Source organism: Hemicordylus capensis, chromosome 3, assembly GCF_027244095.1.
Source record: "Hemicordylus capensis ecotype Gifberg chromosome 3, rHemCap1.1.pri, whole genome shotgun sequence".
NCBI lineage: Eukaryota > Metazoa > Chordata > Lepidosauria > Squamata > Cordylidae > Hemicordylus > Hemicordylus capensis.
In genome coordinates, this window is record NC_069659.1 from 70,220,110 (window position 1) to 70,364,288 (window position 144,179).

At 42.8% G+C, this 144,179-nt stretch overlaps 2 long non-coding RNA genes across 2 annotated transcripts; one reads left to right on the plus strand and one right to left on the minus strand.

Annotated features, from left to right (window-relative positions):
* The first annotated feature begins 9,803 nt into the window (after nucleotides 1-9,803).
* LOC128351385 (uncharacterized) lies at nucleotides 9,804-51,276 on the plus strand. Its single transcript, XR_008319747.1, has 3 exons — nucleotides 9,804-9,938; nucleotides 18,528-18,644; nucleotides 50,963-51,276. It is a non-coding gene; the product is annotated as an uncharacterized LOC128351385 (long non-coding RNA).
* A 1,144-nt stretch (nucleotides 51,277-52,420) lies between these two features.
* On the minus strand, nucleotides 52,421-61,968 carry LOC128351386 (uncharacterized). Its single transcript, XR_008319748.1, has 3 exons — nucleotides 61,799-61,968; nucleotides 59,975-60,084; nucleotides 52,421-52,500 (listed from the first exon to the last, which is right to left on the minus strand). It is a non-coding gene; the product is annotated as an uncharacterized LOC128351386 (long non-coding RNA).
* Nucleotides 61,969-144,179: the final 82,211 nt, after the last annotated feature.

Consider the following 144,179-nt stretch of genomic DNA (forward strand, 5'->3'; position numbering starts at 1 on the left):
CATTACTCTGTGAAATACGGGCGCTGGAGGGAGCAAAGAGGCGGGAGGGGTAAGTAAGCCCTCCCCGCCCTTAAAGAAAGACCCCCCCCCGGACCCGGACCAGCCAGGTCCGAACCGGTCCGGCAGTTCGGAGGCCTTTAGAATGGCCTCCGGACCGGTTCGGACACACCCCTAGAATTTGTGCTGCCCACTCAGAGCCTGTAGGCAGGGCAGTAGGGAACAGCAGATACAATAGGCTAGGGACTACAATTTGTAACTAAGGGACAGATACAATGTCAATAACGGGATCAGATAGATACAATAACAGATACAATATGACTAGGGATTGGGAACAAATAGATACAATAGGGAACAAGATACAATATAGGCTGCTGCTGGACTTGTGAAGGTCTTGTTCTCGAAAGGCTGCAAATAATGGGTGCAGGGAGGAGGCTAGGCTAGAACGTGTGCCCATTCAGAGAATGGGCAGAGATTCTGATCTATGTGGGCACAGAGAGGGCTGGATAGAGCAGGGCAGGCTTCTGTTTTTCAAAAAACACAACAAGTGCATGTGCCCACTAAGAGGCAGAGCCTGTAGGCTGCTGTTCAAAGAATAACAACAATTCTGTATATTATGGGCACTGGAGGACAGGCTTCTTTTTTAAAAAATGCACACACAAAAATAGTTGGAATGGGGAGAAAGAATTTTTTTTAAACATCACAAGGCTATGCTACCTTTCTAACCACCTCGTACTAGCTGGCTAACGGGGATCTCTATTTAAACTTTAAACAGAACCCCTACTTAAACATCTTTTAAATAGCACACAGCCGTTTTAATTCAGTTGAAACCCAAAACCTCCCTCTAAACAGGAAAAAACCCCTCTAGAATACACAACTCAAGAGACGGGTGTGGTGTGTGTGTGTGTGCTTAAATAAATGGGTATTCACTCATTCTAAGTCTTCACCAATGTTGAGCCTAGTATTCCACTTCTGTGGTCTGGTCTCTGAGAGTCCTTCAGTCTTCAGATGAGGCAAAAGCCTCAAAAATCTGGCAAATCTGGAGGGGGAAGGGTGTGGCTTCTTGCTGGCCAAGTGGTCAGAGGTGCTCTGGGGCTGACAGTGATTCTCTCAGCAGCAGGAAGGGTGGCAGGGGAAATCAGAAAAAAAAACATTTTAGAAACTCTTTTCTTCCAATTCTCTTTTTCTCCAAAGAAGAAGAAGGAAGGAAGGAAGGAAGGAAGGAAGGAAGGAAGGAAGGAAGGAAGGAAGGAATTAATACAGGAGAGAATCTACCCCAAGATGGCACAGGGCAGGAAGACTGGGTGGCACGAGGCAGGCTGGCAACAAGGCTGAGCAATGGCAGAAAAGCAGGCTGGCAGCAAGGCGGAACAATGGGGGCAAGGCAGAACACAATAGGCAGCAAAGCAAAAAGCAAAGCTCTCTGTCTCTCTCTCTTCTCCCACAAGGCAGAAAGAAAGAAAGGCTGCCTTCTGCCCTTCTAAATACCCTTGAAAATCCCTCTTTGAACTAGCCTCCACCATTGCCCCCTCTTCTACCTTCCCCTGGCCAATAAGGGGTCATTTTGCACTTTGCAGAGCCAAAAGAGCCAATCGAGAGTGAGGAGACAGTTCTCAGAAGATCAGCTCATGCTTTGCTATAGCAACCTGAAGGCTGGAAGGGCAGGAAATTCAAATCGACATCAAACACAAAATGGAAACTGACTTGGAGATCGCCACAAAATGAAGCAACGAAACTTTCGGAGCTGAAACGGAAAAATTTTGGAAAGTGCAAACGGGTGATTTGTTTTGTAAACAAATTGCCTGAAACAGCCGGATTCAGGTACAGATCGTTCTGTACCTGAAACGTTTCGCACATCCCTACTAAACAATTAAAATCATTCAAACAACATTAAAATCATTTAAAACCATTACTAAAAATTTAAAACCATGAATCTAATTAAAAGCAACAGAGGAGGCCAGTTCCTGAATAGCTACCAGATGGGTTGGCAGCAACTGCACACAAACCTTTCCAGATGATGTCAACAGGCGGTGGGGCTCATGGTGAAGAAGATGTTCTCTTAAATATCCAGGGCCTATGCTGTTTAGGGCTTTATAGATAATAACCAGCACCTTGTATTTTGCTCGGAAACGTATCAGCAGCCAGTGTAGTTCTTTCAACACAGGAGTAATATGGTCTCTCCTAGATCGAACGAATCGAACAAATAGATGACCCAGAGACCAACCTGGCTACCACATTCTGAAGCAACTATAATTTCCGAACTATGTACAAAGGCAGCCCCACATAGAGCGCATTTCAGTAATCCAGCCTGGAGGTTACCAGCATATGTACCACCATTTTGTTGTTCATCTCAAGAAACGGACGCAGCTGGCGTATCAGCGGAAGCTGCTAAAAAGCACGTCTGGCCACCGTCCCATCCTGGTATACCAGGGAGAGGTTCGGATCTAGAAGCACCCCCAGACTGTGTACCTGTTCCTTCTGTGGGAGCATGACCCCATCCAGAACTGGCAGATTAAAATCATCTCTCGAGTTCTGACCCCGCACAATAAGTACCTCCATCTTATCGGGATTCAGCCTCAGTTTGTTATCCCTCATCCAGCCCATTACTGCCTCCAGGCAGGCATTTAGGGAGATTATGCCTTCTCCTGATGATGTTGACATGGAGAAATAGATTTAGGTGTCATCAGCATTATGATAACACCGTGCACCAAATCTCCTGATGAGCTCTCCCAGCGGTTTCATATAGATGTTAAACAAAATCAGAGACAATATGGAGCCCTGAGGGACACCATAGGAAAGTTCAGATTTTGAAGAACAACAGTCTCCAATGGACACCATCTGGAATCTGCCCATGAGGTAGCAGAGGAACCACTGCAAAGCAGTGCCTCCCACACACAATCCTCTCAGATGTTCTAGAGGGATACTATGGTCAGTAGCCAAGAGAAGAGATCCCATAGGACCAACAGAGTCACACTTCCTCTGTCAAAGCCCAATTGGAGCTCATCCATCAGGCCAAATATTATATTGTATTGTCAGGCTCGCAGTACAGCCATCTACCTTCTGCTCTCAAAAGAGGTTGAGGTGGCTTCAGAGTTTTCAGCTGGGGGAGCGTTAAGACTTACAGGCAGCACTTGTTCCACTCACCAGTCCTGGCCTAGTGTTGCTAGCCCCAAGGTTCAGTCAGAGTCCCAAGGCTCCTTCCACACTGAGCCCCCTCCTCCTGTATTGGGAGCAAGTCTCTCGAGATCTTGCTTTGAGATCTTGCAAGAGCCTCTCTCGATCCTGCGAAGTCATGCTGTCTGGTGACAGCTAGGCAACATCTCCCTTCCGAGGCCAGTGTGAATACTTCAAGGTGGGTGTATAGATGTCTACTTCTTCTGCCTCCTGATAGGATCCTCCCTGCAAGACCTATATGTGGAAACCCTGGCATTAAGCGCACCATGTTTACTTGTGGTGATTGGCTCCACCTCAAGGATTCCCCTACATTTATGTATATTATTTAAATTATAAATAATCTACAGTAAATAAATAAATATTCTAACAGTCAAGAGCATGGTGTGATTTGCTGATTTGCTGGTCTGGTTCCATGTAGCGCAGATTGACAGTAAAGATATTAGGAACATAGCTAATTAGGAACACACATGAAATTATAAAATCATCATGGTCTTGACTAAATAATCAGGTCTCAGCTCGTTACTTCCCTTTAAAAAGATTAAAATCCATGATGCTTGCCCAATCTAAGGTTGAACAAGAATGACTTCCAATGCTATGTTGTCTGAAATAAGGGTCTCCATTAAGTTTAATGGGATTGCAACTAGGTTTTATTGGATTTTTATACTTTCAAAATAAAGAACTGTTGCCAGAATAAAAGAGCTGCATTTTAGAATCAGACCCATGGTCTATATAAAGCTCGGGATTCTTTCTCTAACAACCATTACTATATATTTCAGAGGAAGCCAATGGGATAGCTTGATTTCCAAGGAGCTGGAGACATTTAAGGCAATTCTCAACTTAAAACCAAGCTAACGTGACCATGGCCAACAATAATATAAGTGTTCCATTTATAATAAATTTTAATTTGCCTCAAACCAAAACTTTGCTTTCTCTTGTTTAAGATATCTATCTATCTATCTATCTATCTATCTATCTATCTATCTATCTATCTATCTATCTATCTACACACGCACACACACACTGTATATACACACACATACACACACACACACACACACACTTCTTTAAACTGTTTTTAATGTTTTAATTGTTTTTAACTGTTTTAAAAATTGTTTTGTATTGATTGTATTTTAAAATAACCGACTAGGATTTTGTTTTTACTTCTGTGCACCACCCAGAACCATTTGGATAGGGCAATATATAAATGACATAGATAAATAATATATTACATATTTATATATTTATTTCACATGACTTTCATACAATTTATCAAATGCAAAAAAGTTATCTATGTCATCAGCCCATGACTTGGTAGTAGCTGAAGCACACACACCCACCCACCCCCTTATCCCTCTCCCTCTCCCTTTCCTGGAAGGTTTTGGTGGGTGGCATAACTTCAAGGTGGGGGTGATTTTAGACAAGTATATTACATCTAAGTATCTAAGTGGTACTTACCAAAGGATTATATCAGGTCTGTATTAGAACTATGCTGGGTTTTTTTAATATATTTGAATATTCAAATATTAGTCTGGCTGACATCCAGACTAACAACGTGTGCAAGCAGTGAAAGCACAGGACATGCTATGGGGCGTGGCAATATTTGTCAATGTCCCCTTGCCTTTGTTCCCAACTGTGACTCCCAAAAATATGTTGGAGGTCATGCACCCTCAGGGTCATATTTTTGGGAGTCACAGTTGGCTACAGCACAAAGGGGAATGTGATGGGAATTGTTCCTCCCATGTAGGATGTGCTGCAGGTTTGCTGCATGCACGCTTTGTTAGTCTAGAAGTAAATCACTATTTCAAAAAAATACACTGTACTACTTCTCTTACTTCTGAAAATGTTTTGGTCCTAGAGCTTAGCTAGTGGCATTCACTGAAGAGGCCTTTCTTCCTTCCTTCCTAGCTTCCTTCCTTCCTTTCTTTCAATTGAAATTGTTAATTGGGAAAGTACTTTTTAAAAACACAAACGTATGCACTGAGTGCTCATTAAAACAGGGGATTAAATCACTCCTCTTACAGCCAGATGTAAAAGACAGGTGCTGTATAATCTGACACAGCTCTGTAAATATATGTTTGTTTTGATCATCAGCATCACTCTTGATCTCAGTTCTAGGATTCTATGGAGGAGAAATTGCTAATTGCACCAAACTTTGCTGTGATTTGTAGCACTCATATTGGGATAATGGATTAGACCATCACACTCGGCTTTTCTTTTGTACTTCTTAACATGACTTTTTAAACTTGTCTTGCTCCAGAAGACTGCAAGGAGAACTGTAGGTTAAGGTAAAAACAAGTAAAGAGAAAGGCCTAGGGAACCTAAAGGAGGAAGAAGCTATAAAGGGGAAAGGAGGGAAGGAGAAGAGAGAGAGTTAGAGCTATGCTTTAGGGCTGTAGCATATACTTGGCATGCAGAAGGGCATATGCGAGTGCACAGGGCATACTGGGGAGACCCCCGGAGCTGGGAGGCAGCTTTTCGCCTCCCCTCCGGGGTCTACTCATGAGTAGCCATGCCACGGAGCTGTGCTGTGGCTACTCATTATCGGGAAGCCTGGGTTTGTGGAGCACTCGCTCCACAAACCTGGGCTTAGGGGAGGGCTACAAAAGCAGGCTGGCCGGTTGTAAGCCACCGGCTCGCCTGTGAGCCTGGTGGTTTACACGAGCAGCGAAAATCAGGCTAAGGTCTCCTAGCCCGATTTTTGCTGCTCGTGAGAATAGCCCCAGTGACTATCAGTTGCTACCAGGAACAACTGGTAATGATATAGAAAATCTGCATATGATCCAAATGGTGAGCTGCATATTCAGGCCATCATACTTTCAAGTGTTTTCCATAAGACAGTGATGTGTAGACCAGCTTTTACTTTTAGACAGATGTTGCTAAGGTCATGAGGCAGCATTCACATAACAGAAGACCAAGTGGATCTCACTTCCAAGCAAGTCAATGGGGCTATTCTCACGAGCAGCAAAAATCGGGCTAGGAGAGCCTAGCCCGATTTTTGTTGCTCGTGTAAACCACCGGGCTCGCAGGTGAGCCCGGTGGCTTACAAGCAGCTAGCACACTTTTGTAGCCCTCCCCTAAGCCCGGGTTTGCGGAGCGAGCGCTCTGCAAACCTGGGCTTCGCAGTCGTGAGTAGCTATGGCGCAGCTCCGCTCTGCGGCTACTCACCAATAGACCCCTGGAGGGGAGGTGAAAAGCCGCCTCCTGGCTCCAGGGGTCTCCCCAGTATGCCCTGCACACTTACGGCCCCCGAGCTCCCCACCCCCCGCTGGCTCTGTCACGGAGCCAGCAATCGTGTGGGCGGCCGATCTGGCCGCCCAGGGCTCCCACTCTGATCATGAGTGGGGAGAGTGGGCTTAGCCTGCTCTCTCCGCTCTGCTGCAGAAACCAGGTCTCACAGATCATGAGACCTGGCTCAATGTATGGTTATTATTTCCTTTTATTTTATTTATTTCAAAACACATTTAAAGTTTTTAATCTGCTTTCCTATTGTAAGAAGAAATGCTCAATGTGGATAGAAATCTCAGCCACCTAACAATTCAAAGCACCCTAAAAACAATCTAAAAACTTTAACTAACAGATAAAATGTAAAAAGATTTAAGTAGCCTTTGTTATTTTTGTCAGCACCTGCATTCATTGCTGATAAGGCATCACAAGTGTGAAAATAAAGGCATATTCATAACTGAAAATAAAAACTGTTTCTATTTCCTGCATTTGTAAATCAAATGAAAGCCACATTGACTATAATACACATCTGATTTTAGAATGTCTATGCTCCACTTTCTGTAGCTCATTAACAACATTCGAAAGTGACTCATTGGAGAATAAAAGGTGTTCTTACTGTCATTTGCGAAAACGGCCCAAGGATATTTTACTGGAACATTTTAGAATGATAGGAAAGTTAATAATTCTTAACAATGCATTAAATGAAGATTAAGGCTACACAATCCTGTGCAATGTACTTGAGAGTAAGTACCATTAAACTCTGTGGGACTTACTTCCAGGTAAATGTGCATAAGATTAGGCTGCAGATCTTATTCTGACAGCTCCGCTGTTCCAGAACATATAGATTATGGAAAGGAATAATAATAAGACTGATCCAGTAGAGACATACAGAAAATGATGGGCCATGGTAAATGGAAAAAGGTAGGGAAAAGGCGAAACCAAGAAAACAGAGAGAAAAGTTTAGCATGCTGTCTTTTGACATCCATTTTACTTTCTTGTACACTCTCTCTCTCTCTCTCTCTCTCACACACACACACACCACACACTAGGGCAGCTCAGCCTGGGTTAGGCTGCTCGTGTGCAGTGCCAGGATCAGGGCTTATCCCAGTGCTGCCGTTTTGCCTAACCTTACTTCCAACCTCAGCCTTTAGCCAGGGTTAAGAGCGTGCCCGTAACCCCATCATTGGAGTCATGTGTGTGCTCGGGCTGCATGCAGCCCAAGCATACATAGAGTTGGGTGCCTAGAGTGCCCAACTCCCAGGCATTGTGGGATTCCCATAGCCTGGGACAACAAGTCCCAGCCTCTAGTGATCTTTGCTGCATGGAGCACACCCATGAACACGCAACGGATTGTCTGGAAGGTAGGTGGAACCCTGCCTCCCCACCCCCAGTCCAATGGAGATCATATGCATAGGCTTATTGTGTTTTAAATTGTGTACACTGCCCTCAGATACACATATCAGATACACACACACACTACACATATCAGGCAGGGTGTGTGTGTATCTGTGTAGAGTGTGTGTATCTGTGTTGTGTGTGTGTGTATCTGTGTTGTGTATCTGATATGTTATGGATGCCAGAGATGAAATAAACACACACACACAAACTACACAGATCAGGCAGGGTGTGTGTACACACACACACACCCTGCCTGATATATGTTGTGTGTGTGTGTGTGTGTGTGTGTGTGTGTGTGTGTGTATCTGATATGTTATGGATGCCAGGGATGAAATAAAACACATATTAGTGAGATCCAACAACTGATCTTCCACAACATGAATTGTTAATATTGTTATTAAGGTCTTGCTTCTGAATGCTCTATATAAGTTGTATATGGTTTCATTTTACCATCATATTCCTTGGAGCTCAAAGTGAGCATCATCATAGTTTCAAATACGTTATATAAAATGACTTTTAAAATAAGCAGACCCTGAACAAAATTCCTTGCTTATCCCATTAAAGTGTGCCGTCAAGTCGGTGTCGACTCCTGGCGACCACAGAGCCCTGTGGTTGCTTTGACAGAATACAGGAGGGGTTTACCATTGCCATCTGCTGCACAGTATGAGAGGATGCCCTTCAGCATCTTCCTATATCACTGCTGCCCGATATAGGCGTTTCCCATAGTCTGGGAAACATAGTCTGGGAAACATACCAGCGGGGATTCAAACCGGCAACCTCTGGCTTGCTAATCAAGTCATTTCCCCGCTGCACCATTAGGTGGCTTTATCTCTTTAAAGGGTTGTTCAAATAAAATGGTTGGGCTTCATGATTAAATTCACCTAGTTGCAGGGTTGGGATGAAATTTCTCAAGGAAGACCAGCAAGGATACCTCTATTTAGGGCGAGAAGATGGATCTTTTAAGAAATGTGACAAAGACCAAAAAAAATTAATACTGGTTTTCATGCAGGGATGAGAAAAACATCCTTTGCCAAAACTCCTCAACACTTTAAACAAGTATTATGGATACATAAATGTTTTCTCTAACAGGGCAAATAACAATGAAGTCTGGTTTATATAGGAAAATAATGGCAGAGGAAGCATCAACCCTCCAGCGCTGTGATCTCAGTTTAATTTTCCATTTCTCACTGCTGATTTTAAAATAAATGTAAGAGAATGAGCTCTGAACATATGCCTCCTAGTTCTTGGGAAACCTTTATTAATGCCACTGGCCTACATGATGAGAAAAATTAGTCAAAGTAGTCCCATTGACATTAAAAGGACAAGTTAGGCAAATCAATGTGACTACCTTGAGCAATTTTTCTCATCATGGCAGCCTCTATTAATTAATACTCATTGTAATTTAAAAAATGTTTTTTAATTGCACCATGCACATGCTTCCCAATAATGCATGTGGAATTCTTTGGCATATGTGATCCTGCACTGTTAGAGGTTTTGTATCATTTTGCAAGGCTTTTCTATAAGTCTCAGCAGAAAAGAGCCATAAAGCTTCATATTTCTGAACATTATAAAACAAAACAGGGTTTCAGCTAAATCGTAGCTGTCCTTGCTTTTTCACCAGAACAAAATTTCTTAAGCTTCAGTCCTCCCACAATTTTTGTTACCAGGATGAAATATTGGTATTTAAATGCTTCATTTGTTCTGCGAACTACACTAGTATCTTCTTGTACTATTTTGACCTTTTCAGAATTTTGTAGTTTAATTGGATGGCTATTTTTCACTCATCTTCCTCTTAACAACCTCTGTGATGTCTAGGTGAGGAGGTGGTGCCTGGCAAATCAAGATGAACTTTATTGAAATGAATACAGAACAAAATATAGATTTCCCGCCCACCTCTCCTCTCACCACCTCCTCAATTTTTAGATCACCAAAGCCTAACATTTCCTTATCATTGCAGGATTCATAATGAGATCAGGATTCATAATGTAATCCTTGCTCCCCCAGCTTCATTTTTTCCTCCTCCCCCCACCTGAGGTTGTTGTCGAAAGCAGCTGCAAAAAGGAGAGGGGGGAGTGGTTTGAAGAATAAGAATAGGATCTATGATGGCAGTTCTGTTAGATGGTGCTATTTGTTGCTGCTGAAATGAGGTAAGAAGACAGCTGTTTATGCAAATAAAATGTCTCACAAATCCACATGAGAAGGTGTGCACAATACTTATAAGAAAAGAAATGTTCCCTCATGACCATGCTGCGTCTGTTTCCTGAATAAATCCCACACCCTTTTTAATTCCTATCTGCCAACTTGTCTTAATGAATATGGAACTCTGCGTAAAGCTACAGCATAATGAATAAAAAGGTTAAACTTTGCTTTAGTTTGGAAAGAACGCATGACTAATCCAGACTAGATATACAGCTCTGGCTCCTTCAAAAGGCAATCGTTTTTTGCTTGCCATGGTGAGTCTGCAGCCATTACCAACAAGCAACAAACATAATAGGAGGCAGTTAAATGCACTGGTGAGGAAAATCAGGTATAGAGAGTGGGTGTCTTACTATTTTTAATGGAAACTATAATTCATACGGGGATGGTTGTACCCAGCTCTAGTTTAGAAGTTCTGTTGCTAACCATCGCTGTCTATTCCTTTCATTTTTTAAAACAAAAATCATTTTTAATTGAGCACTGAGTAATTGCATTTCATTGTATTGTGTAAAGGTACTTGAGCATAAATTATAGCTTATTGTACTACATAAAATATTCAAACTATCAACAAGGCTGGAGAGAATAAATTATTTATTTATTTGTTATTGTGGCTGCTTTGTGATTAACGCATGAGATCAGCCAAAACTTTTAAAACCATGCTGCTGCATGACAACACAGGGAATGGCATTCTGTGTGAAAACATAGGGTGATATAGGTCCCCACCCCTTTAACACTGCTAGACGCCTTTATTTTTCCACCTTCTGTACAACTATTTATATGTTGCTTTAATTCATATGCACTTATATGTTGCTTTCTGCCACTTCATTCACAGCAATTTACAGTTTATAATACTAAAAAGAAGATTAACTAATTTGCTCTAGCTAGCATACTTTTAGTTAGGCAGTAGCTAATTTTTCTGGAGGCTTCTTGAGATAAATGTTCTGGAGATTTCTTAAGGTAAGCAATGGTTGACAGATCACTCTGGAGGAAGACACTCTCAGGAGACCTGTAAGGTGGCATGTATGCATCACCTGATTGAGGTATCCATTGACTGATGAAAAGTTAAACAACTCATTCACTACCCCTCAGAAAGTGTGATCTGGGAAAAGAAACAGCAGTTTCAAACCAGTGAGACAGATAGACTGGGTTTGGGAGAGGCTGGAATGGTAACATTGAAAAATCTGAAGCACTTTGGGGTGAAGTTTTCTCTTTAGAAACTGATGTAAGCTGCTGCTGACTTGGGCAGTCATCTGCTTTTTCAACTCTATCTAAAACCCAACTTGTATATTTGTAAATAAACCCAGTGTTACAAAGACACATTGAGCCGGGTCTCATGATCAGTGAGACCCAGTTTGTAAGAGTGAGTGGGGAGAGACGGCTAAGCCCACTCTCCCCACAAACGAGCAGGGTGGGAGCCCTGGGTGGCCGGATTGGTTGCCTAGACGACTGCCGGCTCCATAAAGGAGCCGGCGGGGGCTGGGGAGTTCAGGGGCCATGCAGCCCCCAGAAGCTCCAGTATGCCCTGCGCGAGCACACAGGGCATACTGGGGAGACCCCCGAGCTGGGAGGCTGCTTTTCAGACTCCCACCAGGGGTCTACTCATGTGTAACCGTGGCACAGAGCCGCGTCGTGGCTACTCACAATTTAAAAAACTGGGTTTGTGGAGTGCTTGCTCCGCAAACCTGGTTTAAGGGGCGGGCTGCTTGAGTGGGTTTCCTGCTCAAGAACCACTGGGCTCACAGCCGAGCCCGGTGGTTCTCATGATTAGCCCGATTTTCTACAATCATGTGAATAGCCTCCATAAGTTTCAACTGACCTTTCCTCAGTAGGGATGTGCACAAACCAAGATGGGGAGAGGTGAGCTGGATTTTTTAAAAGGAGGAGAAAGAACCACCACTGCTCCCCCCCCACCAGAACCCATGCACGGTGCCTGGACACACATGATATCTATGCATGCATTGGAACCATGTGCGTCATCAGCAACACCTTTCATCCAGCAATAGATATCCATCCTTTTTTATCGGATGCCCTTCATCAGTGAGATACCCTATAGTTGGAAGTCCTACCTCATGAGAGTTCAGTCCAATGGAAAGCTGAAGCACATGAGGCCTCTGTTTCCCCCTGATGAACTGGCCCTCTCATGAGAGAGGCCAGCAAGCTAATCCCAGGCTGGTACAAAGGCAAGAGTCTGTTGAGGCTTGCTGGACTCTATGGCCCATGTTTGTGAATCCAAGAGCATCCTTTGTCATACTGAATCAAACCCCAAGTTCCTTTGCCTACCCTCATATACATATTGAGGTGCTTCACATGATCAGAGTGAAGTGCCTCAAGGTGGTGTGCGGGGAGAGTGGGCTTAGCCCGCTCTCCCCACACACGAGCAGAGTGCTCACCCTGGGTGGCTGGATTGGCCGCCCACACGACTACCAGTTCCGTCACTGAGCCAGTTTGGGTTCTGAGGATCAGGGGCCGCCTGGTCCCCAGAAGTCCAAGGATGCCCCGTGCGAGTGTGCAGAGCATTCTGGGGAGACCCCTGTACCGGGAGGCTGCTTTTAACCTGCCGGTTTGGGGTCTACTCGTGTGTCACCATGTTGATGAGCCACACCACGGTGGCACATGATCAGTCAAATACGGTTAGTGAGAGACTTAAGCGAGCTAACCGCCAGGAGCTGCATGGCTCCCAGAGGTTCCCACGACTGTAGAAAAGTGGGCTAGGGACCCATAGCCCACTTTCTTGTGGTTATGAGAATAGCCTCCTAGGAAGAATACTCCTAGGAAACATACTCCTGGAAGTCAGTAAGATCCCCTCCTGGAGTAACAGATAACTAGTTCGGACATTCCTCTGGTCCAGCACCCAGAGTCCTCTCCCTGGATTCATTGGCAAATTCCTAGGTCCAGTTCCGCCACCTCTATGTAAATTTACACCAGAGAATAAAAGCTAAATTGCAACACAAACTCCATTGTGAACAATGCAAGCCACCAGCCCACCACCTCGTCACCCAAATTACTCAGTTGCTGTTGTCGTTCTTTCTCCAGGGACACCATCACCATCTGTATGTGCCTCTCGCCATCCTCCAGTATCAGTATTTGTGCTTGTGCAAGACTATATAGCTGCAGAGCTCTTGCAAAGGCAGTGGTACAAGTGGTGTGTGGAAAGAGTTGAAATCTCTTCCCTGATGAGGGCAGGTGATTGATGCCAAAAAGGCATGATTGCACTGATCATGCCCCCTCAAAGACTGTGGCCAATGGCTGCCACTATACAGATGTCCTGACGCCTTGCCCACAGACTGGTGACACAAGCAGTACAGAGCTTGCTGGGATTCAGCCTCAATAGACCAGGAAGAGGGAGGGGTTCCTTTGCTCAGAAGCCAGAGTTTGTGAAACCACGGTTGAATGGTTGTCTGTGGAATGATTCCCAGCTTCACAGATTAACTGCAGATTCATCTTCCCAAGGTTTCCCACTATGTCCGAACGGGCCCTCAGTCTTCATTAGGATCTTCTTCAGAACCTGATTGTTCCTGTTGCGTATGTGTGTAGACTAGAACAGTATACAATATTCAAGAAACTTCAGTCAGTTTAGCTGTCAGGTGCTTTGCACTTGAAGAAGGCTCATCTGGCTACTTAAGCCTTTTAGACTGCAAATGCTGAAGGTTAGTCTAACATAGCCTTGCATACCAATGAATGCATTTGAGGTGCTTAATGAATAAAAATGATGATACAGCCCAGGCTGATAGATTTCCTTGTAAATTGATGGTAAAGTCAGAGATTAAAGGGATGTTTTATGGTTAGAAGTTTAAATAAAGCCATTGGGAGACCTCTCTACGCATGCTTGCATACACATACGGCATGATCATTTTGTGCTAGCCCTTAACATGGCTTTTAGAGTGGAGAATTTTGCCTGGTCCCTAAGGGTCCCAATTTCTGTCTTGTGATTCTGGGCAAATGCTATGCAGCAGTTTTGCAGCAGGGATAGTGAATAAATCATATCTTTTGAGAAAAATGAATGGCCTAAACACCAGCTGTTATGCATCTCAAGGTAAACCTTAAAGGAAATTACACTGCACATATAAAGGGACAAGACAGTAACAACTTGACTCTGGATTCGCATCTGAAAGCTCAGTTTCAGAAACATCTTTGATGTGTTTTCTTTTAAATTATTACTGTCCATGAAAGGTATATATCTGAAAGCAGTGGGAAGCAGAAGCCAGAATCTTCTCTCACATCATTACATTTGGGGTGACATCTATATTACAGTAGCACATGTGAGAATAGAATCAGACCACTTTAAAAAAAAAACCAACGAATCAAGATTCCACAGATACAGACCCTCCAACCCTTTAAATGGAGATGACTGGGTTTAAACCAAGTGAATTGTATCATTCTGACTGAATGACACTTGTAGTGCCTTGTGCTATTGAAGTGAAGTGTCACTGTCATGCTAGACAAATGGGCCTGGAGCCAAGGAACTTTACTTCATTTGCCTGCAGGAAGACTGTTGAAAAAAATAGTACTAGAGAGGTATGTGTGTTTCCCTGGCCCTTAGCTTCTGTTCACATCTCAAAAAGTACCTTGTAAGGCACCTCTGACTTTTCTGCTCAAATCAAGGGCATGGAACCAGTTCCCAGCAGTCATTTGGAACTAGCTATTATCTTGAGCCACCACTGGGACCTACCATGAATTCCATGAGCCTCTTCTCACAATCCATGAGAAGGGCTCCAGGGTGGTTGGTGGGGAAGGTGAGTTACACTTACCCTTCCCACAAATGAGCAGTGCTGCCTCCTTGATGAACACTGGCTCCTGCCAGTAGCTCTGGGGATCGGGCTGCTGGGACGTGCCTCCCTGTGCCTCCCCGCCCCCTGGAGCTCTGAGAATGTACCACGCAAGTGCACAGTGCATTACTGGGAACACACACACACCCCCTGAGTTTGCCAGCTGTGGCTGACATACGATTACCAAAACAGGGTTAGGAGAGCACTCGCTCTCCTAACCCTGTTTTGAGGGGTGGCTACACAGGTGGGTTTGCTGCCATGTTGCCCCCGGGATTAGGCTCGATCCTGGCAGTTCACACATGTGTACAAAACTGGATCCTAGTTTTGTATGCATGTGTGAAGAGCCTCCATGTTTTGCTGGAGCGATGTAGTGGAGCAAAGGCTTGCAAACATTGTGGACCATGGCTTAATTCCAAGCAATTTCTGAAGTCAATTTTTGAGCTGTCTCCTCATCATGCACTAATTCTTTCCTTAGAAAGGAATAACATAGCAAAGGAATCAGGGGCATAACTACAATAGGGCAAGGGGAGACAGTTGTCTGGGGGCCCACTGCCTTGGGCAAGTCACAGGCAAGTCACGTGACTGACTCCCCCAGCCACGTACCTGCCCAGACTTCCTTCAGTTGTATTCATCCTCTGAAATTCATGTGAGTGTTAAGACCTGGAGCTACCAGAACAGCATGTCTTTCTCTAATACCATTAAATGGCTTGCATTGTCCACAATTTACAAAACCTTAAAAAAAATAATTTAGGATGATGTTCTATTGTGGCATATCTATCTATCTATCTATCTATCTATCTATCTATCTATCTATCTATCTATCTATCTATCTATCTTTTTGTTACCACTATTCAGCCTCATTTAAGATTTCTCTACTTTACTTCATGAGCTGAGCTTCGGGGGGGGGGGGGGGGATTTTAAAATTTTGTCTCTGGGCCCACTCCAACCTTATTACACCCCTGAAAGGAATAAGACTGTAAAATCTACAAATGACTTAGATCTCTGATTATTTCAGTGGAAATTGTTTTAAGGGAAGCAGTTACACTGTTTTGATTTGTTTTGTTTGTTCTGTTTTTTAAGGACTGGATTCTGGTCCTGAGTTAACAATGTTTAAAAACAAAGCAAAGTTCGAAATGTTATGTCATGCGAGTCTGTTTGCCTAGTTAATAGGGGAAACTTACATTTATTAAATTTTGAATAATTTTTTTACCTTAAATTTTTCAGTTTCCTGACCATAAAGCAACAGATTAAAGCAGGATGGCACAAACTCCTCTTTCCCAGGAGTGGAGGAGTGCTTAGAATTTTCAGCCTAAGTAATATTCTGATAGCTACAGTAATCAGTTGTTGGGCATGGGGGAGTTGGTAAAGTGGTAGAGCACTCAGAGAGTCCCATTGTTCTGGCCCCTGCTCATCAAGCAGAAGACCTAATCTATGAAGATCCTATGAAGTAAGCATTGTTCAATGTCTTCATTTGAAGGAGTTGGGCCAGTGTTAATGTGCCCAGTATTAATGTGCTAAAAGGTTTGGTGGGTAGTAGCCAAGCAATAGTACCCAGTACTAGACATCTAATCCACAGCACAGAGGTCTTCTGCCTTTGTATCACAAAGCAGACACATTACTTAATTTTTGTGTTTTAGATATTTTCCTTTGTTTTCAAAACCACTAGATATGTTGAGATTTATTCAGGCGCAGCTCATGAACGCGCCTCCGAGGGGGGTGGGGTGGCAGGCGGCTTCTTTAAGGTAAATGGAGCTGGTGCTCCGTGCCGCCCAGCAGCCCCCGCGGCGGGGAATTGCCTCCACCACTCACCTGGCTCCCGTGGAGGCGAGCCCCCACCAGCGGCCAGGTGAGTGGCGGAGGCGATTCCTCGCTGCGGGGGCAGCTGGGTGGCACAGAGCACTGGCTCCATTTACCTTAAAGAAGCCGCCCCCCCAGAGGAGAGTTCACGAGCTGCGCCTGGGTTTATTACATACTGAAGCTCTTCTCACTATCAGTGAGAAGAGCTTTGGGGCTAACTGCAGGGAGAGCGGGTTTAGCTTGCTCTCCCCGCAGGCGAGCAGCTGCTCGTAGCTGGGCGGCCAGATCACCCACATGACTGCCGGCTCCGTCATGGAGCAGGCAGGGGTGGCAGGGATCGGGGGCCACACAGCCCCCGGAAATTCCAGGATGCCCCATGTGAGTGCACGGGGCATTCTGGAGAGACCCCCAAGCCCAGGAGGCTGCCTGCAGTCTCCTAGTTGGGGGTCTACTCATTTGTCACCATGCGCCATGGCATCACACAAGCAAAAAGATGAGGATAATGGAGTTTTAGGTGGGCTAGCCGCCTTGGGAGCACCGGGCTCATCCGGTAGTTCCCACAATCCCTGGAAAGCGGGCTAAGCTCCCTTAGCCCGTTTTCCAATGATCATGAAAATAGCTTCACTGCCTTTCTTATGAGCTTTCAGCTTCCTGTTGCTAGTGTCTTTGAGGAAGAAAAAGGGTAGCCACACATAGCTAAATACATATAGAGCCCTTTCTCATGATTGGTGAGAAAGGGCTTGAGGGCATGAGGGAGGAAGCCTTACAAAGCTTACATCCCTCACAGACAATCCCTGGTCTTCGTTGGGGCACGGAGATCATGCGCCCAGACATGCAGCTGCCTCCTCTGGCAGTGCAGAGAGTCGGGGACTGATACGCATCACCCTGCCCCCCCCCCGAACTCCTATAGTGCACCATACAAGTGCAGGGTTTATTATTGGGATTCTCTTGGTACTGGCCAGGAGGCTCCTGCTGCTGCATCAGAGCCATGAGGCACTATGCAGCACCAACACGCAATCATTTATCCCATCTTAAGTGGTGGGCCTCTTTGGCAGGTTTGCCAACATGCTGCCGCCAGGACCTGCACAGGTTCTGGTAGTTCTTACAATCTGCCAAGACCTTCCTTAACTTGGCTTCCTTAGCCTGGATTTGGCTGATTGTAAGAACAGCCTCAAATAGTTTTACAGTTTATGCCCTGTATTGGTTTTCTGTATTCACTGAGGCTATTCACACGACAGTAGAAAATCAAGCTAGCCTCCGCTAGCCGGATTTCCTACCATCATGAGAACCACTGGGCTCGGCTGCAACCACCGGGCTCGGTGAACCACCGGGCTCGGCTGGAACCACCAGGCTTCCCAATCGTAAGTTGCCACGGCACGGCTCTGTGCCATGGCAACTCACAAGAAGACCCCCAACCGGGAGGCTGAAAAGCAGCCTCCCGGCTCGGGGGTCTCTTCAGCATGCCCTGCGCGTTCGCACAGGGCATGCTGGAGCTTCCGGGGGCCGCGTGGCCCCCAATCCTCCCAGCCCCCACCGGCTCTGTAACAGAGCTGGCAGTTGTGTGGGCAGCTGTTTCAGCTGCCCTGAGCAGACTGCTGCTCATGTGTGGGGAGAGTGTGCTAAGCCCGCTCTCCCCGCAAACCCTCCCCAGTCTCTTCTCACGAATTGTGAGAAGAGCCTCACTGAATGAATGCTAGCTAAGAAGGTGCTTTACTTAAAAGTTTACTGCTGATATTTTTGTTTTCCGAATGTTTGGTGTACTTTAAAAAACACACCACTAAAACCCATTTCTATCCTGCTCTTCCTCCAAAGAGCCCAGAGCAGTGTACATGGTTATGGTTATCTTTTTGAAGCTGAAGGCAGTTCTTTCTTTGGTCATATTCCATCTAAGTGAAAAACCACACGCTGTCTTCAACATTCAGATATTCTTACATTTAAAAGAATATCTTACATTTAAAACAAACTCTTACTCCCTAGCTCTCTACCAGCAAAGAAACAACTATAACTATGATGGCAGGAAAAGATGCACAGAGAACAATAAGAAAAAATAAAACACCATGAAACAAGGTAAACGAACAGTATTGCTGAGTGGAGGTGAGTACAGGAAATCATACTCATACACTTTTACAGGTGAAACTCGGAAAATTAGAATATCGTGCAAAAGTCCATTAATTTCAGTAATGCAAATTAAAAGGTGAAACTGATATATGAGACAGACGCATTACATGCAAAGCGAGATAAGTCAAGCCTTAATTTGTTATAATTGTGATGATCATGGCGTACAGCTCATGAAAACCCCAAATCCATAATCTCAGAAAATTAGAATATTACATGGAACCAAGAAGACAAGGATTGAAGAATAGAACAATATCGGATCTCTGAAAAGTATACAGTGTACTGTGCTTGATTGGCCAGCAAACTCGCCTGACCTGACCCCATAGAGAATCTATGGGGCATTGCCAAGAGAAGAATGAGAGACATGAGACCAAACAATGCAGAATTGCTGAAGGCCGCTAATGAAGCATCCTGGTCTTCTATAATACCTCATCAGTGCCACAGGCTGATAGCATCCATGCCACGCCGCATTGAGGCAGTAATTGCTGCAAAAGGGGCCCAAACCAAGTACTGAATACATATGCATGCTTATACTTTTCAGAGGTCCGATATTGTTCTATTCTTCAATCCTTGTCTTCTTGGTTCCATGTAATATTCTAATTTTCTGAGATTGTGGATTTGGGGTTTTCATGAGCTGTACGCCATGATCATCACAATTATAACAAATTAAGGCTTGACTTATCTCGCTTTGCATGTAATGCGTCTGTCTCATATATCAGTTTCACCTTTTAATTTGCATTACTGAAATTAATGAACTTTTGCACGATATTCTAATTTTCCGAGTTTCACCTGTATATTATTTAAAATCCCTTCTGTATGTCTTGTTTATATGATGACACCTACAAAATGCTTTCCCAAGGATGTTACTGAGTAGCTCTCAAACATTACTTGTTAGACTCCCACATTCTTTTAGTAGATCCTCATGGAATGCAACACACTCTTCTTGTTCTGTCATTGAAAAACAATGGTGAGGACGTAACATTCATTAAAAAATATTGATTCATCACCATTCCACCATCCAAAGCTACTCAAAACAGGAATATAAAAGTTATATAAAACAGTAATATAAACAATAAAACAAATTCAACAGCCACCCAAAAGAGAGAGAGAGAGAGAGAGAGAGAGACAGAATAACGGCCCTGGAAAAACAACTACCGTATTTTATGGACTATAAGACTCACTTTTTTCCTCAAAAAATATCCGCCAAAATTCAGGAGCGTCTTATATGTTTTAACAGTTTAATATGTTAAAACTCTGAAAAACTGGATTAAAATTAAGGTGCGTCTTGTAGTCCGTAGCGTCTTATAGTCCGTAAAATACGGTAAGTCATATAGTCAACCAAAACATATGGAAGAGATTCATTTTTTAGCCCCTCCACCTTCATTAGGCCAATAAGAAAGGTAAACAGGTTATCTTTGAGGATGTGATGTTTTTGGTTAACCCATTCATTGATCCAGGCCAGCTTTTGAATGGTGCTTTAGTTTCTTTTATTCCAGTTTTGGGGTAGAGGTGGGGTTAACATACAGGGGCTATTCCCACGATCAGGGGCAATCGGGCTAGGGGAGCCTAGCCCGATTTCCCCTGATTGTGGGAGCCACCGGTTAACCCACCAAACTAGCCCTCCTCTTAAACCGGGTTTGCGGAGCAAGTGCTCTGCAAACCCGGTTTTTTTAATCGTGAGTAGCCATGGCTACTCACGAGTAGACCCCCAGCTGGGAGCCTTAAAAGCAGCCTCCCGGCTCGGGGGTCTCTCCAGTATGCCCTGCGCGCTCTCCCTGCTTACCTTCCCAAACCGGGTCTCACTGATCATGAGACCTGGCTCACAGACAGCAGCAAGAGTACTGAAGGCAGACTGCACTTGCTTGTTTGTAAATAATGAGGCTATTGTCACGCATGGTGGAAACCAGATTAATGGAGCCCAGCCTGGTTTCCACCACGCGTGTGAACCGATGGGAGCCATGCTGCTCCTGGCAGCACTTAATTGCCCCCCCCCCATGAGGTTGCCACCTTAAGTGGCACAGCAGGGAAATGCTTGACCAGCAAGCAGAAGGTTGCTAGTTCAAATCCCCGCTGATATGTTTCCCAGACTATGTGAAACACCTATATCGAGCAGCAGTGATAAAGGAAGATGCTGAAAGTCATCATCTCATCCTGCGCGAGAGGAAGCAATAGTAAATCCCTCCTGTATTCTACCAAAGACAACCACAGGGCTCTGTGGGCACCAGGAGTTGAAATCGACTTAATGGCTCACTTTACCTTTAAACGTGGTTAGTGGAGCATGTGCTCTGCTACCGCCATTTGATCGTGTGTTGCCATGGTGCAGTTCTGTGCTACGGTGACTCACAAGGAGACCCCCCAACAGGGAGGCAACAAGAAGCCTCCTGGTGTTGGGGGGCTCTCCAGAATGCCCTGCATGATTGTGTGGGGCATTCTGGGACTTCTGGGAGCCAAGAGGCCCCCGATCCCTGCCACCCCAACCGGCTCCATGACAGTTTAAGGAGCGCTTATCACAATCAGTGAGAAGAGTTCTGGGGCTGTCTGCTGGGAGAGCAGGTTTTACTTACCCTCCCTGCAGACAATCTCTGACCTTTCCCTGTGTGGATGGATTACCTGCCCAGTTCGGGTGCAGGGAAACATTGCCGTGCGGTGCCCTACCCCACAGAGCCCCAATAATGCACTGCGCAAGTGTGTGATGCATTACTGGGATCCCCACCCCCCCGAGTGGGAAGCAGCTGTGGCTGATACGCAATGAAAAAAATGAGGGTAAGGGAACACTCACTACCTTGTTTTAATGGAAGGCTGCTTAGGCAGGTTTGCCGCTGTGTAGCCACCAGGATCGAACCTAATCCCGGTGGTTCACACAAGCATGCAAAACCAGGCTGGGCTCCCTTAGCCTGGTTTTGCACGCTCGTGTGAATAGCCTCTAAGAGTTAACATTCAGTAAAGCTGTGGTCCTTTTGAACTGATCAATGTCTCTTTACTGATGTGGCGGCAATAAAGGCTTATTTTATAGGTGACAGAGTCAAATGACACAAGGATGCTCTTCTCACGATTAGAGCCTGGGGAGGGTTAGCGGGGAGATCAGGCTTAGCCCGCTCTCTCCGCACATGAGCAGCAGTCTGCTCCGGGCAGCTGAAGTGGCTACCCACACGACTGCCAGGTCCGTTATGGAGCCAGCGGGGACTGGGAGGATCGGGGGCCACGTGGCTCCTAGAAGCTCCAGCATGCTCTGCGTGAGTGCGCAGGGCATGCTGGAGAGACCCCCAAGCCGGGAGGCTGCTTTTCAGCCTCTCAGTCCCCCGACTCTTTAATTGCCATGGCGCGGAGCCACGCCGCAGCAACCCATGATTGGAAAGCCCGGGTTAGTGGAGTGCTCACTCCGCCAACCTAGGCTTAGGGCAGGGGTACTTAAGCAGGTGACCTGCTTAAGAACCACTGGACTCGCAGCCGAGCCTGGTGGTTCTCACAATGGTAGAAAATCAGGCTAGCAGAGGCTAGCCCGATTTTCTACCATCGTGTGAATAGCCTCAAGATGTTAATAGTGTATTACAAGCACACCAGGAGGCTATTCAGACACATGGAGGAAACCAGGCTAAGGGAGCCCAGCCCAGTTTCCTCTGCGTATGTGAACCACCAGGAGCTGCGTGGCTCCCGGTGGTTAGCTCGCGTAATCCCACCCCCCAGACGAGGTTAGAAGAGCGAGCACTCCGCTAACCCCGTTGAGTTGATTGTGAGTTGCCATGGCCTGACTCCGCGCCATCGCAACTCACAAGTAGACCCCAAAAATGTGGCAACAGCAAGCCTCCTGGGCGGGCTAGCCACTCGTGTGAAGGGAGAGCGGGCTTGACCTGCTCTCCCCGCCAAACCCAATTAGGCTCTATACACCGATTGGTGTGTAGGGCCTCCAGGGATATTTTCTTTGTAAAGAGATGTGCCCAGATGACCTTTTTAAAAAGGGGGTTGCAGCCCTGTGTCATATCCCTGTGCTCTGTAGCCTCCTTGCTTGCTCATGCCCTAAACCAGTGCTGAACAACTTTGGCCCTCCTGCAGTTGTTGGATTATGGCTTCCATAATTCCGGACAATTAGCCACTGTTGCTGTGGATAGTGGGAATTGTAGTCTAAAAATAGTGGGAGGGCCAAAGTTGTGCAGCCCTGCCCTAGAGCCTTGTGCCTCAGCCCTGCCTTCTTCTCCAGGACCACTTCATTTGGCCTAGTTGTACCATTCAATTTGGCTGACAGTATTGCAGGAGCACTCCCAGGAAGCCCTCTCCTGTGCTTGCTCCCACCTCCACCTCCTGATCCAACTTGCCATTTGTGCCCTTCTTGAAACCCAGACCACCATGTTGGTGTTGCAGTACCCAGAACCCCATCATGGTTTCTGTCAGTACCAATTCTTGGTGTGGGTGCTATATTACAATGGAAAAAGTTTCAATTGACATAAATCAAAGCTCGGCCCCCCCACACACTTTGATCCATGAGTGGGCAGGAATCCACATCAGGACAACAGGAACATGTAGCAGCCCTTGTAATCCCACCATAGTCTTGCTCCATATTTGGTGGTGTGTATGCTATTTACAAAAGAAAATAACCCTGACATGCTTGCAATGACATTATTAACAGCATGTATACTTGGACCCTAAGGAAGTAATTCCATGGTGGCTTACTTGCAAGTAAGACCCATTGAACAAACCAGTATATATACTTCCAAGTAAATATTCTGAGAATTGCATTGCAATTAACCAGGGTCAAACCACTTGAAAGTCTCTCTTGTTTAGTAAAACCAATGGCATGGGTACAATTTCAGTGCAACTTTGTGAGATGCTTAATTTTATTTCTAGTGACCTGGAGGAAATAAATAAATAAATCCTCACCAACTTCTTAGCAATGTTAACAGTCATGTTTGCCTTCCTGGAAGAATATGAAAATTGCCCAAGGTAGAGTACTTTAAACCAGATGGAGAAATGGAATAGCATACTGTGGTTAAGTATAACAAAAGCAGCCTTAAAGCCTCAGGAATGGGTTCAGTGGCAGGTGAAAGATACATTTTTAAAGAGATGATTTCTTTTTTTCTTGATCACGGAAGCCAAAACAAAGTTAAGGGATAGAAAGGCAAGAGAAAGGAAACATGAGTCAGGCACAGATGATCTAATCACGTATAACACCTGTTTCTGTCTAAGGGGAGAAGGATATTCTCTGTTTACTGTAAGGTCCATAAAATTCTAGTCCTTAATTATTGTCACTAAGAAAAGCTGTGGACATTTTGATGTGTGGTTTGTGGGTCACTCAGTAACTTTCCTCTCCACTCAGGATTTTCAGAAATGGAAAGAAAGCTCTGTCATAATAAAGTATATGGTAATTTAAACCTTCCTAATTCATAATAGAATTCCTATCAATTACATGCTAGAGTATTTTTAAAATGTGTGTGAGGGGTGGGTAGGATTCTTCTTTTGGGTTTTGAGCCTCTAGTTTGTGGATCAAGTTTTCTTCTTTGAAACTGCAAGGGCCAGGTGTTCATTTTTAAACCATACCCAAAGCTTTCTCATACACAAATCAATTTCAGAACTATGTCATATTAATGTTTCCTTGCATAGCCTAAAGACCTGACAAAAGTTTATCATGGCATCAGATGTACTCTGTTCAGGGGCGTATTAAGCTTTTTGCCACCTATAGGCAAAAAGGCTTTCGTTGCCCTTTTAAAAAGTACTGGTAAAAAAAGTATTGGTGAAAAAGTGGCGGAGCTTTTCCTTGCTTGCCCACCTCACCCTCCCTGAAGCCAGCCACCACCACCATGCCCCATCTGTTAGGGGTGTACATGGAACCAGCTGGTGGCACCCCCGAACCCCCTGTTTGATTCGGTTGGGGGGGGGGTGTTCCGTGCATTTTCTTTGAAAAAGAAACTAAAATAAAATAAATTACCTGTAGCCCCTTTGGGGGGCTTCCTAAAGGCTGTGGGGGAGGGTCCGTAAAGGTTCCCCCTCCCCCTGCCAACCTCTTAATTCTCCATCACGGCCCAGCCCAGGCTGATTTTCTGGCCTAGGGTCCCACAGGGACCATTTGAGCATGCGCGGCAGCCATTTTTAAAAATAAAAAACATTTTAAAATGGCCACCGAAAACAAAATGGCCACCGCGCATGCTCAAATGGTGCCTGAGAGGCCCTAGGCCAGAAAATCAGCCCGGGCTGGGCTTTGGAGTTGAATTAAGAGGCTGGCAGTGGGAGAGGGAACATTTGCAGGGCACCATTGGCCTTTAGGAAGCCCCCCAAAGGGGCTACAGGTTAAAAAACCATTTTTAATTAAAAAAATAAAATAAATTTGCAAACTGGAGAGGGGGGTTTGGTTGTAACCTGAACCCCCAAACTGAACTCCCAAACCCCAAAACTCCCGAACCAGTTCGCACATCCCTACCATCTGGCACGTGGTCTTTCAGGCAATTAACTTTCCCTTAACCACCTGGTCACTCCCCCTCTCAGTCCCAGAAACAGCAGCTACATCATACATTTCTTTTTAAAAAGTGAAGGAGGAGGGCTTTCCTCTCGCTCCTCTCCCCGTAGCTATTGCCGCAGCCGTGGCTTTGAAAGAAAATGAAGGAGGCAGGAGGGGGACTTTCCTCTTGCCCCCTGCTGCTTCCAACAGAGGCAGAGGCACGCCAAAATTTGAACCTCCACTCTTCAGATTTTGCCACCATAGGCAGATGTCTCCTCTGCCTCTAAATTAATCCACCAGTGACTCTATTTTGTGCAAAATTGTGCTACACATGAATTAGCTCCTTATTTCCAATGGCCCTACTCTTGTGTAATACAATTTCTTTGTGCAATGTGTTTAACTTACCCAAACTATGTAACCTCAGTGTTAGTAAGCTGATGTATTCTTGTGCAGTATGTCAGCCATTAAATCTAAGTATTTATTTGGTTGGATATTTCTTTCTCTTTGGATGTTACTCCAGTGCTAATGTTTCATTTTTCTCTTAACACTTTTGTCTAAAGGGGAAAAAAACCTGTAAACTGAAAAGCTTGGTTGCAACATATTGAACTCGTTGGATCAATGAAACATAGCTTGTCTAGTTTCATTGAAGAAGAAATGCAACCACAAATACTGGTCTGGGCCATTATTTTCCGTTCATGTGTGTTATGTTTCTTACAGTATTTACCATATATTTCCCTAGTAAAATGACCTCATTTAAAAAACTGTATAATATGCATCCAGTTTATACTTTCATTGGCACTTTTCGCTTAGACATAAGCACCAATTGCTCAAGCTATTAATAAGCTACAAGATATTTAAAGGGTTTAAAAAATATATATAGAAGAAGTGTCAGCATTGTTTCAAGGACATAAGACTATTGCCCAACATTCTTTTGTTTACAGGTGTTGATTACATTTGTGTTCCTTAGGAACAGGTTACTGTGATAATAAACCTCCTATTGTTTATTTCAGCTAAGCTACAGAACAGTAGATAGTAATTTAAATTTCTACTCAAAGTATCACTGCAGTCAAGAGCCTTTTAAAAATAATCATAACTGTGTATATATACACACCAGCAGAACCAGGTGGCATTATTGCAGCTCAAATTAATTTAACTTGTTAGAGCTTAGTTCTTATCTGCCTATCCTTCAGTATTTTTATATACTCTTAATGACACATAATTCTCTATACTCTTAATTGCACACAACTTATAGTTTACCACATGAGTGTGCTCTTCTTCTCACCTGTGCCTGCTTTAACTTGTGCTCGGTTTTGTTGAGTCCCATTTTTTAAAAGCTCTTTAGTTTCTCTTACCAGGGAAGCCACTTACTTGGTCTCTTATAATCTTCTGAATGCTTGCAAATTTGTGTATGTTTTTCTTGTTCTTTATACTTTATAAATAGTTATACTTTATCCATTCTACCACTGCAGTGCACCATAGCTCTATTTTTCAGCCATACAAGTTTCAGCAGCCACGGCTGACACACGATCAAATAAACAAGGTTAACAGAGCACTCACTCTGTTAATCTCATTTAGGGTGAGGGGTAATTAGGTGGGCTAGCCTCCAGAGAACCACTGGGTTCACCTATAAGCTTGGTGGTTCTCACGATTGCTCTAAACCAGGCTAAAGGAGCCCTGCCTGTTTTGAGCAATCATGTGCATAGCTTCAGTGTTACATTCAATAGCTTTCTATCCACCCAAATAGTTTCCACATGTATTACACCTGAGAAGCTCCTAATAGTCTATACACCATAAATAGTAGTCATGGAAGGCTTGGAGGAACATGCCTAGACAATAAGGTCATTCCTACAATCAGCCAAAACTGGGTAGCTCATGTGGAGCAATGGAGCCCGCTCCTATCTTGCTGCTCCAGACTAGGGCTGCCTGATAGTTTTACCTTTGTCTTTATGAAATTGAGAAGGGGGAAGCCACATCGTACCTCACAGCCCCAATCATGTTGTGATCGGAGCAGTTTGCAGCAGCTGCCAGGAGCCCAGCTCACTCTCCACCAATGAGTGCTGCCTATAGAGCAGACAGGAAGCCAGGAGCTGCTGCATTGATGCAATCAGTGTCTCCGCTGCCTGCACAGTGCATTGTGGGGTACTCAAGGACTTCCTCCACCAGATCCCTGCTGAGGACATCTCTGCCACACCAATTGTGTGGGCGCGCAAGGTGGTGGAACCTAGGTGAGCCACCGCTCATGTGGTGAAGGCAGGATGTGTCCTGCCTTCCCCCAGCCCACTCCAACCCAGTGGTATCAGGCATGAGAATGACCTTATTAAACAACAAACAGCTTTTTAAATAGTATAAGTACTTTTCTGAGTCCGGCTGACTAACCAGCCAGATGGCTCACCTCTTCCCCATTGTAGCCTTACTCACTGACACAAGAAGCCTTGCATAAATGAGGAAGCATTTCGTAAGCTGGCAACCATAACTACATACCAAGTAAAAGTGAAGGCAGGGGCAAAACATGGTATCAGAAGTCATAACTTTTGGTTTGTCTTGACCATCTCATCTAGGAAGACCCCTTAATTTTCTGGAGTGAGCCTACGATGTAGCAAGGACCAGCAAGTGGTACTAATGCTGGTTTGGTGGGCCCTGGAGACTCTGCCAATTTCTGATTCCAGCCATGAACTTTAGTATCATTTCAAGTTGGGAATGTTAAAACTCAGGGTTAGAATTATGAGAAACAAACAACTTTGTGTTTTTCAGTGATGTAAACTCTACAGTTAAATTATACAGAGGTTCAATGTCATGAAAGTAGCAACCTTCAAACTTTTAAAACTGAACATAGTTCCCATGTCAACTAGCTACTCATTTTGGAATTATAATGGCTACATTGATTGAACATGGCACAAATGATATGAGTATTTACTTTCAAATACAAAAATGTGTTAAAAAGGAGGTCCTGAAATTGTATTTAAGACACAAATTGACACAATTCAGTTTAAGTTAGGCATGGCTAAATCTCACTGAATTTAGTCTAACACTGAATTTTGACTAGATAATTTAGTCATGACTAATTATGTTTCACCTATATCGGGCAGTAGCGATACAGGAAAATGCTGAAAGGCATGATCTCATACTGTATGGGAGATGGCAATGGTAACCCCTCCTGTATTCTATCAAAGAAAGCCACATGGCTATGTGGTTCCGTCAGTCGGTGCCGACTCAAAGGCACAACTTTACCTTTAATACTGCTTAATTCTAAAAAGTTCATAGGTTGCCAACAATCATGAGAAAGCATACAATTGAAGTTGCTCATGTAGCAAAATCTTCCTTAAGCCACATGGAAACTCACGTGAGAATTAATGGGAATATAATATCATTTACCAAGGAACACTTTTACTACTGTAAGATATGTTTACACAGATTAGCAGTTGCACACTTAGTGAAGTGTTGGCTGTGGTATTTATGCTATGCAAGCAGGTGAGATGCTGGAGAAAGAAAATAAAAGTACCATAGTTTCATTTTTATCTCAAAATGATGTCCATACTCTGCAGTGAACTACAGTTAATGGAAAAAATGGAGCAGTGGCTTCCCTCCCCAAATTCCATTTGTCACTTTCTGATATCTTTTGGTTTCATCGCCCCAACTCTGGTTTGGCAGTGCCGGCGTTACATCTAAATGCTGGCGCCACCACTGTTAGCTGTCTCTGCAGCTGGAGTTGAGTGAGGAAGCTCCTCCCTCGCTCCAGCTGCTATTGGCTGTGTGGGCTGCCTTTCAGGAAAGAAGGAAGCCCGCACAGCCAGATCCCCCCACCTCTCCGACTGCAGAGAGGATGCTCTCCAGAATATCCAATGCAGACTGGAGACCAGGGGGGGGGGGCATGGCGGCACAGAACCGTGGGCTCATTGGACTCACAGTTCTGCATTACATCTGAACGTGGATCCTGTTAACTCTACAGCTAACTCATTCTGTGCATGCATGCATTGAAGCTTTAGGCTCTTCTCATACTATTCTAAACCAAGTTTGGTGGGTTTCATTCATAACTATGTTGGCTTGACTGTCCACCGGCTTCCAGCCTTTCGTCATTTTTTTAAACTGCCATTCTCACTTCCTAGAGAGAAGTCTGTGCACATGTATTACTTGTATTACATTTGCTGTTAGAAATCTCATAATTTTTGTTTACAGCATCCAGTTCTTTCCATTTTTAACCATATGTTTATTTCAAAGGGTTCCACTCAAACAGGATATGCAGAGTCCAGTAATAGGATTATTTTTCCTATCAGGTTTATATTAGATTTGCACAGTATAGAGATTTCTACCCTGCATCATTTCCCTACTGTTAATTTAGTGCAGGCACGCCAAGTTCATGTTTAAAATTTGCATTGGTAGGCAAGGAAAGGATTGACTCTGATCTGTTACTGCTACCCTAAGGTGTAAGATAATGCTGTGAAGTAGACAAGGGAAATAGCAAACCAAAAATATATTTCTCAAAACACTATATTTGCTTTCAACTTTCTCAAAACAGGATTTGAGCAAGATCTATCTTAAGGGCTAAAGTTCTGCCTGCAGATGCCATATTTTATCTCTTGGATTTACTCTTTCTACCTGAAAAAGTTATCAATTATTTCAGATGGAAAATTGGCAGAAAAGAGCACAGTACAATGTTGGCAACTATGGTGGAGGCAAAGGGTCAATTTAACTCAGTATTTACATAGCTAATATAGCTAGGGTAGTATGCATTCTCCAATCCTGTAATCACATCCTGCAGCATGGATTTTGATGTATTGTACAGAATTCAACATCGTAAGAAGACCAGCTCTGATTTAAAAATGGTAATAATGATTTTTTCCTGCTGTGATGTTGGCATATATATATATATATTAATTCACAAGATAGGTGGAGCTGAGTAATTAGGAGTTGAATTATGTGCCAATTATAGCTGCTTTCCATTTCCCTGTTTAGTATAAATAGATGGAAACATGCAACAACCGTAGTAGAGCATCTGTTTGCATGCAGAAGGTCTGAGGTTAAATCTCCATAGGAACATAGGAAGCTGCCATATACTGAGTCAGACCATTGGTCCATCTCGCTCAGTATTGTCTAGAAAGACTGGCAGCGGCTTCTCCAAGGTTGCAGGCAGGAATCTCCATTAGACCTATCTTGGAGATGCCAAGGAAGGAATTTGGAGCCTAGATGCTCTTCCCAGAGCAGCTCCATTCCTAGATGCTCTTCCCAGAGAGGCTCCATCCCCTAAGGGGAATATCTTACAGTGCTCACACTTCTAGTCTCCCTTTTGTATGCAACCAGGGCAGACCCTGCTTAGCTTAAGGGGGCAAATCATGCTTACTACCACAAGACCAGCTCTCTTCCCTATCTGTCCTTCCAGATAGAGTTGGGGAAGACTCCTGCCTGAAGCCCTGGAGAGCTGATGCCTGTTTAGCAATAGCAATAGCACTTACATTTATATACTGCTTTATAGCTGGAGCTCTCTAAGCGGTTTACAATGATTTAGCATATTGCCCCCAACATTCTGGGTACTCATTTTACCGACCTCGGAAGGATGGAAGGCTGAGTCAACCTTGAGCCCCTGGTCAGGATCGAACTTGTAACCTTCTGGTTACAGGGCGGCAGTTTTACCACTGTGCCACCAGGGGCTCATGTTTAGACAATACTGAGCTAGGCAGACTAATGGTCTGACTCAGTAAGTTATTCTCATGACTGATGGGGGGGTGGGGCAGAGGTGAAGGCAGGAATGGAATACCTACTTTCCCCCCAGACAATGGTGCATTGGCATTTGGGCACACCACTGTGTGCCCACACGATCTGCACTGCTCCTGGCAGTGTGGATTGCTGGAGGCTGGAACAATGAGTCTCAGCCTCCAGGAATCCCAAAATGCACTACACGATGAGTGTGGTACATTGGGGGAATCACCCAGGAGTCAGGTGTTCTAGGCACCTGACTTTGTGTATGCTCCTGCTGCTCCTGCTAAAAGCCGGGGTTGAAAGTCGGGCTACCCATGAGGGCAGCATTGGAATCGGGCTTGATCCTGGCAGTGCACATAGGCAGCCAAACCTAGGCTGCACTGCTCTAGCCTGGATTTGGCTGCTTGTGTGTATAGCTTTAGTAGAAGGCAGGTTCCTTTTCCCCTATGTTCCCGTATACCTAGGAGAATGTAATTAACTAGGACAGCAATAATCAAGGGCCTTCAGTGTTCAGACTGTAGAAATCACCTTTTCTTGGTGCAGAGTTTTGGCCTATCTTGGAATATAACTGTTTGTTTTTAATACACATATAAATATGCTTAGCTCTATTTTGTAGACCATTCAAACACATATTTCAAATATGCATGCTGGTATTAACTTAGGGGGTTAGAGACTGAGCTGTGTGTGAACCAGGCATCTCCAATCCAAATCTCAAATCTGCTTAAACTTGCCAGTTGGCTTTTGACAAGTTAATACCTTGTATCCACAGCCAATCCTCACATCTGCAATATGGGCATTACGCATGCGATGAATATTTATATATTGCTTTTCAACCAAGTTCCCAAAGCAGTTTACATAGATATAAATAAATAAAATGCCCTCTTGTCCCCAAAAGGCTCACAATCTAAAAGAGGAGCATATGATGGTAAACACCAGCAGCAACCACTGGAAGGATGGTTGCTGGGGATGGATAGGGCCAGTTGCTCTCCCCCTGCTAAATAAAGAGAACCACCATTTTTCAAATAGGTGCCTCTTTGCTCAGTTAGTGGGCATTATAGTATTGGCCCACTTTACGGGGTTGTTGTGAGTATTGCTGAAACAATGGGTTAAAAAGTACTTTGAACTAGAGAACAATATAAATAAGATGCCATTATTGATATTTTTTATACTTATTATTCAAAAGTACACTCATGGCTCCACATTAAGAATTGTTTTCTGGAACCCTAGTGACTCAAAGCCTACCTATACATTACAGTGGCTACATATTGTTGCAGTGGATCCATCCCCCCACCCCACACCCTTGGATTCAATATAAAATAAAACCTAGAATATTAAGATTGGAAGAAACTTTAAAAGGACCAGGTGTTGTGTGTGTAACATTTATACATTGTTGCAAGTCTATCTGTTGTGTTTGCTTCAACAGAGCAGCATGACTACACTTCTGGAATTTATTTGCTGCTTATCCATGGGTTGGCCTGATGTAACTGGCAGTGGTCACTAGAAATGCTCCTGTGGAGGCTCTCAAATGGTCAGTTGAATCCACATGGAAAGCAGCAGCTTATACAATAATAAACCTAAGTTATGGTCACTGTAGGGCATAGTCACCACACAGAGGCATTTCTTACCTAGGTAGATATGAAGTGGCCCCAAGAGAAAGAATGTTTTCAATATTCACATAAATGAAAGTTATATTCTTAGGGCATAGACCCAATATATAAAGGCATCTAATTTAAGGGATCAAAACAGTACAGATCTGCATGATACCTCAGCTGTACTAGTTTCTTAGTACTCAAGACTGACCAGGATGTAGTTCACAAGTCTGTATATTTATGTGGACAGAAGCTCTACATTTTACACAGCAATGCATCTGTGAACCTATTTTCCCCTACAACTGTAGCACCATCACTGTCTGAGGGAGGAGAGCTGGTCTTCTGGTAGCAAGCGTGAATTGCCCCCTTTGCTAAGCAGGCCCTGCCCTGGTTTGCATTTGCATGGGAGATTACATGTATGAGCACTGGAAGATATTCCCCTAAGGGGATGGGGCTGCTCTAGGAAGAGCATCTTCATGCTTGCATGCAGAAGGTTCCATGTTTTCTCCCTGGCATCTCCAAGATCAGGTTGAGAGACATTCCTGCCTGCAAACTTGGAGAAGTTGCTGCCAGCCTGTATAGTCAATACTGAGCTTGATGGCGCAAAGGCCTGACTTGGTATAAGACAGCTTCCTATGTCCCTGTGTGGATTCCTGAATCCATCTGCCCTGCTCAATGTGTTCACTGTATTTAATGGGATATGAGCCATTCCTTCCCAGTGGCTATTGTTTTCAGCTTTCCAGCATTCTCTAGGTATTTCATAACATGGATACTGAAAGAATGAAGAGCACTGGGGCTATTCTAGAGAAAATATCTAACTTTTTCTAGGTGACTAGATTTTACAATTTAATTTAGCCCCATTGTTAAAGTTAATTAAGGTCTCAGTTATGAAGCAATTCCCTAAATTTGCAATAGTGAAATATTTCCCCCCTAGACCAGCAATCTGTATAGCAGAGAGTAAGTTGATTAATCTTACTTTATAATAGGGGTTAGCACCTTCTCCTTTGATATTTTAAAAACTATTTTTCTCCAGTTAAGGGATGTGATCCACCATTAGCATGCTTCACTGAAATGAGCAGTGACTGCAGGATGATGATGGACACACCCAACACCTCCAATTCTCTACTTTTCTTTAGGCTGCACTGGTGAAAAAAGTGTCAAAAGAGAAAAAATAATTCATTCCTTCTTTCCTTCCTTCCTTCCTTCCTCTTTTTTTTTTTTTTTGCAAGCTTACTAGGCACTCTAATCCTATTATTGCAAAAATAGACAGACATTTTTCCAAACAGCAGGTGCAACAAAATAAACCAGCCAGGAGCAGGGAAATAGCTTTTGCAATAATACATTGCTTTAACCCGTGCTTCACCTCTCTAAATCTCTGAGCTAAATCTTTCCAAGTAAGTATATGAAAAACAGATCGCTTCATAAATTAGTTTTAAAATAATAGCAAAACTGTATTTCAGGGAATCTTATGGCATAATGAACATTTCCAGAAGCTCAGTTTTCTTCCAACATAAACTCTTTCATTAGAATAGAAAATCTCTTTCAGTGAGTAAATCCCATGTTTTTGGGTGAGGTTATTTTACTTGGTGAGCCATTTTAAACCTAGCTTTCACCATCTGTTCTGTCCTCTTCACAAATGGGATGGGGGACAGACTAACTCACAAATGTATCATAAACAGCGTAAGATGCAAGTGATTTAAATTGTGGTGTGTGTGTGTGTGTGTGTGTGTGTGTGAGAGAGAGAGAGATCCACACATGAAGTATGACTCTGTGTTTCTGTTCCTTAAATGCAGTATGATGCTGTGTTGTTTTCTTCTGACTTGGAATTTGTATTTAGGAGGGGCAACATTGAACACACATTTTAATATTATTTCCACAATATTTTGGGTTGCAATAGTCACCCTGAAACTAGATGTTGTGCTGTTGATTTTAATGGATCTGCATTACACCCATGATCCTGTGGAAGCTGCTGCTCATGAAATCCTTCAAGCATGCACAGTCCAGGAAACAATGTTGTGTGTATATATTTATAGCAGAGAAGGGGGGGGGGATATGCTCAGAACTTCCTGAATATGCCTCAATTTTCTCTCTAGGCAAAATGTCTTAAGTGTAATAGGATAGATTGACTTCATATTCCCGCATTCTTTTGTCTGGGAGGAATTCAATAAGTAACAATTGTGGAGTTAGCACCTGCATACAAAGTGGCAGCCCATGCTCTTTCCCCAAAGAACAGAACATCACTGCTAGGTTGGGCCAGATTCAAACCATTGTTTTAAAATGAAGGGGGTCTGCATCACAACTGCTCTATTTTCACAAGGCCCAAATTAGTCCTGCATTAGGTGAATATGAGGCTGTGCCAGATCTAATTTTGTGCTGTGTGTTTTCAGTAACCATGAGGGCAACTTGTAGCAAAATAAACACTGTGCAGTGGATCACTAAAATAAATATACTACATAGCAGGGCTCAAGTCAAACCAGTCATGTTGCAATGTGGTCAGGGATCTTCCTGATATTCTCCTCATTTGAATTCCTCCAGGGACTTTAGAGTTTTAAATTACCTGGTCTCCCCCCCCCCCCCAAGAAGAACTAATGCAGTAGGAATCGTCTATTGTTCCAATCAGTATTTCCAGTATTTATAGAGAGCTCTATGCATGCATTGTTGGCTGTAATATTTCAATAGTCATAGTTTCTTTCAGTTCCTTTAGTACCTTAATGCCCCCTCCCAAAACTACTGCAAAACTTTTTTCTGTGTGATGATTTGCTCAGAAATACAAATGCACATCAGTAAAATACTGCACAAAATGAATCAATGTAATCACGATCCACCCCCTCTTTTTGGTTGTGTTTAACAATATGCACACACAGAGGGAGAATACACAAATCAACTGAAGAAATGTGAAGCCATGGCAATCTTGACATGACCCTGCTTTGCAATTACCTTTTAGTAATACTCCTGTTTAAACTGGAACATAGGAACCTAAGAAGCTGCCTTAGACAGATCATTGGTCCATCTAGCTCAACATAGTCTACACTGACTGGTAGCAGTTTCTTCGAGATTGCAGGCAGGAGTCTCTCTCAACCCTTTCTTGAGATGCTAGGGAGGGATCTTGGAACCTTCTGCATGGAAGAATGCAACTGCCCTTCCCAGAGTGGCCCCCACCCGCTAAGGGATTCCCCTTACAGCAAATAGTGTCCACATGTAGTTATCTACCCAAATGCAAACCAGAGCAGACCCTGCTTAGCAAGGGGGAACAATTCATGCTCACTACCAGGAGACCAATTGTAATTCAAGACGAAAGCAACTCGGGGAAATGAGAACACATTGTGCTGGAACACAGCAGTTGGGCAGTGTGGATAAAGCGGTGATGGACATTTTAAAACCACATTGCCCCAGACAGTTCTGCATCTCAGTGAAGTGGTGTATTTAAATAAAAGCACCTATCAACTGTAGTTGTACTTTGGAACACCTATCTATTGTAGCTGTACTTTGGAGCTACTAGCACTGTCAATGGTTGTGAAGCATGCAGATGATGGTGAGGCAGCAGTGTTTTTTAAATAGGTTTTGTAGAAGAAGGGAACAAAAGAGTATGAATGGCTGCCCTGAAAATGGACCTCCATTCACACACCCACTCACATGTTTTTATTCCTTAGCCTGTTCAGTTGAGAAAAAAACAAAAACAAAGGGACCTTTTCAGTGCATTTCCCAGTAATTCTGAATTGACTGCATGCCCCTGGTATATACAGGAAAGCCTTGATATGCACAGATTCATTATCCGCGGATTTGTGCATCTGCGGTCAGTCAAAAGACACCCAACCTTAGCATATGCTGAAAAGAAAAGGGGGGGAAAACACATCAGCCTTGCATATCCATGGGCAGGGGTGGTTGGAAATGACTGTGGAGGTCATTTCTGGCCACCATTTTGTGTTTTGGAACCTCAAAATGGCTCCATTTTTTTTAAGAAAAGAAAAAGACTGGCAATTTTCAGTCAATTTGAGGGGCATTCTGGGGCAAAGCATGACTCAGAGGGAGTAGCAAAGCATGGTAGAGACCTCCCGCCCCAATATCCCCCCCAACAAAACATTTGGCCAATTTCAGTAATTTTTGATCTTTTCACCAGTGACCAGGAAACTAACCTGCATGATCCCTTAGTCCCAGTGACCTGATATTCACAGTTTCTGCATCCATGGTTGCAGCCAGAAATTGAACCCCCACAGAGAACAAAAACATAAAAACAACTGAAGGCTTCAAAGGTAATGGGAATACAAACCAGGGTGGAGTTCCTATTTGTATATCTTTGGCTGTTTCTTCAAGGATAGTGAGCTAGTTGGGATTCCGAAGTATGAATGCGCTGAGTGGTCTTTTGAAGTCCACTGTATGTTCTTCAGCAGACCACTGTTCTTCACTCTCACATTGTCCAATCTGTAAGTATGTGTATAATGTTTTAAGGATTTCCAAGACAGTGTACAAAGTGATCTGAATATTTAGAAACAGAGTAACTTATATAAAGTTAAAAACAGACCTCTCAGCAACTACTAGCAAAACATTGGACCGGGTCCCACGATCAGTGACACCCAATTTCTTCCTGTGGGCAGGGAGAGCGGGCTAAGCCCGTTCTCCCCGCACATGAGCGGGCAGGAAGCCCTGGGCAGCCAGATCATGATTGCGCATACCCCGGAAGCCCCAGTATGCCCTGCACGAGCGTGCCCTGCACAAGCGTGCAGGGCATACTGGGGAGACCTCCGGAGCTGGGAGGTGGCTTTTCGCCTCCCCTCCGGGGGTCTACTTGCAAGTAGCCACAGCGCGGAGCTGCGCCGCGGCTACTCGTGACCAGATAGCCCAGGTTTGTGGAGCACTTGCTCCGCTAACCCAGGCTATGGGGAAAGCTACAGGAGCAGGTTACCCGCTCGAGAACCACTGGGCTCCCAGCTGAGCCCGGTGGTTCTCACGATTAGCAAAAATTGGGCAAGGCTCTCCTAGCCCAATTTTTGCTAATCGTGTGAATAGCCTCATTGTGGCTCCAAAAAGTGGCTGTAGAAGACAGAAGGTTCTGAGGTTCAATCGAGACAAGAAGTGCTGCTGGTCAGTAGAAAAGCCAGCTGGGATAGGGTGATTCAACCAGCTCTGGATAGGGTTGTACTCCCCGTGAAAGAACAAATGTGTAGCCTGGGGGTGTTGCTGGACCCAGCTCTGCTTTTAGATGCTCTGGTATAAGCAGTGGCCAGGGTTGCCTTTGCACAGCTTCAACTAGTGCTCCAGCTTTGGTCCTTTCTTAAGAAGGCAGATCTGGCCACGACTACCCATGCCTTAGTAACATCGCAGTTGGATTACTGCAATACACTTTACATGGGGCTGTCCTTGAAGAATATTTGGAAACTTCCGTTGGTGCAGAATGCCAGCTGCCAGGGTTTTCTTTGGAACTGCTTGCTCGGAGCATATTACACCTATTCTAATTTGTTTGTGGAGCCAATTCAAGTCAGTGGTTATTACCTTTAAGGCTTTTAATGATTTGGGTCCTGGATCCTGAGGGACTGCCTGCTCCCAAGGGTTTCTGTCCACTCAGCAAGTTTGTCAGAAGGGCCTTTGGTCTATGTACCGATGTTGAGAGCAGCTAAATTGTTGTGATGCGGGACATGGTCTTTGCTGTTGTTGCCCCCAGGCAACAACATGCTCTCCCACTGAATGTCCACTCTGCAACATCTGTGGCTGCTTTTAAAAAAAACAACTAAAGACATTTTTATTTATTTAAGGGATGCAGGGTCTCTTATCTCTCCTGCTTCTGTTTGTCTTTTTTATGGTGGTGGTTTTTTGGTGTTTTGTGCTTTTTATTGTTTAACTAATTCTAAGGTTTTAAATGTGATTTTATGGAGTTTGATTGTGTTTTAACTTTTGAAAACTACCCTGAGATGCCTTATGAAATGTGGTATACAAATAGAACAATAAATAAATAAAAGTCAATATAGCTTTTTTTCATCCTGCAATATATTTCAGCACACACACACACACACACACACACACACACACACACAAAACTTCCCTTTCTTCTTTGTAAACTTGATGATGTGGGCCATTGCACCTGAAATCTTGTGCCATGATATTCCAGGTAAATGTCTAAGTGATTGAATTGAGACCCCTCAGCTCCACTGACCCTGCACGTGGAGCAGGTAGCACTTCAGAAGACGCCAGTTCAGATGATGGTAATGGGGATAGCACATGCCAACACCAGGTGTGGGACTCAGCATATAGGTGTCTATATACCAATGCCAGAAGCCTCCGAGCCAAGATGGGTGAGCTGGAGTACATGGTTACTAATGAAAACATAGATATAGTGGGTGTAACGGAAACCTGGTGGAATGGTGAGAACCAGTGGGACACAATTATTCCTGGACATAAACTCTATAGAAGGGACAGGGAGGGGAGGATTGGGGGAGGAGTGGCGCTGTATATCAAAGAAGGGATAGATTCCAATAAGCTAAAAAATCTAGGTGGACTGAAGTTCTCCACAGAATCATTATGGGTAACATTACGAGGACTGAAAGGAAATATGTTACTAGGGACATGCTATTGCCCTCCAGATCAAAGTGCTGAGAGTGACCTGGAGTTGGAGAAACAAATAAGAGAGGCATCACAGAGAAACAGGGCAGTAATAATGGGTGACTTCGACTACCCACACATAGACTGGGTAAATTCACATTCAGGTAATGACAGAGAGGCCAATTTCTAGACTTAGAACTGTTAGTCATGGTACCAGCCAGAGAGATGGCGACTTTGGATTTAATTCTGTGTGGTGCCCAGGACCTGGTGTGAGATATCAGAGTTGTAAAACCATTGGGTAGCAGTGACCATAGTGTGATCCAATTCAGCATATATGCGAATGGAGAATTGTCAAGGAAGTCCAACACAGATGTGTTGGACTTCAGAAGAGGAAACTTTAAAAAAATGAAGGGACTGGTAAAAAGGAAGTAGAAAGGGGAGGTCAGGAAGGTCAAATCACTCCAGAAATCATGGAACCTATTTCAAACCACAGTACTAGAAGCTCAGTTGGAATGTATACCAAGAAGGAAGAAAGGTACCACCAAGTTCAGGAGGATGCCAATGTGGCTAACAAGTAGAGTAAAGGAAGCTATAAAAGGGAAGAAAACATCCTTCAGAAAATGAAGAAAGTCCTGCCCAAATGAAGAGAACAGAAAGGAATATAAACTCTGGCAAAAGAAACGCATGTTGGACAGGTCTATCAATGGCTACTGGTCTGCAAGTTGTGGACCACCTCCAGCCTCAGAGGCACAATGCCTCTCAATCCTTACAGGGGAGCAACAACAGGAGAGAGGGCATGCACATACCTCTTGCCTGTGGGCTCCCCAGAGGCACCTGGTGGGCCACTGTGAAAAACAGGGTGCTGGACTAGATGGGCCTTGTGCCCTATCCAGCAGGGCCCTCAGGAGCTGGGGGTCTCAGGTTATTGAACCCATCTGATCAATTATAGCTACACCCTGTCTTCAGATCAGATAAATGCCCTGCTTATGGATATCCCAAAGCAAAAGCCCATACCACTAACTCTAATACTTACAAAGTTCCTGAGTCCGATTCCACAGCCTACTTGACTTATTGACCTTAGCAATACAATAAAAGCTGTACTTAGAGGTTTTGAAGAAGGCTTCTTCACGGAAGCTTAGAAGGCAGCTGCTGCAGCAATCAGAATTTGTATTATTGAGAGGATAAGTTGACTTTTTTGGACCGCACTAGGACTCGGACATAAGATGTTACTCTGGACCATTGGGTTTGGTGCAGAAGTAAAAATGCTGTTTTTAATGATGCTTGTCTTATTTATAAGCTTAAGAACAGCACCAATTCAAACAATGCCATGTTCTATTAGAATATCCCACAGACACAAACAGACTAAGCGATGACTTTTTGAAACATAAGGAAAGAACATTCATTTTTGCAAAAAAAAATTGACAATAAAAAAATATCTGTCAATATGTAAAATGGGAGTGAAGTCAATTCCAAGCAGAAATTAGGGAGGGTTGGCCATACCAAGCTACTTTTGCTGACCTGTTAAGAAGCAGAGGGATTCATATGAGAGAAGGTGGACCATCAGATACTCTGGTCCCATGCCATTTAGGTTTTTATAGGTCAAAAACAGAACTAGAATAGAAACATCAAAGTTATGTTTAGCATTTCAGTGGTAGGAGCTGAACAGAATTGAAAATCCTGAATAAGACAGAAGATTTTTTGCAGTCCTGCTTCTCCTAAAAATGCACAAATTGCTTATCCAAAATCTGATCCTACTACAGCAAGAGAGTATTTTCTGGTATGTGTTAGAAAAATCTTGCCACTGATCCAATTCTACAGTCCAAGATGGGGAAATATAACAGATGGATTCATGAGCCTAGTAAATTCTTTTATATAAGAATCGTCCCAGGAGACTAGTCTTTTATATACTCCCCAAGGTGCATAAATCAGTGTTAAATCTACTTGGCAAGCCTGCTCAAGAATTGATTTACTAACTTAGCCAATTTAACAGTTTATAGACCTTTTCCACATTCAACCTGATGCTCCATTCTTGTTTTAAAGCACCACAGATGTTGATGAAAAACAATGTCTGGAAGGAGGACAATCTATGAGTACCTGTCAGCATTATATCCAATGATCTGGCTCAAAGTAGATGTGTAAATTCTCAGCCTCCCAGTGCCCAGGACAATTTTGCAACTTTCTCCAAACTCCCACCCCTTCTAGCTCTTATTGTGACTCTACATTTGCTATATTTAGCCACTGTATTATATACTTGTTGTTATAATGGCTCCCCATGTCATAACATATATTCTACAGGAACTGAGGGTGACTCTCTCCTTTTCCTTGTACAAAAATACTTCATTTATATTCCAGTGCCTTGCAACCTGTTGGAGGAAATAAATGATAATTAGGGTATAAATAATAGGGGTGTGCATGGAACTGGCTGGCCCAGTTCGAGTCTGAACCGGAACCGGAATGGGTCAGTTCTGTACAGCACCCCCTTGAACTGCCCCCCCCACCAGTTAGTTTGGTAAGGGTGGGAGGGAGGTTGCAGACCAAATAGTTAAAAAATAATAATATTCCTTAAAAGAATAATATTCTTTTAAAATATGAGCTGATTGTGATTAGGGCTGCTGTGCCTTTCAGTCCATTCTGCAGAACAGCAGATCAGGTTGTCTGATTACAAATGTCATCTAGAAATATGAATATTTGTTTTTATAAATTTAATAAAATTTGTTTATTTAAAGCCTTAGGTTCTTACCTAAGGTAAGATTATTAAGTAATACAAATGCTGATTATTAAGTAATACAGAAAGCATTTCTTTTGGAAGTAACAATGAGAGCACACACATATGGAGCACATCTTTCATAGATCACATGTATTGTTTTGTTCCAACAGATCAGCGAAGAAGTGATATTATTAGACCTAGACCCAGTAATTGACCCTCCAGACTACCAAAGTAAGCAATGGAGGTCTGTAGAGGTATTGATTGATTAAATGCCGTCAAATCAGTGTCAACTGTTAGCGACCACATAGATAGATTCTCTCTAGGATGATCTGTCTTCAACTTGGCCTTTAAGGTCTCTCAGTGGTGCATTCATTGCTGTTGTAATTGAGTCCATCCACCGTGCTGCTGGTCGTCCTCTTCTTCTCTTTCCTTCAACTTTTCCCAGCATTATGGACTTCTCAAGGGAGCTGGATCTTTGCATAATGTTTCCAAGGTATGATCGTTTGAGTGTGGTCATTTGTGCCTGGAGTGAAAATTTTGGATTGATTTGTTCTATGATCCATTTGTTTGTTTTCCTGGCTGTCCATAGCATCCTCAAAAGTCTTCACCAGCAACAAAGTTCAAAAGCAACAATGCTTTTTTTAATCTTGCTTCTTCAAAGTCCAGCTTTCACATACATAGAATGTCACAGGAAAAACCATGGTCCAAACAATTCTAATCTTTGTAGGTGTAGACATGTCATGGCATTTAAATATCCTTTCTAAGGCCTTCATTGCAACCCTACCAAGTGCTAGTCTGCAGCATATTTCTTGACTGCTGGATCCTTGACTGTTGATGGTCGATCCTAAAAGGTAGAAGCTATCCTCCACTTCAATGTCTTCATTATCAGTTCTGAGGCTGGTTGCTATACCTGTTGCCATTAGTTTAGTCTTCTTTGCATTTAACTGTAGTCCCATTTTTTTCACTGTGCTCCTTGACTTTCATTACTAGAGCTTGTAGATCTGCTATCAGAATGGTGTCATCAAAGTAGCGCAGATTATTGATGTTTCTTCCTCCAACTTTAAAACGACGCTCATCTTTTTCCAATCTAGCTTCTCTCAGTATATGTTCAGCATATACATTGAATAAAGAAGGAGAAAGTATACAGCCTTGTCTTACTCCTTTGCAGATCTGGAACCAGTTGAGGTATTACACCACCAGTTTCCCAGGACTTTTTATATGTCAATAAACCACAAAGTATTGCATTCAGAAGAATGCTGGCATATGGCTAGACTGGTAGATGACCCGTTTAAGAAAGCACTTCTTACCAAAATGAGCAAGGGTTAGTAGGGTCAGGCCTAGACAAATGTACTGAAGGACGGATCATCTTCACAGTCCTCTTCATTTATTCTGCTTTTGAATATATTTTTCATTTTATTTGTAGCCCGTTTTACGATTTTGCATGTACAATTTATCCCTATTATAAAAGACAATAAATTTGCCTGAATGGATCTGTAAATCTGAAATTATGCATGCCATATATAAGCACATCAAAACAATTTTTCTTTCTCTGATAGGATGGAAGCATTCTCTGTTTAAGAATAACTGAAAAGCCTGTTTTCCCCCCAAGTATGGAGCCACCTGACTCGAAATCCAGCCCTGATAGGGCTTTGTTCAGGCATCAGAACCTGCACCGACATGTAAACACTGTAAACCATTGTTTGCATTGCAGTGTCAATGCAGGCTTTTTATCTGGCTAAAGTTCCTGATAGCTATTCTTTCCAGCGGCCTTCCACTGGCTTCTTTACCTTCTGATTGCCACTGCCTTCTACTGTCCACACAGCTCTAATGTCTATGCCTATGAGTCTCTAGCAGCCAAGACTAGATTGTTAATGCTAAAACAAGCTTTTAAATTCTGTAACTAGAAAGCTTTTCTTCCTAAAAACACAACGGAGATTTGGCCTCTCCTGCTATCAGTTTAAACATCTAGATGAACACTTAAAACACATTTAAGAAAGAATACTTCAAACTATGTAAATCCTTGCCTTCCATGTTGGTTAAAATGCTACAAGAAATTGCCTTCTCTTCCCCTGCAGAAAGACAATGTCCACATTTCTGCTATACAAAAACAAATGTAACTGAGCCAGATCAGAGTGTGTGTGTGTGTGTGCATGTCTCAGCTGTGCTTACTCATCTGCTGTATTTTGTACCTTGCCAACACCTTTAAGTGCAGAGCATCTGGAAGGTGATCCATTTTGAAGAGTGTCTGCAAAATGAAGGAACGTATTCCAAGTTTTCCACCTTTTCTTTTATCCTTGCTATTTCTGCTCTTTTTATGTATCATTCATACTGCAGCAGTGGGGAAGATGAAATGAATCGGGCGGAATGTCTTTCTCTTTCCCCCAGTCATGTTTTAGAGATTTTTGTACACATATCCCACAGTGCAAAGGACATCCAGTAATCTATTCCGGTTACAATGTAGCATCTGCTAAGAGATGGGACAAGAAAACAAGGCTGTCTTCTTCTTACTAATAGCATCACTAGCTGCAATGCAGAGAATTTTAGGTTTTAATTAGTAGAATGACAGAAAAGAAGATAACTTCAAAATGGATGAATATAAAAATAAGGGAAAGTGGAAAGAACAGCAAAGAGGTTGAGTCTCAGGGTATGATCTCAGGGCAAATGATGCAGCTACCTTGCTGAAGTACGTAGGCCTCGGGGTGGTCAGTCCCTGGATAAGAGACTGTGTAGGAACTCCATGAATACCATTTTGAATTCCATGATGGAAGGAAGATAGGATATAAATGCAGTTAATAAAGTAATAAACAAGGATTAGAAACAATATAAACAAAATGATTGAATGGAAAATATTTCCTTAAGAAATGTATGGACTCTGTTGAACTTCTTGAGCAACAGCAGAAGGAAATGATGGATGAATTTCGCACCTCCCCAAAAGGCATGAAAAAATAGATAACAATGTCAAATATGATGTGTTCATTTAGAATTTGGATTCTAAGATATGATCATCCGGGATATGTGTGTGTACAGTGTATCAATCTATCTTTATTTATCATACTGCCTGATATGTACATTTCTTGGTGGTGTACAAAATTTAAAATATTTAAGAGTCACAGATTAAAATACATGACACAATAAAGATAGAAAAAATATTTATTAAAACAAGTTTTTAAATTTATTAAAATTAATTCTAATTAAAAGCCTGAGAAAACAAGAGTCTTGAGGTTCTTCCTGAAAACAAACAGAGAACGATATGCTCTTATTTCAGCAGGGAGCATATTCCAAAGCCCCGGGGCAGCCACAGAGAAAGCCCAATCCTGGGTCGCCACCAAATGAGCTCATGGCAACCGTACCTGGACTTTTCCAGAAGATCATAACACATGGCAGGGTTTATGACAAAGGAAACAATTTCTTATATAGCTTGGAACCAAGCTGTTAAGGGCTTTATAGGTAATAACCAACTCTTTGTATTTCACCCAGAAACATGTTGGCAGCTAGTGCAGTTCTTTTAAAACCGGTGTTATGTGGTCCCTTCGTGTTGTCCCAGAGACCAATCTAGCTGCCACATTATGTACCAATTGTAGTTTCCGTACTACGTACATATTACAATAGTCAGGCCTGGAGGTTACCAGCATATGTACCACTGTTTTAAGGTCATTCACCTCTAGAAGTGGACGTAGCTGACATATCAGCCGAAGCTGATAAAAAGTGCTTCTGGCCATCACCTCAACCTGAAAAACCAGGGAGAGCTTTGGGTCCAGGAACATTCCCAAGCTATGTACCTGACCCTTCAAGGGAGTGTAACTCCATCCAGAACAGACAGATCTAAACCATCTCTTTGGCCCTCCCCCCAACCACCAGTCAGTACCTTTGTCTTATTTGGATTCAACTTTAGTTTGTTATCCAGCCCATTACTGCTTACAGGGAGGCATTTAGGGAAGATATGCCATTTCCTGATGAGTTCGGCGTAGAAAAATAGATCTGGGTGTCATCAGCATATTGATAACACCCAGCACCAAACCTCCTGATGATCTCTCCCAGCGGTTTCATGTAGATGTTAAAAAGTATTGGACACAGTATGGCGCCTTGTGGAACTCCACTTCTTGCTTATCAAAAAACAGTCTCCAAGCAACACCATCTGGAATCTGCCAGAGATGTAGGAGCGGAACCACTGTAAAACAGTGCCACCCAATCCCACCTCCCTCAGGCAGTCCAGAAGGATACCATGGTTGATGGTATCAAAAGCCACAGAGAGATCCAAAAGGATCAGCAGAGTCATACTCCCTCTGTTGAGAGAATATTAGAGATTTTATCCTCAAAAAAGTCATTTAAAATGCCACAGCGAGTGACCAATGATTCCAAGTTTACATTCAATGGGGAGGGGTACATACTAGCCCCTTCACTATCCTAGAAAACTCAGCTGGATGTGAATTTGTGGAAGAAATGTGGGCAGAAAATAACTGCTTCTTTGCCGCCCACACTGCCTGAGAATAAGTCTTCAAATGTGCTCTTTGTTGTGCCCAATCAGATTCACACCATCTTCCTCCACTTGCGCTTTAATCATCTACTTCACCTATTCAGCTCCCATAACTCATCTGAATACCATGGGGCTGTCTTTAAAGCTAGTCAGAGAGGATGCTTAGGAGCGATTGTCTACTGCTCTAGTGAGTTCATTATTCCATCTTTGTACCAGAGCATCAACAGAATCATTAGCAGAACCAAACCTAAACCCTTCCAAGACTTCTTGGAATCCGATTGGATCCAATAACTTCCTCAGGTGGACCAATCTAATAGGTCCTTCACCTCTGCAGAGGTGGGTCATGGGTGTAAGTTCTACCTTAACCAGATGGTGATCCGTCCATGACAATGGGGAGATGACAGGAGTCCCCACCCATGGAACACCACTCTGATTCGAGCAAAAGACCAAATCAAGTGTGTGACCAGCATCATGTGTTGGACCAGAGACCAGTTGGGATAGGCCCATAGTCGTCATGGTCACTATGAACTCTTGAGCAGCTGCAGATTTTGTGTGTGTGTGTGTGTGTGTGTGTGTGTGTGTAGACTTCTACAGAGAGGCTGTTCACATGAGCAGCCCCCCTACCCAGGCTTGTGCAGACCTATCGGGCTAGGGTTGCTTGTATGAAGCGCCAGGATCATGGCCAGTTCTGACATTGCCTCACCTGGTAGCCAAGGGTTTTTACCTGGGCTTTTACTTGGGTAAAAGGATGCAAGCGCACCCTTCTACCCAAGCCCTGGTTGTGTGTCTGCTTGGGCTGCAGGCGTGTGTTGTGTGTTTAGAGCTATCTGGAGGCCAGGCTACATTTTCCTAGCGTCCATAATATCACACTGCCAGGAGCAGCATGGTTCGTGTGGGTGCAGAAGATTGTCCCATGAAGAAAAGAAAATTATCTGTGAGGGAGGTAGGAGCACTCCCATTCTTCCCTGCCCAGCGAAAAAGGTTGTGTGAATTTCCTTAATGTATATTAAGGGCCCTCATTCTATATGTGCTATGCCATTGAAACAAGAGAAGTGGTTTCAGTCAACAAAATCTCTTTTTCAGAAAATCAATTTTCATAACTTTTCCCCATATACTACCAGCACAGAAAAACTTCAGCCATACAAAACTGGAAAGTAGAAACCTTATGTAGAAATGATTGTCTGTTCTCATAACAGATTTCTGTCAAGGATAGCATCTGGCCTTTTATTTAGTACCAAGATAACCCCAAGAATACAAGCTGATGAGGATAATGAATGTTATTTCGAAGATATCTTGAACCCTGATCTATCTTTTTATACACATGTGTCTTTTAAAGTACCATAAACCTGTGTATGGATCAAAGTATTGGATTAAACCAGAAGCACAGCAAAAAGAGATGTTAGTTTTGTGTGAGCCCCGTGAAAACAGAACTCTAAAATGATTATTTACTGCCTGGGTCCAAATCTTCTGCCTACACTATGTTTAGCAATGCCAGCATGTCACTTCTATAATGCATCTACATCAGTTGTTAAAGATAGAAGAAAAGAATTTATCAGAATAAAAGACAGCTATCAGGAACTTCTGACAGATTTCTTTTCTGGCTCAGCAAGCTTTCCTCAGTTGGATTCCACACAACTATCTTGTTTTCCTAAACAGCTGTATAATTTTTTCAGCTTGTGCATTCGTTTACTGTTAACTCTAGTTCCAACATGTTGCCATTCTAAATCATATGCTGCTGGTAGCAGTTAACATCTCTTAACTGTTTTGCCTTTCTTATTAACTCATTAAATGAAATTCTTTCTGGCAGTTAATTACTTTAATAAGAAATAATCTAGTATTAATAATTTTAGGGTTCCCAAAACCCCCTCTGGTTTTTTCCCAACATTTTAATACTTGAACTGGCTCTAATCTAGCACCCCCTTTAAAATGTGACAAATATAGGTCCTTTATAACTGTGGTGGTGAGTACTTAAATATCTTGTAATTAAGTATCTGTATGTTGAAGCTTAGGTTTGACTTCATAATCAAGTCAGTGTGATAATGGGGAGCTGTGAGCAATGCAGCCAGGCTGGGGTGACACGCCCATGTGCATGGAACTGGTTCAGAGGCCCTTTATGGGCCTCCAAACTGGTTCAAAGAACCGGCGGTTCTGCCAATGTGATGGCAGGTGGTGCCTAACTTTAAGGGCGGGGAAGGGTGCACTTACCCCTCCCACCGCTCCCCCCGCCACCCACCAGCATCTGTTTTGGTCAAAGCTGATCAAGGTGGCAGCATACCTCCCTGGAGTTCAGTTGCCCTCATTGTCCGGATATAACCAGAAGTATTTGACATGCGGTGTCCACTATGGAACTTTGGGGTCACAATGTTAAATGTGTTTTAAAGTAGTGTGCTTATGTTTAGCCAGTTTTTTATATATATATATATATAGAGAGAGAGAGAGAGAGAGAGAGAGAGAGAGAGAGAGAGATACACACATACATATATAGATATATACATATATACACACACACATCCCTAAAAGCTCCAAGCCAGGACAGGACCACAATACATGCAGAGGTTAGCCCTCTCCCCTCATGATTCCCCCCCCCCGCCGATACGGTTAGGCTTAGGGTTTGAGCAGCTATACTTGTAAAAGCGAATCCGTTGATGATTCGCCTTTACAAGTATAGCTGCTCAAACCCTAAGCCTAACCGTATTGGCAGCTTACTGCTGGCAGCGGGGACAGCTACTCTAAACATTGATGCTCCCCCCAGCAGCATGGCCCACACAATGTTAGCATGGTTCTGACCTCCACACATTCATGGAGGCCATTTACATGATCTCTGTGCATGTGTGGAGGCTGGGACCATGCTGCTGCCATGAGGGTTGCATGGCTGGGGGAAGCACCGAGATATAAAGGAGCCTCCGCCCCCAGCTGTCCTTGGAAGCCTTTTAAAAGCAGAATTCCCCTTTGCTTGTAAAAGGTAATCCTCATCGGATTCCCCTTTACAAGCATAGCCCCTCGAACTATCTAACTGTGTCAAACCAGTCCGTAATGGATCAGGCCCAGTTTGGTTCAAACTCAGACCAACCACTGGTTTTTTTAGGCCAGTTCAGTTTGAGTTCAAACCGGTTCTGCACACCCCTAACCTGCATAGCCTTAGCCACAGTGAAAAGTTGCAGGAGCTTTTGGAACGGAAGGGAGCAAAGCAAAAACTCGTTCCCCCCTATCTGTGCATGCTGCTGCAGGATGCCTTCAGCATAGCCATTCTTCAACTGCTCTGCAAGAGTGGATCCCGACTTCCACCCTCATAAGACTGCAGAAGATGTGGCCCCTATATATTTTTTAATTCTACACCCACTTCAGTTCCAGTTTTTGGAAGAAAAGTTGTATATAAATAAAATAAATGGATATTTATTTTATTTAACTGCCCTGAGCTATTTTTGGAAGGGCGGTATAGAAATTGAATGAATGAATGAATGAATGAATGAATAAACTGTATTCCTTCCCTCACAATGTACTTCAGCATTTTGGACAGGGCTAAAATTCCTGTTAATATGACCTGCAATGTATGTCTGAATACATATGCCAATGTATGTTTGTATGCCTCCTGTACCTCTTTTTTCTTTCAAAAGAACAGAAGAGTATTTTCCTGGATTTTCTAACAATACTTGTATATAAATACTACTAACCGACAGTATGCATACAGGAAATAAATAGGTTTTTTCTATATTTCTAGGTGCACTAACAATCTAACAAATATTTATGCTCAGTGTTTTGAATTCCAAATGTGCAAAAAGAAAAAAATACATTTAGGGTTGTTTTTTATTATTTAAATATTCACTTAAACTCATACACATTTCCCTTCAGCTCCATATGAGACTTCATCTCTGGCATACCATATCTGGAAATTGAGCTTCAAAACTAAAGACATTAAAATTTGGTCTTTTAAAAGAGAAATTAATGTATTCTTTGTATCAGTGTCTGCATAAAGCAAAGACTGAATGTTCCTGCTGTTCTTGAGTGTAAATGGGAATAGATTATTTAAACATCTGCTCATCCCTGTCTATCACTTGTCTGGGTTGAGACAATTCCTGTTTGTCAATGTTTAATATATTTTTTAAAAACTCAGGAATTAGGTATTCAGCTAATTAAAAAGCAAATACATGTCCAGTTGATTAGATCCCATGATGTCAAGACTCAACAGTTCTTTAAAGATATTTGCAAATTATTGATTTTTGTGAAGTAAATGCCATGTCTACACACACCAGAAAAAGCACATCCTTCAAAATATGCTGACGTAAAAATAATGCTTGGTTCCCCAGGCAAAGCAGTGTGTGTGTGGGCGGGGTGTGTGTGTGTTAAATTAAAAATATAGGTGTGATAGACTAAGAATGCTGGGATTTATCACCTGTTATCTCACCCCTCTCTGCACAATAGGTCTCTCACTTAACCTGACAAAAAGACCAAATTTATCACAGTCCAGTTTAAAACAGAAGCAAACATCCACATGTGTGGTGGGGGGGAGGAGAGGGAGAAGTGTTCCCAAACCGGAATGCTTCCTGCTGAGCTGATCAGACAAGTGGGGGGGGGACATGTTTTTTTTGCCAATGTCCCTTTCCCCAGAAATGTTCTGTACCACCCAAAAAGATGTCCCTGAGGTCTGTGTGAACTTCAGAGACATATTTTTGGGTGCTACAAGTCACTTCCAAGGAAAGGCGAGACTGGAAAAAATGTCCCCCTTGAGCGTTCGGCTCTGCAAAGCTAAGGAATATCTGCTTGGAAGACTTTTTCAACCCCCACAGCCACATAGTTAGTGAGGATGTCAACCATACTATAAAATGCTTTTTAGGCATGCTGTAATAAAAGGGTCATATTCAGTATATTTTATTTTTCTCATAGATGAAGTCAACAAGACTGAATGGTCAATGAACGTATTAAGCTGCCTTACCTTGAGTCAAACTATTGGACTGTCCAACTCAATACTGGCTACACTAGAAGCGGCTGTCCAAGATTTCAGATAGAAGTTTTTCTCCAGTTTTTACCTGGAGATGCCTCCCAGGGATTAAACCTATGTGATGTTTTGAATCTCTCTTAATCTCCTTAAAACTTTCAAAAAAGAAGAAAACCTGACATGAAAATAGCTGCCGAAATCTCAGACAGAGCTTTTCACTTTTGTATTTACTTGTGCTTGCGATATAAAGTCTGAAACTGTGCATTATGCCTCTGGAACTCATGAATTTCAGCATATGAATGTGTGCAGGCAGCACTTTGGATGTATCAGAAAATTAACTTTAATGCATGCATAAGCTGATCTGCACAGCACTCACCCATCTTCTCTTGGAGATTCTCTGCAAATGAACATAGTACACAACAAAGCCAAACTAGAGTTGCCACCAAAGTTCTATAGCCTCAGGCTTGCAAAAGATTTGGGGAGCTCAAAAATGCTTCCTCTAACATGAAAATCTGATCTTCAAGCCCCCAAATACTTTTGAGATAGGAGAAAAATAAACTCCAAGCACTGCTCTTCCGAGGACTATGCCCCTAACACTGACTCCCACAGTACCTACCCAGAAAAAGTACATCAAATTAGTACTGGGTGGTGATTGATCGGAAGGAGTGGCAGTTATTGTGCCTTGTTTAGAACAATGCTGCAGCTGGTTTGGCTTTCCCCTAAATTTAGCTTTCTTCCTCTAGGGCTCTTGGGAATGGTAGTCTTCTAAGGGCTGCTGCAATGTCTGCAGGCTTTGGAAGGACTTCCAAGCCTTCAAACCCCTCCTCCCTCCCCTAAGTATGGATTCTTTTTTCTTTTAAAGAATATGTATTAGGCTGTTGCACAAAATAATATGGATAGTCTAATTTTTATATCCTGAAATAGTTAATATGGAGTATTTCTGCAACTCCTCATTTTTTAGCTCAGAATTGAGCATTGACATAATTGGGGCAATTCATGGTGTGCAGAGTGCATATCAGAACCCTGTCATTCTTTGGGTGAGGGCAACAAACTTGCAAACACATTTACATTTACATCTATCAGTGAATGCTTTATAAATGCATTGCAAATGAGCTTTTCCCCTTCAGTTGTGTTGCAGAAAAAAGGGCATTGCTAGTTTCAGCTTCAATATGTTATCTAAAATAAATTAATGGAACTTTAGTAAACAAAGCATGACTACGTCTTCTGATAAATAAATCATATGTCCAAAGGTAAAATGGTCTGAAACACATTTTTGGGTTGGAAAATTGTCAAAATACATTGTACCATGCTTCAAACAGTTCACTGCTGCCTAGAGTTATAATGTACTAGACATTTGATACATACTTCCCCCCCCCCGCCCATGCCTGGCTTCATTCCCTCCCCCGCTTCAAATCAAAATAGTTGTCTATATAACCTCAAAGCTTCTTTGTTCTTTTCTGACTCCTTCAAGTTGTACTATATTCCCCTGAAAAAGAAAAATAATGTAAATGTAAAGTAGTGCCTTATCTCAGATTTCAAATTTCTGGATTTACCTGGTTCCCTCTTGATCCCCATGCACTTTTACAAATGCTTCAGAAATGACATGTAGAATAATCATAGGAAAGAGGAAAAGCTTAAGTGATATGAGCAGGAAAGAGGGAAGGACACCATATAATAGAGAGGGACCTTTAAAAAGTAAAAGTACTTTTTTCCCCCTAATGAGGCTAGGACATTGATTACTTGCAAGAAAATAAATCAAATCATTTAGAGGGCTCTTACGGATGGTACTTTGCCCAATTGGCCACTACACAGGATTAAGATGTATGTGCACTAGGGTTACCAGGTCCAGATGGTGAAAAAAGTTGATATCCATCTCCCAAAAAATAGAAACACGGGAAGCCTTTCACACACAAAAAATTTAAAATCTCCACTTAGCACAAAATTTGCATATGTTTATTAGAATGATATATGCATACTTTGATACAAATTGGATAATTTGGGAATGAATTACCACTGTGAAGCTGATGACCAGGTGAGCTGTATGTCTGCTCCGGTCTAGGTACAGAGTTCTCAAGTGCCCTGCTTCTTAACCATAAATTCATCTCCTGGCTAGGTTTACCACACACAGACCTCTGTCCTCTTCCCCCATGGATCTTCCAGCCTGCTCTCCCCAGCCAGGTCAGTAACTTCACCTCTTAGCTTCTGAGCCACCCTCTTTGCTCATGCAGTGGTGCATGCAAGCAACTCCCACTTGCTTGCTGTCCTCTGTGACTACAAACATTCATTTTGAGAACATTTCACAGTGGTTTCTAAAGGGGGGGGAAGATGCTCCCCTATCCCCAGAGGGCTCACAATCTAAAAAGAAATGCAAGGTAACCCCAGGGTCAGCCACTGAAGCAATGCTGTGCTGGGGATAGATAGGGCCAGTTGCTCTCGCCATGATAAATAGAAGAGATTCACCACTTTAAAAGATGCCTTTTCACTCAGTTAGCAGAGGTAGCTGCTAACTGAATAGTTAGTTAGCTAACCTCTCACTGCCGCCACCACCTCCACCACCACATGAAGGAAGCAAACTGCACCTGCTGGGCCCACCTATCCGTGCTCCTGCATCACCTGGCTCTGAAACCTGCCACTGAAGCAGAATCTCCACTCTGGCTTCCCCACTGGATGGATGGTCAGGAGGAAGGGAAAGGAGACAGAGGAGGAGAAGCTGCTCATGAGAGCAAAGTGTTCTGATTGAACAAAATATTCCAGCTGCTCCCCAGAACTTCGGACAGAACAACATATGCAAAAAAAAAAAAAAAAAATTATTTGGTCTCCCAAATAGTCTCCATTTCTCCTAATGCAACAACAACAACAACAACAACAACAACAAAATGTCAGTTGGTCCCCAAAATAGTCACATGTCCTCTATAAAGGACCCTAGTTGGCAACCCTAATGTGCACCATAAGAACATTCATCCCCCCACCTTGTGTACCATTCCTTAATTATGTGGGGGATGGTTTGTCTCAACTGCCCCTCTATGCACACTTTAAAGTAGTATGTTGCAGAGCAGGGCTGTACAACTTCATCTCTCCAGCTGTTTTTGGACTACAACTCCCAACATCCCCCAGCTACAGTGATTAATAATAATAATAATAATAATAATAATAATAATTCGATTTCTATACCGCCCTTCCAAAAATGGCTCAGGGCAGTTTACAAGGAGAAATAACAAATAAGATGGCTCCCTGTCCCCAAAGGGCTCACATTCTAAAAAGAAACATAAGACACACACCAGCAACAGTCACTGGAAGTACTGTGCTGGGGGTGAATAGGGCCAGTTACTCTCCCCCTGCTAAATAAAGAGAATCACCATGGTAAAATGTGCCTCTTTTTATAGTCAGGATGATTAATTTATTTTTAATTTATTTATTTATTAAATTTATACCCCACCCAAACTTACATCTCTGGACAGCTAACAACAATTAAAACACATATAAAAGTTAAAACAGCTCAATGTATAACACATATAAAAGTTAAAATAATACAATAATTTAAAAACCATAAAATTAACAAACAGTATTTTTTAATTTAAAACCTGAGAAGGCTTGGGTAAAATAAGGTTTTGAAATGTTGATGGGAGTTGTAGTCCAACATCTTCAGGAGGGTTGAAGCAGCTTTGGTGTAGAGGGGCAGTCTGGATGAATGGCATACCCACACGTGCAAGGAACGGCACACCAGGAGATTACAACCTGCTCATCACTTAGTCATATGGGAGCAGGAACATTTACAAATAATTGTTCAAACTGGATGACTATCAATTGTTACATGGTGCATTGTTACACAGTGAACAAACTTTGGTTTGCACTACCTTTCCCAGTAAAGTCACCTAACGGCGTAGCACAGAAATGACTTGACTAGCAAGCCAGAGGTAGCCGGTTCAAATGCCTGTGGGAATGTTTCCCAGACTATGGGAAAAACCAATGTTGGACAGCAGCGATATAAGAAAATGCTGAAAGGCATCATCTCATACTGTGCAGGAGATGGCAATGGTAAACCCCTCCTACCGAAGACAACCACAGGGCTCTGTACTTCTATACATTCAGAAGAACTTAATATTTAAGCAATTAAAAAGATTATAAATCCACATATACAGTTACAAAAGCATCAGCCAGAAAGTATTAAAAAAGGAAGCAGCAGACTAATCAGGAGACATGTATAAATGCATCAGTGGAATAGAAAAGAATGTCTAAACACTTCCAGGACCAGCACTGCTCCTTGATTGGAAAGCCTGGTCACAATCCAGGGCCACAACTAAGAAAGTTGTAATGTTGACATGAATTAAAAAGTGAGTTCCACTCATTACAGTGTTTCTAATTTTACCCTTGTATTCCCCATCTAAGATTACGCTAGCTTTAAACTAGAACTAGTATGTTCAGAATGTTTATTTATGCGAGTAGAACCCAATTCAGACATTATGCTGTACAAGTGTACAGATATCTATATACTTGTACATGTGTTGCTGTGAATGACTGTATCTGTGTTCATTTTAAAAGTGAACCTGGATACAGGCATTAAAATGCATGGTACAAATAGGAAGTGTACATCTGTACCTGTGTTCAGTATAACATGTGAATTATTGTACCTGTGTACAGATCTCTGCCTGGGTACAGTGTACACTCATTGTACAAGTGCTGAATATAAAGTGTGAATGGGCCTTAGATGTATGGCTTGGCTTTCATCTCCGGAAAGGATCCCCAGAGATATTGATGGCTACAGACTGTGACTGAATTCCTAATCAGCCAGTATGCAGGCATGAAAAATGGGTGTTATTTGAGGTGGAAGCATTTCTGGAATGGAACCAAAATCTACTACAAAGTGGATCCTGGTCCCATCTGGATTTAACCAGACATACAGCATGGAGAGGGTATGTGCCAGAAATCTGAATCAGAAGCTTAAAGCATGTGGGATGTTAAAAAAAAACACACTCCCCCCCACCCCCAGATTTTTTTCTCTCTGCAAAAACATGGACTAGAACCAAATTGTTCAGCACATCCCTATCCAGATGGGAATGCTTTTGTTTCTGTTTTGTTGCTTGATATGCTAACACGACAATTTCATTATCCCAGAGTCCAGCTACTTCATGATCCCATCTGAAGGTGCCACCACCTTTCGGGCCACATCTTTGTTATGCCTGATGATGTCCACTGACTGGTGTATGAGTGCATTGTGGAAACCCAATATGCATTTAAGAAAACTGGCTGATACCCTAACACAGCATTTGTGCAACCAACAAAGTTGTACTCATGCAAGAAGACTGTGTAGCTCAGTGAAATCATGGAGATGCTTGAAATTGAACTCTTCCACTCTTGCACAAAAGTTTCCCACATAACATATGAGGTGTGCCACAGGTTGTACATCTTGTTGTGCAAACACAAATGTGATTATGCTTCAAACTTAGCACAACTAGCTAGCGCAACATGCTTGTGATAGTGCAACGTTCTTGCAGAAGTGGAACATTAGTCAGGATGTCAGGCCCTATCACAAATCTTGACCAAAGGACTTTTCTTTTTTAATATAGCGAAAAGGAAAGGGTTTGTCTCAGGAGACTAATTGAAATGTGGCAGCAGTACTGATTCAGAATGTACTCTTAAGAGCCTGAGCCTATCTACATTTACTCAGAAATACATCGCTTGATTTCTGTGAGGAAAAGGTGAGCATGCTTAGCATTGCAATACCAAGTTAAATATGGTTAGAATCACAGCACCATGTATATAACAATAGCAAGCATCTGTTCTTGGATTTTATGGAAACTGAAAAATTAATACAAAACCTCAAAAACTTATCCATTGTAAAGGGATTTGGATGCTACTGTTAACAAGATTCTTCCATTTTATTTTTTGTGGCTCTACCAACAAGTAAACACATTTGCCATCCCAGTTACATGCAGCTTGAAAACTCCTCCTATGTCATATCTGGAGGCTATTCATATGCATGTGCGAAAGTGGTCTAAGGGAGCCCAGTCCAGTTTTGCACGTGCATGTAAACTGCCAGAATCAGGCCCGACCCCTGCAGCACCACGGGGGCAACCCTACCTATGGAGCCACCCTTGAAAATGAGGTTAAGGGTGTCCTTTAACCCCATTTTTCTACTCGTGTATCAGCTGCCACTGCAAAAAGCCATGGCTGGCAGACAGAGGGAGGGAAGGGGGATCCCCAATAATGCACTCCAGGAGGTGGGGTGATGCATCCTGGCACCCCTACCCTTAGAGCTGATGGGTGCAGCCAGTGCTTATCTGGGCAGGTGTTTTGCCCAGGGATGGTAGAACAATCGTCTGCAGGGAGGTAAACATTTTGGACCCCCTCAAACAGGGTAGTCCTTTATCACTGGTTGTGAGAAAAGGCTCCTTGTGTTTATCCATTAAAATCTCCACTATATTCTCATTTTTTTAAATCTCAGGCTGTTTTTCTTATTGATTTCTGAAATTTGTAAAATATAAGTGTGGATAAATAATATCATGAAACTACTTACAGCATTACAGGAATATAGAATCATTCTTTTTCACTGGTAAACACTTTTTTTCCCTGCACATTTCCTCAGTGTAACCAATGTAGCTAGTTACACCTGTGTTGTTTTGGCCCGATGTCTCTAAATTTAATGGATTTCAGTATTGTATCTACTTCTGCTAAAGAGTGGCATTGACAAAATGGCAGCTATTCAGTCTATATTTATTGAGCAACATTTGAAAGAGGCTTAGTGAATTGCCCTAATAATGTGTGCTTGATATTCTTAATGTTTGTAATGTATTTGCTATTAGAGTGTGTTGCTGGAACCTGGCATTTGTGTCGATGTTTTTTGTCACTGTGCTGTTACTGAATACTGATTCTATAGCAGTGTACCTCTCTCATTTTCATATCTGTAAGCAGCAGAGTGAGAGAGTATACAAAAAAGAAGTGGAAGTGTTGAACAGATTTAAACGCAACTATTGTAGCCACTCAATTCTTATCGTATTGATGGTAAAGCCAAGCATTGCTTAGGTTCCTAAAAGAAAAATAGGAATATACAATCATAAAATTCTTTAACAAGCACTGACTTGACTCATCATCGCTCAGACTTCAATACAAGTTCAATCGTATGCTTAAAATAAAATATTTTAACAAGTATATGAATCAAATACTTCTTCTTTTACATACAGTAAGTAGCTCAAGGCACAGAGTTAAAGAAATGTGCCTCATTGAAACATAAAAATAAGGATATATATTATCAAAACTTTTATTTATTTAAACAATGTATAACCTGCCTTTTGTGGTGTAATAGTTAGATTGCTGGAATAAGACTCCGGAGACCCAAATTCAAATCCCCATTCAGCCATGAATCTCACTGGGTGACCCTGGGCCAGTCACTTATCTCTCAGCCTAACCTACCTCACAGGGTTGTTGTGGGGATAAACATAACCATAGACACCAACAAACAAACTTGTTTCAATGCATTCCAAAGCCAGATTGAACCTTTATGTTCCCAAACAGCCTTACTGTCTTTGCTGGGTTCCATGTCTTCTCTGGCAGCCCCCCTTACCCTGCCACATCTGGTGTCAGACACAAAGAGTGTTTAGCCACACACCCCGTATCTGACATCAGACACGGGGGGTGTGTGTGTTTGGGCCATGAGGGATGGCCCTGAGGGGCATTGGCCCGGGTTCTTTGAACCCTGTCGTCCAATGATGTCTCCGCCCCTGCTGGGTTCAGTTCTTCATCAAACTAGACTTCTGTAACTTTTAAGCCCGATTCAGACATTATGCTGTATGGGTGTATAGATATCTTACACTTGCACGTTTGTTTGTTTGTATGAAAACTGTACTTCTGTTCATTTTAAAAGTGAACCTGAATACAGGCCTTTCAAATGCATGGTACAGATAAAGTGTGCCCTCGAGTCAGTGTCGACTCCTAGTGACCACAGAGCCCTGTGGTTTTCTTTTGATAGAATACAGGAGGGGCTTACCATTGTCATCTCCTGCACAGTATTAGATAATGCCTTTCAGCATCTTCCTATATTGCTGCTGCCCAACATAGGTGTTTCCCATAGTCTTGGAAACATACCAGCAGGGATTCGAACCGGCAACCTCTGGCTTGCTAGTCAAGTCATTTCCCCGCTGTGCCATTAGGTGGCTTATGGTACAGATAGGGAAGTGTATTTCTGTACCTGCATTCAGCATAAGATGTTAATGAGTGTACCTTATTATTTGTACAGATCTGTACCTGTGTACACTGTACAAGTGCTGAACATAATGTGATAATAGGCCTTTAATCACATTATATTTAAGAACATAAGAACAGCCCTGCTGGATCAGGCCCAAGGCCCATCTAGTCCATCCTGTTTCTCACAGTGGCCCACCAGATGCTGCTGGAAGCCACAGGCAGGAGTTGAGGGCATGCCCTCTCTCCTGCCATTACTCCCCTGCAACTGAAGTGCATTCTCACAACAGGCTGAAAGTTTTTAATTGGCCTAGGATCACTCAGTAAGCTTCAGAAGATTGGACCCACATCTTCACAGTGCAAGTCTGACACTCTATCCATGATGCACGGTGGGCTTCAAACTTGTCCAAACTGTGCACAGGCTGCATAGCACAGGATGGTCCTCAGTTCTCGGACAACCTAGTTTTCATTTACTGCAAAGTGATGCCAACAGCAGAAATAACAAGAGTGCAAAGTCACATTTTAATGGGTCATAAACTGTTAAACCAGAAAACCATATTGACATATTTAAACTCCGACATCATTTATACTCAGCACATCCACTTTTGTGTGCTATGAGTTGGCTGCCAACTTGAGTCAAAACCTCTGGTAAGCCCATTTGTACGTCAGCTTCATTTATATGCCACCTCTTTCTTTTCTGCCTACGGTCCTCTGCCAAGAAAAAGTAGAGGGTCACTAGAGAGCTGAGACGAATAATGGAAGAACTTGTAGCAGGTGATACATACCACTTGTGCTTATCTTAGAACAGCCCGAACAAGCTACATCTGAATTATCCTGATACTGAGCAGTTCCAAGTCCAAGTTGGAGGAGTCGGGCTCTGGCTCTTGCTCCAAGCCTATTATGCAGGATTATTATTATAATTAGTGTCAATGGATGTGGACAACACTATCTCTGTAAAACAACTGTAGGGGAATCCACAATAGATCTGGCAACAGCTGGCTTTTTGAGAAGTACAAAAACACTTTGCATATGACTTCTGTGTGTCTATGTGCCAAGAAGGAAAACTGCCAGTTTCTTTACTTCGGGGAAGAGGAAGAGAGATGGAGCTAGGAAATTCTCTTTTTCTTCCCTCTTTCATAGCAGGGCTGCAGTGGAATAGCCGCTGCTATACATCAGTCAGGAAATGGAGGCCAAATGGACTGTAAGGAGCAAAACATTTTTGTGATTACAAAAATATTTTTAAGGAAGACGTACTTATAAGAACAACTATGTGCCCACAGCAGGCGTTTCAGAGGGTTATACTGGGAACATTGTCAAGGAAACAACACTGCATAACTAAAGCAGGAATTTTGGATAAGTTTTTTATATCCTTCAAACTCTTTTCAGGTCCTCACTGTTCAGAACCTGTGAAGGGCAATCGGACCAAGCTTTTCTAATAGATGAATGTTGACACAGCCCATGTCACTACTGAGAAGGGAGACATTCTACAAGAAATAAGACACCAGAAAGAAGAAAGAACAAGGCCTGCAGACCAAGGACCTTAGAGTTAGCAGACTGAGCCAGCATGGTATAATGGTTAGGGTGCTGGAATAGGACTGGGGAGATCCCAATTCACATCCCCATTCAGCCATGAATCTCACTGGGTGACCCTGGGCCAGTCACTTATCTCTCAGCTTAACCTACCTCACAAGGTTGTTGTGGGGATAAACAGAACCATGCACACCACTATGAGCTCCTTGGAGGAAGAATGGGATATAAATGTAAACAAAAAACTTGTTTCAATGCATTCCAAAGCCAGATTGAACCTTTATGTTCCCAAACAGCCTTACTGTCTGTGCTAGATTTCACGTTTTCTCTGGGCTGTTGCACGTTGACACAGCAAAATGGGCAGGTGCATATGTTTTCCAAATGCCCTACATGTAGGGTCTTGGCAGCTAGGTCCCAATTTGGTCAGCCAATGAAGTCTCTCAGTATCAGTCATTTACCTAGGGCTCTTTTCAGGGATTAGATTACATGTGGTCATTCAATGTATTTTTACCCCTGAAAAGTGTATAATCATTTTCCTTAGGAATACTGTATGTGGAACATGGCTGATATTTTACTACATTTTATTAAAATTACTTTTGTTTCCTGAACAACAAACTATCCTGAAAAACTTCCACAGATTTCTCAAAACTTCTCTTTAGGCAAAATTCAGTGGCAAGTCTAGATTCATATCCTATAATATTTACTTGTTATACAGAAAGTTTGTTCTCCGTCTCCAGAACATCTAGTGGTGGTAAGAGCCAGATGACACTCACTTCCTACCTGCAATCATGTTTTCTGTGGGTACAAGGTTCGGATACGTGTGTGTGCATGCACACATGTGTGTGTGTGCGCGTGCGTGTGCACGTGCACACACAGACACAGTGAAACTTTGCTTGGTGTTCTTATAAACTACCTAGATGAAAGCCTTGCTTAACACAGTGAGACTTACTTCTGAGTCAACATTCTAGGATAGTGCTGTTAATTAAATTCATTCCTAATTACATTTACATCATTTATTCCTTCCTGTACAAGAGCCCCCAAATTCACTTTGAAATTTTGCTTTTTTAAAAAATTAGCTCTACCTTCTATTCAGCCCATAATTATTCTTCATCAATTTGCAAGGTGTATAGAGATGCTTTTGGCACAGGTGTGGGTAACTGGAACCATTTTCACATGCACTCTTTGTTAGAGCTACTGATCAAGTGTGTATCTGTAACTCCCTCCTGTTTCCCCCAGAATCCACACTCCAGAGACCAATACTGAAATACATTTAAAGGCAAATTTAATCATTAACAAGATTTAAACAAGATTTAAAGTAATCAACTTAAACAAATACACATTACATATATCACACACATGTGTAATTAAAGCAATTAAAACCCATCCCTTGCTCAGAAGAGTAGAAGCAAACAAAATACCACAGGAGTCTCATAGACTTTTTTTTTTTTTGGCCATGTACACAGGATCAGTGAAGCAGTCGCTCCTCATATCAAGCTCCTCTGCAGTTATAAGGCCCCAGGCTCTCTGGCTCTCTGACTGAGGATGCTGGAGAGCAGAAAGCTGCTGTTCGATTCTCCTTTTCATACTAAGGTTTCTGCGCACAAGTGGTGGATGCCATGTCAGCTCTTCCATGAAGGTGTTTGTGACTAAAGCTGTAGCACAGCTGTTTGGTTCTCAACTGTGTGCATACCATAAATATGGCTCGCTTGAGGTGGAGCTGTCCACATTCTTGCGAGACATTTTTTCAGCCCCACATTGCATTTCCAGTGCTGCTCTGCGGCTGCATGGAGACCTAATTTCAATCAAGGCCCAGACCTGAATTCATGTCTTTATGTTTTGGCTAAAGTTAACATTCTTTCTGGTTGGATTGTCCCCATCAAAACCGAAATGTTTTCATTTCTAGTATTTTAGTATTAAGGTGATACACAGAGTAATCTTATGCATGGTTATGCAGATGTCAGTCTTTCTGCATTCAATGGGACCAGTGGTGCACCTAGGTAGTTTTGGCACCCAGACCACCCCCACCTCGAGCCCCCCCCATAAAAAATGAAACATGCTTTTGGGGGCCTCTTGCCAACACCCTGTGCTCACCCCACCTCACCAAACCTCGGATTTCCCCCCATAATTTTAGCTGCCATGTGTCTGGCCTAGGGGTGTTGGCTGGGGAGGGTGAGCCGAGCAGGCCTCCCCTCCATGGCAGTGGTGGTGAATGCGGACGGAGCGGCTACTAGGTCTGTCCATCCAGCCCAGTGGCTCTTGAGAACTGTCAGGTGCTCCAGTGCACCTGCACAGTTGAAATAGATCATTGCACCCCCCTCCCGGCTGCCACCCTTCAGCCACCACCTCTCAGTCGTACATGTGGCGGCTAAAATTATAGGGGGAAATCAGAGGTTCAGCGCAGTGGCGCAGGTATGGGGTGGTGGCAGAAGGTCCCCCTGGCCATTTGGAGGCCCCCCAGACCTTGAAGGCCACGGACCAGGGCCCCAAGTTCTGGGGGTAAGAGCACCTCTGAAGGGGATTTACTTCAAGTGTGCATAGGATTGCAACCTCTCTCTTTTTAAAAATAATGATTTAAATTTAAATAATGATTTAAAAATCACTGAGATTTTGATCCATCCCGCACTTACAAATACAGACCATAGACACACCCCAACCAAATATAAGACTATTTAACTACAATTTATTCCAGTGGAAATGATATAGATCTTGTTAACTTTTCCATGGGGCAAGTGTGTCTGTGTATATGTGTCTGTGTCTTTTAACATAAGTTAAATATAATCTCATTTCATGAAATAAAGAGAAGTAATGTATACCATATTATGCAGCCATTTTCAATTAGTCCTATTTTTAAGGAAATAAAGGGCACACAGTATGGAGCACAAGTAAGGAGGAATATCAAAAGAAAGGTTGATATATAATCTTTCAGAGGCGTTATCATTAGCTATCCAGGAGTCTGCCCTTCCTGGAAGCAATACTTGACCCATTTCAGAATTGCTATAAAGCTCAAGGGGGAGGGCAGCAAAGTATAAGTAAGTTTCTTTTTGTGTGTTCTGGGAATAAGAGAGCAAATATTTAAAACCTTCTCTTTTAACAGTGAACATGATTATGAAATAGTAATAGAGAATTTTGATGAATATTTTATCTTCAAAAGGAACACAGTTTATGAGAACACATCTCTTCCAGAGAAACTAAAAGCCTGGGGAGACAGCAGATCTTTGAATAAGCAGGATATTGCAGGCTTAATAATGATCAACAGGAACATATCAAGGACAAATGTGTCATGGGGATGATCTTGCTGCCCTGTGAACCACTGTGATGGAACAGCTCCGAAAAGGCCCCAGTGGACAGCAAAAGAGCAACCATTCTCCGTGAGCCAACACTGAGGATGAACCCTAGTGATAATGAGGACACAAGAGAAAGCTTTTGAATTATAGCAGCAGCCTCCCACTCTCAAACCCTGCCTGGCACAGCTAGGTTTTGCACATGATTTGAGGGTGTGACCCAAGAAGGAGTAAATAGTTGGAGTTGTGGGCACCTTTATACCTGTCAAGTAGCATTAACCCACTTGGATTGATTGATGCTACTTTCTCATCTCCAGAAACAACATCAAAATCTTATGGATAATGAAAATCAAATGAAGGTGAGGGATGTCTTGTAGATGCAGCTTCTGCTGGCATCCACTCTTAGCATGAGCTACCCTATTGACCACTAGGGGCATTAGGGGTAGAAATAGCAAGTAAGAGCATTCCTCCTACTCCGATTCCCCTTTGTTAGACTAATAGTCTCAGGTTTCATTCTCTCACCTGAGAGAGAGACTTCCTTCTTCTCCCCTTTCCCACTTCCTATATGAAGCTAGCAACCAAGCATGTACAGTAGGTCTTATCTATCTCCCTGATGGGTTTCCTAAATAAATGACTTTATTTGGAACTTTAACTTCATGTCTCCAGATGACATTAATTATCAGTGCTCCCTTCCCTGTGCACTTCCACTGTAGCTGGGGCAGATAAGGAAATCTCCCCTAGTGAGTTCTCGTATCAGAATTGGTTTCAGATGTACCAACTGAACCCAGGCAACTAATGAGTAAAAGAAAGAAAATCCATCATGTAGATGGAGGCTCATCTCTAGGGCAGTAAGCCGAATAAACTATCTGTAACAGGGACAGAAGCAAAGGAAAGAGAGAGAGAGAGAGAGACACCTGTGCAGGTGTTAGTGGGAGGGTTGAATTTTGTTGATCACCACTTTGTTCTGAAGTCAAGTGTGCCTACTGAGAATATTTATTTTTATTTTTATTTATTTATTTACATTTTATATACCACTCTTCCTCCAAGGAGCCCAGAGCGGTGTACTACATACTTAAGTTTCTCCTCACAACAACCCTGTGAAGTAGGTTAGGCTGAGAGAGAAGTGACTGGCCCAGAGTCACCCAGCAAGTCTCATGGCTGAATGGGGATTTGAACTTGGGTCTCCCCAGTCCTAGTCCAGCACTCTAACCACTACACCACTCTGGCTCTATGACCCTAACCTGCATTGTGTTAGTCTGGATGTCAGCCAATATACGGAAGGGAATCTGGGCTTTAGGAGCAGATAAAGCAGAGGACAAACATGGCAAAACCAAGATAGCTCAAGAGCCCGGGATGTAATGCACGAGGGAACCTTATTCCATGGATACAGACTGCAGGCAGAAAGAAATTAGGCAGAATCAGGGGTGGACTGTTAAAATGTTTTTGCAGTAAAGGAATTTAGAAGTCTTTGGCAAATTGATCAGATATACAATGTTCTGTTAACTTGCTTTTCTTGGAATGCTAGTTCAGCTTAATTAGTGAAAAAAAATTCTTTTTCTTTTTGTGGTAGCTAAAACTGTAGCAGTTAAACTGTAGCAGCTAAAAGCCTCTTAGGATCAGGCTGCTGCTTGCAACCTGCCTTTTTTCTAATATGGATAGGTTGGGATCTGAAGTGTCTAGATCTAGGTGTTCAAAATCCAGGGGCGCAGATATATTAGTGGAAACCAGAGTTTTCCCAGTGCTGAGCACCCTTCCTATGTTGTCATTTCACCAGCTGTCCCCACAGGAACATAGGAAGTTGCCATATACTGAGTCAGACCATTGGTCTATCTAGCTCAGTATTGTCTTCACAGACTGGCAGCAGCTTCTCCAAGGTTGCAGGCAGGAATCTCTCTCAGCCCTATCTTGCAGAAGCCAGGGAGGGAACTTGAAACCTTCTGCTCTTCCCAGAGTGGCTCCATCCCCTGAGGGTAATATCTTACAATGCTCATATGTTCAAATGCAACCAGGGTAGACCCTGCTTAGCTAAGAGGATAAGTCATGCTTGCTACCACAAGACCAGCTCTCCTCTCCAAAAGACTCATTTTCATGCAGCTCTGGTCTGCCTGGGATTTGAGACCATGGGGAAGCATGTGAAGGGAGAGAGAGGCAGGGGAAGAGGAGGCACAAAGAAGTAATGGTGTGGGCAGTGTTTTCCCTCAGCTTCTGCTGACACTAGGCTTACTCAGGTCTTATGCTCATACTGCTGCCCCCAGAGCCTTAGTATGTCATTATGGAGAAGAAGAGAAACCATACCATTGCAAGAGCTGGATGACAGAAATGGCAGAAGAGGAAAAAAGGCTGCCCAAACCAGTTTGCTCCCTTCTCACAAACATGCATGTTTCTCCTCCCAGTTGCATGTTAAGAACTCTGCTGGATCAGACTAAGCACCATCTAGTTGGGCATTCTGCTTGCAACACTGGCTAGCCAGATGCTTCTGGGGAACTTATAGGGAGGTCAAGAAGGCAACAACCTTCTGTTGTTTGTTCTTTGTCTCCAGCATTTGGTGCACAGAGAGTTATACTGCCTCTGGACTTAGAGGATCTCTTTAGCTCTCATCCTAATAGCCACTGATATAGCAAGTCTCTATGAATTTGACTATTCCCTTTAAAAGCCACTTGAGCTAGTTGTTTATGGTTTGCTCGACAAAAGAGCAGCATTGGGGCCTACAGCCCTACTTTGAAGCACTTGCCATGTTGTCAGTATCCCTATTTTCACTGCAAGTATGTCTTCATTTTTCTTCTATATCTCAGAGGCCTTGAGTGTTGCCTGAGATCAGTAACTAACACCTAGTGAGGTACATCAATATGAGTATGCTTAGATCCTTTGTTCACATGACCGTTTGGGGTGGGTGGGTGAGAGAGCTCCTACCCCAGTAGCAGCACATGATCAGAACCTCTATTTGCATCAGCAATCCCAGAAAACACATGATTAAGCCAGTTGTGGCATCCATTGTTGGAATCTGGAGATGCAAACATGGAAATTCCTCTGAAGGCCAAGCAGGTCTTCCTAGCATGCTTTGCATGCTACCAAACTGGAAAGCCCCATAACATCAGTAGCTGTCCTCTGATTGACGATGAAGGAGCAGGAGGCAGACCCAGTCCTGTTCCAGCTAGAGAATCATAGAGTGTGCTTTCCAGAGTGGTACATCCCTGGACAGCAGCTCCTGTAACCACAGCACTCTATTGTTTCCATGTCTGCTGGGTCCTGATGGCTGGGTATTAAAACTACGTGGATCCACCAACCAGAAAGGCAAAGTAGGAGAGCTTTCCTCTCTTCCTACCTTGGTTAAGAGAAGGGTACAAAAGATGAGTTACCCTGCTATGATCAACCTTGGCTAGAGAAGAGCTGGTCTTGTGGCAGCAAGCATTAATTGTCCCCTTTGCTAAGCAGGGTCTACCTTGGTTTGCATTTGAATGGGAGACATGCCCCAATTTGTATTTGCACAAGAATGGGAGATCACCCGCATTGCATAAGAATGGGAGACTACAAGTATGAGCACTGTAAGATATTCCCCTTAGAGGATGGAACCACTCTGAGAAGAGCAGAAGGTTCCAAGTTTCCTCCCTGGCTTCTCCAAGATAGGGCTGGGAGAGATTCCTGCCTGAAACCTTGCAGAAGCCGCTACCAGTCTGTGAAGACAATACTGAGCTAGACAGACCAATGGTCTGACTTAGGGATGTGCAGACCGGTCCAGCGGTCCGGTCCGGGGGTTCATGGTCGAACTGAACCACCACCACCCCAGTTCCATTGGACCGGGACTGGACCGCTGGGTCCGGTCCGGCTGGTCTGCGAATTTTGTACAAAATTTAAAGTAAATGAGAGGTACCTTTAGCCCCTTTGGGGGGCTTGCTGAAGCCGCGGAGTGTGTGTGTGTACGTGAGGGTTCCCTCTCCCCCCGCCAGCCTTCCTCATCACTGCTGCGGCCGTTATGTAAAGCCTTTTTGGCCCTTTCAGGCCTCTGTACAAGCGAGCGGCCGCCATTTTGGTGGCCGCCACGCATGCACAAATGCTCTCTGGCTCAAAGCGAACTGGGCCAGACAGTTCCGTGCACACCCCCTAGTCTGACTCAGTATATGGCAGCTTCCTATGTTCCTATGTACAGATTCCCCACCACTGTAGTTTGGATAATACTGCATTTGGCCACCCAGCAGAAGGATTTTGAAACTGGATGACAAGGTGGATTTCATTTATTGCAGGTTAAATGCCATCGAACAGCTTGGTAATGGCTGACATGGTGTGTAATCCTAACAGCAACAATGTGACTTGTGTGCCCACTGCTGCAGACATGGAAGCAGCAGCAGAGCTGTAGAGCACCAGTGGATGTGCTAGAATATTACTGCTTTTATACCCCTTGTGACACATATGGAAATTGGCAGTAAAGCTGCTAGCACAACTGCCAGTTCTCTACAGTGATGCCATGCTTTCGAGTCTGCATCAGCAGCACTACAAATGCTACCGTTACTATTAGGACTGATTATTGTTAGGGGTGTGTCCGAACCGGTCTGGAAGCCATTGTAAAGGCCTCCAGACTTTCCAGACCGGTTCGGATCTGGCTGGTCCGGGTCCGGGTGGGGGGGTTCCTTTAAGGGCGGGGAGGGTTTACTTACCCCCCCCGCCACTTGCCCCCGTCCAGCGCGCGTATTTAATGTAATAATTGGGGCAGCAGGATACTTCCCTGCTGCCCCTTGTCCCTCTGCAATGCCGCCAGCTTTGACTCGCAGTTTTGAAAATAAATTACTGCTGCCCAGTGCCAATAATGAAGTTGAAGAAGAAGCCGGCCTCCACTTCGGCGCCTCTCCGCCCGGCGGCTCCCCCAGGAGCCGCCGCCGCCTCCCAGCAGCCACTGAGAGCGGCTCTGCCATGGAGGACGCACCGTGGCGCCGCGGCAACCCTCACTTCCGGCTACCATGCGACTTCCCCCCACATACAGAGTGGCTGCATTCTGCCACTCTGTATGCGGGGGAAGTCGCATGGAAGCCGGAAGTGAGGGTTGCATCACTTCCGGCTTCCATGCGACTTCCCCCGCATACAGAGTGGCAGAATGCAGCCACTCTGTATGTGGGGGAAAGTCGCATGGTAGCCGGAAGTGAGGGTTGCCGCGGCGCGTCCTCCATGGCAGAGCCGCTCTCAGTGGCTGCTGGGAGGCGGCGGCGGCTCCTGGGGGAGCCGCCGGGCGGAGAGGCGCCGAAGTGGAGGCCGGCTTCTTCTTCAACTTCATTATTGGCACTGGGCAGCAGTAATTTATTTTCAAAACTGCGAGTCAAAGCTGGCGGCATTGCAGAGGGACAAGGGGCAGCAGGGAAGTATCCTGCTGCCCCAATTATTACATTAAATACGCACGCTGGACGGGGGCAAGTGGCGGGGGGGGGTAAGTAAACCCTCCCCGCCCTTAAAGGAACCCACCCCACAGTGCCGGACCGCAGCTCTGCGGTTCCGTGCACACCCCTAATTATTGTGTTGGCCACCAACATTTGGGCTTTTACCGACTCTTTCCTAGAATGCTGCTTAGAATTCACCTCCAGTTTTGCTAATATAAAAACTATTGAGTTGTTCACATGATGTTTGAGAGTGCTGGGGAGGGTGGGAGGGGGAAAGGCAGGATAGCACCTAGCTCCCTGCCACCCAGGTGATTCAACATGTTCCTGGGCTGCACGGCTCATGCTCCCACACGACCAGCACTTTTGTGAGCCATAGGGCATTCTGGAGGCTGGAAAAATGTGTCCCGACCTAGAGATATCCCACAGTGCACTGGACAATGAGCACTGTGCATGGAGGGAACCTGCTGTGTGTTGAGCACTCGAGGCATTTGGCTCTGTGTCTGCTTGGGCTGTGTGCAGCCTGAGCATTCGCACGACCCTGTACCTGGGCAAAAGTGCACAATTGCTTCTTTTTAACCAGATACATGGTTGGGTAAAAATCCCAGGCTACCTGGAAGGGCAGCACCAGGATCAGTCTCAATCCCACTGCTTTACATGAGCAGCCCCCAGGTAGGGCTGCCCACATTTGGGTAGGGCTCTTCATGTGAACAGCCTCATTATGTTTTTCTTTTTCTTCTCTTCTCTGCCTCAGAAAGGAACTGTGTGCTTTAGTTAGTACTGGGATATTAGTTAGTACTGGGATAGTAGGTGCTAAATATTATATTTACTAAATATGGGGAGCAGCCATTATTATTTCTTCTTTATCCCAAAATACTGAGATAATCAGTGTATGGACTGCTTATCTCCTCCTGTACCGTTAACACGCAGCCTATTGAAGGGTTCTGGAGAACTTAAAAGTTTGCTTAATATTTTATGCTGTTTTGTATGGTCCTAATGAAGTTATTATTAGAATTGTAATGTTTGATTTTGCCCCCCGCCCTCCAGAATAGACTAACAGGTTATGCATGGTTTTTATTTACTTCAGAAATAACTCTGAAGTTTTGAACTAACACTGCCAGGAACCTACTGGCAGTGATTAAAGTGGAACAAACGTTTTGCAAAAGCTATTGTATTCAGAGCTTTCTTCTGGTTTTTGTTGTTGTTTGTTTTAAAGCGAAAAGTGTCATAACTGGAAATTCATAAGATAGGTGGTGGAAACTATTTTTTGGAAAATGTGAAGCTGACTTGCTGCCAAAGTTTTACAAGGCTCTACAGTACTTCATGTCAGTGCATGTTAGCAATACTATATTCAATATGTGTTGTCCATATATTTTGGATGGATGAGTAAAATTCCCTTCACGTTGATGTAGAGAAAGCAAACTATCAGTGCAAATTAAATATTGATACCTCTTCTTTGGACTTTCATAGCGATGTAAGCAAAAACTGGAATCACTTCAGGCAACTTCATCAAACACATCTGCATTTAAATAAAAGTAAAAATGGCTAGAATATTGTGTGTGAACATGGTGTAACATAGCACATGTTAATTTTTTTTAACTTAAAAAATTACTAAATATTTAAAAATGGAGGGAGCATCCAAACCTCTTCAGTGGACCGGGGGAGGTCTGGAGCCCACATGTAGAGGACACAAAGCTAGGAGCAAAGGGATGGTCATAGATTGGCAAGTCGCTGTGAAATGTTAGAAGCAAACATGGCAGCCCTTGTTCTTAGCAATTGTAAGCTAGTTTATGTAAAGTGCACTTGAAAGAAAGTAATTGATGTATTTCTGAAGATATAAATGCCAACTAAAAGCCAAAACAACCATGGAATGACAGCAATAGATCGCTGGGAGATGTTTACTATTGGTCCTAGAGACCCAAGACATAGCTATTGTTCTGAGTGTATCAGTAGATAGGAGCTTGTGTGAAAAAAAGCAATTGAGTCTTGCAAGGTTCTTCAAGCAGTCTTATAGGCCAGTCCTAAAAACTGAAACAAGAAGTTTCTGCACTCAGGGGTGTGGAGACAATGGAGCAAGAGGGGATGACCGTCTCTCAGTCACCAGGGTCTGGGGAGGCTACCAAGGCACCCCCTCATCCTCAGCCAGAGCATCTCCATGCCCCTCCTGCACCCAGCCAGTATACAAAGTGCTCGCCTGCTGGGAGCATGAGGCATGCCCTTCTCTTTTCCAGCCATTGTTTCATGGAAATGCTGACTGGGCTGGGGGTGGAAAGTGAAACACTGTGTTTCCGTGAAACACGGACTGGGAAGGGTGGGGAGACAGTCTGAACGGGGCCATTAGAAGCTCATGACCATCAAGTCCCTGGTTCAACTTATGAGTGACATCCCACTCCCCCACCCTGGAGGACAGGGCTTTGATTGTTCATCTTATTGGAGGCCAGATAGGATTTTTTTGGCTCTCTATGGAATTGGCCTATATTTGCAGGGAGAAGAGGTGTTATCTACCTCACATTTCTCCTAGCTCTCTTCTAATTAGTTAGGTTTCCTGGTCACAACAGGATAGGGCAGTGCAGGTCTGGACACCTAGATTAGGTTAATGGGAGCACTTTAAGGCCCATGTTTGGCATGAGAAGGAATTCCAAGAGGAGTTCCTAGATGCTTCATGACTCAGGGAGTCATGGGTGGGATTTCTCTTTTGGGGCAGGGGGGAGGCATTGCCAACCTAAAAGGCAACAAAGCTGGGTGCTGAGATGCTTTCTGCTGTTATCTTGACCTTATTGGTTCAGCTAAGAGCAGCCTTTAGCCTCAGGACTATGATGTGCTCTGAGCTGGTGTGTAATTGCCCCTTTAATGCAAGATAGAGGGCTCATAGCTAGGCCATTGTTAGGTAGATCTGGCACTGTAGTGTGGGGGGTGGGAGTGGTAGAGTGCACATTCTCTTGTTTGATTATTTATTTATTATTTATTTATTTGATTTTTATACCTCCGTTCCAAAATGGGTCAGGGCAGTTTACAATTAAAAAAAGAAACCATTAAAACCAATAACAATTAAAACAGAAATATAAATATTAACACCAATTAAAAACATCTTTAAAAACAATTAAACTATCAGAACAATTAAAACCCTGAAAACCAGGTTAGCATTAAAACAATTAAAACTAATTAAAAACCCTTAAAGGACAGGCCAAACAGATGGGTTTTAAGGGCTCTCTTGAAGGTCAGTAAGGAATTAAGATTGAGTATTTCTGCTGGGAGTGCATTCCACAGCCCGGGAGCAGCTACAGAGGTATTAGCTGCTGATTAGCTGCTTTAGTTAATAAGCTGTAGCACTTTTCCTTCATGCTGTTGCTTCATTGGGGCAAATATAAATGTAAACATAAATTCCCAAGGAATTATTTTGAACTTTAAAAAGAATAAGATGATACAGTGATGACAGTGGGTCTGGGTTCTGAATTAGCACAGTAAAACAATGTGTAATAGTTTCAAAAAGCATGTCAGACTCCCAGGGGACGACATGGGGTCCTAGCCCTTCTTCAACTCCAGAATGACTGGAGCAACCCCAAAAAGGAGCAACCCCTTCTTCAACTCCAGAATGAGTGGAGCAACCCCAAAAAGGAACAGCCAGGGAAGGAGATTAGCTTGTCACTGGAGTCCTCCTCCTGGTTTGCTGGATTCAGCCAGTTTCCTCTCCTGGAGAACTCCTGGCTCCCATACTCAGAAGCAGCTCCTTCTCCTCAGCTTCCTTGTCTCTAAATACCCCAATGCAGAGCTGACAGGGCTTAAAGCCTACTTCCAGTCCCACCCCCTTCCTGACCTTGCTTCCTGTTTCCTGCCACACCCAACCTAGCTGTCTCCCTAGAGCTGTTTCCTGCAGCTCTCCCTGCCTTGTCTTCTCCACCCCACTGGATCTGACCAGCCTGGGCCCTTCTCATCCCCACTGCCCACTAAAGAGAATGAAAGTCTCAGAGGAGGGATGTCATGTCCTTCTCCATCCTCCACAGGGCCACCCAAGCAACCAGGTAACATGGCATCCCATCTGCCTCACACCAGAAGACAAGCTGGTGTGAGGCAGTCACGAGGCAACAGAAGGTGGCATAAGACTATGAGCAGCCCCCTGGAGGTGCATTAAAATAAAATCTGGCCCACCACCTGATTGAGTTTGACTTCCTTCGGTTAAGGCCTTCCTCCACCTAACATCAGCTTCTTGGACAGCCAGTACAGATTTCTATCTCTCTAGAAATTTGTAAAACATGATTGTGTGAATACAACCTAAGCTATCTCAGTTTTTCTGCACCGTCTAATCATCTGTCCATGTTGTTCTTTCTTTTAATAAAGCATGGAACACAAGTTTCCATTCTTAGTTGTATCACCAAAAGTAACAAAAATTTAGTGTTAAAACAATGGCTGGATGGCCATCTTTCAGGAATTGTTGTACTGAATAGGGGATGAGACTAGAAGATCTCAAAGCTTCCTTCCAATGATACAATTCTATGATTCTGTGAATTATAAAAATCTTTATACAAGAGGCAGTAAAAACTAAATATAATCTAAAGGGTCAACTAAGTGCATGCTACAGCAAGTGGTAACTGGGGTTTATTTATGTTTTGCTTCTTCCATTTTGTTGCAGAATGATTGGAGTGAAAATAATGAACAATAAGTCACATGTATAAGGCTTGAGTTATAGGGTAGAAATGGAATGCTTCAGTCATTTGAAATATCATGATTTTACTGAATTTTCCCAGGAACATATTTTGCCTCAAATATGTTTGTGAAATATGAAAGTCCAACAGTACTTGTCAAAGATAATGACTTTAGTACTTGTCAAAGATAATGACCTTGGTACCACAGAATGCATGTAATGGCTAATATCTATATTTAATAGTACTATAAATCAAATTTCCATTGTTCACTGGACAGTCACAAGTATGAAAAGGCTGCCCACAGAGTCAAAGGGAAGAAGATGTATGTTCAGCATTTCTAAACTATGCAGATCTTAAATAAACAGATACAGTTATCAGCTAAATTATAGATTTTACACATATGAACAAATAAATACACACACTATTTTTAAACAGATTAAAATAGATTTAAAACAATGCATAACTTTAAAAAATACATCCTGCTTATGAATACAATATGTGGATAATTAAGCCAGTCACAACAACTTTGTTATACAGGAATGCACAGTGTGTGGATATGGGAGAAATCTATTATCCTGTGAATAAGTTGCCCATGGCGTCCAAAAACATCCTCTAAGTAACTATAGTACTGTAGTTGTCCATCACTGTACACCAGAACCATCTCTCAGTTGACTGATACCTTTCTTCCACTCTAGGGTATGGTGACATAGGCACATTGTGGTAGAGATGTTGGAGAATTTATTTCTTGTTGAAATCCGTTTCCAGAAAGAGGGAAACTTCCACCATTGTCTATTTTGTATTTCTAAGTTTTCCCACCATTGGAATCTATAAAAGCTTTCCCCCCCCTCCAACATAGTGGTGGACATATTGACTAAATTTCCTAGAAGAAGTCCTATTGAAATTTAATAGTGCTTTAAAGGACCTCCTGAGTATTGTTGTTGAGTAATTTAGTCAGGATGCCAGCAACTGTGTGATTTCTATGAGGCTACAGTGAGAAGTCTTTGCTGAAGTCTTTGTTACTTTGTTCTGTTACTAGCCACCCTCGCTATGCCATCTTGGTGGGGGGGGGGGCAGGGTGCTTCAGCGTGCCTCTAAAACGTAGCCATTTTCTTTCCTTAGCCTGCTTGGAAGGGAAACGCTGGTTGCATTCCAGACAAAAGCCCATTCTCGCAAGGTGTTTCTCAAGGTGCTTTTCAGGTCAATTTACAAAGAACTGCAATGGGCTGGAGAAAATGCTCTTCTCTGGTGAAATCTGAGCACAGGCAGAGAGAGTTGCGGGACAAACCCAAATTAGAGTTGAAAAGAGACAAAAGGGAAAGGAATGCAAGCTTTCCATGTAGGATGATAAGCAGTTTCAAGGCCAAACAAAACTTCACATCTCGTTTCGTCCCAGCCAGAAGGTTGAAGTAATGCCAGACAGTGTGATGTGCCCCCTCCTCTATTCAGGTGATTGCCCAAAGTGATCTCTTTCATGTCTAAAGAGGCATAAAGGGGAGTCATCCCAACATAACCTAATCAATACTCAATATTCATGCCTTATGTGGAGCACAAATCTTAAAGGTCAATAGGAGGTCCCTATTGACGGCACGGTCCCTATCAAGGGGGTCCTGCAATTCTTCAATCATGCATCGGGGTATGTTTTTGCCTATAAGAACCCCCCTGAAATATGGCATAATGCTACTTTTGCCACCTTCTTGCCACACTTGTCACCCTTCTTGTCCATGCACTCTTGTGCACTCCACCATCAGACATTGTGCCCCACGCCGCCTAGGTGCACCTCATTGCTTGCCTCGTCCTTGAGCCACCAGAGAGACAGATTCCCCTAGCAAGATGCGATAGCTATGACAAATGGCTTTTCTTTTTCTCTCACCCTCAAGCCTCTTTCCATTTCGAGTACTGTAGCCCGGTAACATGCATCAAGGTTAATCAACTTCTTTCCATTTTCTGTAGCCCTATTATCCCTCAATAAAGCGTGTCTATCCTCCTTTATTCCTTCCAGTGCATCTACACCAAGGCCGCAGTCCCACAAGACTGTAAGTAGTTTATTGCTGTTGATTGGTCTGCACCCATATGATGCTAATTTTGCCCCACTTGAGAAAAGCATAGCCATGGACCATGATAGCTGACACATGTCCACACAGAGACTTCTTAAAAGAGCTTAAGGCAGATCTTACCGCAACAACAACAACTACTATGAATATTTATATTCCATTTTTCAACAAAAGTTCCCAAAGTGGTTTACATAGTGAAATAATAAATAAATAAATACACACTGCCTTACATGCCCAGAGATCCTCTGAGTGGACCACCCACGCATGTGCTCAAACACTTTCTTCTCACTTTCCGTCTCACTGCTGAGACGGAACACTGAATTATGAGGTCCAGAACCATTCAGCTGAGCAGAAATCACTATCCTTAAGTATTTCTTACATGAGACTATTGTGGACTGGATCACCCTGGACACACAGGACAGAGGACAGAGGGAGGCACTGCTACCTTAACTTCTGTGTTGGTCTCCAGTTACTGTTTCTAAAAGGAACTAAGAGTCCTTTGGTTGCTTTCTGTGTGAGCCTGCCATGGGCTAATCCCTGTGCTTGAATGCCTGAGAGTTCCCTGGACTTCAGAGCAAAATCCTTGAGTCAATGAGGCCGAATTATCCCTATGTGAGCTTGTCATAGCCTGAGGCCTGCACTTGAAAGCCTGGGAAACCCAGTGCTCCCCTTTGTTAGCTATGGGTGGCACATAGAATGCACAACCCTTGGAATCTGATTCAAGCCTCAACCTGCTGCATCTCCTTGTCTGCCAATATAGCAGAACCCTTGTGGCTGGTACCCCTAAATCTTCCGCTTTTTGGCATTGTGCATGAAAAAGCAGATTGAAGACAGCTATCAAAGCTGCTTTGATTCTCCCCACATTCCAGTTGATTCTCTTTCCAGCCCACATTCCAAAGCCCGCCAACCACCAGGATATTACAGCCTTCAGTCTCTCATTTCTTCATCCTTATCTTGTCCTGGAAGTTGCCTTCACTTCCTGAGTAACCACAATTGTACAAGATTGCCAACTACCACAATTTTATATTGTGCCTGTGCATTTTAAAAACAATTTATCTTTTCTTTTCAAAAGTCTTGTCTTTGAGTCTCTTGCTCCTCTGGGGTACTCTGTCATGCCTGCAGTCCATTTCTTGTTCATGCTTGCAAATTCAGTTTCAAGCAAATTATTCCAAGCTGGCCCAAAATATAGATAAACGCATGTCTAGCATACATATTTGTGAGCAAGCATGGTAAGAGGTCTTGCCTGCCACAGCCATCATCAAGTTTTGATAAAGTCCAGAGGAATCACGGACTCTGAAATCCCCTCTGCCAGTGAGTGGCTGGAACTAAAGCACTTCCTCATTTAAAAATATTCCAGTTCTTTCTTTTTGCCTCAGGCAGGGTCGTAGAGCAATTTCTCAGGCAGGGTTGTAGAGCAATTTCTCCAAAGTGCACATCCCTTCTCAGTTTTGAGGTTTACATCATATCCCTGCAGAAAAATGGACATCCTGAATTTCAGAGAATTTTCTCAGTTTCTCCACTTTGGAATGCACTTGGATTTTCTGGAAGTATGTTCTTTCCCATTGCTTCGAATACATTGTAGGTACCTAGAACTCCTTGGATTAGATGAATATTAAAGTAAACTTGTGCCGTCAAGTCTGTGCCCACTCCTGGTGACCACAGAATCATGTGGTTGTCTTTGGTAGAATACAGGAGAGGTTTACCATTGCCTCCTCCCATGCAGTATGAGATGATGCCTTTCAGCATCATCTTCTTATATTGCTGCTGCCTGATATAGGTGTTTGCCATATTCTGGGAAATGTACCAGTGGGGATTCAAACCAGCAACCTCTTGCTCCCTAGGCAAGTTATTTCCCTGCTGTACCATTAGGTGTCTCAGGTGAGTATTACATCCATTAAAATTATGTCTTTAGCTGTTACGTTTGGTGGGCAAGAGCTGGGAGCTCATACCAGCCTTCAGAGTGCAGACCTCTCTTGTTCTCCAAGCTCCCACCCACCAAACCTAAGTATTAATGAGCAATATTTTTAAAAATACCTGTGGTTTTTCTGGTCTTACTTGTAATAGTACCATTCCAACATCTTTTTTTTCTTGCTAATGTATTTGGATATAACACTCTCAACACTTCAAATATGAATGCAAATAAATCAAGTTTTGTCACATTTGAAGCTTTCATTCTCAAATATCCAAGGATGCATCATTTTTAACTAAAGTGTAGCTTCCTGCTGTTTCCTATGATAACAAAGATGAATTATAGTCTATTTCCTTGATAACATTTCCAGAGAAAAATATATCAAAGATAAATAAAGTCTTCACCTTTTAACAAAACTCCAAGAAAAGATGGTCCCCCTACTGAGTTCTACACAATCTGTGAGTTAAATGGAATGCATTTAATCAAAAAAAGGAATTTGAAAAGGAAAGACAAATGATGAAGATAAGTTCAGTTTCCTCAATACAATGTAGAAAAAATTAATAGTGATGGTGATCCTTAGAAAGGAATTATAGACTTGGTTCACAAAACAAAACAAATTAACAATATAAGTTTAAAATACCGAACACCTGATTCAGACACCTATAGAAGATTATAGGGTGCATATACAGAGTGGCTTATATATTGCACAGTGCCCCACCAATCCAAGAGCAGGGTTTGTGTACAGGTTCCATACAATTGAGGAGCCCGTACATGCTGCTAGCAAACATGGAGAGGTCTCATGGCTACTAAGAACTCCTTCATTGCTACAACAATGATTTCCCTATCATTCCTAAAGGGGAAAGTGCTGCTACAGTGGGGATGCAGTTCTTAGTAGCGAGGGAGCCTTTCTGCATTCACTAGCAACATGGAGAGGGTTTGCAACCACACAGAACTAGTGTGCAAGTCCCCCTCTTGGATCAGCAGGGCACTACACAGTATGTAAGTCATCAACACTAGCTCCCAAACCAGTACTCATATGACCACTTCCTATCACTCAGCTCTCTGGCTAAGATAAATAATGTGGCAATGCAATATCCTATACACCTATCAGTATGGCATCCATCTATTGAGCTTCTCACTAATCTTCACAGTTGGTCACTGGTTGGACCATATGGAAGATTCCACTGGAGTCAGGATATAGCTTGGAGGGGCCATGCCACATTGAATATTGTTAATAGGGATGTGCACAAACAGGTTTGGAAGCCCTTCTATGGGCCTCTGAACCAGTTCGAACGTTGCCCGTCTCGGGGGTTCGACGGCAGGGGGAGTGGCTTTAAGGGCAAAGGAGGATGCTCTTACCTCCTCCCCATTGCATTTCCCCTGCCAGTGCATGTCTTGCTAAAAGTTAGAGTGCTGGACTAGGACTGGGGAGACCCGAGTTCAAATCCCCATTCAGCCATGACACTAGTTGGTGACTCTGGGCCAGTCACTTCTCTCTCAGCCTAACCTGCTTCACTGGGTTGTTGTTAGGAGAAACACCACTCTGGGCTCCTTGGAGGAAGAGCGGGATATAAATGGGTAGCAGGGATGATACGCTGGAACATCTGCAAAAAATACAAGCTACCTGTAGCCAAAAATTGGTGGGACCATAAACTTGAAAAAGTGGTACAAAATGAAGATGTAAAAATATTATGGGACTTCCGAATACAAACAGACAAACATCTGCCACACAATACACCAGATATAACTGTAGTAGAGAAGAAAGAAAAACAAGTCAAAATAATTGACATAGCAATACCAGGGGATAGCAGAATAGAAGAAAAAGAAATAGAAAAAATCACCAAATACAAAGATCTACAAATTGAAATTGAAAGGCTGTGGCAGAAAAAGACCAAAATAATCCCAGTGGTCATTGGTGCCCTGGGTGCAGTTCCAAAAGACCTTGGAGAGCACCTCAACACCATAGGGGCCACAGAAATCACCATCAGCCAATTACAAAAAGCAGCTTTACTGGGAACAGCCTATATTCTGCGTCGATATCTATAACAATTGACAATAAAATTCTGGCATCCCAGGTCCTTGGGAAGGACTCGATGTCTGGATAAAACAAACCAGTCAATAACACCTGTCTGACTGTGTAAACAAGAAATAATAATACGATTTCTATCCCGCCCTTCCAAAAATGGCTCAAGGCGGTTTACATAGAGAAATAATAATAATAATAAAGCTCGTCAGGGTGGCAACGTACCTCCCTGCCGCCCTGCTCTGACGTTATCTGGAAGAAACCAGAAGTAGCAGCTGCGACTGTGTGCGTTGCTCGCGTGCGTGCATGTCACACTCTTGCATGCATGTTGGGTGGGTGCGTGTGACATATGCAACGTCCGTGCGAGAGCGATGCAGTAGCAGCTGCTACTTCCAGTTACGTCAGGATAACTTTGGAGCGGGGTGGCAGGGAGGTTCGCTGCCGCCCCAATGGGCTTTTTAGCAAGACGTGCACCAGCAAGGAAAACACGGCATGGGGGTAAGTGCATCCTCCCCCGCCCTTAAAGCCACCACCACCCCGCCGTCCAAGCAGCCCCTGCTGGTTCCGTGCACATCCCTAATTGTTAATGCCAGGTCTGTGTATTCATCCCACAAGCTGGGAGGTGCCAGAAGGACCCTGATGGAATCCTGGCTCCAATAACTATGCCCTGTTTGCTGGATCTGGGTAGTTACTATCTATACTATACCCACACTCTAACTTCATCCTAGGGCATAGGCCATGACCTGATGACCACAAGGGCTGCAGCACTAATAGCTTAGTAAGCAGCCCTCTATGGACTATGGCAAGTTTAGGCCAGGGGTTCAGTCTGAAAGCTGAACTTCCAGATCTAGGGGTGGATCTTGCCTCATGACCTTAATGGAAAAGATTTGTGAGATATATAGGACTGAAAGATGAAATATTCCATTACCCTGTTAATTCCAGGCTCTTGATCTTGCAAATGATGTATTCGTTATTTCTAAGTATGGTCCCACTGAGACACTGTTTATGAAAGCAGGAATAATCATTGACTTAAATTTTCAGCCATTAAAAGCATGGCCTTTAAAGATGAAAGATGCAATAAATTAACTATATCAGTGTGAAGGTCTTTCTCATGCCACAAAATGAACATGGGTCTGTAAATAAAAATTCAACCGATACAGGCAACACTGAAACCCTAACTCAAAGTCATCAAGGGTGCTTCATCACAGCCAATCTGTTATAGTTATAACTGTGCTACAGCCAGCCAGAGAAGTATAAGAGATGTATGAAATATTTTCCTTGGATCCACCCAAGTATAATCTCTGGAGCAAAACTACAATTGGACAGTGCCCCTGGGACCCTGAGGGAGGGGGGACTTGCTGGCTGGGTGATAGCTTCCTTTTGCTCACTCCCTTGCACCTCTCTGAAAAAGAACATGGGGGAAATAGCTTCACTATTTCCCCAAGGATCCATTCCGGTCTTGCGACATCCCTGTGTACTCTACAGATACTGTACTAACAGAAACCTTTCCAAACCATTTCCCTTCCCAGTGAAGAAACAAAAATCCTGAAAATTGTAATTAATCCGATATTGATTCTATCTTAGTGCAGCTCAGGTAGCTTCAGTATCTGAGGTCTCACCAGACTCATTCCAGATTACTCCCGGTGCTATGAGAAGGGCATTCAGACTGTTCTCCACACATAGCCCCATGTATTCCCTCCCCCCTCAACAAATCTTTATAGAATCTATTGATTCCCTCAAGTCTTTTACTACTCTACTTATTGACCATACATTAGCCTAAGGTTGAGGCAGAAAAGATGTATTGCTTACCTTGGGAAGCAGAAACCAACATTCCCATTGCCACTTGCTTCCCTGCCACCAGGGTTGCACCTAGGTAATTTTGGAACCTGGACCTAAAGGCCTTTGGAGGCCCTGCTCCCCTGAAAATTAAGCATAATCATGCTCAGCCTGGTGAGCATACCACCCGAGACAGACTAAAGAAGATTTTGGGGGGCCCCAGGGGCTGTGGAGGCCCTGGAATTTGGAGCCAAAGTCCAGGTGTGCCTCTGCCTGCCACAAATTATCTGGTGTCTTCTTTTGTCCCTGATAGTCTCATACAAAGCCACTCTCTTTTCTTTCTTGCTGGAGTTCATGTATTCATTCTAATTAGTTATTCTTCCTGTGGATTTCTAGTCATTCATGCTGTGAAAATATGTAGTCTTATTTCTTCATTATGGACAGCAAACTCCACCACACCAGTTAAAAATATATGTAGCTAATGACTGTAGGTTTGATTTTATAATTCTAAGAGGAACAAATTAGCTAGAGCTTATAGCCAGTGATACTCTGGAAATTCTTCATAATAGATGAGTAGGTGTTGAACTTTCCTCAGCTGGTATGGTGTAAATGAATTACAGTTGTGACTGCCTGCACTGGACAAGATAAAACCTCATTTACTGGCTATAAGCAGTCTCCAAGAAGAACATTAAGAACAGAGAAGGTTAAGGATCTCTGGTCTCAAGAAATAAGAGCAAAACTGCAATCTCCTTGCAGTTTTGCAGATATCTAAGAGTTTGTCCTACATAGAGAGTTTATTAGAGACATAATTTTAAAACTGCTAACTTAAGTACTTTTTAAAAATCAACCTTAAAGCATAGACAAGACAGTGCCTGTACTGTATTATTATCATGCGTAGTAAGGATAGGCTAAATTCCAAGAAGTGTCAACTTGAGATTGGTGATTCTGACAGCAACTTCCTTTGACAAAATTGACATTTTAGTGGTACTTACCTTGTCTCAATTAATCTTATACGGAGACCAGGTCAAAGAAGGTCAAACAACTCTGGAGATAATCACCTTGGAGTATATTGTTATATATGTTGCACCTAAAGAGCCCCTGGTGGCGCAGTGGTAAAAAAACTGCTGCCCTGTAACCAGAAGGTTACAAGTTCGATCCTGACCAGGGGCTCAAGGTTGACTCAGCCTTCCATCCTTCCGAGGTCGGTAAAATGAGTACCCAGAATGTTGGGGGCAATATGCTAAATCATTGTAAACCGCTTAGAGAGCTCTGGCTATAAAGCGGTATATAAATGTAAGTGCTATTGCTATTGCTATTGCTTTATCCAAGATGATTTGGTGTGTGTCCATTCGTCGTGGGTTCAAAATTTGCAGGCCGATAATTCTCAACATACATAAAAGCATTGTGTAATTCCAGATTTGCAATTTTAGGGCATTATAAATAGCAGGACTAGGGACCCAGCCTTACAGAAAGAGATAGCTACCTAGATCAATTTCATTTCAGTTATCCTACAAAAATGTAATCTGCTGACACACCCTTATACCATTCTAGGTGATACAAAAATTCCTTCTCTCCTTGCACTTGTATTGATGTAGTACAAAACAGGTTTACAATTGGCATTAAATATAGGACAGGTTTATAATTAATCTTTAATGATGAGGTCTCTATCAGTGCTTTTTTCAGGAAATGCACATTATTTACATTTTAAGATTGCAGTTTAAGATAAGATTTAAAGCTCTTCATGCAGTGATACAGGAAGATATCATCATCTCATACTGTGCGGATGAAAGGAATCATCTCATACTGCACAGGAGATGGCAGTGGTTAACCTCTTCTGTATTCTACCAAAGAAAACCTCATGGCTCTGTGGTCGCCAGGAATCGACACCGACCCGACGGTACAACTTTACTTTACTTTAATACACCTATGCACCTAAAAGCCTGGAACTTTAAGTTAAGGTTCCTCCCTTAATTTCTGCACTATGTAAACATATCATTCCACTGTGTCATATAGAAACTGTGTATGCTCACAGAGAGCCAATGTGTTGTAGTTGTAAGAAGGTTGGGCTAAGACTGGGGAGTTCCAGGTCCAAGTTGCTGCTCACCCACGAACCATTTTGGGCCAGTCACCAGCTCTCAGATTAACCTACTTCACTAGGCTGTTGTGGGGAGAAAATGAGTTAGAGAGAACTTTCTATGCCACCTTAAGCTCTTTGAGGTAAAAGTAGGACAAATGTTATTTTGTGATTACCTACAAATTAGGCTCCGTGCACCCACAATTTTCCTTGCACTTTCAATAATGGTAGAGCACTGGCACTATACAGCTATTCCAATGTCAGCCTATTTAACTGCTGTATAAGTTTCCTCCATTGTACAGGAGGTTGAGACCTCCAAGGAGCCTTCCAGTTCTAAAATTCTATGATTATATTGCCCTGTTTGAATGTTACCTAAAAAGGTGTACACGATTGCACTATCAAAAGTGCTGTCCTGGCCTGTCCTGTCACCCCTCTCACTGCACCACTCACAGTTATGGTGGTGTTCATCTGATGACAGCAATCCAGGCTGCTGATCACAGAGTGCCCACCACCACAGTTGCAGCTGCCTCTGATTACACCACAATAACCATTGGGTAGGTTCGAATTGTTGTATTACAATAAAGTTGTTTCCCATTTGAACCATTTATGCCCTGTATCTTCACTAGTGTGGGTTCAAAGATGGATTCTTCCAACCAGAAACTGAAATTGAAAGAGAATTTCAGGATTTCTCCCAATGAGACATTTCAGATGATTTTCTTAGAATTTCTCTGCATTCCCAGTTCCTATTGAGGACTTTACAAGTACAGAACAAAAGAACACTCATGGAGCAGTAACTGCTTTTAGAAGAAGTTGTGATCAATGTCTGCTTCTATTGATAATGCAGCTGTAATCAAGTAAAACTACTTTTATCTTTTTCTCCCTGCAGAAATGGGCTCAGTGGTACTTCACATTGAGCTAACATTTATTTCAAGGAAAAACCTACAGCCAGCATCAACCTTACTACAGATCCAGCTCACCAAGTGTAACTTGCCAAAAATCAATTCAGCAGCAGATATTTGTTGGCAAATATTTTCAGAGAATTTGGTGGTCAAAGGTCAGGGAACATTTTGGCAAAAAAGGAATGAAGATTGGTTCAAATGTATCTTAAAGGCTACCTCATTTGTATAACCCAATGCAGTCTGCAAAAATAACCTCTTGATAAGGGCATGGTGGGAGGTGTTCTTGTGAAATCCTTCCCCCCGCATTTCCTCTATTAATTGCCCATAAGCTATATATGGCCTTTTACTACTAGCTACTGTTTAGTAGTCAAGGTTACTAAACAGTATTTTGGTGAGTATATTTAAAAAGCTTTCTGCTTTAAATATTGTTACTTATTCTCTGGGATAGGTCAAGTTGAATATCTAATAACTATCTTATAAAGTTTAAGCAATAGGGAAAGATTCTCAAAGCATTATATTGTTTTATGTATGTTCTTGTTGAAAATGATTTGTGACAAGCATTTAAAAATATGGTTTAATGGAGAGGCTTAGCATTTTATTCATATGCTTTACTCCTGCACTTATGCCAGGAGAATACCATTAATGGGACAACAGCTGAATGGTAGTTTAATGAATATGGCCAATATATTCTTTTTGTTTCTCCTGTAAAACCTTTGTGGAATTTAACCACTCTCTCTTCACTCTCTGTTGTTTCTAAGGGGAAACATTTTAATCAATATTTCCATAATTTGAGGCAATTAAACTGTAAGCATTACACTAAGGTCTGTAGTAGACAAGAGTAAGGGAATGCAAAGTGCAAAGCAATCTTCACTCAATTCTGATCATCAATTCAACTTGAAGAGTTATGTTTTTGAAGGGGGTTTATGGGCCATGAGAAAAACTTTCAAATTTAATCAGTGGTCATTCTTTCATAGACTGTGACCTAGAAGAACATCAGGCATAAGGATGTAGGAACTGTATGAAATCGAGGCCCATCTAGTCTAGCATTCTGTTTCCATCAGTAGTCAGTAAAATACTTGAAGAAGCTGTGAAGATGATGACCTTCCTATTTGTCCTGCATCTAGAATTCAAAGAGAGATTGTCTCTGAACATCGAGATTCCACTCAGCTAAATGGTCTGGGATCTGGATATCTGTAGAGCCTCCTACTTCCATATGAATTTTATATTCTGTTTAGATCGACTCCTAACAAGCTTCCCCAGGTAGTTCTGGCTTCAGAGGTTGGGTGGGTGGTTACCAAAAAAGTAGTCATTTTTTGGTGGTGGTGCTCTTCCAAGATTATACTGCACTGCCACCAGGGGCGTAACTACAATTAGGCAGGGGGAGGCCGTTGTCTTGGGGCCCCCCGCCTTGGTGGGGCCCCTCAGAGGCTCTTCCCCTGCCTAATTGTAGTTAGGGTTAGGGTGCTAGAAGAGAGGTGGCGGCGAGGAAAGAGAGCGGCGGGCGGGCGCAGCAGAGCTGCCTGCTGCTGCCTGTGGGAGGGCGGCGGTGCGGGGCTCGCCTCGCTCGTCGCCGACGCTGCTGCTGCAGCCGCCTGGCTGTGCACCTGTTGCTGGAGCGCTGCTCCCCGGCTTGCTCAGCCCCTGCGGGAGGCTGCGATGGACAGCGGCGGCATCGCCAACCAGTTGAGCTCTGGAGGAGGAGAAGAGGGCGTGGGAGGAGGAAGGAGGGGGGGCAGGGGGTGCCGAAAAGGAGCCCGGGAGGAGAGCGCCCACCTGCCCGCCCACCCGCCAGCCACCAGCCCGGCCGGCCACCCGGAAGCGGGTCGCCGCCTGCTCGCCGCGGCTGGCAGACTCGGTCCTCCGCCCTCCGCCTCCTGTTGCTGCTGCTGCTCTGCTGCTGCTGTAGAGTAGAGGGAGTAGAGCCACCCCCGCGCTTTACGTTGAGCTCATCATTGCTATGCCTCCCATTATCTTGAGCATTGCGAACAAAAGGGCTTCACCACAATCTTCTTAAGTGGGAAAGTTGCCCTCCCGTCGAGTCTGCTGTCGCTAGGAGTTCTGTGTTTGCAACACAAGCAACTGTGTTCTTCTCTTCAGCAAGAGGCTTAATTTTGGATGCGGTGAACCGAGGCAATGGGACGGGAGCTGCGATAGTCCTTAACACACCAGTCTGAAGTTTGAACAAAACGTCTTAACACAATCCAAGGAAGATGGGCCACCTCCATGCAGCTGATGCAGATAGCTTTATTTTTAAAACGTAATTGTCCTTCATTGCACTGTCCTCCTTTCTTTCCTCTCCCTGCTTTGCGTGTATGACAAAAGCATTTCCGGGCCATCGGGATTTCTAGACGGGGGGTCGGGGCGCGATCCTCCAATAGGCAGTATCAGTCCCTCTGAGCAGCGCCTTTTCGCTCTTCCTGGGAATTTCATCCTGGCCTCCCCCCCCCCCCCCGCCTCATATATTTTTTTGTTTGGAAGATAAACTGAGTTAATTACATCATTTAAATTAATGCAGTTTCACCGCTTGCTTACAACTACTGCCTTCTTTCAGTTTCTAATACGAAATACTTACACACTGAAACTTTATTTAGACATCGAGCCAGAGGAAGGAGAGGTAAGCGGTGACGGTGGGAGGGGGGGCATTTAAAAATCTTGTCTCAGGGCCCACTCCAACCTAGTTACGCCCCTGACTGCCACTGAGCAGGGGCTTGGACTAAGAGACTTCAAGATTCCTTACAATATTAAAATTATATATTTCTGTGCCTGGCACCACATTACTGTCTTTTTAAAGACAGGCTTAATCTTTCCTCTTCACTGGAGCTTTTAATGCTACCTAGCTGTGATCTTTATGTAGTCTCACACTGTCTATGACAGAGTGGTCTACATTACTGAGAATGCTGTGCCTTGTGGGTTGTATTTTTGGTGCACATATGGTAAAGAGCAGCCACAGATTGATTGACTGATTGATTGAATATGGTTATGTACCACCTGTTTTAAAAGTCTCAAGGTAGTTCACATATAAAAGCAAAACATTTAGAAAATAAACATTTAAATATATACAAAATTCAGTTTAAAATAATAAATTAATAAAAAATTTCAGCTAAAAGCCTGACTGAAAAGGTGCATCTTCAATAGTTTTCTAAAAGCAATTAGGAATGAAACCGGTCTAATTTCAACAGGAACCATGGGGCAACTATAGAAAAGGGTTTATAGAGAAGATTTTTGGTTGCCTAATGCAGGGTGCCAAATGCTGGCCATCCTCCAACAGTGAGACAATGAAGCCATCTGATAGGGGTGCACACGATTAGGATTTTGCGATTCGATTCAACCTCAAACTGAATCACAAAATATTGAATCGAATTATCGAAGCAGCTCGCACCTGCCAGCTGATTCGATGTTTCGATTCATGAATAATTACACCCAATAGGTAGACCAGCTCTCCCCGGAAAAACAGTGCAAATAGTAGACTTTCTTCTTCAAAAAGCTGATCTACCCATTGGGTTTAATGGGTAGCCCAGTCCTCCAAAAAAGCTCTCCCTGGAAAGAAAAGATGATCTATCAATGATCCATCTTTCTCAGAGGATTGGTCTACCTCTTGAACCCAGTTGGTAGAGCAGCTCTCCCCAGCAAACCAGTGCAATTTTAAGGACTATATTTCTGGGGAGAGCTGGTCAACCAATTGGGTTTGATGGGCAGACATGTCATCTGAGAAAGCCCATTGGTAGATCAACCCTCCCCACATTGAATGCTATCTGGGTCAGTAGGTCTATGACCTCTAATGACCCTGACAAAATTTATAAAAAAATTTAAACATTTATTTATTATTATTTATAAACTGCCCCATCCAGAGGCTCAGGGCAGTGTACAACAGCTTTTAAAAAGACATAAAAACACAAAATTCAAAACACAGTGCTAAAAACAATATAAAAACAATTAAACCCATTTAAAACCAATTCAAATACTTTAAAAACAACAACACTTTACAAGCCTTGGAAGGCCAGGCCAAACAAATAAGTTTTTAGGGCTCTCTTAAAGGCCGACAGCTAGCCTAAACTGTGGATATCTGCCAGGAGTGCATTCCACAGACCAGGAGCACCTACAGAAAAGGCCCGTTTCCAAGTTACCACCAGATGTACCGGTGGTAACTGGAGACAGACCTCTCCAGATGACCTCAGTGAGTGATGGGGATTATACCAAAGAAGACGCTCTCTAAGGTAGCCTTAAGGTAGAGCTTTAAAGGTAATAACCAGCATTTTGTATTTCTCCCAGAAACATATTGGCAGCCAGTACAGCTGTTTTAAGACAGGCATAATAAGGTCTCTCTGGGTTACCCCAGAGACCAATCTGGCTGCCGCATTTTGAACTAACTGAAGTTTCTTAACTACGTACAAAGGCAGCCCCACGTAGAGCGCATTGCAGTCGTCGAGCCTGGAGGTTACCAGCTGATGCACCACTGTTTTGAGATTGTTCTCTTCAAGGAATGGATGCAGCTGTTGAATGAGCCAGTACTGATAGTGCCTGGCCATAGCCTCCACCTGAGATACCAGGGTGAGGCCTGGATCCAAGAGCACTCCCAAACTGTGTACCTCTTCCTTCTGGGGGAGTGTAACCCCATCCAGCATAGGAAGATCTAACTCATCTGTTAAATTCCGATCCCCACAATGAGCACCTCCGTCTTGCTTGGATTCAGCTTCAGGCATTAAGGGAGTGAATGCCATTTCCTGATGAGGAGGAGGAGGAGGAGGAGGAGGAGCAACAGATTTGGCTGCCATCAGCATACTGATAACACCCTTCACCAAATCTCCTGATGACGCCACCCAGCAGTTTCATGCTTTTTAAAAAGCATTGGTGACAGAATGGTGCCCTGAGGGACTCCATATAATAGCTCCCATTTTAAAGAGGAACTGTCACCAAGCTCCACCATCTTGAATCTTCCTGAGAGACAGGAGCGGAACCACTACATAGCGGTTCCTTTCTATGTCACCCAAAACTTGTGTCTCTGGTCTGTTTACAATTAAAATCATTTAAAACATCAAATCAATTATCAATTAAAATCATTTAAAACATTAAAAGCATCTAAAACCCAGTATTAAAATTTTAAAACTTTAATCTCATTAAAACCTGAGTGAATAAATGTGCCTTTAGTGTCTTTTTTAAAGTTGCCAGAGATAGGGAGGCTCTTATTTCAACAGGGAGTGCATTCCAAAGTCCAGGGGCAGCAGTGGAGAAGGCCCATTCCTGAATAGCTGCCAAATGAGTTAGTGACAACTGCAGATGGACCTCTTCAGTTGATCTTAGCAGGTGGTGGGGCTCATGGCAAAGAGACACTCTTAAATAATTCTTAACTTTGCAAAGAAAACAACATACAATGCACAAAATCAAACCACCTGTCTCCTCCACCTCAGCCTCCAATTGGTGCTGGGCCTCAGGGCACCGACCCATCAACTAGGGATGTGCGAAATGTTTCGGGTACAGAACGATCTGTACCCAAAACAGCGAATTTCGGGTGATTCTGATCCGAACCGAATCACCCCCGATGAGCCCCGAATAATTTCAGATCCGAAACGAATCACCCCTGTTTTGAATCCGAAATATTTGGATGTTTCAGACCTCCATTTTGTGGCCTTCTTCCCCACCCCCTCCATTTTGAGCAATGACGTCTATTTGAATTTTCTGCCTTTGCCTCCAATTGACTTCAATGCAAAAAGGTCTGATGTGGTGTCTGCTTGAATTTCGGATCCCAGGGGCAAAATAGTGGGGTGGGGTGGTAGTGCCTAATGGGTGGAGGCTACCACCCCAATTGCAGAGGGATTGGGCAAAGGGCTGATTTTTGGTGAATTTTTGAAGTTTTAGTGTCTTTGGGGCAGATTGGGGACATAACGTGGGATCTGGGCCAAAAGATGGGGTGGGGTGGTAGTGGCTAATGGGTGGAGGCTACCACTCCAATTGCAGAGTGATTGGGCAGAGGGCTGATATTTGGTGAATTTCTGAAGTTTACGCATCTTTAAGGTTTCCCCCCATTAGGTATAATGAAGGGTGTATCGCTTCACGTCAGGGGGAAAGGGGTGGCCTAGAGCAGTGTGGGGTTGGTGGTAGTGCCGGGTAGGGGCAAGGAAGCTACCTGAATTTTTTCAAAGGATTTGGGCAGAGGGCTGATTTTTGGTGAATTGTTGAAGTTTACGTGTCTTTAAGGTTTTTCCTCATAAGGTGATTGATGGAGCTTTCAGCAGCCCCATAAGTGCACTTGGGGGGTGCTGGGGTGGCCCAGAGCGAGTGGTGGTGTATTGCACATAGGGTGCCAACCACCCCACCCCACTCTTTTGGCCCAGATCCCACGTTATGCCCCCAATCTGCCCCAAAGACACTAAAACTTCAAAAATTCACCAAAAATCAGCCCTTTGCCCAATCCCCCTGAAATTTGGGTGGAAGTCTCCACCCATTGGGAACTACCACTCCACCCCACTATTTTGCCCCTGGGACTAGTTTTTTAAATCCAAATCGATTCAGATTCGGATTTGGATTAATTCAGATCCAAATCAAATCAGGGGTGATTCAGATGGGCCATATTCAAAACAGATACAAAACAGAACAAAACGGATACAAAACAGAACATGGGTGTTTCAGTTCGGATCCAAATCGAAACACTGAAAATCTGAATTGCACACCCCTACCATCAACACCAGCCTGAGGGTGGGCTAGGTGTGTTCATGTCTGAGTTCATGTCTCAGCAGCACTATCACCACACTGGTGTTCTGGTGTTGAGCCATGGTGAGCCACCAATGGTGGTTGTTGCTGTCAGTGGGTGAGGGTGACCATGAATCACCCTCCTTCATGGTGAGCTAGCTTGTTATAGATCAGGAGGGGGAAGTTGGCCTTCAGGAAGACCAGTTTCTCAGCCATCTCAGTCAGCATCCATTCATGAGTGATGAGGTGTCACCATGTCCCTGGCCATGGAGAAGAACGTCTTGGTCTGGATGCTGGTTGGCAGGCACAAGAGGTTACTGTAGTCCAGTAACCATCACCAAGTCTGGCCAGAATTGGTGATGCCCCAAACTGGCTCGTTTCCCTCTCCCGGTCTGCCACCAGCTCCAGCAGGTACTACAGAATGAACTGCTCAGACCTCCAGTTCCAACACTGACCGAGCAAGATGATTCTCTCCGAGTCTCCAAGTCTCCGAGAGAAGACCTGCAGAAAGTAACTGTGGGGGGGGACTCTATAACTAACCCCACCCCACTGGATTAAAGTGGGAGGTGTAAAAGATTCACCAGCCTGGAGAAGTCAGCTCCTGTTGTGAAGGGGCGCGGGGAAGCCGCAGCCTCATCACACCAGTTGAACAACAGGGCTAGAGTCAAGGAGAGTTCTGCAGTGTGGAGTTCAGGCTGCCTGAAAACCAAGCTCGGAAGTGTTGCAATTTCTACTAATGCCAATGAGGTAACAAAGGAATTTATTAAGAATCTCATCTAAAATAACAAGGAAAACAACAACTTGCGAGAGAGCCTTACCCAACAATGTTTTCTGGCTGCTTTTGGATGCCAAGGTATGGTTGGGACACTATAGCTCTATACAGAGAGTGACTAAGACTTTATAAGTACATCTACTGAGAAAAAGAGCTATATCTCAGCAGTATTTTTTGAAGAGAGGGACGTCTAACGCCCACCTAACCCTTATGTTTTCAAACGGCTACCAATTCTGTTGAAGTAATCTAAAGTGAACTAAATTTAGCCAAAGCTAGTCAAAGTAGCCTAAGATACTAAATTGTCAGTCCACAATCTCATTCTAAGTGTAAAGATTCGACGTTGGACAACACGGAGGTGATTACAGCGAACTTCTGGGCATCTAGTGATGTTTGCAAGAGTGTGAAGTATAGCTTCTACCTTCTTTTGGTACAGCTGACTTTTATTGTGAGCCTACGAATACGAACTTGAGGAAACCTGTGACTATATAATAGAGTGAACAAACGGATACACTTTGAGTAAAGAAGAACTCAAAAGAGTCAAAGGGTGAATTGGATTTAAAGTGGAAACTATACCTCCCTCTTTGAAGTTACAGGAGAGGTATTTTGGCTAAAGAGTTAACCTTGTTGTACATATCCAATTTGTTACTGTAGCCTTGTATATTAGAATGTCTAAGAATAAGAATACTCCACATGGAATTCAAACCCATATGGCTAGAAGATTATTAGTGGGAACGATTCCCCAAGTGGAGAGGTCCACTGGTGAAATTTGGGAGCTGCTTCAAGCCATTAATAGTAAATTAGATACAAATAATGAAGTAGTACAGTCTATGGTTAATGATATGCAAATTCTTAAAGAGGATATACAACAGATAAAAGCAGATTCACAGGTCTTAAAGCAAGATATGTGGCAGTTGAATAAGGAGGTACAAGTGATGAAACAAGGGATTATAGACAATTCAAACAAATGTAACAACTTGGAAGAAATAAGTAAGAGAACGGTGGAGGATACAAAGCTAACTTCTAAAAAAGTAGAAGCTGTAAGTCAGGAGATAAAAGATTTGGAAAAGGAAAAGGAAGAGTTAGCTGACCAACTTGCATTGTTGCAAATGGTGCAGAGGGAAAGAATGCTCAGAATAAGGGGAATTGTAGAAAGTACAACTCAAAACTTACTAGATGTTCTGACAAATGAATTAGCTACACTTTTGCAGGTGGACATACTTAATATAGAAGGACTGGTTGAAGATGCCTACAGAGTAAACAGCACCTTTGCAGTCTCTCATAAAGTGCCTAGAGATTGCATAATTCAACTCAATTGCAAATCTACCCGAGATCCTATTATACACGCCCATTTTCAAGATAAATGGTAAATTAACGGTCAAATTATAATGGTGATGAAAGAAATCCCAAGGAGATTTCTTATGAAATGAAAAGAATACAAAGATTTGACTGATATTCTAAAACAAAATAAAATCCCCTTCAGATGGGAGTTCCCTCAAGGGGGTTGCCTTTACCTTTAAAAATGAGAAATACAGACTAACCAAAGACTTAAAAGTAAAACAATTTCTTCGTAGGTATAGGAATGATCTTCAGATCTCAGAGGACGTCCAAAAGACACAAGGCGCTAAATAAGGGAGGAATCAGCAATACAAACAAATAGTCAGTATGGAAATAAAACTCTTTTCTTTAAATGTAAATGGCTTAAACATAAAAACAAAATGCCAAAAAATATTCCATGATTTGAGAAAAAGAAAACTGGATTTGATTTGCCTACAGGAAGTTCATATAAGGAGAGATAGAAAGTATTTACAAAACAAAGCACTAGGTCAGCAATTCGAAACCCTAGATATTAAGAAAAAAGGGGCGTAGTTTTTTTTTATATAAAAGACTTTTTAGAGCCAAAATTGATATATAAAGATGATTATGGAAGAATATTGGTGGTAGAGATAAAGGTTGGAGATTTGAAATACATAGTAGTGGGCATATATGCCCCCAATGAGGCAAAAGCAGAATTCTATAGAAAATTGGGAAAACAACTAATAGAGATAGATAGGCAACAGATTATATTAATGGGAGACTTTAATGGAATTGTCTCAACGCAGGCTGACAGAGATACAACAGACTTGAGGAAAAATGATGGGAAATTACCAAGAGCTTTTTTCAACATGGTTGAGCATTTTGGCTTACATGACATATGGAGAATTAAAAACTCAGATGCGAGGGAGTATACTTTCTTTTCAGATAGACACAAGACGCATACGAGAATAGACATGATTTGGGCCAATGTAGATGTGTTGATAACAATTAAAGATATCGATATATTGCCAAGAATATTTTCTGACCATAATCCCATAGAATTAAAGTGGAAAATTGGAATAAAGAAAAATTATCAATGGAAATTAAATGAGTCCCTTTTGAATCAATCTAAAGTTGTGAAAGTAGGTTTACAAAAACTTAGAGAATATTTTGAGAGAAATTTAAAGGACGATCTACAAATGAAGATGATATGGGACGCAAGTCAGGCGGTGATGAGGGTTTTTTTTAATTCAACAAAATGTATATTGGGGGGGAAAGAAACAAGAGAATAAGGATTTAATCCAGATCCAAGTTAAAGATTTGGAAGGGAAACTGATTGGGGGGAAAGGTGATCAAACTTTAATTCAACACCTAAAGGTATTAAAACAGAAATACTCCATGTTGACGGTGGAGGAGATGGAAAGAAATCTAAAATTTTTAAAACAGAAATCTTTCGAACAGGCAAACAAACCGGGAAAATATCTGGCTTGGAAACTAAGAGTTGAATGGCAAAAGAACTATATAACGAGTCTGAGCACGTCCAGTGGTATTATTAACCAACAGTCAGTGATTAAAAGAAAATTTTACAAATACTATAAGAACTTTTATCAAAAAAGAAAGGTTGAGTTAAATAAAGTAGAACAATTTTTACAATTAAGAAACTTACCACAATGAAACTCTGAACAACGGGGAAAATTGAACTTTCCAATTTCTAATGAAGAAGTTAAGGACGCTATTAAGCGAGCAAAAGGGCGGAAATCGCCAGGGCCAGATGGGCTCCCAATTATATATTATAAAACCTTTAGTGAAGTATTGTCCCAACCATTACAATGGACAATGAATGAAATTATGATGAAGGGTTGGTTTCCTGAGTCATGGAGGCAGGCGACTATTACATTAATACCAAAACCCGGTCAAGATACATCTTTGGTTAAAAATTATAGACCAATCTCCCTGCTTAATAATGATTACAAACTATATGCTTCTATACTTGCTAAAAGAATGGAGGGGGTCTTAGTAGAGTTAATTCATGAAGATCAGGCGGGATTCTTACCTAAAAGGCAAATAAAGGATAATGTACGAACCGTCTTGAATGTACTAGAATACTATGAAAAACATAATGACAAACAACTGGCCATGTTATTTTTGGATGCAGAGAAAGCATTTGATGGCAATTCTCCTGGCAATTCATGTTGAAAACTTTGGAAACTGTAGGGTTTGGAGTTAATTTCATAAGGGCGATTGGGTCTATATATTCTGAACAAAAAGCAAATATTAAGGTTAATGGAGAACTTACAGATTATTTCAGTATTCAAAAAGGTACTAGACAAGGTTGTCCCCTATCTCCATTATTGTTTATACTGGTTTTGGAAATTATGTGTAGGATAATAAGGGAAGAGACTAAAATACAAGGATTGACAATAGGGACACAAAGATATAAATTAAGAGCCTTTGCAGATGATATAGTGTTATTTTTACAAGATCCTTTAGAATCAATTGATACACTATTGGAGATATTAGAATCATACGGGCACCTGGCAGGGTTCTATATAAATAAAGACAAGACAAAGGTATTAACTAAAAACATGAACAAAGAAGACATTGAAAGATTTGCTCTGAGATCCAGTTTTAAAGTGGAAAAAAAGGTAAATTATTTAGGAGTGACGCTTACCACAAACAATGCATTATTGTTTCAAAATAATTATATCAAAACTTGGAAAGAAATAAAGATGGACCTGAGCAGATGGAATAGACTGAATTTATCACTAAGTGGAAGAATTTCTGTTATTAAAATGAATGTTCTTCCCAAAATGTTATATCTCTTCCAGACAGTACCAATAATAAATTCAATGTCAATTTTCATCCAATGGCACAAAGATGTAAGGAATTTTGTCTGGCAAGGCAAAAAACCAAGGATAAACTTTTAAAACCTAACAGATGATAGGAAGAGAGGAGGATTTGCACTACCAAATTTTAAGCTATATTTCAAAGCGATATGCCTAACCCGGATAAAAGAATGGATTACATTTAAAAATCCAAGATTGTTGGATTTGGATGGATTTGATTTAAGATTCGGGTGGCATGCATATTTATTTTATGACAAGGTAATTATGACAAGAATTTCTAAATCATTATGTTAGAAAAAGTCTATATATGGTATGGATGAAAAACAACTTTTGGTAGAAGCAAAAATCCCACTTTGGGTATCCCCACTGGAAGTTATATCTAGAAAACAGAAAATTATGCAACAATCCTGGCCCACGTATCGACAATTGCTTGTCCTTCAAGGTGTAAAATACGAACTGAAAAAGTTAGAACATGCAGGATTGGAATATCTCTTGGTTCCAATACCATCAAATTAATGCTTTATTTAAACAAGACTGTAAAAAGGGTCTTAACCAACTAAAGTCAGAATTCGAACTACAGTTGTGCAATAAGGAAGAAAAACTCATATCCAGGATGTATGGCCTATTACTATTGGAAGACACAAGAACGGAGGTAGTAAAAACCTCAATGATTAAATGGGCCCAGGACCTTGGTTATAACATTGACTTGGAAAAATGGGAAAAACTTTGGATAAAAGATATAAAATTTACTGCTTGTTCTAATTTAAAGGAAAATATTTTGAAAATGATGTACAGATGGTATCTTATGCCCAAAAAGCTGGCCGTAATCTACAAGAATATGTCAAATAAATGTTGGAAATGTAAGAAAGAAGAGGGTTCCTATTTACATTTATGGTGGACATGCAATAAATCGAGAGGTTATTGGGACTTAATATATAACAAGCTTAAAAAGTATTTAAAACGACTTTTCCCAAGAGTCCAGAATCAATACTATTAGGTATTGATAACAATGCTCTCCCGAAAAAATATTGGACCCTCTTCATGTACTTAACAGTGGGTGCAAGACTGACATTTGCACGTAAATGGAAAGACAGTCAATGCCCGTCTAAAGAGGATTGGATTCTTAAAGTACTAGAATTGGCAGAAATGGTGAAATTAACATCACTACTAAGAAATAAATTTGAAGAATTTTAAAAAGAATGGGACCCTCTTCTTGTCTATCTAAAAATACATCACAAAATGGATTTCTGTCAGGCTTTTGAGGGCTAACAACAAATGTTTCAAAAACACCCCAAAGTTGTTTTCTATATGAACTACTGGGGAGAGAATGTTTAATCTATAGGCAAGATCCGGTTATTGTTAACAACACTTGTTCCATTGATGAGATGGAAGTCTTTATTCTGTGTGTTTGTGAGTGTTTGTATTATTTGTGTTTGTTCATTTGTGTTGTGAAAATTGAATAAAAAGTATAAAGGGGGGGGGAGAATGACCTGCTCCACACTGCTACAGGGCTTGTTGGTCTCCTCCTGTCCCCCTGGCAAGGTACCAAGGAAACCCTCTGTGACCACTGGGTGGAACACAGAGGTGGAACTACTGGTTCCATTGCTGGCACTGCCAGTGAAACCATGCTGCTGGACTGCGAAACAGTGGTGATGATGTTGCTGGGGGTGGGCTGCATACTTCGAGGTACTCCAGTCCCCTCCTCCTGGTTGTGACTCAGCCTCTTCTCCTTGGCTCACCTAACCTGTCCAACCAGAAGGTCCCTCCATTTGGGCAGCTGGCCAGGAGTGACAGCTTTGCTTTTCATCCTTGGGTCACATAGGCATGACAAAACATGCCATGCCGATGCACTCAAGGGGTTGCTGAGCTGATCCAGCATTCCAGTCTTCAGCCGACCTGCCAAGGAGATTGCTTCCCAAGTGGTCAGTGTGGACTGGAGCTCACCCACCACCTTCTCGAAGAGAAGAATGGTGGGCAAGGCCTGGCTCAGCGTTGCTGTCTTGGCACACAAGCTGTTCATAGCAACAAAGAATGGCTCAGTGTCAAGGCAACCTCAGAAATGAGTTTCAAATCCTGGTTGGACAGGTCACACACATCCAAACCATGCCACCGTGCCAGGCTGTGGACGGCTGCCTCTTGCTCCTGCAGATGCTAAAACAAGAGAAATGTGAAGCTCCACCAAGTAGGAACATCCTGAGGGATCAGATGTTCAGGCAGGCCCAGCTCAAGCTGCCTCTCCTTGAGCATGTGCCTAGCCTTTTTACTCCAATAGAGTGAAAGGTTCTTCACAAGACATGGGAGCAGAAGCCCTGTGTATGGAAGCCCCCCATCATGCCTGGCGTTTGCCTCCTTGAGGCCAAGTGCATCCTGCACAATCAGGTTCAAAGTGTGCACAACACAGTGAATGTGCAAAAAGTGACTCTTCTTAGCAGCCTTGGCTCTGTTAGCTGCATTGTCAGTTACCATGAAGGGTTGGTTCCCGGGAAAGGCAAGCATCTACCTGGTGGTCATGGCCCCTGACAACTCATCTGCTGCATGGTATGTGTCCATAGTCAATTAGGGACAGGAAAGCAGTGGTCTGGTCCACATATCAGCAGTGAAATGCACACTGGTGTTGGGCTCTGCTGCTTGCAGTAGCCCCAACATGACCTCCCTGCACACCCGGCACAGGAAGTGTGCGTGCTGGGATCATGCAGTCAAGGGCAAGTGTCTGGAGCAGCCGGCAGAAGCCAGCATTTTCAATATCTGAAATGGCTCATCGTCCAAAGCAATCATCTCTCTTATGGCCCGGGTTATCAGATGTGGGACTGAGAAGGTAGAGTAATGGGAAGCACAATGACTTCCATCTGCTCATCCTCAGCCTTGGACGGGGGACCTGCACTGCCCAGGGGGACTGGGAAGGATGGCTAGATTGATCAGGCTGGGCTAGAAGATGAAGCAGTCTGCACCTCCTCCACTATTGCCATGGAAAGGTATTCCTCCCTGACAGGGGAGGTCCTCTGCCCTAACTCCTGCTTCTGGCTCATCTGAGTAGGTGAAACTGCACACAGCCAAAAAAAACAAAGGCGGGGGTGACTTGGGGAGTAGGCCCCTGTCGCTGCCCCCCCATGACCAGCATTACCCCTCCCTCTCCATAGCAGTCTACTCCTACATCTTCCTCTCACTATCACACTAGCAGTAACAAGAGGGAGTGTGAGCTGGTTCAAGCCTGTCTTTGGTAGAGGTCATGGGGCCAGAGGGAGGATAAATTATAGACCCTGAGCCCTAGTGATGTGAGGTGAAGTCCTGAAGCTTCCTCCCTTATATATGCCCATCCTGGAAATAAGTAACAAGCATGGGGGAAGAGGGATCCTAATTGCAGGTCCATTATTAGGGGTTGACCCATGGGGCCCAGGCCCCCCATGAATGTCTCAGAGCCCTGAATCTCATCAACCAACTCCTTCTCAATTAGGTGGGCGGAAGGAGAGGTAGATGCTTCTGTTGCTGCTACAGCAGCAGCTGCCATTGCTTCTTGTCTCTGTCTCCTCCCTAAAAGGTGATATGCTGGGGACAAAACTTGTCCTTAATAGAGCACTAGAATCCTCCAGTTTCCTTTGGGGAGAAGTCAGATGTAATTATTCTTGAGGGAGCCATAACTGAGTGTAATTATTAAAAGAAGGCTGTGGGCCCGGGTCCTGGATCTTTTAAGTACCTAGCAACACCCCTGCCCAATTGGCTAACACCGAGATAATACCTGCAACAAAGGGAATTTTTTTTATTGAATATCAGTATCCATTGTGCCTTGCAAGACACACGAATAAGGCTGCCAGCCATCTTCTTCCAACAGGGCTCCTGTCAGTGTCCCCTCTCACAGGGATTCCCAGGTGTTGTTGACTACAACTCCCATAATCCCCCAGCCAAAGGCCATTGCAGCTAGGAATGCTGGGAGTTGTAGTGAACAACATCTGGGAATCCCTGTTAGAGGGAACAGTGGCTCCTGTGCCATTGAAAGCTGCATGGCAGACTGGAGGAGAACAGGTATAGGTTTCAAATTTCTTAATCTCCCTGCTGTTATGTTTTCACCTGTCATGCAATTGTCTGTCAAGATGCTTGTTGTCACAATATTAAACTGTGCATTTGTGTATATATATGTGTGTGTGTGTGTGTGTGTGTGTGTGTGTGTGTGTGTGTGTGTATATTGTCAGGGTGGGATAAAGATCTAAGGGCCCTTAGGATCCTAAGTCCTGATACTTAAACATTTAGTATATTTTATATTAAAAAGCAGCAGGGATGGGACACCTGTTACTTTTGTGATGGCATAATCTACCCTCCGTCTTCTAAAAGAGAAGTGTACTCTGATTTGTCAGTTTAGCTAAAATATTTCCTCAGCTTGCATGGCTTTGAATCCTATCCTCCTAGTGTGTGTAACTGAATCCTGGACTGAAGTGCTTTGCCTGGGGAATCTCAGCTTATTCAATACAAAAGCAAATGTTAATAAGAGGTCTCAATCCAACACTGAAAGCAAGTAAATTACATCCCAATATTATGTCAATGGAAGGTTATTTTCATGTTTTGGGTAACAGTAGTATAAAAACAACCAAGGCTATTGAACACATAAAACTGAAATAACACTAAATGTCAGGGCACATATTATACTTACAAATGACGGAAGATTTTGATTTTAGGCTGCAATTCAGCAGGCATTTAACTGAGTGGCACACAGGCCCCTTGCACTACATGGTACAATAGTGGCACCATAATGAATCTGTGGGCAAACAATTATTTCTTGAAGGTTGGCTGAATATGTCGAAAGGATATAAATGGCTCTTTCATAAGCTAAAGTGTTATTTAAACGATAATGAGAGAGATGTCCCATGGTGATAAGTAGTAAGTCTTAGTAAGTCTCACTAGCCCAGAAACATAAAATGTCAGAATAGTCCTTTGAATTACTTCCAAAATGCAACCATTTTCTGGCACAAACAATGATTCAGATTAGGGGGCTGTAGTTCCAAGGTTTTTGGGGGATTGTTTTTTTGTCACACTGAGAGCAGTAGGTAAAATTTAATAATATGGCATCTTCTTACAATACTGTATTTAGAAACAGGAGACATTCAAATCCTTGTAAACCAGCTGATGCAAGGTTTTTCATTTGCATTGTAAGGTTGCAAGGTTTTTCATTTGGGTTGTAACTGGACTATTATGTAAATGTAATAGACCAGTTATCGTCTGGAGTATTTACCAGTTGTAAGGGAGCAACCACAGGAGAGAAGGCATGCCCTCACCTCTTGCCCCTGGGCTTCTCAGAGGCAGCCGGTGGGCCTTAGGAATGTGCAAACAGGTTCAACGTGTTCGGTTTGACATTTCAAAGTTGACCCTGGACCGAACACACACACCCCAGCCTGTTCAGGGGGGTTCACAAACTTTTTTAAAAAAATTAAAAAATCACCCCCTCCAGGGGGGTTCTACAAGGCGACTGGGGGGGGGATGTCTGTGGAGGTTCCCCCTCCACCCGCTGGCCTCCCTCGCTTCTGAAACTGGCCCATTTGGCCATTTCCCCCCAGCACAGTGGCCATTTTGGAGGCTGCCGCACCTGCTCAATGGGCCTCTTCATGGCCTTGGTCATGCCAGGGTTAGGGTAGGCTGAATGGGCCAGTTTTGGAAGCAAGAGAGGCCAGCGGAGGGAGGAGAAACCTCTGTGCGCACGCACGCACGCGCACGCGCACACACACCTGCTGCTTCAAGGAACCCCCTAGAGGGGGTAAGTTGTTTTTTTTTAAAGCTTGTGAACCCCCCACCACCACTGGGACCAAACCAAAAGGAGGGGGTCAAGGGGGGTGGACTGAAATGGCCCATTCTGGTTCAGGTTCGGTTCAGACTTGAACTGGACTGGGCTAGCAGGTTCCGTGTACACCCCTAGTGGCCCTCTGTGGGAAATAGGGTGCTGGACTAGATAAGCCTTGGGCCTGATCCAGCAGGGTTTTTCTTATATTCTTAGTCATGTGCAGCAATGCATATTTTCTCATCTTCGCTGCAATATAGTTGGAAATATATCTAGATGTGCATCTTCATCTTGTCTGCTTATGTGCTTTGTGACCTAGCAGAATCATGTATCCCTGATATTCAATATGGTGATGGATCAGGGCAGAAGTGTGTCAGTTTGGTATTCAATGGATGTTCAAAATTAAGATGCAGCCATTTTCTTCTTGACTAATTCTTCCAGCAATCACATCTTTTTGAAACCCATCTTCACTCATCTGTCCATCCATCCCAAGGGAATGTGCTTCATTGGGGCATGTGCAAGAGTAGCACTGGCCATTTTGTAGACAGTTGCCTGGAACATAAAAAAAACCCCACCTTATTTTTGTTCTGAGTCATATCTATGTATTTTATGTTACACAACCTCTACTTTAGCATTCAAGAAAATGAATGATGTGCAAAGGAATAGATGGACAGATGAGTGAATATGGGTTTCAAAAATATGTCATGTAGCCTCTTTTCATATGAATACAAGATTCTACTAGGTGGTGCCTAGTACTTGATTCTTTAATATGACAATAATATGACACTGCATTTTTGCTAGACTTCTCAGATCTCCTAACTATCATACAGCTAAGGCACAGGTTAAGTATTCATGAATTACTGATCTACAAACATTTCTTTACAAAATGAGACCAACTTTGGTCAGTTCACATCATTTTTATTTTTTCTCTTCTACGTCTCATTTCATGGAATTGCCCTTACTACAATGTGCCATGAAACTACATATTGTCCAGCCATATTAATGTGTGATTAAAACATTTAATTGTGTTTTAATAGTTTTAACTTTTTAATTTTAATTGTTGAAATATTTTAATCTTTTATTGGCTGTTTTTATTGTTTTGTAAACTGCCCAGAGAACTTGTGTTTGGGGTGGTATAAAAATGTATTAAACAAACAAACAAACAAACAAACAAACAAACAAACAAACAACTATGACCTCTTTTGCCAGTTTTTTCTATCACACTGCATATTTCTGTCAAATATGCAGTGTCTCTAGTTCTTTAGTTCTGCTACTGTCTGTTCATACTGGCAGATCTGAAAAGAATTAGGATGACCATGAGTCCAATTTCTCAGGCACAAGAGGATCAAATGGCCAGAGGTAGAAGACATACTAAAAAATGAACTGTGGTCAGGTATCAGATTAGGGAAAAGGCAACCCAAGAGCCAGAAGCAAATGACTGTCTTGAAGAAAGTCTGATGTTCAGATGCTGGTTTAGGCAAACAATCATCTAATGGCCGGAGGCAAGAAATTAGTTAAAGAGAGGCTCCATATTTCAGGTACCACTTGAGGCAGACAAGAAGAGGTAAAGGCCACATTTGCACATAATGGGGAACCAAAGATGCAGGGGCCAGAGGTTTCCCTACTGTTACATCCAAACACGTGCAACTCCGGTCCCGTCCCTTATGCAACCCGAGGTTTCACTCCAGAGACTCCAATTTGAGCTCTGTTTGTAGTGAGTTTCGCTGCTCAAAACTGGAGTTCCATGGAGTCTCTGGTACATCCAAATGCAGCACTGGAGGCTGCATTTGGCTAGAATGGAGTTGAGGAAAGAAGCTCCTCCCTCTCTCCCTCCATAATTGGTTGTGCAGATGGTCCTTCAAGCAAGAAGGAAGCCCACACAGCCAGTTCTTCCTCCTCTCTGCAGTCTCATTGACTTCAGAGAGGACACTCTCCATTTCATCCAAATGCAGACAGGAGAGTGGTGGTTGAGGGGAGTAGAACCATGGATCTAAAGTGTGGCAGGGCAGGATAACAAGAGACTGAAGTTTTTCAGTCCCATAAGTTGCTGAGAACCAAAGTGTATAACAGGGCTGCTCAACTTGACCCTCCTGCAGATGTTGGCCTACAATTCCCATAATCCCTGTTATTGGCCACTGTCTGGGGATTATGGGAGTTGTAGTCCAAAAAGCATCGGGGGGGGGGCAAAAGTGAGCAGGCCTGATCTAGAACAAGTGTAATATGGAGCCAATTGGGTTCCTATTAAATCCTCTAATCATCTCACCTGACAGCAATAGTACCAATTAACAGCAATAGTACCAGTTCTCGCCACTATATGGTTTGTGCTGTAGCACAGCAAATATTTTACTGATATTTTCCTTAGCCTGAATAGTTTATTTATTTATCACCATCATTTATTACAAATATTTCTATATTGAGCCTCAAAGTGGTTTACCTAGAAAAATAAATCAAGATGACTCCATATCCCAAAAGGGACCACAATCTAAAAATAAACATAAGGCAGACATCAGTAACAGCCACTGTGTGGGGTGCTGGGGTGTGATAGAGACAGTTGCTCTCCCCCAGCTAAAAATAAGAGAATCACCACTTTAAAAGTTACCTCTTTACCCAGGTTCTAGTAGTACAGGGAATGAGCTGAAAGATCATTATATACATCAATACATGAAACAGCTTTGGCATGAACACTGTTCCTCAATATAACAGTTTCTCTATTTAGCCCACAAATGTGACATTCAGCATTTTAAAAAGCACACACCAACAGCTGCTGCTACATTGAGCATGTAATCATCACTTGGTGTACATAGCATATGTGAAATTTCTGACTATAAATGGAGCATTCATGATATGTTACTTAACAGAGAAACTATTATGCTTCCATAGCATGCCCTCATTATTATATACAGAATATAATATATTAGCACAGTGATGTGGATTCAATATAGGAAATTGGGTAATCTGGATGTCCCCACCACCAGTCACCTCAAACTCAAGTAACATAGACATATATCTTCATATACATCAGCCTCTTACAATGATTCCACTAATAAAGGCAAGGATATTTTAAACTTTACATTGCATGCTTACTTGTATATTTGGAATGCTAATCAACATTAGTGATTGTTAGTATTGAAGCAGATGTTCAAAATTAATTAAGGCAAAGAGCCAAGACTTAATTTTGTATATGTGCCATTAAACAGCCATAATGATCCATAGGACAATATGATCGAATGGCAGTAAATTGTCTACCACCAAGGATCCCTCTCCATGATGACTGCTCAGATGAGGAAACTCTTCGCAGCACCCTGCATAGCTGGAGAGGATTCTGGGAACCAAATTCATGTTTTGAAGTTTAGGCCTCATAATAATTTTGCATGAGATGCTAGTACAACCAGCACTTTCCTATGGTTGTGCACTGTCTCCTGCAAAGATACCTCCTTCTGTCTCCTTCAAAGATACCATCAGGTGTTGAACAGTAATGGTAGGGGAAGCTTTTCTGCCACTGCTGATTTTTAATTTAGCCTCTGAGGGAAGTCAGGACTGGAATTCAATCTGAAAATCAGAATGAGAGCTCAGTAAGCAACATCTATTTTACACTCTTAAGGACTTCATTAGCAGAAAAGAAGTATTTGATAAAGTAACTTGCATATGTTACTTTTACACAAAAGTGTCCTGACACCTAAGAAGGAATAGGAAAAAATAAATGCATTGGATAAGCTCATTTTGGTAATATATCAACAGCTCGGAATAAGTCTTACCCATATAATGAGGCTTCTCAGCAAGTTTCTGTGAGCCTCTTTGGAGAATGCACTTGCCTCTTGTTCATGCTTTCTCTATGGCTTTCTCATTTTTAACTTCCTTTCCAACTTCCCCTCTTTCCCTAGCTGCATTCACATGTTATGTTCAACACTCGTACAAGGAGTGTACCGTGTGCACAGGTACAGATCTGTACACAGACACAGTGATTCACATGTTAAGTTGAATGCAGGTACAGCAGTGCACTTATTATCTGTATCATGCATTTGAGGGGCCAGTATGCAGGTTCACTTTTTAAAAGCATCCTGGTACAGTCATTTACACAAAAACTAAGGATGTGCGAATCAATTAGGATTTGAATCAATTCAACCCAAATCTGGTCGATTCAAGTGATTTGACCTCAAATCAAATTGCCCAGACACTCCTGGTCAAAATTGAGCTCGAATCGCATCATGTCAGATTCTATTCGAATTGATTTGAGGTTCAGATCCCTCCTATTAATTTCCCCAGATATCAGCTTTCATTTTCATTTTCATTTTTATTTTTTTAAAAAAAAAGGCTAAGCTCTAGCCCTTGAAGAAGTAGAGTCATGGAGCAAAATGTGTGATCACTATTTTTGATGTTTTTGGATTCTTTAGTGTATAATAACTTTTTCTCAATGCATCCCTATGAGGATTCATTACATACCTTCATTTCTTCTGTTCATTTTGACTGTCTTTGGACAGTGCCAACTGTCAACTGCCATGTGCCAACTATACCCCACCACACACACACACACACACACACGCCTGCTAGGCAGTGGGCTACTACTCTGTTTATGTTCTAGGATTCCCCTCCACCCAAGTATTTAGACTCTTTGGTGTCTAATAACTTTTCCTCATAATGAATCCCTATGAGGATTCATTGCACACCAAAGAGTCTAAACACCTCAAACATTTCTAAAATATAAACTAAGTACCCCAGTGGCTGGTGGGTGGGGGGTAGTTGATAAAAGGGATGCCACTAATTCCCTATCCCCACCCACAAAGCAGTGAGGTCAAAATGAACAGAAGAAATGAAAGTGTGTAATTAAGACACCAAAGAAACTAAACACTTCAAAAATTCCTAAAAAATAAACTTAATATCCCAGTGTGTGTGTGGGTGGGGGGTGTAGTTGACACATGGCAGTTAACAGTTGGCATTGTCCAATGGCAGTCAAAATGAACAGAAGAAATGAAGGTGTGCAATGAATCCTCACAGGGAGTCATTATGAGGAAAAGTTATTATACACCAAATAATCCAAAAACTTCAAAAATATAGTCATCACACATTTTGCTCCATAACTCCACTTCTACAACAGCTAGATCTTAGTGTTGTTGTTTTTTAATTAAAGCTGGGGAATCCATGTTAGGATTAGGGATAGGGCAACTTCAAATCCCCATTATTTCCTATGGTGGGAATATACAAAATCAGTTTAAAAAAATTACAATTAAAGATCAAGCACGTGCCCCACCGTCTTGAAATTTAGGTGGTAGGTGGCACCTATGGGGACCTACTCACCAGCCAAATTTGGTGACCACTTTAGAAGTGGTTCAAATCAATCCAAGTCTGAATCAAATCAAATCCAACTAGAATTTAATCTGATCAGATTCAAGTTTTCAGATTCAAGTTTGAACCAAATCTGGCTGATTTGATTCAGCTCCAAATTGAATTTCATAAATAAATAAATAAAAATTCATGCATATCCCTAACAAAAACATATGAGTGTATAGATATCTGTACTTTCGTACAACATAATGTCTGAATAGGACTCTTGTCTCTTTCCTTTTCTATTCTAGTTTTCTTTTCCATCTTTCTTCCTCCCCCCCATTAAAAAACCCTAGAGTAAGGGGATGCATCACTTGTGCAGAAAGAAACAAAGCTTGCAATAAACCTTGTTGCAGTCTTCAGAAGGGCTTCATGTTTTGTCTCCTCCAAAGATACCAAAGGTGTTGATCATGAGCATCTCCCAGCTCTTGGAGTTCACCTGGACTCTAAACTAAAGGAGAATTTATTGGAGGAGGCCTGCTTCAGTTTGGACTACCAGTCCCAACAGCTGTCCTCCAAATCCCTCAGACCAAGAGCAACCAGAATCAATCACTTAGTTGGGAGCATGGGACCTTGTGCCCCCTCCCAGTAAGTCCCCTTATCCATATTTAGAAACCCTTCCATTGTCCCTGAATCCCTAGGAGTGGAAGCAATGCTGTGCCATGGCTGTACTCCAGTTTTAAAGGTAGAGTGTTTGCCTGACTGCTCAGGACTTACCTGCTGATCAGCCTAATCAGTAGATGTCTCCTACAGAGATGAAGATCAAGAAAGGGACAGGATGCTTGTGGATATATATAACACTTATAGTTGGCACCAGCCTTTTTCTCATTCAGTAGCTCCCTCTGTGTGCTCACGTCTCTAGATGCCTTACTGCCTTGCTGTCTTGCTTTGTTACACGACCTGGATACAGATACCAGCATATCTTTGTAGTTTTTGTTGGAGTGCTCACAGATATGGGGTCTGAGCTCTCAGTGACCTAATCAGGAAAGGGATCTTGGGGTCATCATGGTGGAGAGCTCTTTTAGGGATGCTGTTTTAGACAGTTTAGGGTTGACCCCCAGTTCAGCTCAACTCTGAACCGAACCCCGCAGCCAGTCAGAGGGTTTAGGAGCATTTTTTGATTTTTAAAAAATTACCTCCTCTGAGGGGCTTCTCCGAGGCCATGGGGTCCACAGAGGTTCCCCTCCCCCTGCCAGCCTGCAGGCATTCTTCAGCCTCTAGTATCAGCTGCTTTTTCCATAAGGGGTTTTGCCATCTAGATGGATCTTTCCATGAGGATTGGTGGCAATGGTGACTGGAAGTGGTAGAGGGAGAAGAAAGACTTGATATTGTTTTGATTGCTCTTGCCTTCCCATGAGTGCAAGGGCTTTGGGACTGCAATGTTAGTATAGCGATGAAGTACTATAAATCCTTTCCCTTCCTCTTGATCCCCACACAAGCCTCTTGCATTGCCTTTTCAATGAAAACATACTAGTGAATACAGCTGAGACCCTGCCCCTCCCAACGCCTTTCCTGCAAGATCTGTCACAGAAAGGCCTGTATTACTCAGAACAAAAGTTGGATATTATTCATGAGTCTTCCCACTGCCTAACAACATGTAAGCATGTTTAGAATGAAACCTTTTGTTTTTCTGTTTCAGTCCTGGTAAAATATGGATACAGGGGAAATTATGTGCATATTTTGAAAGGCAATGCTGTAAGACCTTTACTGCTATTATCTCTCTGCTTCTGCAATGGAGGAGTTAAAATATGGCTAGTGCACTTGGCAAATATATCTTTCTCCTCTTTAAGATTATCTTCATGTTTCGAAGATGCTGTAAACATGTCGAGAAATGACACACTCCCACAGTTTCTATACAGCAGAACATGATGAAACCAGCCACCAAAAAATATTACATTTTCCACTTGCATTCATATCAGCTAACGGAATAATATCCATGTGATTTAGAACTAGACATTTCAATAGTCCTTAAAGACCTAGAAAACCAAGTGAAAAACTTAGATTTTTGTAAACTTAATGGTTCTATTAATACTATTTTATTTCTTAATTTCTCACTGCTAAGGTGGTCTAAGGGTGGGCTACAGAAATTTCATTCCAAATGATGGAATAATTGCTGACCTCAAGAATTCCCAGTCTAAGCAGTCCACAGAAAAAAAAACGGTGGGCAGGTCAAGTAATAACAACGGAGGGCAACAATGGATTAGTATCTTTCAATGTATAGAATTTGTAGACATGTTTTTTAAACCTCTACTTTGCATGTAGTACATCCACACATGGTAAGACTCAAAAAGGAACAACTAAATTAAAGTGACTATCAGCATGAAGGTATCACCTGTGTGACAGTCTTCGTTTTTGCAGTATCTCATGCAAAAGTCATGCATTTTTGGAGCATCTCATACTATTTGTTAGCAACATTTTATAAGCTCATATAAGCATTTGTCGTATTCATCATATTCGTATACAATGATTACAGCTGGGATGAAGCATACCAAGAAACTTCTGCTCCTTTTGCCTTTTCACAGTCCTACTGCAATTATTTTAGATTAAACCTCTGTATATACCTGTGCAGTGTGTGGAAAAACAGGGTAAAATAAGTAATATGTTTGAATTCAGACTACACTATGAAAAACTATAAAGGTAAAGTGTGCCGTCAAGTCGATTTCAACTCCTGGTGCACACAGAGCCCTGTGGTTTTCTGTTGGTAGAATACAGAAAGGGTTTACCTTTGCCTCCTCCCACACAGTGTAAAATGATGCCTTTCAGCAACTTCTTATATCACTGCTGCCTGATATAGTACCAGCAGGGATCCAAACCGGCAGCCTTCTTGCTTGTTAGTCAAGCATTTCCCCACTGCTCCATTAGGTGGCTTATGAAAAACTGTACAGTCTGTTATTTCCTGTTTTTTTCTCCCCCCCCCCCAGCTTTACCCAGGTAGGGTAAAATGTACATGGAATCAGGTTCACCCTTATGCCTAGATGGATGAGTTACATTGCACACAAGTAAACACATTGTTCTTAACAAAGGGCTTTTGACACAGCAGCTGCTCCACTCACAAAAGCTGGATGAGGAAACTATCTTCTTGTCTAATTAATAATTCTGATTTATGTATCCTTTATCTTATTTTAAGTTTCCTTACCATTATATTAATACCTTTTATGAGAAAAGCGCAAAGCTATCCCCAGATTACTGTTATACACTGTAATTTTACATGCTTCCTAAATAAAATATGACAATGAAGATGAGTTGTCTCGCCACCATAATGAGAAAAGCCCTGCTTATAGGTTGCTCAGTCTTTAGATGAAAAGTGTTGGGTTACTGCATACAGAGATGAAAGGATAGTCAAAAACCTAGCTGATGATGGTGAGATGGAGTTAGTCCTGTACAATCACTTTCCTCCTCCTGAATCCTACCAACCCAGAGTGGTATGGCTAGAATCTCCATTGTACAGATGAAGCTGAGAAGCTATCCAGCAGTGCACAGGAGATCAGAAGCAAGGTGTACTGAAGCAGACAAGGAGCTGTCCAGACAAGAACTGCTGGATAGCAGAATGTGCCACACTAAAAATGGTGATGCATCAAATGAGCAATTTTGTAACTGGCCTTGTTGCCTAACCACTTCCTGGAAAATGATTATGGCCCTGGTCTGGAGTATTCTCTCTTGCTCTTGTATAGGTCTCAGAAATGGAAGTCCTCATTTGCCTGGTTTTCAGGTTTGATGTCATCTTTTAGGAATGTGCCCAAACCACATTTTGAAGCATGGTCCAAGCACTTTGAGGAAATTTAGAAAGAAAACTTTAAGGATATGGAACTTTAAGGAACTTAAAGGAAAGGTAAGCACTCCATCTCCGCTGCCCCTTCCATCTTCCTACTGTGGTGGCACATGTCCCAACACATGGTGTCTGCACATGCCTCAGTGTGTATCAGTGTAACTTCCAGAACCTTTAAAATATTTGTCCATCTTCACCCACTGAAAATAGCTCCTTAACTCTGAAACCCAGATTAGAAAGCATACTTGGCATATAAAGCATTCTGGTCCTGTCTTCCCACTATCCCATAAACATTACCTTTGCCTCATATTGCAACAAACACAATTGTATTTTTCCACAAATGTATTGGAGCATTCTATAGAGATAGTATAAATAATATTTTTCTATTTTTTAGTGCACACTTCAGGGTTCCATAGATTTAATTTTTCTTTTTGTATGGAATAGATTAGATATTACATTGTTCTAAATGCAATTTATTCTTTTAATTAGGCTGTGTTCAAACACACACAAGGATCTTCTTCAGTTAACCAGCATCTAACCAGAATAGATAACCAGGTTAGATGACAGGAGTGGTTTGCCCTGAAATTCTGGGTTCACACAGACAGCTCCACTGAACTCACTACCTCTGATTAATCTTTTAGTCAATATTCTTGTGATTGTATGACCACAGCCTTATTTTCAGGAGAAATCAACTGTATTAAAGATGCAGTTCATTTATTGTTTTGGACTTTTTTGCTTTGAGCTCAACAGAAGAGTATTTAAAGCAAGACTCTTGACGGCTTTTTTAAAGGGGCAGATAAACATTTTGGAGAAGCATTACTTGTCCCTAGACTCCGGCCCCAAGAAGACACAGACACAGTGTATTGGGTAAATGGGCCACAGCTTTATTAAACAACATAAACAGTCAAGCGGACTGTATAGGGGTAAGCACTTGCCCCCTTTCAACAGTGTGGGCTTACCAAAGACCGAGTTCAGACTTTGCTGTTTTCCCCTGCACCTTGCGTGGGCGTCACACCCTGGCTCAGAAAGGCAGCAGGTAAAACCTGCTCCTTTCCTTTCTTAGCCAACCGCCAAAGGGGACCTGGACAACTTCTAGGTCTTCACCCACCCCAGACCATGCAGCCCAAGGGTTTGTGAAATCCTGAAGCAGGTTTCATGGAAAATCATCCTCCCTGGGCTGCACAAACTGCAATGGAGCAATTGACCACTCAACCCTCTTAACTGTCCAAGGGTGCTCACTGATGTTCCAACCCAACTATAGACCACCCAGCCCGCACTGTTCCTGCCCCAGCTGTGACCTGACTAACTAACCAACTAGAGTAGCAGAACTGAGGTGGTGGAAAAAAACCCCAACAAGGCCAATGCGATGGAAGCCAAAAATTCCTACTTGGCCCCCAACAGGATGACCAGCTACTAGGCCCGCTCTACCCCTAGGGACGGGAGCGTGGGGGGCTCCAAAACCGAAGTGAGAGGCTTGGGTGGGGAGATATCAAAATGGCCGTTCTGGCCCCACCCCCTTCACAGCTACAAACCAATCAGAAGCTTCCTGGGGCTGCGTGCTATGCGGGGCTGGGACAATGGACCCTCCCTTCAGGACAAGGACAAGGCATTCTGGTTTCAGTTCTCATAAGGTCCTGCTCACAGGTTGACTTTTGAAACCTTACAGAAACACAAAGTGAAATGTGGAAAATTGAACATATTTACTCCAGATAAAGTGCCTGCTCTTAAAAAAAAAAAAAATTACCCTGATGGAGACTTGCAGTGTCCTCCTGGCATTACTTACTTCTTGTAATGACCCACTTCTCTATAAGCCTTGTTGAAATAAAGATGTCTCACATTTTCCTAAAGAATGGTGGCTGACATACCACAGAAGGGTACGTCAGCCCAGGAATATTACATGCACACAAGCTGTGCAACTGAGAAAAATTATACAAATTCAAAAATTGTGCAAGTGACATTATACAAGAGTAAGCCTTTTGTTTTCAATGGACTTGCTCTTGTGTAATGTCATTTGTGTAACTTGCATGCACACAACATTATTGGGCTGAAATATTCTTATATGGTATGTCAGGCAATATAAAGAGGTGCCTAATCAGCTTTACAGGCAGAGCATTTAATGTCCTCAGCTCAATGGCAGAAAAGCACAGCACTCTTTTTCATGTTTCTTAACTGAAAATGTTTTGATCTTAATTTTTATGTTTCTCAATCAAAAAGATTTTGAACAAGCCTTTCCTTCAGACCTTAACACATCCATCATTCCTCACCATTAACCGTGGTGGCTGGGAATGATCGGAGCTGTAGATCAGCAACAGCTGGAGGACCATGTTTGCCCACTCCTGCCTTAATAGATCAGAGATCCACCTGAAAAAGGCAGTCTCTGAGATATGCAGGTGCTGCAAAACCAGCACCTTAATCTGGACCCAAAACTTAACAGAAACCAGCATAGTGGTCAAGATACTGTATCTTACCTCTTGAGGAAGCAGGCATGACATTCTTAACTGGCTACAGGGCTGGTTCACACAACACCTAATAAGTTGGAGCCATGTTTCAGCCAACTTTGGAGTCAAGTTGGAGCCAACTTTGGAGTTAGGTTGGAGCCAACTTTGGAGTCAAGTTGCAGCAGCCATGCAGCCTCAAAAATTGATTGTGTGGATGGTTAAAATTCTGTTCAGAGGACCAGGAAGTGATCTGTGGGAGGAGCAATCCTAGTTGTTTGGTATGGACAGCCAGCATTGGTAATTATGGATTTGATTTAGGATGGAGGAAGTCTGCTGCCTGTGCCAACCAATCAGTTTCCATCCCTCTGTCCAGAATTTCCACAACTCACACAATCTATTTTTAGAGCATGCATGGCTGGTGCATCTTGGCTGAAAGCTCCTCCAACTTATTTGCTTTCATGAGAACCAGCCAAGAGTAATCTCAAGATTATAAAAGAATAGGATGTTATGTCCTATCAGTATGGAACAATACCCTTGGGCAAGAAGAAGCACAATTTATAATGGGCATTTCAGGTTACAGCTACCATTTGCTTATTGAGGCCCTGAACCTTTCTCAATATAAAAAAATCTCTTGCTAAATATCAGGGAACACTGATACCTGGAAGCACTCATATTCCATATCATTATTCCTGCTTGCCTAGATTCAGATCCAGCCTACAGATCCATACACTGGATCAGAGCAAAGACACTATACAGCTGTTGCTGGGTAGATAGCCTTAGCACACTGATGATATTTCAATCCAAAGCCTCAGACAATCTCAACCAACAGTTTCATGCAGATGCTAAAGAATGAAAATATGTACATGTTTACTTTTCAGCTGATGAACCCAAGTGTTCTCACTGTCATCAGTGGCAAAACTATCACTGATTTGTAAGATCACCAGTGCACTTTTGATCACCAAAGTTGTACAAATGAAATAAAATAGATATTCACCAAAGGTAATCCGAGATACCTTTTAGAGAAATTTTAATAGGGGGAAATGTTACAAGTATGATACTAGTTTTTGGTGCTGTATGAAATTTAAAAAGTGGTCCCTGCCCAAAGTATTCCTTGTGATGATGCCTAAACAGACCTTCATTCAGCAGTGCTGAGGATGAGTGGAGGAGAAAGAAAGGCTATTATTACTTCTTCTTTTCAGTTATCAGAAGCACCTGGATGGTTGTTTTGGAAACAGAATACTGGAATAGATGGACTTGGATCTGATGCTTCAATGGAATTATTAATTTAAGTAAGACCCATTTTAAAGGAGTATGAGTAATGAAAAAGTGTATTGATGGAGTATGGGGATGATATCAAGTTGGGGAAGCATCAGCATCAAGTTATACAGAATGCACTAAATGACTTAAGGTAATAAGAGGACGAAATTTGATTTTGCGAAGTTTAAGGTCGTGCATTTGAGTAATAAACACTCTTGTTATCATTTGGGGCTTCATTAGCTGAAAACAGAGGGGAAGGTTATGGCCTCAGGCCCAGGTAAAGTTCACCATCTTAATCAACGCCTAAAATCCACAGATTCAAGGTGATATTTTACAGTTAATGTTGAAGCCCAGAGAAATTATTACAGGACAATTGGGAATTGAACCACAGTTCAGGAAAAAACAAATAGGGATCTGAATTAAATAGGGTATGAATTAAATAATGGAAGTAGTACAGCAGCTTTTTATAGTATATTGGGGAAGTGGATAACTAACCAGGAAATATCACTCAGTATAGGAATTAGGTTTCAAAAAGCTGCAGTGTACAACTATATAAGGGTTTGTTTGTTTTTTGTCCCCTGTCTCTCCGATGTTATGGCAAAGGCATGTTGGCCCTTGGGAGTCTTTCCAAGGGCTATCACATTGCAATAGATTGCAGAACTCATTTACCAGTGTGGAAGAAAGTGAGTTTGTCCTTCTCTCAGTCTTGGGGCCTCTTTAATAGAGCAATTTCTTCAAGAGGTTTAAATTGGATTGCATTCTCCTTCTGCCACATGCACATTCTCACAGTATTTGGCAATGGTAGTCTGAGGGGAGGGGGCTGGCAACGTGCAGTACTCCTTCCTATAGATAATCACAGTGCATCATGATGCCCCAAACTATTATTAATCTTTACATTGATTGGTTTATTTAAAAAAATCCTAATTGGTTGGTTGGTCGGTGTTCTCAAGCAAAGCTTCTGCCCTTCCACCTCAAGAAACAATATGAGGTTTTTTGTTTTACTTGAGTCACTTATCTAATTTATTATTGTAAAAATCATTTACCAAATTCACATTCATGTCCAGCCCTTGAATTGTATGTGGGGAGGCGCAGTGTTGTTCTAGAAATTATATATCCATTAAAAATATTCAAGGCAATTTCGGCAGTGGAATGCACCAACCAACCACCAACACTAGCTGTCTTTTGAGTGGCTAATCTGCAAAATGCAAATTGTGCAATGTAAAATAGGCATCACACAGTATCTCAGTTTAAATTGTGAGCAGGAGACATACACTTGCATGCATTTCCAGGTGAGCTACTTTTCCCCTGGAAATAGTTTTTGCTCACCATTTAAATATTGTGGGTTGGGTAATTTTGCATTGTGAGCCAGATGTAATCGAAACCTGATGGCATCACAAATGGGTGTGTCTATATTTACATGTGATGGGAGACTAGACTATGCAAACTCAGTGACTAGCTCTGTATTTTGATGTCATATCAATTTATTATACTGACTAAAAATGCAATCTTCATTTAAAGGATACATATGTTTTTGTAAGGCACAATAACCGAACCATTCTTGCAATAGGATGAGCAAAGGAAGGGCTGACCTGGCTTGTGAATTTGTATTCATAAACTGTAGCTTGCTGAAGTTCTGAAAACCTGGACAGATCATCTTGCATTCTGCCTCAGCAGGTGACACATTGCCCAGATGCCATGAACATCTGTATCATGTTAATCATGACATATTGCACACAAAATGGTGGACAGGTCACTTAGTGAAGATTGATTAAGCATTCCTGACCACACAGAACAAAAAACATTTACTTTGTTACAGAATTACGAGGAGCAGGACATCACATATATCAAAGCACAGGTAGCAAAGGTACCTCCTAGCAAAGTATTAATATTTTGTAGGTACTATTGCTATTCAATTCTGTTTATTACAATCAAAGATTAGCACACAGATCAAAATCAGATACAAGAGTCCCAAACAGTGAACATCAGTAACAGTGCATACATATATAAAAACATACACATAAAATATACAACTAAGAACTATTACATAAAATATAAAATGGAATAAGATAGCAAAATAAAAACAAAATGAATTAAGAGCCTGAACAAACCATCTCCAACACACCGTATGTGGGTCTTAATCGCAGCTGTACAAAATTTGGCCACCAGATGTGAGACATCAGTATATGTATCAGAAAGAAATAAGTTTATATAAAACTCATCAGAATTATTTGGATATCTAAAAACAAGAGGGGCAATAAGTCTAAGACGCAGATCGCGATAAAATAAGCAGTACAAAAGCACATGACCTACTGTTTCAACATCACCACTCCCACAAGGACACAGTCTCTGCAAAAAAGGAACACCCCTAAATCTACCCTCTAATACCACAGAGAGCAACACATCCATCCGGGCTAGCGTCAGTGCTCTTCTGTGGGTTGGATATGTCAGATTATACAGATAGTTGCGAGAGGAGAGCTTGGGAGAGGAGAGCTGGTCTTGTGGTAGCAAGCATGACTTGTCCCCATAGCTAAGCAGGGTCTGCCCTGGTTGCATCTGAATGGGAGACGATGTGTAAGCACGGCAAGATATTCCCCTCAGGGGATGAAGCTGCTCTGGGAAGAGCAGAAGGTTTCAAGCTCCCTCCCTGGCTTCTCCAAGATAGAGCTGAGAGAGATTCCTGCCTGCAACCTTGGAGAAGCCGCTGCCAGTCTGTGAAGACAATACTGAGCTAGATAGACCAATGGTCTGACTCAGTATATGGCAGATCCTATGTTCCTATAGTTGGCTGGTTTTTGCAAGGGCTTAACTGCTCCAAACCACCTGTAGCTTGATGCCTGACCTAAATCTATCTGGTGTCCCATATTGATAACATGCTGCTTAAGGATCACTCTGGCATTATCATAGCCCAGGGGGAGAAGAAATTCTATTTACAGTCCATATACTTTTAATTTTTCAGTGATTAAGAGGGTCCAATCAGAGGGGTGTTCAGCCTTAAAGATTAAGGGAGCTTAGCCAGAAGGGGGGGGAAATCAATTTCAGCCAGAAGTTGAAAATATAAATCCAGGCATAGGACTCCGAGTTCAACAAACCAGCTTCCAATCACAGCTTGACATTTGCCACACAACAGGGGGTTGAAAAAATAGCCCTGAGAAATTTGGACTCGATCCTTTCAAGTGGACAAATGTCACGATATATGCAAATCTATTGCTATTTTTAGTGGAATTATTTTGGAGTATTGTATGGCTATTCCCTTTAGAAATGTTCCCGATGGAACAGAACTAGTAGTAGAAGTCCTACTTAAGAATCTGACAATTGTGGTTTTCTGACCACTATTAGACCTGCAGTTAACTGACTCAAAATAAAAACTCCAAGACTGCTTTTTCATAGTCTGTGGTTAACTTGGGAAATGTACTTCTTTTCTCCATAAGTATAAGGAAACCGATATAAAGGAACCTTTTCATGTTCCTTTTTTATGAAATGTTTTAGCAAAGGCTCTCTCAATTTTCTATACTTCTGAAAATATGAAAACAAGAGGTCATTTTATTTAATTTATTATTTATTTATATTTATATACCACCCTTTGTCCTCAGACCCCAGGGTGATAAACAACAAGATAAAAACAATAAGATTTCAATGAACACAACACAAAAACAGAACAAACACAGATTAAAATGTAAAGATTGTGAAACAGGGAGTGGCCACAGCTCCAGAGCATGCCTGCATCATCAGAAGCACCAGTGGCACAAGCCAAATTGAGTCAGCAGCAGTGGGACATGAAGGGCATAAGCAGCATGGCTCCATCAGCAGCACAGTGAATTGGGGAAAGGGAAGCTAACTGATGAACTAGTCTGGAGAAGAGCAGAAGAAATGATGCAGGGTCAGGATGAGGATGAAAGAGGGGCCCCAGGGTAGTGTGGCTATTCAACAAAGAACAGGGTCACATCAATGAGGAGGCAGACATGCCCTAATGGATAGCCTTGGCTCCTGGTGAGGAGCAAGGCTGCGAGACCAAGGCACCAGGAGAATAAGGACAAGGGTGGCTAAACATCATCTATTTTCCATCTGAGGCACTATTGAGGCTGGAAATGCAGAGATCAGGGATACCAGCAGTGTTTTGCCTTCACATTTTTGGCCAGCAAGCCATATGGGTAGCACAGAGAGCATTCCTCTATCCAAAAATCTCACTTACACAAGTTCATGGGCTCATGATCCTAGTACCCACCTTACTCTGCCTGGTTAAAAGAACTTGACTCTTGGCTCAAAGCAAGTCGATGGCACAGGTTATGCTGCAAGTGGGCCTTCAGGTCTAAACTATCAAGGCAGACTGAAACTAGGACACACCCATGCTTCACTAATGAGGACTGCCAGGCTATTCAGACCCTACTTCAAAGGCAACTCACAGGCAGGAGAGATCTCCACATGTAAAAAGAGATAACAGTGAAGGTCTCATGAGCGTAACACAGATAAAGTGGCACATTTCCCAAACCCATTCTAAATTAACAAATTAGCTGACAAGAACTTAGTGGAGAAGTTCATAAAAACTATAGATATGTAATATTTCCACGCCTGGTCTTAAGACAGTCAACCAAGTACAGTCCTATTCACGATGTACATCACATTTACATAGTTTCTTCCTGCCTCTCTTCCTACCCTCAAAGTGAGTTTCTTCCTACCCATAGTTTCTTCCTTTCCTCAAATTGATTAAATTTGAGTGGCAATAGATTTCTTTGTCTTTCATGAAATCTGCCACCCTCTGAATGAACATAGTGGTTTGGAACCTGCCTCAGGGTACATATCAATTATATATACCTCTAGCCAAAACACCTGGTCTTGGAATCTGCTTGAATCACTATCCTATGGACTCTATCCTATACACACAAGTTGTCGCCCTTTGCTCCTCACTCCTCTTCTTCACTTTCTTGCCTGGTCCCCTGAGAGGAAGCCTTCCTAGCAACATGCAACAAATGTTTCAACTTACTTGGCAAGGATAGGTGAACTAAACGCTTGTGCTTCTAAATCTCCTTGATGCTTCTCTGCCTCCCTCTCTGCTTCTCAAGCACTTTTCATGGCAAGCCTTAAGCCAGGCTCTGATCAAAGACCCTTAGCCAGCCTGATTTATTCACAATTAGGACTTTAGCTAAATTATTTCCAGCAAGACTCAAAATCATGAAACACTGAGAGGTGCCTGCCCATCACTTGGAGGATCCCCACAATGCACCGTGTTGCATTGTGGGATTTCTAGGGGCTGGGACTACACATCCCAACTCCCACACCTCTGTGCTGCCCATGGGAGCCATGGACCATCTGGGTGCATGAGTTACGCACCCAGCAACTTCACATTGCTCTTCTGCAGGGAAGGCAAACTTCTACTGCTTTCCCCCCACTCACCCTCAAGCTCTCTCACTCTATCATGAGAAAAGGCTCTATGTATATCACAGCAGGTGAGGTCTATCTGAGAAGAAGGAAATATATCCTCTTTTAAGATGGTGCTTGCCAATTTAAGTTTTAGAAGTACTTGTATGATTTTTTTTAAAAAAATACCTGGTACCCAAATATTCAGAGACACCTTTTTTGTTTATTTTTCTACCAATCATATCCTGGGATGGTGTCCAATGAAATACTTTGTAACCCAGTGTAATCCTGTCCGCTGAGCCTTGTCTTGGAAGCTCTGAAATTTCCAGTATAATACAAATAATACATGAAATTGCCAGCTGAACTAAGCCTTGCACTAAATCAGGACGAAAAACTATTTTGTACCAAGCAGAAGCTGGGTGTTCATTAGAGCTACTACAGCTCAGAGCCGTAATAGCTTCCTCTCAAGAATACTGTCTGATTGAGGGGGAAGCATAAGGGTTATATATTAGAAAGTGTGCAGTACAGTGAGATCGACGTGATATCTTAGAAATATAGGTCCCAATTCATTTCCAGTCCTTCAGCAAAATATGGGGAGAATCCAATCCAAATGGGACTAACAGATGCAAGAAAAATAATTCATATAATAATGTCCATAGTGGGCACATACTAATCTCAGCCTCAGTCAGATATGTACACCAAAATGTTCTCTGGAGTGCATGGATTTTATTACAGGTGGAATCAGTGTCCTCACTTTGGCCATTACTTATCGGATTTCAGATGTCTGAATGATTGTTATGCCTGTAATCTCCACTTGTACTTTGTTTCCTAATCAGCCAAGGAAGGCCTTCAGTTCAATCTTTGGCCATCTCTAGTGATATGATCTCAGGTAGCAAAGCTGGATAATACTCCTAACTGAGACCCTGGAGTGCTACTGTTAATCAGGGCTGACAATATTGAACTAGGATGGTCCTCTGGACTAACTCATCATAAGAAAATTGATACAAGCCCTCTGACTGACTGGTTGTGCAGCTTTGGTACATCATGCCCTTGCTGAACAGGATCAATCTCCTCAAAGCGGAGTGACAGAAAACTATTCTTTCCAATGCAAGTTCTTGAGCCTCTTAACACAGTGGTCATTATTCTGTTCTTGGTACGTGAGAATAGAATTTAGTCCAAAGTATCACTTCAGGCTTAAAGAGAGCTTGAAATCTGGCATTTGTGAATTAACTGTAGTGCTTGGAATTTAAATGCAGCTTCTAAGACAAAGGGCTAAGTATTGCAGCTCTTTAGATAGAAAAGTCTTTCAAAAAATAATTGGAAGGGGCCACTCTAAAGCAATGCCTCCATGTGCCAGCCTCCTGAAAGTGGCAATCTGAAGTGTATGCCACCTTTATAATTGCAAAGTAATCTATTATATTTGCAAAATTCAAGCAGCAGCATCTGGTGGTTTATATTTCTGCTGAAATTTCATGTCAATAATCTGTTGCAAACAGACACTTCAAATATATTGTCGTACAGCTTTGTTTGATATTGGTGTTTTGAGTCCTTTGTGGGATGCATTAATTGGATCATTTTATTCTAATCGAAACAGTTTGCCATTTTCCTGTGCTCTTTGGAACTAGTGTTTGTTTTTGTGACTTAATGCTAGCTGGAATTTTCTTCTGGAATGCAGACTCCTTATAAGTTCAAGACAAGAGAAGCCAGTTTGAAGTGCATTCATTTCCCTAATGTAGTTCCATCACATTTTAACTTCATCATATATTATTCAAAATCTATGTCTCATCAGATAATAATTTAGTACTGTCCATATTTGGTATCTTTCTGTGTCACACTCAGTACAGTTTCCCTGCCTTTCCCCATTCCAAAGGTGTTTAATGAAAATGCTATTCACATATTAATCTTCACAAAAATAAAGGGAGGGAGGAAGATTGCCACAGGCCCCATCCTCATTCTATGTGCATTGAAAGAAGATGTGAAAAGGTTTATATTCATATAGACAGGGTCCTTACTTCTGCAGATGGAACCTATGCATGTGTATCCATGTGTACATGCAGTGGCTCTTTCATACTTTTCACCAGACAAGTGTATAGGAGGTACTGATGCCGCACACACCTTTGTAAACACATTCAGCTGATCAGTGAGCAGTGCTGAAAGGTTCAAAATATACCAAATGTCCAATAAATTCAGTTAAACAGAGAAGTCAGGTTCTGCTGGACCTCTCAACAGCTTTCAGTACCATCAACCATGATATCCTAGATCCTGTTTCGATGATGGGACTTGGAGGAACCATTTTGCAATGACTCTGATCCTTCATGGAGAGTAGGTTCCAGAAGGTGGTGCTGGGATTAGGGGATACCTGTGACATCCCCTAATCCCTATGGCATTTAACAGGGTTCCATCTCACCTTTGCTATCTGCTGTGAGAAATCGGTCAGGATTTTGGAGTAACCCCTGAATTACACCTATTTGCCATATATAGTGACTCAGACTCAGGGGCTGGGGGCCTCTTTGTACTGTGTGATTCAATCACAGGTATAGAGAGAAGGGTTTGTAACCTGCATGTTGACTTGCCTGCCTGGTGTGAAGGTTGAAGACATCATGCAGCATCTAGATAGACTGTTAGGCAGTGCTGGGGAGGAGACAGCTGTTGTGGTGTACATCGGCACCAACAATATGGGGAAATATAGTCGGGAGATCCTGGAAGCCAAATTTAGGCTGAAAGGTAGTGTATTGTTTTTGTTATTGTACTGCTTTTTATTCTTGTGTTTTAATTTTTAAAATTAGATTTGTTTTATATTTTTAGCTTGATATTTTAATTGTCATTTTAAATCTTGATTTTAAAATTTTGTGTAAACCATCTTGGGATTATTTTAATGAAAGGTGGTATATAAATTAAACAATAAATAAATAAATTGAAGTCCAGGACTCCCAAGGTAGCATTCTCAGAAATGCTACCTGTTCCATGCGCAGGTACAGTGAGACAGGCAGAGCTGAGGGATTTCAATGCGTGGATGAGACTTTGGTGCTGAGAGGAGAGGTTTAGATTTGTTAGGCACTGGGACACATTTTAGGGCAATCAAGGTCTGTACAAAAGGGATGGGCTGCACTTGAACCAAGCTGGAACTAGACTGCTGGCACTTCAAATCAAAAGGTTTGCAGAGCAGATTTTAAAATGGTGCTTGGGGAATAGCTGACAGAAGATGAGCAGTATCCGATTCAGCAAATGCCATGCTTTAAAGTGTGAGGGTACAAAGGATTCAGATCAAACAGAAAGGGACAGAACAGAACCACATAAAGAGCAGAGAGAAGGCTGTGCCAGCTGGTCAAAGAGTCAAAAGAAAGATAGCAAACACCAGATGAGAGATTCAGTGTATAGGTGCTTTATATGCCAATGCCAGAAGCCTCTGAGCCAAGATGGGTGTGCAGGAGTGCTTGGTTGCGAACATAGAAATAAATATAGTGAGCATTACAGGAACATAGTGGAACAGTGAGAACCAGTGGGACACTGTTATCCCTGGATATAAACTCTATAGAAAGGACAGGGAGGGGAGCCTTGGAGGTGGAGTAGCGCTGTATGTTAAAGAAGGGATAGAATCTAACAAGCTAGAAAACCTAGGTGGACCAGAGTCCTCCACAGAAACCCTGTGGGTGACAATAGAAGACATGAAAGGAAATGCGCTACTACGGACGTGCTATCCCCCTCCGGATCAATAAGCTGTCCGTGACTGGGAGTTGCAGGAGGAAATCAGGGAGGAGTCAAAGAGAGGCAGGGCAGTAATAATAGGTGACTTCAATTACCCACACATAGACTGGGTAAATTCACAGTCAGGTAATGACAAAGAGGTCAGATTTCTAGATACGCTTAATGACTGTGCCCTAGAATAGTTGGTCTTGGAACCAACCAGAGAGAAGGTGACCTTGGACTTAATCCTAAGTGGCACCCACGATCTGGTGTGTGATGTCAATGTCATTGACCCTTTAGGAAACAGTGACAATAGTGTGATCAATTTCAGCAGCATACATGTGGGGAAAGAATCATCAAGGATGTCTAACACAGACATTTTGAATTTCAGAAGAGGAAACTTCTCCAAGATGAGGAGTATGGTGAAAAGAAACCTGAAAGAAGAAATCAGGAGTCACTTTGCTCCAGAATGCATGGAGTTTACTCAAAACCACAATACTAGAAGCCCAGTTAGATTGTATAGCCAAAAGGAGGAAAGGTACCACTAAGTCCAGGAGGATGCCAGCATAGATAACAGGTGACATCAAGGAAGCGATAAAAGCGAAGGCCTGTCCAAATGAAGAGAACAGAAAGGAGCACAAACTCTAACAAAAGAAATGCAAGGTGGCAATAAGGGAAGTGAAAAGAGAGTTTGAGGAACATTAAGCTAAAAGCATCAAGGGGAATAACAAAAACTTCTGTAAATACATCAGAAGTAGGAAACCTGCCAGGGAAGCGGATGGACCATTAGATAATGATGGAGTGAAAGGGATAATTAAGGAGGATATGGAGGTTGCAGAGAAGCTGAATGAGTTCTTTGTGTCCATCTTCACGGCAAAGGATACTGAGCATATACCTGTTCCTGAAACACGCTTTTCAGGGATGGAGGCTAAAGAACTGAGTCAGATAGAATTGACAAGAGTCTGGAAAAACTGTTTTCCCACTGTCTGGAAAAACTAGAAACTAGCAAATCGCTTGAGCCGGATGGCATCCATCCACGATTCCTCAAAGAACCTCAAATCTGAAATTGCCAAGCTCTTGGTTAAAATATATAACTTATCCCTGCAATCAGGCTCTGAACCAGAAAGTAGCAAATGTAACACAGATTTTCAAATACGGATTTTCAGGGGCGATCCGAGAAATTACAGGCTGGTTATTTTAACATCCATTCCAGGCAAATTGATGGAAAGCATCCTCAAGGATAAAATTGTAAAGCACATAGAAGAACAGGCCCTGCTGGGAGTGAACCAGCATGGGTTCCGCAAAGGTAAATCTTGCCTCACCAACTTTTTGGAGTTCTTTGAGAGTGTCAACAAGTGTGTGGATCAAGGTGATCCAATTGACATAGTATACCTGGAGTTCCAAAAAGCTTTTGACAAAGTTCCTCATCAAGGACACCTGAGGAAACTTAGCAGTCATGGGATAAGGGGAAAAGTACATGTGTGGATTGCTAACTGATTGAAAGATAGGAAACAGAGGGTAGCCAGCGCAGTGTAGTGGGTAAAGCGCTGGACTAAGACCGGTGAGACCCGAGTGCAAATCCCCATTCAGCCATAAAACTAGCTGGGTGACTCTGGGCCAGTCACTTCTCCCTCAGCCTAACCTACTTAACAGGGTCGTTGTGAAAGAGAAACTCAAGTATGTAGTACACCGCTCTGGGCTCCTTGGAGGAAGAGTGGGATATAAATGTAAAATAATAATAACAACAACAACAACAACAACAACAGTTCCAAAAGACCTTGAAGAGCACCTCAACACCATAGGGGTCACAGAAATCACCATCAGCCAATTACAAAAAGCAGCTTTACTGGGAACAACCTATATTCTGGGACGATATCTATAACAATTGACAATAAAATTCAGCCATCCCAGGTCCTTGGGAAGGACTCGATATCTGGATAAAACAAACCAGTCAATAACACCTGTCTGACTGTGTAAACAAGAAATAATAATAATAATAATAATAATAATAATAATAATAATAATAATAATAGGTATGAATGGAGAGTTTTCACAATGGAGGGAAGTAAGAAGTGGGGTCCCCCAGGGATCTGTACTGCTTTTAAATTTATTCATAAATGATCTAGAGGTAGGGGTAAGCATCAAGATAGCCAAATTTGCAGATGATAGCAAACTCTTTTGGGGAGTGAAATCCAAAACGGATTACGAGGAGTTCCAAAAGGATCGCTCAATACTGGGTGAGTTGGCAACAAAATGGCAAATGCGGTTCAGTGTTGGCAAGTGTAAAGTGATGCCCTTTGGGACGAAAAACCCCAACTTCAAGTATACGCTGATGGGATCTGAGCTGTCGGTGACTGACCAGGAGAGGAATCTTGGAGTCGTGATAGACAGCTATTTGAAAGTGTCGACTCAATGTGCGGCAGCTGTGAAAAAGGGCAATTCCATGCTAGAGATCATTAGGAAGGGGATTGAAAATAAAACGGCTAATATTATAATGCCATTATACAAAACTATGGTGTGGCCACACCTGGAGTACTACATACAATTCTGGTCACCACATCTAAAGAAGGACATTGTAGAACTGGAAAAGGTGTAGAAGAGTACAACCAAGATGATCAGGGGCCTACTAGAGCACTTTCTTATGAGGCAAGGCTACAACACCTTCGGCTATTTAGTTTAGAAAAAAGATGACTGCGGGGAGACATGATAGAGGTCTATAAAATCATGCATGGTGTGGAGAAAGTGGATAGAGATAAATTCTTCTCCCTCGCACATAACATTGGAACCAGGGGTCATCCCATGAAATTGATTCCTGGGAAATTTAGGACCAACAAACGGAAGAACTTTTTCACACAACGCATATCAACTTGTGGAATTCTCTGCCACAAGATGCAGTGACAGCCAGCCAGCCAGATGGCTGTAAGAGGGGTTTGGATAACTTCATGGAGGGGAGGTCTATCAGTGGCTACTAGTCGAAGGGCTATAGGCCACCTCCAGCCTCAAAGGTGGCCAATGCTCAGCTATGTGTTTCCAGAAAGATCCAAAGAAGTGCAGCAAGGAAATCCCAGAATCCATTCCCAGTTCCCACCCACTGCCAACAAACTATTATTGGGGTGTTGACTGCCCTTGAACATGGAAGTTGTTCATGAGCCAATTCACCCATGAATATGGAGGCTTCGTTACATAAGCATGGCCAAGTGAAGCTTCCATACTCACTGGCAGTTTGGTTTGGATGTCGGGCCTCCATGTTCAGAAGTAGTCAACATCAGGATGATGGTTTCTTGGTGCTGGATGGGAATGGTTTTTAGGATTTCCTTGAGGTTCCTCCTTTGGAATATACTTGCTAGTAATTTATTCCAAGCTTTGCTGAGGGCTTCTGCTTCTCCTTTTTGGTTGGGGTGAGAGAAAGGTGGCAGAAGGAGAAAACAAAGGAAAGGGAGGGGGAGGAATGGTTGTTTAATTGTACAAGTGCCAGAGTGCTCATAGACTGTCCTTATCAGGCACCTATGTTCCGAACCAGGAAGTCACTCTCTAGAAATTGCTAGGATTTGTCCCTCTCAACTTTGGGTTCAGAATTCTCAGTGGGCAGACTCAGTGATGCTCTTAGCTAACATTCCCTTAGTTATTTCCCCAGTTATTATGGGGATTTTGAGCAGTAATTACTAAAAAATCACTAGATTGATGTACCATATGGACCTGAATGTTTGGGGAATGCTAAAAAGACATCAAATGTTTAAAATATATACATTATCTGTGGTGAAAAAAGGTCACCAACACTTTTAAACCTCTTTTTTTAGGAATTAAAAACTTAAACTACTGTATTTCAACCATTTTGCAATGGATTTGCTCCAGTTGTGGAGGGGTGGTGTCTCTTGCACCTACTTGATGTGTGCACACTTTCAGAGGGATTGGGTGAATACTCTTGAATATATAAGAAATAGAATGTTCAGGGATTATAATGGTGGAATGTGGAAAACACTCCTCATCTCAACTATACTGGCATGACTGCGCCAGTATAATCCAAACTAGCAACAGAGGTCATGTCTAGCCAGTGGCTGGCAGCTGAGTAGTCCTCCCTCCTCTTACCTTGGCAGCAGGTGAATTTGGCATTGCATGACATGGCATGCCCTTCTCCTCTCCCTGCTGCCCTGTTACTCTCTTTTTCTCTTTTCTTCTCTTTTAGAAATGGAGTGCATGATGGAGAGGAGAAGGGATAATCTGTGATGTGTTGGCTGAGTGTAGCATGGTTGACTTTTATTTCCACTACAAAGACGCACATGAGTAGTAGAGGTACATACCTGCTGTCAAAAGCCATGTGCTTTTGTTTACAAACAAATGCACATGGCTGGAAGATGACGTAATAGTGACATCACAGGGGGGCGGGGCGTGCAGCTGTCAAAATGTGCTGACATCACCGGGAATATGTCACCGGATATGCGTCAGCAGAAATACATCAGCAGAAATGGTCAGAGGAGACCCCCATGTGGCCGGAAAGGGTCAGAAGTAGGGGTATGCCCTCACCCTGGACGTTTGGCCCCCACCTTCCACTCCTACCCCCAGAATATGTCCAGACATGTCCCAAAGGTGGGCATGTGACCCCTCTACGAACATGCCTAGCCACCCTGGGCCAATGGGAACAGGTTTCAGACCCCGGAAAGGTCTGTGTGCGCAGGCGTGATAATGACCCGGTGGCCATTTTGTGTAACTCCATTTTGTGGACTCCACCATGCTCCACTGACCCATCATTGCCACAGGGACCCACGAAGATTAAGACTATGCAACCGCGGAGTCTGTCCTTCCCTCCTACTGGTATGAAAACCCACCAGATGGCTGCCCTTATTGCTGGTGAGGTTCCAGAAACTAACATTGCAACAGAGCCAATGGATGAGGATGGTAGACTAGTGTGTGATTGCGGCCACTGTAACACCAGCCTTGTAACCCCCATGGAAACTGAAGATGGAGAGCCTCCAGCTACTGCCTCCAAAGTGGGAAACATGTGTTTATCAGATTCTGAAACAGAAGCGCCTGTGAAACAAAAGCGGTGGAGGAAGAAGAAAAAATGTGTGAAGAGCAGACCTCAATTTGCATGGTGCGACGAGTGTTGTTGTGATAGCTCATGTGGAGAGTATACTTATTCAGATGAGTGTGGGTGCGAATCTTACTTGTCGTCCAGGCCAAGGCTATTCAATTGTGAGTATAAGTGCTGCAGGTCGAGCGAAGACTGGTCATCTTGTGATTGTCTGACCCCAAGCCCCAGCAAACCATGGGCCACTTACTGTGGGGCTGTGTGCTTTACTTCATCATCTGAAAGCGGTGAGGAGGAGGAAACCATGGATAGCCTTGTGCTTACAAAGCCTGAAGAACCAGACCCCGTTGTGGAAACCGACAAGCTGGTGAGTTAGAGGGGATTTAATCTGCCTTGCTTTGTTTGCCTGTGTTTTTACCTGTCAGTATTAAAATATTCCCCTCTTTTGTGCAGGTACGGGGAATTGAGAACATGCACCTCAGGGATGTCAAAGTGTCCTGCATTTCCTGTGTGTGTACTGATGGGGACCAATAAAAGAAATTTGTTTTAAATATGTGTGATCATACCGATGTTAAACAGAACCATGGCAGGGCACGAAGAAATTCTAAAGAAAATATATTACACCCCTGGGAGAGTGGGGAGTTTTGGAGGTGTAAACCCGCTATTTCAAGAGGCCAGACAGCATAGTAAAGAGCTGAGTAAAAGGCATGCTGAGGCTTGGCTTTCAGAGCAGGATGCTTACACTCTACACAGACCTGCAAGGATTCATCTTAAAAGAAACAAGACTGTTGTTTCAGGGGTGGATGCACAATGGCAGGCAGATTTAGTGGACATGCAACAGTATTGTAAATACAACAATGGCTACAAGTACATGTTGACAGTGGTGGATATTCTATCTAGATATGCCTGGGCTGTACCTCTAAAAGATAAAACAGGGAGGGAAGTGGCCGGTGCCTTTAAGGCTATTTTCAGAGAAGGCCGAGAGCCTGGCAAGCTCCAGACAGATAGAGGGAGGGAATTTTTAAATAAACCTGTAGGGACCCTGTTAAAGGAGTAAGGTATTCACCACTTTGTCACCAACAATGATGTCAAAGCAGCCCTTGTGGAGAGATTGAACCGGACCTTGAAAACACGTATGTGGAGGTATTTTACCGCTCACAACACATTCAGGTATATTGATGTCCTGCCTCAACTCCTAAAGAGCTATAACCACAGCTTTCACAGAACCATACAATGCAGGCCGGTAGATGTCACAACCAGCAACGACCTGTCTGTTTGGAGAAGAGTCTATGGCAGCAGTAGCCATAAAAAAAGCAAAGTCTCCAGTGTTAAGAAAAGGAGATCACGTCAGGATTTCTAAAATTAAAGGGTTTTTTGAGAAAGGTTATGAACAGAACTACAGCACAGAATTCTTTATAATGGATCGAGTCATCAGGAAAGCTGAATTGGCCGGTCTATCTGCTAAAAGACTACATGGGTGAGCCAGTTCTCGGGAGCTTCTATCATGAAGAATTGTAGAAAGTTAAAGCAGGAGAGGACAAACTGTACAGGGTTGAAAAAATTCTAGCTACAAAAGGGCGTGGTAAAGTAAAATGACATTTAGTGAAGTGGGTAGGGTGGCCTGTCAGTTGCATAGTCTTAATCGTCGTGGGTGACTGTGGCAATGATGGGTCAGTGGGGCGCGGTGGAGTCCTAGCATAAGCCATCGTCTCTGTACAGCTGTAAAATGGTTTCCCTCTAAACACACCGCCCCCCTAATCCTGTCCTTAGAGGGGTCATTTGGCCCCATTTCAGCCAATAAAGTTACACAAAATGGCCGCCCGGTCATTATCACGCCTGCGCACACAGACCTTTCCGGGGTCTGAAACCTGTTTCCATTGGCCCAGGGTGGCTAGGCGTGTTCATAGAGGGGTCACATGCCCACCTTCAGGACATGTATTGACATATTCTGTGGGTAGGAGAGGAAGGTGGGAGCCAAACGTCCAGGGTGAGGGCGTACCCCTACTTCTGACCCTTTCCGGCCACATGGGGGTCTCCTCTGACCATTTCTGCTGACATATTTCCACTGACACATACCCTGTGACATATTTCCAGTGATGGCAGCACATTTTGACAGCTGCACGCCCCGCCCCCTGTGATGTCACTATGACGTCATCCTCCAGCCACGTGCATTTGTTTGTAAACAAAAGCACATGGCTTTTGACAGCAGGTATGTACCTCTACTACTCACATGTCCACCATGGACAAACATAGCAGCATTCTTGCCTGTGGTGCTGCCCATCCAAATGAAGAAGAGAAGGGGGACCCAGCAAGGTAGTATGATGTCCAGTGGAAACTCCTTGGTTGGATATTATACTATTCTCGTAGATCAGGGACAGGCAACCTTGGCTCTCTGGTTGTTGAACTACAACTCCCATCATCCCCAGCCGCATTGTGTCTGGGAATGATGGGAGCTGTAGTTCAACAACAGCCAGAGAGCTAAGGTTGCCTATCCCTGCCTTAGATAAACACAACTGCAATAAATAATCTAAGGTTTTCCCTAAAGTATTTTAAATTATAACATTATAAGAATTATAAGATTGTTATAAGATTAGCAGTTTATCCAGTTATGTGATTAATGTTCAGATTAGTCTCCTTCTCTGAAATTCATGAAGCTACCAGTCACAGCAATATCATATATAGGTAGAGTGACATTCACCTGAGGAAAAAATAAAAGGCAGAAATTGGCTGGGGTGGGGTGGGGTGGCAGTGACACATGCTGAACTTCTAGTAAGTGTATGATCATTATTTCTTGGCATAGGATGATATATGTGGCATTAATATGGCTGTCACTGACTTTGATGCTGTTTCTTTACTTTTTAAAAGGCAAAATCAAAAGCAAACAACATGCCAATAGAACTCATTGCTGTATTGATCAATACCAAGACACACAAACACACTAATCAAAGCGGGCATTGCAATATGAATCCAGTCACTCTCTGACAGATGAGAGGATTACCCTGATGCTTATTTGACATCTGTCAACAATTACAGCTTGTGAACATCAGTAACAATCTGGCAACATAGGCATTAATGTTATTGGTTGTCTGTCGGCCATGCTGTCTTGTAAGTCAGAGCCCCCCTTTAGCTTTTGCATGACTTTATTACTAGCATTGGATTCTAACTGAAGAGCAGTGAAGGTAGTAACCATTTGGGAGGAACCCTTCAGGCACCCTGAAGCACTCATGGAAGTTATTCTCACAACTAGGGAGGCAGGGCAGTGGGCAGGCGGCGGGGACAGCTGCTTAAACTTACCTTCCCCACAGACTATTGCTGAGGACTGTCTGGGTGTTTGTGTATAGGCAGTATGGAGGTTTGGGAACCAGGACTGATTGAAATGTGGTCATTTAAATGCAGCTAAGAGAATGCTTGCTCCCTAAACCTAATTTAAGAGGCAGGTTCTTGAGGCAGGTTTGCCACCAAGACACCTATATGGGAAGAATGGTAGCTCAGCAAAGCAAAACCAGTTTGGGGAGAAAGCAGCAAAACAAGAGGTCTTGAGACAGTTCTTTAGGACTGAAGAACTACAAGGATTTATTTAAAGAAAAGGTTACAAACAAATGTGGGAAAGCCTGCAGATTAATTTCAGCTGTAGCTCCTGGCTGAAGAGAGAGACCAAAACAAACAGCCTTCTCTGGAGAGACAAAATGGAGACAAACACTGAAAGAACAAATTGGAGAGGAGTCCAGCACTTTTATCCATGACCCTAGCCCCCCCTCTAGTTGTCACTATGAGCCATTGCAGCTGAAAGCTGATGCTGCCAAAGTCCAGGCTCCAACACTCCTTCTCATTGGCTCATACTGCTGTCTATAAGTCCCAACTTCTCTCTCAAGGTTTTGAAACAATCTCTGGGCAATGGCTTAGTTAGCACATCTGCTACAATTTGTTCACTTGGACAATACATCAATTTTACTGGTCCCTTTTATTGTGCATACCATACATAATGATACTTTCTTTCAATGTGTTTTGTTCTAAATTTAATTTTCCCCATTTCTGAGATCTTTATGCATATTTCATTATCCTAGAACATCTCAGTGGGTTTTGGTTCATCTATTTTGAAATCCAACATTAGCTTGTGCAGCCACGCCATGCTTGAGTGGCAGATACATATTGTGCCTCAGTAGATGAGAGAGCAACTATTGATTGCTTGCAGCTATACCAACTGTCTGCTCCCTCACCATAAAAGAATACATAACCACTGGTTGACTGTTGTATCCTCAACCCGGTCTGTTGGATCCTCAACCCAGTCTGTTGGATCCTCAACCCGGTCTGCATCCATATAACCTACTAATTTAGGTCCACTACTAGCACGCAACTTTAATTTTAGATGGATTGTCCCTTTTCTGTACCTGCCTAGTCTCTTTACCACAGCCCAGTCATCTTTGCTGAGTGTGATTACTTTCCTGCTCAAGATTCTCACAGATGCAGCTATATCCGGTCTTGTTATCATAGCTACATATAAATGTTTTCCAATCGCTGTCCTGTACTCACTGTTGTCCTGCACTCTCCTCCTCCTGTTTTAGGTAACCCTTTCCATAGGTGTACTTGTTTCTTTGGCCTCTGTAAGTCCCAAATACTCTAGAAAATCATTTATTTTCTGTTTTTGGTTAAGCAAATAGCTTCCATCCTCTTCTCTCTCTATGTGTCTCCCAAGATAGTGTGAAACAGGCCCAAGTTATTTTACTTGTATCTCACTACTCAGGTACTTTATTATTTCAAGGCTGTCCTACTATTTTTATAACAAGTAATCAGATCATCAACAGAAGTAAGTATACAGGTCCATCTGTTGTCTTTCAGCCTCGAGTACAGACAAGTGTCATCCTTTCCTTGGGAAAATCCCTCATTGACTAGCAACTGGTTTAATTTGACATTCCAGGCTCTTGCAGCCTGCTTTAGTCCATAGATACTTTTCTGCAGCTTACATAGAAGTTTTTCTTTACCAGGTTCCACAAATTCTGGAGGCTGCTTCATATAAATATGTTCTTTGATGTCTCCATGAAGAAATGCAGTTTTCATGTCTATGTGATCCACTTGCATTTTCTTTGCTGCTGCAATGTTTAGGAGTGTCCTTACTGAGGTGTGTTGTTTTACAACAGGAGCAAATGTCTTATCTTAATCTTCCCCATATATTTGCAGGGATCCTATTGCCACCTGTCTTACTTTGTAGCGCTGGACATTTCCTTCTGCATTTTGCATAATTTTAAAAATCTACTTGCACCCCACAATATTTCTTCCCTCAGGTATCTCTGTGAGTGTCCTTGTGTTATTTTTGTGCAATAATTCCATTTCTTCTTTCACAGTTTCCTTCCAGGTTTGTGCTTCAGTTGCAGGTAAGATATGAGTTTCTTTCCAAGTGCTTGGTTCTTGAAACCTTTCTCCCTTTGTAATGTAGGAATGTTTCTTAGGTGGGACTCCTTTATTTTGTCATGTTGAACGCTGCACCCTTTGTTCCTCATCAGCATTCTCTTCTGCTGAATCTCTGCCAGGTGTAAAGCTCTCAGTGGATCCTTCCTTTTAGTTGTATTGCCTTGATTTTTTCTCCAGTTAAAACTGGGATCTAAGTTTGGCAGTTCACTAGTGGTTGGTTTTTCATTTTCACTAAAGTATGCTACTTTGCATATTTTAATTGTTTATTTTCAAGATCTAAAATCCTATATCCTTTACATCTTAAGGAATAGCCAACAAGTATTCCTTCCTCAGATCTACAGTTGAGTTTGGTCCTTTTGGCTTTTGGTATATAGGTACAGTATATGCTTTAGATCCAAACACCCTTATATGACTCAAAGTAGGCTTGTTGCCATGCCATTACACATGTGGCATTGTTCCTGTGGCCTTTGTTGGCAATTTGTTTTGTAGGTAAGTAGCAGTCATCACTGCCACTTCCCAAAATTTAGTAGCCAAACCAGCATCCACAAGCATGCATCTAGTCATTTCCATAAGAGATCGGTTTTCTCTTTCCGCCACTCAATTTTTATCCAGAGTATAAGGAACATTCTTTTTTTTAAATGCCCTCCTCCATATTACATCTTATTACATCATTCCCAGTGTATCTGCCACCTTTGTCAGTGTGGAGGATATGTGGCTTTTGCCCAAACTCGTTGCTCACTCTTGCAACATCTCCATCTCTATCTCTATCTCTATCTCTATCTCTATCTCTATCTCTATCTCTATCTCTATCTCTATCTCTATCTCTATCTATCTATCTATCTGAGAATATGACATACCTGTGGCTAATCCCATGCGTGGCAGCTCTTGCAAGAGTTCATGAGTTGCTGACAGATAGCCACAGGTATGGGCAAGAAAATGGTGGAAGCAGCTGGCCGGCTGACAGGAAAAGAACAGTGGCAAATGGGTGCCGGTGCCGCCAGGCAGAGAAAGCTGTGGGCGGGTGAGAAAACTACAGCAGTGAGTGGGTAGTGGAGAGGGAGGTGCAGCCTCTCTCTCTGGCCCACCCCCTCTGGCCAAAAGGAAAAATGGCCCGGCCTGCCAGGCAGAAGAAGGTGGCCGGTGGGCTGGCAGGCAGGCGAAACCAACAGGTGAGTGGTGGAGAGGGCGGTACACTCCCTCTCTGGCCCACTTGCCGGCCAAAAGAAAGCTGGCCCAGCCCTCCGGGCAGAAGAAAGCAGCTGGTGGGCGGTGGGTGGGCAGGTAGACAAAAACAATGGGTGGGTGGCGGAGAGGGCAGAGCACTCCCTTTTCACCATCCTGGCCTACCTGCCAGCCAAAAGGAAATATGGCCCAGCCCTTTGGATGGAAGAAGGCTGCTGGTTGGCGAGTTGGACAAAACAGCAGGCAGGCGGAGGAGAGGATGGTGCACTCCCTCTCCGGCCCATCTGCCGGCCAAAAGGAAAGATAGCCTGGCTGCTGGGGAAAGTGGTGGGGAGGAGAAGTGGTAGCTAGACCGCCTGGCTGCCAGGAGAAGCAGTGGGGAGAAGTGGGGCGGGGTAGAATGAAATGGGGCTGACAGGGAGAATGAAAAGAAGATGGGGAGAGCTATGGAGAACTAGAGGTACAGATGCTCTGCACTAGTTCAGCTGTTATTCTTATATTCTTTCTAGTACTTGTCCCTTTGCACTTAATAGATACAGTATGTATATGTGTATCTAGAACAGCCATCAATGAAAGTAAGAACACATTTATTCCCTCCTGATGTATTAACTTGCATAGGTCCATAAACATCACTATGAATCAGATTCAAAGGATGCTGTGTTTCTCTTTCTTTGCTATTTTATAAATTGGTGGACTGGATTGAGTCAAATGATGTTCTGGCACTGGAGCAGGCTGGCTTTCGGGCGGGCCAGTCCACTCTGGAGCATGCCCTCACTCTACAATTCTTATCTGAAAAATATTCCAGTAAGCCAGCTTCCAGACTTTATGTCGCCTTTATTGACCTTAAATCTGCATTCGATCTTATATCCCGTGAAAGGCTTTGGCGCAAACTGTGGGATCTTTCAATAGACAGAAGGCTGTTATTATTGATTTCTTCCTTGTATGAAGGTGCCTTTCTGAAAGTTCGCTGTAATGCACTGGGGTTCCTTTCGACTGCAATACTTACATACAGGGGCGTGAGGCAGGGTTGCATCTTAGCTCCCTTATTATTTAATCTATATATTAACTCGGTGGTCTCTTTTGTATCTACACCTTCTACGCATCCTCCCAAAATAGCAAATAAGCATATATCTATTCTTTTATATGCAGATGATATGGCAATCATGTCCCAAACCCCAATTGGTTTGAGACGTGCTTTGGGCCTCTTTCAAAATTTTGTTCCCAAGAGTACATTGAGATAAATTATGAAAAAACTAAAGTCCTAGTCTTTGCAAAACGACCTAGGCAATATTATTGGGCCATCAATGGTCATAGGATTGCACAGGTCAACTCCTTTAAATACCTAGGAGTGGTTTTTCATTCATCAGGCTCACGCAATGCCAACCTCAAATCTACTTTGTTGATGGCACAGCTAACTACGAACCTTATTACATCTTTTCATTTCTCGAGGGGGGCTTCTTATATCCCCGCTGCAGTTAAACTATTTGTATCTAAAGTCCACTCTCAAGTGCTGTACGGAGCCCAAATAGGACCTGTTAGCAACTTTACGGCTTTAGAAGCCCTGCAGTCTAAATTTCTGAGATCTATATTGTTAGTCCCCCGATGTGTGCCTAATGTTGCGTTAAGACGAGAGGTGGGTATGATTAGGTTGGAAACTTGTTATTGGAGGAATATCATATTATTCTGGTTAAAATTTGTCTTCTCTTGTGTAGGATTGGCCCCCCTTATTAAGACTGATTGTTTCAGATATAAGTGGAAGACTCAAATTATTGACAAATTGGCTCATTATGGTTTCTCTCAGGATGAGATTATCAAAATGGGATATGATCGAGCCAGGATTGAGATCAAACAACGTATCATGGACATGGAACTGCAGGAAGAAGTTGCTTCCTTGCCCAAGAATATCTTTCTGGGGGATCAAATGTTTAACATTAAACCAGCTAGCTATTTGAGTCTAATTACCATTCCTAAATTTAGACGTGCTTTGATGCTCGCCCGTCTAAATGCGCTTCCATCTGCTGTTATGGAGGGAAGATTTAAAGGTACCCCTTTCTCTGCTCGACTTTGCCCTTGCGGGTCTGGTCAAGTGGAGACAAGTGCACATGCCATTTTATACTGTAATTTCTATAGGGACACCCGCTTAAGATTAGTGTCCCCTTTGCTGCAATGTTTTCCTGGGCATTTGGATGACTTCTATTTGAAGTATTTACTGTCCAGTCTTGATGACAACTTAATTAGCAAAATGGCAAGGTACTGTTATATCATTTGCAACATCCGCTTAGGTTTCCAATAATGTTCTGCTTTCTTCTTTCCGTGATTCCTATTTTATGATTGTAATGGAGGGTGCTTTGCTCTCTTTGGCTTTCAGTAAGTTCACCACAACTGTCCTAATTTTAACCTGTCAGTATTGCACTGATAGTTTGTTTTATTATGCTGAGTTTTCTGTAATTATGTTTTACTAAATATTGGTCTATGACCGCAATAAAGGATGACTGACTGACTGACTTTCTTTGCATGAAGAAAAACAGGCCATATTCCCTTTGCTCTAATACAACATGCACACTTGGAGCCAGTGCTACAGGGGGCTATTTTTAGACGCTTTACCAAATCCAACTTTTTACCCCGGCATATCATTCTGGCAGCTCTATGGCCTAACCTTCTGTGCCACGAGGCGGTGGCCAGGACCTCTGTTTATCAGCTTCAGCTGATTCATCAGCTACGTCCATTTCTATAGGCGAATTAACTTAAAACAGTGGCACATATGCTGGTAACCTCCAGACTTGACTACTGTAATGCACTCTACATGGGGCTGCCTTTGTACATAGTCCAGAAACTACAATTGGTACAGAAGCGGCAGCCAAATTGGTCTCTGGGACAACACAAGGGGACCATATAACAGCAGTTTTGAAAGAACTGCTCTGGCTGCTGATATGTTTCCGGGTGAAATACAAAGTGTTGGTTATTACCTATAAAGCCCTTAATGGCTTGGAACCAGGCTATTTAAGAGAGTGAATCCTCTGTCGTGAACCCGTCTGCCTTTTACGATCTTCTGGAGAGGTCTGGTTGCGGTTGCCACCAGCTCGTCTGGTGGTGACTCAGGACCGGGCTTTCTCTATGGCTGCCCTAGGGCTTTGGAATATGCTCCCTACTGAACTAAGAGCATCTCCTTCTCTGTTTGTTTTCAGGAAGACCCTCAAGACTTTCCTGTTCTCACAAGCTTTTAATTAGAATTTTAATAATTTTAATAATTTGTTTGATATTGTTTTTATTGTGATTTATGTATTTTAGCCTGTGGTTTTAGGGTTGAGATTTGTACACTGCCTAGAGATTTACATATCAGGCCATATAGAAATATGATAAATAAATAATAAAATAAGCAATTCCTGTTTAGGAGTAATGAAACAGTGCCTTCCTTTAAATTTTACATTGTAGCCCCTTTCTGTAGCATATTTTACAGACCTCAGAATTGTTTCTACAGTAGCACATACAAAGCTTCAATTGTTAATCCAATGGCTTCTCCTTTCTCCAGTTTGCAGAGCAGCTGTCCAGGTCCTTTCCCTTCTGCATACATCAGTTTTACATCTTCCAACTATATAGGAATTTTACAACTTGTATCTACATATATAAATCTTTCCCTTTCTCTAATCAGGCTGTTTGTAGCACCTGAGTTAATGCAAATGCCATGCTGCATTTCTCAGACTTAGCTTCCAAAATTTTATCTGTCCTTGCAAGGTATATCCTTTGCTTATTAGCTTTAGTCCCTGATTGCTGGTAGGTTATGTACTCTGTGTTCCCAGATGACTCACTCTGTTTGCAACTTTGTTTTGCTTGCCTTTTGTCTGCAAACTCTTTATTCTAAGGACACTTATTCTGCAAGTGTTTGGGGCTTCCACAAATAAAGCATTTATTATTTCTTTGCAAGGTTCTAAATGCATTTTCACTTTCTTCTAGTTGCCTATTATCCCTTCTATGCAAATCAAAGCCCTCTAGACAGTTAATTACAAATTGTAAGTCTGCATCCTCCTTGACTTCCAAGGCACTAGTCATACTATCAGTGTAATATGGCAAACTATTCAACAGCAATCCTATCTAAACTGCATCTGGCATGATTACTTCTTGAGCTTGCTGTTGCCTAGATATTTCTAACATTTCATTTATGTGCTTAGACAGAGTTTCTCCTTCTCTAAGGCTTTTATTGCTCTCTTTTTTTTTTACTAGATGCACTTTGGAAACCACAGACAGCAGGAAGAGAAGCATGTCTTTGTTCTCAGAAGGAGCTAGGAGGGAGATGAGAGAGGATGGGTGGAAAGCTTAGTGAGGAGGAGCTATGGAGCTTTTGTTGCCTCATGGTCAAAAGCTAGCCTGAAGAATTCTCTAATGGAAGGACATCTGCAGATCCTTGAGAGATAGGACTGCAGGAAGCTTGAAATCTCTCCTGGAGTCTGGGGTGAGTTTCAAGGGGGAAGGAAGCAGGGCTTTTGGAATTCTGACGGGCTTCACAAGGGAACAGTTTCTAGTTAGCTCGCGTTAGATTTATGTTTGTGCTATGCAAATCCTTACAAATTGTTCTATTGTCCCCACCCCACCCCGTAATGTAACTAAGCCAAGGAAAATGAACCAGCGCCCTTTTCCAACTAGGGGATTGCAAAAGTCTCTGTAGACTCCTAAAGGTGCTTTTTTGTATTTTCTTACTTCTGTGTTTTATGCAACTGGGTAACCACTATTTTTTAAATGTGCCACCCCAATATCATCTGAGGATGCTTTCTGAAGTGTTTTTGCAAGTATTGAGTGTTTCTGTTATCTGTAACTAAAAGCTGAGAGAGCCTTAGACAGAAGCAGTATGTAATATTTTGAATAAAGTTTTTTAAAAATCTTTTTGTTCTTTTTATTTTACCTGCCTCTGAGTGGACTTTTAACTCAAGAAAAGGGGTTTTACTCTGGTGCAAACATGTCTCAAATTTGATAGCTCAGCAACTTACTCTACCAAGTGCACTCATCATGTGTTGGCTGCACGTGCAAGGGTTTGGGGACTTTTCCCTTGGAAAAGGGAAGGAGGGTCTCCCTGGACATTCACCCAAATCCTCAGGGGGGCATATAATAATTAGGATGTGGTGAGGTGGCAGCAAATCAGCTACTCTTCTCTGTACCATTCTTTCTGCTCCTTTCCTGAATCTGCAGGATGCTTGGTGTGCAGAACATTGCCAAGTCTGTGACTCTTGAGGAGCATCTCCATCTTGAAAGACCAGAGCACCTACTCAGGACTTTGCAGCTTTTCAATCATCTGGAATCCTTGTGCTGTCTCCATTGCTCCATTGCTTTTCTCTTTGCTTTGTTTTCTCTTTAAATCTCTGGGCTTTTCTCCTTTATTTACTGGCTTCTGGTCCTAAAACCTTTTGTAGGGGGTGTATGGCAGTTCAGTCCCCAAATAGCAATGCAAAACCAGTTTAGTGAGAAAGCAGCAAAGCAAGAAGTCTTGAGACAGTTCTTTAGTGTTGAAGAACTAGAAGGGATTATTTAAAGAAAAGGTTACAAACGAATGTGAAAGAGCCTGCAGCTTATTTTAGCTGTAGTTCATGGCTGAAAAGAGAGACCAAAACAAACAGCCATCTTTGGAGAGACAAAATTGCTTTGGTGCACATCCAAGGGCGAAGAGGGGTTCTCTTAAGTGGATACAGGCAGTTCCTACCTGCCTGTCCTCCAAGCCTCCGCCAGCCCACCACAGCACTATTGCTATGGAAAGACTTCTGTGCAAGTGGCAGCTTTTGTCACTTCCTCCTGTAAAATGCCATGTCATGGTGATGGGATGGGATGGGATGCTTCCCCGGCATCTCTTGCATGGCATTAGCACGTAAATGGTGTCTACGCATGTGCTGATGACATTTATGTGCTGACGCCGTGTGAGGTTTGCCGGGGACACACCCTATCACCACAGCATGGAATTTTAGAGGGGCAAGTACCACAAGCTACCGCTTGCACAGTAGTCTTTCCATAGCAATAGCACTATGGCGGGCTGGTGGGGGCTTGTAGGATGGGCAAGTCGGACCTGCCTGCCTCCTCTTAAGAGAACCCCATGCTCTGCACCAAACCTTTCAGCACCAGGGAGAAAAAGCATTTTGGCGCTTCTCTAAAGATGCACCAAAACGCTTTGGGTTCATCCCTAATGGAGACTAACACTGGAAGAACAAAGAAAGGAGGAGCCCAGCACTTTTATCCATGACCCTAACCCCCCCTCCCAGGGGTCACTATAAGACATTGTGGCTGAGAGCTGATGCTGCCAAGGTTCCAGCTCCAACAGTGCCACCAGGAGCCAGTTGGCTTCTTCAGGTTCTCACGGTCAGCCAAACCTGGGCTGACCTAGCCTGATCCCAGCTGCTTGTAAGAACAGTCTCATGATGAATGTGTTGCTAAAAAGCGGGCTGACCTGTTCAAGCTGACTCTCAAGTGATAGTGATGTCAATATACATCACTCTCTCTCTTGCCACATTTAAATAATATTTTCAATGCCCTCTTTACTCAGTATGATCAAATTAGACGTTCAGCTAAATTTGATTTAGGAGGTGTGCTTAAAACAAAAGGTTCCTCTTCTTTCAGGAAAAAAGCAGCCTCGAGTTCCCTGATCCTGCTTATTTTTAGAACATTTTGAAACAATTGTATTAGTGCCACCCACACAGAAGTAGTGCCCCCACCCACAAAACCCTGGCAGATTGAGAGGTTAACTCTTTTCCTTTGTCCAAGTTTCATGCTGAAAACCTTCCTCCCATCTTGCCCAAAGTGGCTATTTCCTACAACAAGCTGCTATGGGGACTGTAGAGATTCCCTTCCACGTGAAATGCCCCCACAATTTTCTCAAAGAAATACATGGGTTTTGCTACTCAGTCGCATAAATCCAAGCCTGTGTTCTAAAGAGCTGTGCCCCTTCCCTTTTCCTTATGTAATGATGATGCAATGTTTAAAAGTTTTAACCATATACTTTAGTTTGCAGTTCACTCATAATTAAAGAATCAGAAATATATTATTTACTGGAATCAGTACTGTTTAATGTAGTAATAATGCTGACATTTCTGCTACAACACAACACTTGCGGGGGAAGAGCCTGATTTGCAAACCAGCAGCTATCTGGGATCTTCTTATAAGGCCAACCAAGAAAGATCAATATTCTGAACTGTACATAGATTAATTAGCAACACAGGATTCATTTTCTAACCATCTTTGGTGGGTGACAGTTACGTATTCCTTAGATCTTGTTTCTTTGGACTTTTTAAATATGCTGTATTTCAGCCAAATGTGCTGATCTGGGATTGATACAAAGAGATCTGTGTGGGCATGTATAAACAGACAATCATTTAGATTATATAAAATTCATCATACCCAAAATTAAGACAGAAACTATTATGATTTCAGTAAGATTATAGATACTGAGGTATATGCAAGAGGATTTGAAATATAATTAAAGTGCCAGCATAAATCTGCATAGATTTTCCTTGATCAAAACCCCCAAACTATAGATAGTGGAAACAGGAAGAACAGATATATTTTGAATTTACAGTGCTGAAATGATTGCACTCAAGATTACACTCAAGATTACTCTGCAATAACTGACCCAGAATATCTACCGCTCCTTAAGTTTTTTGTGGAAATATATTACATTTCCTGCTTCATCCATATGCATGTACTGAAAGTGTAGAAAATGTTGTCCCCCCACCACATTTCAATTACTTGATTGAGAGTAAAACAGAATGGTCAAAAGATGCTAAAAGATAATGTATCAGCCTTAAGTTATCATGACTTTGTGCTCTTAGTAGTATGTTTTTGGTATAATTGTATACTGCCCCAACCTTTGTCTATGGGCAATTTACAACAAACATAACATGAATTAAAACAAGAAAGAGGCCATCCAATGGCCTTGTGCTGGGGTGGCAGTGGTGGTGCTTTGTCCCATCCCCAGAGCAGGCAGCACAGTGGCTGCCTGTGATTAGCCCTTCTGAGAGGGGGTGGAGCTTCATGGCTGTTCATCCAGCAGGCTCCACTAGAGCTCTGTCAAGTCCTTGGGACTGTAGCAGCAGGTTTTTTGAGTGGCAATTTGGGGGCGAAGATCTCGGGGAGGTGGAGAAGATCTCAGACAGTTGAAGGCACAGCTCACAGGGCTTCAACCTGGTTTGAAATCAGCATTGTAAACCTCCCTGAGCCATTTTGGAGGGGCGGTATACAAATCAAATCAAATCAAATCAAATCAATAAATAATAGTGGGACAAGGGAGCAGGCTTTCCTTTTTCTGGGGGCAGCATTGGCCTTTGTGCAGCTGGGCAGCAGGTCCAGGTGGCATTCATGGAGGCAGACTAGGCCGTGCTTGGCCACATGGTGTCCTCCGCAGCACTGTTATTTTTCTGGATCCATCTGAGTGTTTGCTACTACCCCCCAGTGACTGTAGGTAGAAAGAGGGGCTGAGTGGGGCGGGTCAGGCCCAAGGGCTCGACATCCTCCTGGGCTGCTGGCTTGGCTGTATGCTAATGGCCTGTTGCCCCTCTTCCTTTTCTAGGATGGTTATCCTTTCTAATAGTATTTTTTACTGTGGGGAGTGTTTCTCTTTGCTCCTGCTTGGGGGTGCCCTTCACTTCCATAGGGTGGCATACCATTAATTATTATTATTATTTCTTGTTTACATAGTCAGAC